Source organism: Delphinapterus leucas, chromosome X (genome assembly GCF_059928025.1).
Source record: "Delphinapterus leucas isolate spDelLeu-1000000601 "Yukka" chromosome X, BTC_Dleu_Yukka2, whole genome shotgun sequence".
Classification (NCBI taxonomy): domain Eukaryota; kingdom Metazoa; phylum Chordata; class Mammalia; order Artiodactyla; family Monodontidae; genus Delphinapterus; species Delphinapterus leucas.
This window is the reverse complement of record NC_143150.1, coordinates 29,933,636-30,077,241: the sequence shown is the minus strand read 5'-3', so window position 1 is coordinate 30,077,241 and position 143,606 is coordinate 29,933,636. Positions and strand designations below refer to the sequence as shown.

At 45.4% G+C, this 143,606-nt stretch overlaps 4 protein-coding genes across 22 annotated transcripts; 1 reads left to right on the top strand and 3 right to left on the bottom strand.

Moving 5' to 3' along the window:
* Window positions 1-1,042: 1,042 nt before the first annotated feature.
* Window positions 1,043-21,928, bottom strand: STEEP1 (STING1 ER exit protein 1). Of its 2 annotated transcripts, XM_022562979.2 has the most exons (7): window positions 21,746-21,928; window positions 18,715-18,832; window positions 10,090-10,131; window positions 7,740-7,878; window positions 7,119-7,208; window positions 6,214-6,306; window positions 1,043-5,004 (listed from the first exon to the last, which is right to left on the bottom strand). In XM_022562979.2, the coding sequence occupies exons 1-7, from the start codon at window positions 21,867-21,869 to the stop codon at window positions 4,942-4,944; spliced, it is 669 nt and encodes a 222-aa protein (XP_022418687.1). In that variant the 5' UTR covers window positions 21,870-21,928; the 3' UTR covers window positions 1,043-4,941. The 2 variants fall into 2 exon arrangements, with proteins under 2 accessions (XP_022418687.1, XP_089760266.1); XM_089904140.1 differs by lacking the exon at window positions 10,090-10,131.
* A 10,092-nt stretch (window positions 21,929-32,020) lies between these two features.
* Window positions 32,021-40,574, top strand: UBE2A (ubiquitin conjugating enzyme E2 A). Its single transcript, XM_022562959.3, has 6 exons — window positions 32,021-32,277; window positions 32,417-32,497; window positions 32,891-32,916; window positions 38,804-38,893; window positions 39,899-39,987; window positions 40,331-40,574. Exons 1-6 carry the CDS (start codon window positions 32,234-32,236, stop codon window positions 40,457-40,459), a joined length of 459 nt encoding a protein of 152 aa, XP_022418667.1. The 5' UTR covers window positions 32,021-32,233; the 3' UTR covers window positions 40,460-40,574.
* A 1,868-nt stretch (window positions 40,575-42,442) lies between these two features.
* On the bottom strand, window positions 42,443-58,341 carry NKRF (NFKB repressing factor). Its single transcript, XM_022562958.3, has 3 exons — window positions 57,642-58,341; window positions 48,504-48,634; window positions 42,443-47,453 (listed from the first exon to the last, which is right to left on the bottom strand). The coding sequence occupies exons 1-3, from the start codon at window positions 57,905-57,907 to the stop codon at window positions 45,496-45,498; spliced, it is 2,355 nt and encodes a 784-aa protein (XP_022418666.1). The 5' UTR covers window positions 57,908-58,341; the 3' UTR covers window positions 42,443-45,495.
* Window positions 58,342-65,352: 7,011 nt separating this feature from the next.
* On the bottom strand, window positions 65,353-132,816 carry SEPTIN6 (septin 6). 18 transcript variants are annotated; one of them, XM_022562993.3, is made up of 12 exons: window positions 132,551-132,816; window positions 126,775-126,855; window positions 118,721-118,835; window positions 111,123-111,318; window positions 93,242-93,428; window positions 90,145-90,306; window positions 83,905-84,001; window positions 80,863-81,031; window positions 78,060-78,192; window positions 75,336-75,526; window positions 73,098-73,159; window positions 65,353-66,380 (listed from the first exon to the last, which is right to left on the bottom strand). In XM_022562993.3, exons 2-12 carry the CDS (start codon window positions 126,832-126,834, stop codon window positions 66,148-66,150), a joined length of 1,605 nt encoding a protein of 534 aa, XP_022418701.2. In that variant the 5' UTR covers window positions 126,835-126,855; window positions 132,551-132,816; the 3' UTR covers window positions 65,353-66,147. The 18 variants fall into 18 exon arrangements, with proteins under 18 accessions (XP_022418701.2, XP_022418704.2, XP_022418722.2 ...); XM_089904134.1 differs by lacking the exon at window positions 65,353-66,380 and adding an exon at window positions 66,580-69,655 and having other exon boundaries at window positions 132,551-132,811; XM_022562996.2 differs by lacking the exon at window positions 126,775-126,855 and having other exon boundaries at window positions 132,551-132,812.
* Window positions 132,817-143,606: the final 10,790 nt, after the last annotated feature.

Below are 143,606 nucleotides of genomic sequence, written 5' to 3'. Positions count from 1 at the left end.
TAAAACATTTTACTATATTATCACAGTCAAGAATTTGCAAAACCAAACAAAAAATAGAATAAGACTCTCCAAAATTTCAATATGGCTCTTTATACTAACTCTAAAACACTGTGTTTGTGGCTAAAACACTACAACTAAATAGAATAGAGAGACTATGTCATGTTATTTTAATAACTATTTCAGCATGAAAGAATAAAACACAATGAAGAGCACATGCTTGTTTGGTGCTAGTGACATAACAATTTGCAGTCTTAAAGATGAAATAAAATGCATAAGTTGAACCAGATGTTGAAATGGTTCCGGATTATCATCTAAAGGCAAGTACTTCAGAAAATATGTAGAAAGGTAACCACGCATTTGCTACAGGGAGTCCTCTATGCAAGGGTCTTTACATTGCACTTTACTTGATGGCTCAGAATAAAAGTGTGATCTGTTCCCAATCATGTTTTTTTTTTTTTTTTTTTGTATGCGGGCCTCTCACTGTTGTGGCCTCTCCCGTTGTGGAACACAGGCTCCGGATGCGCAGGCTCAGCGGCCATGGCTCACAGGCCTAGCTGCTCCGCGGCATGTGGGGTCTTCCTGGACCGGGGCACGAACCCGTGTCCCCTGCATCGGCAGGCGGACTCTCAACCACTGCACCACCAGGGAAGCCCCGGTCACCTTATTTTTGATAAAGGAGGCAAGAATATACAATGGAGAAAAGACAGTCTCTTCAGCAAGTGGTGTTGGGAAAGCTGGACAGCCACATGTAAATCAATGAAGTTAGGACACACCCTGATGCCATACACAAAGATAAACTCAGAATGGTTTAAAGACCTAAATATAAAACATGACACCATAAAACTCCCAGAAGAGAACATAGGCAAAACATTCCGACATAAATCATAGCAATGTTTTCTTAGGTCAGTCCCAAGGCAATAGAAATAAAAGCGAAAATTAACAAATGGGGCCTAATCATACTTATAAGCTTTTGCACAGCAAAGTAAACCATCAACAAAACAAAAAGACTACCTATGGACTGGCAGAAAATATGTGCAAATGATGTGACCAACAAGGGCTTTATTTCCAAAATATATAAACAGCTCATACAACTCAATAATAAAAATCCAAACCCAATCAAAAAATGGGCAGAAGATCTACATAGACATTTCATTTAAAAAGACATACTGATGGCTAAAAAGCACATGAAAATATGCTCAAAAATTATTAGAGGAATGCAAATCAAAATTACAATGATGTATCACCCCACACCAGTCAGAATGGCTATCATCAGAAAGTCTACAAATAATAAATGCTGGAGAGGGTGTAGGAATGTAAGTTAGTTACAGCCACTGTGGAAAACAGTATGGAGGTTTTCCACTGTGGAAAACAGTATGGAGGTTCCTTTAAAAACTAAAAGTAGAGTTACCATATCCAGCAATCCCACTCCTGGGCATATATCTAGAGAAAACCATGATTTGAAAAGATACATGCACCCCAATGTTCACTGTAGCGCTGTTAACAACAGCCAAGACATGGAAGCAACCTAAATGTCCATGGACACATGAATGGATAACAAAGATGTGGTACATATATATACAATGGAATATTACTCATCCATAAAAAAGCATGAAATAATGCCATTTGCAGCAACATGGATGGACCTAGAGATTATCATACTAAGTGAAGCCAGGCAGAGAAAGACAAATGTTATATCACTTATATGTGGAATCTAAAAAATAGTACAAATGAACTTGTTTACAAAACAGAAGCAGACTCAGAAACACAGAAAACAAACTTACAGGTACCAAAGGGGGGCGGGTGGGTGCATAAATTGGGAGTATGGGATTAACAGATGCACACTACTATATATAAAACAGATAAACAACAAGGTCCTACTGCATAGCACAGGGAACTATATTCAATACCTTATAAGAAATTATAATGGAAAAGAATAGAAAAAATATAGATATATACATATGTATGTATAACCAAATCACTTTGTCGTACACCTGAAACTAACACAATATTGTAAATCACCCATACTTCAATGAAAAAAATAATAATCTCTCTTCAAATCTAAAAACAAAACAAAACAGGTTTAGTGGAAGTATGAAAGAGCAGCAATGGTAGGAGGCTGTGGTCAGAGCAGAGTATTGGCTCTCACAGGTGGTGTAGATGATGTCCAAGGAGTTTGTGGCTAAAGGGGGGTGAAGGTAAAAGTCATTGTTTGGAGTTGTGGTCAAGGAATTGTGAGGAGGTTATGGTTGCTTATCCACACGATGCCTAATTATCTCTCAACATGAGGACCAGGAAATGAGGTGGAGAGGAAGACTCAGTTGCAAAGCCCCCATTGGATGCAGGAGAGTAACTGAGAAGCTGGTCACACAGCCCCACCCCGGGCTTTCCCAGGACCCCCCACCCCTCTTTCTCCCAGTTCTTGCTAGCTCACATCTACCCCCACTCTAACCTACTTTTCCTTCCAAATTCAGAAATCGGGGGAAAAAAAGCAAAGAAAAATGCCCTACTGTTTCCCAGCAGCACCTCACATACATGCCTTGGGTGCCTACTAAGCACCCAAGCCATGTAAATAATACGAAGAGGCTAAAACACTCCTCCTGTCCCAACACCTTGCAATACAGGTGAACAGATAAAAACATGGGTACAGACACTACATACTAATGTCACTGAAGCAGTGTGACATTAAATATCTATGTATACGACACTCCTCCACAAATAGCAGATGTGAAATAAAAGACAGTCAACAGATAACTTTTGTTTATCTCAGTGTCATTTCTTTTTATTTTTTTTTAACATCTTCATTGGAGTATAATTGCTTTACAATGGTGTGTTAGTTTCTGCTTTATGACGAAGCGAATCAGTTATACATATACATATGTTCCCATATCTCTTCCCTCTTGCATCTCCCTCCCTCCCACCCTCCCTATCCCACCCCTCTAGGTGGTCACAAAGCATCAAGCTGATCTCCCTGTGCTATGTGGCTGCTTCCGACTAGCTATCTATTTTATGTTTGGTAGTGTATATATGTCCATGCCACTCTCTCACTTTGTCACAGCTTACCCTTCCCCCTCCCCATGTCCTCAAGTCCATTCTCTAGTAGGTCTGTGTCTTTATTCCCGTCTTACCCCTAGGTTCTTCATGACCTTTTTTTTTTCTTATATTCCATATATATATATGTTAGCATATGGTATTTGTTTTTCTCTTTCTGACTTACTTCACTCTGTATGACAGACTCTAGGTATATAGATTGCCAACAAACACATGAAAGAATGCTCAACATCATTAATCATTAGAGAAATGCAAATCAAAACTACAATGAGATATCATCTCACCCCGGTCAGAATGGCCATCATCAAAAAATCTAGAAACAATAAATGCTGGAGAGGGTGTGGAGAAAAGGGAACCCTCCTGCACTGTTGGTGGGAATGTAAATTGATACAGCCACTATGGAGAACAGTATAGAGGTTCCTTAAAAAACTACAAATAGGGCTTCCCTGGTGGCGCAGTGGTTGAGAGTCCGCCTGCCGATGCAGGGGACACGGGTTCATGCCCCGGTCCGGGAAGATCCCACATGCCGTGGAGCGGCTGGGCCTGTGAGCCATGGCCGCTGCCCCTGTGCGTCCGGAGCCTGTGCTCCGCAGCGGGAGAGGCCACAGCAGTGAGAGGCCCGCGTACTGAAAAAAAAACAAAAAACAAAAAACAAAACTACAAATAGAACTACCATACAACCCAGCAATCCCACTACTGGGCATATACCCTGAGAAAACCATAATTCAAAAAGAGTCATGGACCACAATGTTCATGGCAGCTCTATTTACAATAGCCAGGACATGGAAACAACCTAAGTGTCCATCATCGGATGAATAGATAAAGAAGATGTGGCACATATATACAATGGAATATTGCTCAGCCATAAAAAGAAACGAAATTGAGTTATGTGTAGTGAGGTGGTTGGACCTAGAGTCGGTGTCATTTCTTACTCTACCATGTCTCCCTCCCACGTGCCCACACATGGAAGCACGCTCTTAGCTGCTTGACAGGATGGTAGCTCCCTTGGGTTGCTTACCAAGACCCCATTTTCATGCAGATCAGAGCTATCCTACCCCCTCACTTGAATCTGGCTTTTCCTTCTGCATGTACAACATCTGATAAGGGTTGGCGTGCCTAGAGTTTTAACATTTGAGGTAAAGGAAACTTTATGCAGATTCTGGCTTGTTATGGATGTAGAGAGATGTAGAGAGATTCAAACCCTAGCCAATACCTGCCAGTCTAAGAACAGAGACAGAGCCACTTAAAAGGATCTGGCTTGCTGTAACTTTAAATGTAATTCATGTTACTTTTATTTTTTTTCAAAAATCTTTAAACATTTTATTAACTTTGAAGAAGGAATAAGAATAGCTCCTTTAGAAACCAGACACACTGAAGCACTGGTCTATTCACAGAGCTTCTACACAGATGAAGAAGTTTATATCAAATGGACAAAAAATAGTACAGAAGACCTATACACAGAAAGATTGAGAAAAATCCATCTCTAGAAAGCAGGTCAGATGAACTCAAAGACCTCACTGAGGGCTTGGCTTCCCTGGTGGCACAATGGTTGGGAGTCCGCCTGCTGATGCAGGGGACACGGGTTCGTGCCCCGGTCCGGGAGGATCCCACATGCCACGGAGCGGCCGGGCCCGTGAGCCATGGCCGCTGAGCCTGCGCGTCCGGAGCCTGTGCTCCGCAATGGGACAGGCCACAACAGTGAGAGGCCCACGTACCGGGGGAAAAAAAAAAAAAAAAAAAGACCTCACTGAATGTAGGAGAATCACTGGAAAGACACGTAAAGCCTTCTGCTGGGGCATAAAGGCAGGAACCAGTCCATGTAGTCAAGAAAACACTCTTTTTCCTCCTCATCTAAATGCTTGCCTCCAGTCTGGGTTCACAGAAAGGTCCTGATTATTTGAACTGGTTGTCAATCAAGGTTCCCTTCATTTTCGCTTTCTTGGCTTCCAGTTCAGCCTGGAAAGGAAGAAGAGTATATGTCCTGATACATGACATGAAATTCTGATTTTCCTGCCTTATTCTAACTGCCCCAACACTATCCCCTCATGCTCATTTAGTATACAAACTAGAACCGTGTTTCTAAAATTGTGATGAAACTCTAGCAACCGCTTTCCAACCTTTCTGATGTTATGACACACATTGAAGATAATAATATCTGTATGGTAAAACGGGGTAAACACACAGGGCTGTGGTCTATCAGTGTAGGGATCCCACAGCTCCAGGACCCCTGAAGGACTGGAGGAATCAATATCATGACATATCAGTATCCTATTTGTGGCAGAACAGGAGGAAGAACACTGTTCTAGAACAGTGCTACCTGAAGTTGTGCAGTCCATGAAGATACACACAAAAATTGAGAGTAAGCATTTAGAAGCTTTTATAGCAATTTGACAGAGCAATAAGAAAGTAAAATCATCTCATAAGAAGAATTCAGGCAAATTCATTTTTATTGCATTTTATAAATTACAAATCTACTCTTGACAAATTTTAAAACAAGAAGCAAGCACTGGTCCTTCACCTCAGAAAATTTGATAAGCAGTGCTCTAGATCACCATGGCAAGGTAAAGCAGCTCTCAAGACCCACTACCTCTGTCACCAAAAACTCCTCTACAGTCAGTAGAATAGACTGGTATACTTTTCGATGAGGCACCAATGCTGGGATGTCTGATTTCAAAGAAATATCATAAGTAACTTATTATCAGGAAAACAGAAACATAGGCACCATCACATATAGACGTGTGTGCTCAACAAAGAGCCTAGGAATAGTGCAGACAGCGGTGGTGGAAGCAGTGCTTTAAGAAGTAGCGACCAGCCCCATCCTGGCGCCCCAATGTAGCCCCACTGTATACCTCATGCCCTGGGAGAGCACCCATGAGCCCCGATCTTGAACTCCTGACCTTGGACCACAAGTAGCAGATTAACTTATCATTCTCGTTAGGGTTGGCTAACAAGAACTATCATTTGGGGCCTGGATCCTGTGGTCACTATCCCAGAGTAGGGTATGTACTGACAGCCACGGCCCACGGTTAGACACCTGGCAGCCAGCCACACCATAACCCCTGACAGACTTCTGAAAGGATTCCCCTGCCTGCCGGAGAGTCTTTCAGACCGAGGAACCCAAACAGTCCAGCCCAGCGCCTGCCAGCCCCTGCCCCCGCCACTCACCAGCTCCTGCAGCCGCCTCTTACTCATGCCTTTGCGCTCCAGCTGCTTCTCAATCACCTTGGCATTCTGCGCATACGAGTCAGCAACTTCTCTCTGAGGGAAGAAAGAAGCACCCTTAGACCAGCAGTCTCACCAAAGAGGAGCAAGAGACCTCGGGAGAAGTTTATACTCCTCAAATTATGAAATTATTACTGAAATGGCAAGACTCTGCTCCCTTTCAACTCTTCAGCTTTTCCATAATCCGGGACAGTCAGGTTTCAACCGAAACCACATTTAAGTAACAGATAACATCTCTCTGTAAACATCATTATACTGAAATACCATAAAGGTAATTGCTGCTCTTGCTAAGGACAGACTCCCACACCATCAGAGCTGGACTGGAAGGGACTTGAAATTGCTGAGCCCAGTAGTTTTTCAACTGAAGAGGGATGAGGAGGGATTTGCCCCCGAAGGCATCTCAAAAAACAGTATGAAAAAAATGACTGGGCTTCCCTGGTGGCGCAGTGGTTGAGAGTCCGCCTGCCGATGCAGGGGACACGGGTTCGTGCCCCGGTCCGGGAGGATCCCACATGCCGCGGAGCGGCTGGGCCCGTGAGCCATGGCCGCTGAGCCTGCGCGTCCGGAGCCTGTGCTCCGCAGCGGGAGAGGCCACAGCGGTGAGAGGCCCGCGTACCGCAAAAAACAAACAAAAAAAGACTGATCTAGTCCAACTCCCTGCTCCTTATCTTACAGAGATGTCCCTGAGATCCAGGGAAACAGGAACCAGCCCGGTATCGCAGCGTTTCTTAGTAGCAGAGCAAGATCTACGAGCGAAGTTCCTAGTTATTCTGTTACTTAATGCTCTGGTTGGAGAGCCCCCTCCCCCCGCCCCGCATTCCAATTCCCCTGAGAGCAGAAGCACTTACAGCCTCAATCTCCTCTTCCTCTTCATCAATAGTAGACACAGTGACAGAGCTGAACTTGCCCATGTCTTTAGTCCGTTTCGTCATCATCACCTGGAGTTGCAGGAAGAGGAATCAGTCTAGTTTACCTCAAGAGGCTCTGTGAGTCGTGTGTGTGTGAGTGTGTATGTGTGAGTGGGTGTGTGCAAGTGTACAAGCCTGGTTCCTGGGGGCAGGGGACCTCCTTGGGACAGGCTGGCCTATCTAAAAGTGCCCATATTTTAATTTGCATTATATTTTTCTAGTATTTGCCATCAAGGGTTTTTAAAAGTATATTTAAAGACTAGCCTTATTCATTCAATGTTTAATTGCTCACACTGGAAAAAGAAGAAATTTCAAAGGAAGTAAATGTGAATAAAAATCATACAATTTCTAACTTTACTCACAGAGCAGATGTAGGAAAGAAAAGAGAACACATAATAGGTGTTACAACTTTGTAGCATCTGCTTATACACAAAAATGGCATTCTCTTAATAAAGAGAGTGCTCATGAAGGGCAGTTTCTCATGCACCATAATCTTCTTTAAAACTGTAGGGCTAAATCTGTAGCTGTATTAACCCATCTGTCTCCTTCAGTGATAATTACTTTCTTAGGAGGCTCTTGTTTCTGAGTATATATGTTCGTCTTCCCAAAACCCTGGCCAAACTTGACTACTGCTCCATCCACAATGAAAGTCACAGGAGCATTCTTCGGTTGGGACTGGTAGAAGAGTGGCAGCCCGCACCTGCAAACAGAACAGTGAATCTCAGGGAGGCCTCAGAATGCAAATCCCCAAAACGGTGCTTCACAAAGTGTGCTTAGACTCTGGGAAAATTTGTGTTTGTGGCATATACTGATGATTAGCTCTTCCCAGTGTTTCCCAAAACTACTTGATAAGAATCACTGACAGTTGGGCTTCTCTGGTGGCACAGTGGTTAAGAATCCGCCTGCCAATGCAGGGGACACGGGTTTGAACACTGGTCCGGGAAGATCCCACATGCCGCGGAGCAACTAAGCCTGTGCACCACAACTACTGAGCCTGTGCTCTAGGGCCTGCGAGCCTCAACTACTGAAGCCCACACACCTAGAGCCTGCGCACTGCAACGAAGAGTAGCCCCCGCTCGCTGCAACGAGAGAAAGCCCGCGCGCAGCAACAAAGACCCCTCTCAGCCAAAAATAAAAATTAATTAATTAATTATTTTTTAAAAAGAAGGAGCATAAAGGCTCCACTGCAGTGGTCTGCCAACTAAGCTCTGTAGCAATCGCCAGGCTTTCTTTGGTTGGTCATTTCTTTTTTAAAAAATTTTATTTATTTATTTATTTTTGGCAGCTTTGAGTCTTCGTTGCTGCACACAGTCTTTCTCTAGTTGCAGCGAGCGGGGGTTACTCTTCGTCGCAGTGTGCGGGCTTCTTATTGCGGTGGCTTCTCTTGTTGCAGAGCACGGGCTCTAGGTGCACAGGCTTCAGTAGTTGTGGCACACAGGCTCATTAGTTGTGGCTCGCGGGCTCTAGAGTGCAGGCTCAGTAGTTGTGGCACACGGGCTTAGTTGCTCCATGGCATGTGGGATCTTCCCAGACAGGGCTCGAACCCGTGTCCCCTGCATTGGCAGGCGGATTCTTAACCACTGCGCCACCAGGGAAGTCCTGGTTGCTCACTTCTATTATACTTCTTCAGCTAAGTGAAGTAGACCCATACCCATAAGATATGATTAAAGTAGTCTAACAAATCTAATGTGGCTGTAAACTAAAATGCCTTCTTAGCCACTTCCCTGCTTTAATTCTAGTCTGAGTCTTCTGAGAGCCAAGATTGAACTGTAATTCATCAACAAGATTAAACTTATTATAGTTTAATATTCTCACTGTTAACAACCTAAAGCTGGAAATCATATATATCTTTAAATAATAGTCTCTAAAGTTCTTGGGTCTGTAGTCCTATAACAGACTTTATAAATAAGTTTGGATTAAATTACACTATGTGGGGATTTCCCTGGTGGCGCAGTGGTTAAGACTCTGCGCTCCTAATGCAGGAAGCCCGGGTTCAATCCCTGATCAGGGAACTAGATCCCACATGCAGGCTGCAACTAAGAGTTTGCATGGCACAACTAAGGAGCCCGCGTGCCACAACTAAGGAGGCTGCCTGCCACAACTAAGACCCGGTGCAACCAAAACAAATAAAAAATATCAAAAAAAATTACACTATGTTACATTTACCATGTGACCCAACAATTCCACTCCAAGAGAAAACACATGTTCCCACAAGATTTATACTAGAATGTTCATAGCAGCTTTATTTATAATAGCCAAAGCCATTAACAACTCAAATGCCCTTCAACAGGTCAATGGTTAAACAAACTGTGGTGCAATGACTACTACTCAGCGATAAAGAGGAACAAATTACTGATACACATAACAACTCAGATGAATCCCCAAAGCATCATGCAACATGAAAGAAACCAGATGTAAGAGATACATATTGTATGTAGTAGAACACATACTGTAGAATTTACATCACATTTTAGAAAAGGTAAAACCACGGTAACAGAAGGCAGATCAGTGCTGGCGAGGGGAGGGGTGAGGAAGGAGACTGATTGCAAAGGAGCACTGGAAACGTCTATGTCACAGGAGTGGTGACGTTACATGGCTCTGTGCTTCTGTCAACACTCATCAAACTGTACACTTAGGAAGGGCAAATTTTATTATATATAAGTTACACCTCAGTGAAAAAAATAATACTATGCTTAAAAACCCATTTTTGTGGCCAGCTGGTCAGAGATGTAACTTGGTCAGTTGCATCTCTTTAAGAAGCATATTGGTATTTGCATAATTGAAGTTTGAAGGCAGGTAAGATTATAGGGATAAAGATATAACAGAGAATTGTCTCCAAATGATTCTTTTCCTAACACATCATTGCCTCTACTTGCTTATTCTTGGAGAAACCCACACTGTTAATACTTACTTTGCACATTTCTTCCTGTACTGTCGTTCAATGCCTTCAGGCCTGCACAGAAAATGGAAGTTAAAAAAAAAAAGATACAAACAAATCTCATAACCTACCAACCTCACTAGCTCACTACTTCAAATGCTAAAAGGGCTTTTCAAAAGTTATCCTTGGGCTTCCCTGGTGGCGCAGTGGTTGAGAATCTGCCTGCTAATGTAGGGGACACGGGTTCGAGCCCTGGTCCGGGAAGATCCCACATGCCATGGAGCAAGTAGGCCCGTGAGCCACAACTACTGAGCCTGCGCGTCTGAAGCCTGTGCTCCGCAACAAGAGAGGCCGTGATAGTGAGAGGCCCGCGTGCCGCGATGAAGAGTGGCCCCCGCTTGCCACAACTAGTGAAAGCCCTCACACAGAAATGAAGACCCAACACAGCCAAAAATAAAATAAATAAATAAAAATTTTAAAAAATACAGGCAAAACTGAATCAAGCAACGTATAAAGAAGGTTTATACCACATTGCCAAGTGGAATTTATCCCAGGAATGCAAGATTGGTGCAACATACAAAAAAAAAAAATCAATCAATGCGATACACTATAATAATAGAATAAAAGAGAAAACACACATGATCACCTTAACAGATGCATAAAAAGCATCTGACAAAATTCAAAGCCCCTTCAATATACTAGAAATAGAAGGGAACCTCCTCTACCTTATAAGGGGCATCTATGAAAAATTCACATCTACTAAGCCACATAAACTAACATCATATTTAATGGTGAAAAACTGAAACCTTTCCCTCTAAGATCAGGAAGAAGACAGGGATATCCACTCTCAACACTTCTATTCAACACTGTACTGGAAGTTCTAGCCAGGGCAATTAGGCAAGAAAAAGAAATAAAAAGCATCCAGATTGGAAGGGAAAAAGTAAAACCATCTCTATTTGCAGATGATATAATCTTGTGTGTAGAAACCCTAAAGCATACACACACACACACACACACACACACTATTAGGACTAATAAACAAGTTTAGTAAAGCTGCAGGATATAAGACCAATATTCACAAATTAATGGTAGTCCTATACACTAGAAATGAACAATCCAAAAACGAAGATAAGAAAACAAGTCCAGTTACAATAGCATCAAAAAGAATAAAATACTTAGGAATAAATTTAACAAAGGAAGTGCGTAACTTGTGCACTGAAAACTACAAAACATCACTGAAAGAAATTAAAGACCTAAGTAAATGGAATGACACTTCATGTTCATGGATTGAAGCCTTAATATTGTTAAGATGGCAATACTTTCCAAATGAATCTACAACTTCAACACAATCCCTATCAAAATCCCAGCTGTTTTTTTTGCAGAAATTGACAAGCTGATCCTCAAATTCACATGGAATTGTAAGGAATCCAGAGTAGACAAAACAGTCTTGAAGAAGAACAAAGTTGGTGGACTTGTACATAATTTCAAAACTTAATACAAAGCCACAGTAATCAAGACAGGGTGGTACTGGCAGAAGGACAGACATATAGATCAATGGAACAGAACTGAGAGTCCACAATAAACCCATACATATATGGTTAATTTATTTTCAGTGGTGCCAAGACCATTCAATGGGGGAAAGAATAGTCTTTCAATAAATAGTACCGGGATAACTGGATATCCACACACAAAAGGATTAATTTAGATCCCTACCTCACACTACGTACAAAAATTAACTCAAAATGGGGAGTTCCCTGGTGGCCCAGTGGTTAGGGCTCTGCACTTTTCCACTGCAGGGGGCCCAGGTTTGATCCCTTGTCAGGGAACTAAGATCCCACAAGCTGTGTGGCATGGCCAAAAAATAAATAAACAAAAAATTTAAAAATTAACTCAAAATGGATGAATGACTTAAAGGTAAGAACTGGGACTTCCCTGGTGGTCCAATGGTTAAGACCCTGCGCTTCCAGTGCAGGGGGTGTGGGTTCGATCCCTGGTCAGGGAACTAAGATCCCACATACCAAGGTGCAGCAAAAAAAAAAAAAAAAAAAGGTAACAATCAAACCTATAAAACTGTTAGAATATATAAGTATAAATCTTCAAGACCTTAGATCAGGCAATGGTTTTAAAAATATGATACCTACAGCACAAGCAATCAAAGAAAAAATAGATAAATGGGACAATTAAAATGAAAAACTTTTGTGCTTCCAGGAATACCATCAAGAAAGTGAAAAGGCAACCCACAGAATGGGAAAAAATATTTGTAAATCATATATCTGATAAGGGACTAGTATCCATAATAAAAAATTCTTACAACAATAAAAAACACAAATACTCCATTTAAAAAATGGACAAAGAATTTTTAAAATTTATTTATTTTATTTATTTACTTTTGGCTTGTTGGGTCTTTGTAGCTGTGCACGGGCTTTCTCTAGTCGCAGCAAGCGGGGCCTACTCTTCATTGCGGTGTGCGGGCTTCTCATTGCAATGGCTTCCCTTGTTGCGGAGCATGGGCTCTAGGCGCGGGGTTCAGTAGTTGTGGCACGCGGGCTCAGTAGTTGTGGCTCGCGGGCTCTAGAGCGCAGGCTCAGTAGCTGTGGCGCATGGGCTTAGTTGTTCTGCAGCATGTGGGATCTTCCCGTACCAGGGCTCGAACCCATGTCCCCTGCATTGGCAGACAGGTTCTTAACCACTACGCCACCAGGGAAGCCCAAAAATGGGCACAGAATTTGACTAGACATTTCTCCAAAGAAGATACATAAATGACCAATAAGGACATGAAAAGCTCAACATCATTAGCCATCAGGGAAATGCAAATCAAAACCACAACGATACCATCTCATACACACTAGGATAGCTATATCAAAAAGGCAGACAATAGGGCTTCCCTGGTGGCACAGTGGCTGAGAGTCCGCCTGCCGATGCAGGGGACACGGATTCATGCCCCGCTCCGGGAAGATCTCACATGCCGCGGAGCGGCTGGGCCCGTGAGCCATGGCCACTGAGCCTGCGCGTCCGGAGCCTGTGCTCCGCAACAGGGGAGGCCGCGGCAGTGAGAGACCCGCGTACCGCAAAAAAAAAAAAAAAAAAAGGCAGACAATAACAACTATTGGCAAGGATGTGGAGAAACAGGAACCCTCATATACTACTGGCAAGAATGTAAAATGGTGCAACTCCTTTTGAAACCACTCTACAAGGTCCTCAAAAGGTTAAACACAGAGTTACCATATGATCCAGCAACTCATACATATCCACCCATGAGAAGCAAAAGCATGTTCACACAAAAACGTGTACACAAATGTTTACAGCAGCATTAGCCATAATACTTTAAAAAGTTAGTTAAAAAAAAAAAACAACACAGGACTTCCCTGGTGGCGCAATGGTTAAGAATTTGCCTGCCAATGCAGGGGACATGGATTCGAGCCCTGGTCCAGGAAGATCCACATGCCCTGAAGCAACTAAGCCCATGTGCCACAACTACTGAGCCTGCGAGCCTAGAGCCTGTGCTCCGCAACGAGAAGCCACCGCAATGAGAAGCACGTACACCGCAATGAAGAGTAGCCCCCACTGGCTGCAACTAGAGACAGCCCATGGGCAGCAACGAAGACCCAACGCAGCGAAAAAAAAAAAAAAGAATCCATTCTACACATGGATGAATCTTGAAAATATACTAAATGGAAGATGCCAGACACAAAAAGCTACAGGGACTTCCCTGGCAGTCCAGTGGTTGGGACTCCATGCTTCCACTGCAGAGGGCATGGGTTCAATCCCTGGTCGGGGAACTAAGATCCTGCAAGCCGCATGGCACAGCCAAAAAAGAAAAAGTGTTCATCTTCTTGAGATATGGAGACTCTAATACAAATAAGACAAGGGTTTTAAGTGGTACAATTATAAAGAAGTGATTAATATGAGCTAGATATTTGGACTTAATGGACCTTGATTTTCTTTCTTGTCCTTAATCTCCAGGAATATGTGAGATAGGAAAGGCCAAAGACAAAATAAAACATTCTCCCTGGTTGTGGTAGCAGCATCTAAGATGGCCCCAATGATTCTTGCCCCCTGGTATTGACATAATAATGTCAATAATCCTTGTATAATGCCCTCCCACAATGAACACAGCTGACTTGTGACACCAATAAGACACTGAAGAAGTGATGGTGTGTAACTTCTGAGTCTTGGTCATAAAAGACATTATAGCTTCCAACTCCCTCTCTCTTGGATTACTCACACTGTGGGAAGCCAGCTGCCATGTTACGAGGATACTCAAGCAGCCCTATGGAAGATCCTTGTTCTAAAGAACTAATGCTTCTTCCCAACAGTTAGCACTCAGCTGCCAACCATGTGAGTGAACCACCTTGGAAGTGGAACATCCAGCCCTAATTAAAGACTTCAAATAACTGCACCCATGGTTGACCTCTTAACCACAGCCTCATGAGAGACCATCCAGCTAAGCTGTTCTTAAGTTCCTGACCCACAGAAACTATATGAGATGATCAATGTTTGCTGTTCAAAAAAACAAACAACAACAACAAAAATCCATAGGAATACCAGGAGATGAGGATGAACAGGTAGGCTAGGGCCAGATCATAGAGAGCCTTCAGACTTGGATTTTATCCTGCTAGCCAGGATTTTTTAAATTGCGCTCCACAATGATCCCTAAATGAAATCGGATAGGAGAAAGGGGAGAAGTCCTTAATGCGTTGGGCTCAACTCTTCCCCAATCACAGAAGCTTCTTGCTTATTTATACTTCTGGTAAAAATTTCATTTGAAGAAAGGATTCATTGCTTAAAAACGTTTGAAAGGCACTGCTGTAGGTGATGAAGAGTCACTGAAAGATCTGAAGCAGGAAACTGACATCACGCGCATGTGAGATCATTCAGGCAGTAGACGATAGTCTGGAGGAGAGCGGCGGGGGGGGGGAGGTAAGAGGACACTTTGATAGCCCAAGCAAGTGATGTTGGGTACCAGAATGATGGCAGTGTGGCTGGGCTGAACAGGAGGAGGCAGCCACAAGACAGACTAGAAGGTAGAATCGACAGTACATGGTGAGTGACTGGATGTGTGCAGGGGATGGCGGGGGGCAGGGATGGATGAGACAAAGACAGGACTGGCTCCCAGATTTCTGCCCCGGGCCACTGCGTGAATGGTGATGTCATCGTAGGAGGAGGAAAACGAAGGAATTGTGTTTAGCTGACACCTTCAGAGACCTGACTGCAGTGGCTTCAACACAAGAGTTTCTTCTCATGTAAAATAAGTGTAGAGGAAGGCGGTTCCTGGTAATGGTTGAGACCCAAGGATAGCATGGCAAAAAACTCTGCAATCCTTGTGGCCTTCCCTTTCTAGTCCCAGGATGGCTTCTGGTGCTCCAATTATCACGCCCGTTTTCCAAAAAGCAGGAAGGAATGAGAAGAGTAAAAAGGACTTTCCTTGGAAGCCCCACCCAACAACTTCTACTTCTGTCCATTTTACTTGGCAAAAGCTAAGTCACGTTCAGAATCTTAGGGGGTTTTTGGAGTGGGGAGAAGCTGGAATGTGTGCCCTATCTTTACAGACACTGGTATATAGGCAGGTAAAATAGAAGAGTGTTGGAGTGGTGCTGAGTGAACCAATCTGTGGGATTTTCCACGTTAGAGAAATGAGTTTGGCTTTAGTCATGCTGTATCTGAGGTAGAACATCAGGTGAAGAGGTAGAATAGGTAGTTAGATATACAGTTCTGGGCACAAGAGAGAAACGGAGGCAGATCTAGATTTTGTGAGTCATCAGCATATAAGCGTAACTGAGGCCACAAGAGGTGGTGAGAATGGCCAAGGAGAGTATATAAAGAGAGGGAATAAAATCAAGGTCAGAACCCTGGGGAATGCCAACATTTAAGGGGCAGGAAGAAGAATCCAGAAGACTGAGAAAGCCAAAGAAGTAGAAGGAGAATCACAAGAGTAGCTTCACAGAAGTCAAGGAAGGAGACATCATCAAGGGAGGCATGGTCAACAAAGATCCAGACAGAAAAGCACCCACTGGATGGGCAACTGGGGAAGCAATGGATGAGGGAGGGAAGGTACCAGGGAACAACAGAGTCAAAGGAGAGGTACTTTAGAATGGAAGACTTGGAGGTGGAAAGTGACAGGCTCCAGGGCATGCATTAGGCAGACTGCCATATTTTCAGTAACTGGGGCACCCACACTCATCTGGCTAAAGAATAGGAGGGGTAAGATCAGACTGAAATTTCACCCCTGATAAGAAAGGAGCATGCTAAAGTGGGCCCTTGGAAAGACTGTTCATGATTAGAGCAGGAACCATGTCAACCAAGGGGGAAGTCTACCATGCCTTGTGGGTAAACTCTGAGAACTCTGTGGCCCAACAGAGTCACTTGGCCAGAGGTCACTGGCCTGTGCAACACCCGGCACTAAGGCTGGGCCCAAAGCTGGCTCACTTCCAGGATCAGGCTAACTGGATTCCAGGGTTGCCACTTCAGCCTAGGGCCTCCCAGTTTTCTGGCCTACAGGTGACGGCATCTGCCTTATAGTGCCATAGGAGCCTGTGGCCTAGTTGTGTTGTTAGATTACTTTCTGTATTAACTAATATATATACATTTAATACATATTATCTAGAACTGTTATATATAATTATGACATATGTAATAAATATTTTAGCAATCCTAAAGACAGTCAGTTGAGAATTTTCAAAATCAGAAACCTAAATAAAGGTTAATAGAGGGAGAAAAAGCACAAGAGAATGGATTAGCTTTAGATAGGGCATGTTATTTATAAACCTTCCTATATACCACAATGGAGGACTTCCCCAATGTTACCTGGAGGGCCTTCCTTTGTGAATTTCATGTTTTATAATCTGTGTCCCCACTTGTATCCTGTATATAAGCAATTTTCTCTTCAACTACATAATTCTAGAAGCCCAGTTGTCACAGTGGTGCCTGATTTGGTACTGAATGTCGCCTAGCAATAGTTTCTAACTGTTTTCATTAGTGTGGGCTGATAACAGTTTGGTTTCTTAAATAAACATAGCTAGATGTCAGCCTGTAGCTTTTTCCGGTTCAACACTAGAATATAAGCTCTGTACAGGCAAGGTTCTTTGCTTGTTTACTGGTTGTACTGGTTTGGATAGTGTCCCTTAAAAAGTTATGTCCTTCCAGGAACCTCAGAGTGTGACCTTATTTGAAAAAAGGGTCATTGCAGATATAATTAGTTAAGATGAGGTCACAGAGATGAGCAGAATGTTCCCTTAATTTAATATAACTGGCGTCCTTATAAGAAGAGAAGAAACAGAGACAGAAACACAGGGAAAAAGCCATACAATGATGCAGACAGAGGCTAGAGTGATGCATCTACAAGTCAAGAAATGTCAAGGACTGCCGGCAAACACCAGAAGCTAGGAAGGGGCAAGGAAGGCTCCTCCCCTAGAACCTTCAGAGACAGCATGGCCCTACCGACACAGTAATCTCAGATTCCAGCCTCTAGAACTGTGAGACAATTCATTTCTGTTGTTTTAAGCCGCCTAGTTTATGGTACTTTGTTATAGCAGCCCTAACAAACTAATATACTGGTATATCCCAGACTTTTAGGACAGTACCTGGCACACAGTAGGAGCTCAATAAATGAAACATTTGCTGAATGAATGAATGGACTTAGAGCAGGATGACCTCTCTGTGGCATTTGGCACCTGTTGATGACCACCCCCTTCCCTCACTTCTTGAAATTCTCTCCTCTCCTGTTTTCCACATCACCAGGTTCTCCTGGTTATGTTCCAATTATTTTGTCTGCTTTTCAAACATCAATGTTTCCCAGGATTATGTCTTCAATCCTCTCTTCTTGCTCCACACACTTCCCATGTAACTGTATCCCTTCCCAGGTTTCAACTCCCCATATACACCAAGGACTCCCAAATCTAAAACAGATCTAACCATGTCACTCCTCTACTTAAAAAAAGAGGATCGCTATTGCCTAAAGATAAAGTCCAAACTTGTCTACTTTAGCATTCTACTCTGTCCTCACCCCAGGATGCATGAACCCCTTCCTGTAAAGTAACTTAGGCTCTAGCCACAAGGGACTACTTAAATTTCCCAGGCACACCATATTTGATGCTTTTAATGCTTCCAGAGTCCCTCCACCTGGAATGCTCCTCCATCTACTTGGTGAAATCCTAGTTCAAGGCCAAACACAAATGCCATCATCTTCTGGTATCCTTCTTGACCACCATTCAGGCAAGATGATCTACTGCTGTCTGTTTTCCCATAGGCTTCTGTTCACCACACCAGAATTTTATCATATCACAATAGATAATCTGTTCCCTCACTGAGCCATGAGCTCTTTAATGGTATATAAGGACAGTGCCTTATTTATCTTTGCTGATCCAGTCCCTAGCTCAGTGCCCGGCACCTGGTGTGCTGGAGATTACAGGTTGAATGAACTCATTCTACTTGCAAAAACCCCAAATTACAGCTATCAAATGGCAACAGAATCACATCTCAGCACCACTTCAACAAAGCACAATAAAGATACGGCTGCATTAACAGAAGTTAGAGACCCACCACAAATGTATTGGGCCCCAAATGGATGACCTGGTCCACACTAGATGGGGTATTTATACTCCTCAGAACTAGACCCCAAGACAACCAGGAAATCCTAGACAGAGAACATCAATCTCTTACCTCCGAAGATACATAGTCTCCTCGTCTTCTGTGTTACAAAACTTGTGGGCGTGTTTGGCAGCATCAATCACACGGGACCGATCCCGGGGCCTCATGGGCAATTTCTCCAACTGACAGTCTGACGGAATGGAGAAAGATTTGGTCACGAGAGCCACTGAAAAATACCCTGAGGCAATCAGAAGCTTTCAGTGGGGCCCTTAGCACTTTAATTTTTACTATAATTATCACGTTTATTGAAGCCTATTATTGAATGTTCCAACTAAAAATGACTTGGTGTCAGGAGACGTGGATTTTAGCCCCAGCTCTGGCTAATCACTTCCTCTCTAGGGCTCTTTCTCCTTACTTGATTATATTATCTCAAAAGTCCTTCCCAGCACTGCAATTCAAGTTTTCTATGAGTATTTCTGATCCTGGTACACTTGGCTTGTGCTATAATGCGTTAGAATGAGAAGAGTCGATCAAGCGTCCTGGAATGCCTATGAGGAAGGCATTGATTGGAAAAGTTGGATAAGTGCTTCGGAAAGGAGAGAGTGGGTAGGTGGTATGCTATTATATATATGGTATGTGAATGACCCATCCCAGTTAGGGGAGTTCTGATCCAAAAACAATGAAAACATACAGGAAATAAATTAGGTACAGGTATAAAGCAGGTGGAAAATTGATACAATGCAAATTAAGTACATAAAGGATGACAGAGAAGTCAAGTGATCAGAGTGATTGCAGATTCATGGAGGAGGTGGAGAGGGGAGTTAGCATGAGGCAGTTTGCACATCAGCTCGTGACTCTTCTCAACGACCTGCCAGAGTAGACATTTACTATTCCTAGCTTAAAGGTAAGGGAATTGAGGATTAGGAAGGCTAAGAGATCGGCCACGCATTTAATAGGAAGCAGAACAAGAATTCAGACCCATCTCTAAGTGATCAAAAGGGAATTCATTTACTCAGTAAATACGGGAGGGCCTTCTATGTACCAGGCACAGTTGGAACACTGTGCTAAGGATTCAGCAAAAAACGGAGCAGACAAAGACCCTGACCTGATGAAGTTTACGGGCCAGTAGAGGAGGCAGAAATTTTCAAATTAATAATTATATAACATGATCTTGGATAATGATAAGTGCTAATAAAAAAAGTTAGACAAGATATTAAGAGGATGCACAGTGATCTAGACAGTGATAAGTGCTACCCAGAAAAATCAGGCACGGTAAGAGGACAAAGAGTGACGGGGTGCTATTTTAGATAAGGTAGTCACAGAAGGGTTCTCCAAGGAAGTGACATTTCAGCAGAGACCTGAATGAAGAAAGGGGGCATGGAGGGGAAAGGGTTTGAGGCAGAAGAAATACCGATCCCAAAGGCCCTGCGGGCAGGAACATTTTGACAAGACAGAAAAATCAAAAAGGCCGCTGTAGCTGGAGTGCAGTGAGCAAGGGGAAGAGTGTTAGGAGATGAAATCTGAGAGGTAGCTGGAGGTCTGATCACACAGGGTCTCGTTATGGACTTTGGTCTTATTCTTGGCATTACAGGAAAACACTGGTTTGGAACAGGACTCTGGGGACAATGAGTGGTGAGCAAGAGACTACTGTGGCAATCCAGGTGAGGGATGGTGGTGGCTTGGAGAAATGGAGGTGGTAAAAAGTAGATTCTAGATAGATTTTCAAGGAAGCACCTGCAGAATTTGTTGATGGACTGGATGGAGAAGTCAAGAATGATTCTGAGATACTCTGTGAAGAGTGGTACCACTGACTGTGATAGGGAAGTCTGAGAGGTACAGTGGAGAGCAGAAAGTAGGAGATCATGAAGTTAATTTTGAACATGGTCTCCCTCTCTCTCTTTTTTTTAATTTTTTTAAAAAAATTTATTTAAGTATAGTTGATTTACAATGTTGTGAGAACACGGTCTCTTTAAGTGGTCCATTAGACATCCAAATGGAGACGCTGAGTAGGCAGGTGGAGTTTGAGAAGAGGTTCAGGTTAAAGAGGAACATTTGGGAGTCATCAGCATATAAACGGTATTTAAAGCTTGGGAATGGTTGACATCGCCTAAGGAGTGAGTACAGATTGAGAACAGATGAGAGGACTGAGCCGGAGGGCCGTGCAATGCCTAAAAGTCTGAGACAGAAAAAGGAGCCAGGGGCTTCCCTGGTGGTGCAGTGGTTGAGAGTCCGCCTGCCGATGCAGGGGACACGGGTTCGTGCCCCAGTCCGGGAGGATCCCGCATGCCGCGGAGCGGCTGGGCCCGTGAGCCATGGCCGCTGAGCCTGCGCGTCCGGAGCCTGCGCGTCCGGAGCCTGCTCCGCAACGGGAGAGGCCACAACAGTGAGAGGCCCGCGTACCGCAAAAAAAAAAAAAAAAAAAGGAGCCAGACACTGAGAGGGGGTAAAATCAAGGTAGGAGAAAAATCAGTAAAGTGTGGAGTCTTGGATGCAAATGAAGGGTTTCAAGAAGGATGGAGTGATCATCTGTCAAATGCCACTGAGAGGGGATTTAAGTGAGCACTGATAATTGACCACTGGAACTGGTAACACGTTCGTTAGTAACTTTGACAAATATGATTTGGATGGTGAGGTGAGAAGGAAAGCCTGCTTGAAGTGAGGGCAAGAAGGAATGGGAAGTGAGGATGCAGAGACAGCCCATATCGGTAATTCTTTTTAGAAGTTTTGCTATAAAAGAAGCAAAGAAATGAGGTTATAGCTGGAGGAGAATGTAGGATCAATGCGGGTAAGAGGTTATTTTCACGTAACATCAGAGCTGTTACAATATACTTGTATCCGGCAGAAAGGTTACAAAGTTTCTAGACGCAGAGTGGGAGGAGAGTGAGTATATTTTTTATGGAAGAGGAATTTAGTTTTGAGAGAGTTCTGGATACAGAATCACAAGGTTAAACAGAAAACCGAAAAGCTGCCCTGGAGTGGGGCGGGATGGGTACGGAGGATTTTCATGGAGAGGGAAATCCTCGCATAGACTCGGCTGCCAGATCACAGCCAGAGGAAATGCGCCCTCGAGAACCCGAAGTTTAGCTCCTTTCAGACTACTCACCCAGCACCAGGACCATCTGGCCGCATAAACAGTAGTAGACGTGAAGGGGCTTCTCGCCGTCGTCATATTCCTCGCGATCCCGGGTATCGGAGCAGACTACGGACCGGGAAACTACTTTAGGCATAGCTCAGAGCAGCGTCGGAAAATGAAGGCAAAAGTAACAGTCGCGCAGAAATGACGTCATCCACTCGTAGTGAATCTCCCCTACGTAGGCTGGTCACGTGTCCATAGTAGTCGTGTGAGCTTCCCGGCCGTACCATTAGACTAAGATGCATCGTGAGTCTCCCAGAACCTGACCTAAGTTCTCTGGGACTGCTTTACTTGGGACACTTAATAATTTAAATTATTCATTTATATTTCTATACACGTATACGTATGTATATGCATATATACATATATATAACTAGATATAAGAAAGAACTATTTACACTTTATATGCATGATACAGAGTTTAGGTGTGCCTCCAAATATGATTTTGATTGGCTGTATTCAGGATGAGTACCTAATGAAGTAGAGGAATGTTAAAAATTGAGATCTAGGGCTCCCCTGGTGGCGCAGTGGTTGAGAGTCCGCCTGCCGATGCAGGGGACACAGGTTCGTGCCCCGGTCCGGGAAGATCCCACATGCCGCGGAGCAGCTGGACCCGTGAGCCATGGCCGCTGAGCCTGCGCATCCGGACCCTGTGCTCCGCAGCTGGAGAGGCCACAGCAGTGAGAGGCCCGCGTACCGAAAAAAAAAAAAAATTGAGATATAATTCACATAACATAATTTACCCTTTTTTAAAAAATTAATTTATTTTTTGGCTGTGTTGGGTTTTCGTTGCTACACACAGGCTTTCTTTAGCAGCTAGAGGGGCTACTCTGTTGCGGTGCGTGGGCTTCTCACTGCAGTGGCTTCTCTTTGTTGCAGAACATGGGCTCTAGGCTCGAGGGCTTCAGTAGTCGTGGCGCGCAAGCTCAGTAGTTGTGGCTCACGGGCTCTAGAGCGCAGGCTCAGTAGTTGTGGCGCATGGGCTTAGCTGCTCCGCAGCATGTGGGATCTTCCCGGGCCAGGGCTTGAACTCGTGCCCCCTGCATTGGCAGGTGGATCCTTAACAACTGAGCTACCAGGGAAGTCCCATAATTCACCCTTTAAAGTGTATAATTCAGTGGGTTTTAGTACATTCACAGAGTTTTGCAACTATCACCACTACCTAATATTTTCATCATCCCCAGAAGAAATCCCATATCCCTTAGCAGTCACTCTCCCCACCTTTTTCCCAGCCACTGGCAACTACTAATCTAACTTTCTCTCTCTGGATTTGCCTCTTCTGGACATTTCATATGAATGAAATCATATAATATGTGGCTGTTGGTATCTGGCTTCTTTCACTTATGTTTTCAAGGTTCAACCCTGTTGTACCATGAATCAGTAAAAAAGTAGTAATGAATCGGTAAAAAGGAACTTCATTCCTTTTTATGACTGAATAATATTCTGTTGTATGGATATACCACATTGTGTTTATTCATTCATCAGTTGGTGGACAATTGGGTTGTTTCCATTTTTGTGATATAAAGAGTAGTGCTGCTATGGACATTGGTGTCCAGGTTTTTGTGAGAACATGTGTTTCTATGCTTTTATGTTTTGTGAGGACGTATGTTCTCTTGGGCGTTTACTTAAGAGTGGAATTGCTGGGCCATATGATAACCTTATGTTTAACTTTTTGAGGAACTGCTAAGAGTGTTTTCCAAAGCAAGTTTATTATTTTACATTTACTACCAGCAATGTATGTGGGGTTCTGATTTCTTCACGTCCTCGCCAATAATTATCTTTGTCTTTTTTATTACAGCCATCCTGGTGAGTGTGAAGTGGTATCTCACCGTGAGTTTGATTTGCCTTTCTCTGATGGCTAATGATACTGAGCACGTTTTCACATGCTTATCTTCTTTGGAGAAATGTCTATTCCAATCCTTTGCCCATTTTTAATTGGGTTATTATTATATTGTTCAATTGTGAGAGTTCGTTATATATTTTTGGATACTAGACCCTAATCATGTAAATGATTTGCAAATAGAGGCATCTTAATGATCCCGTTTGCCACAGGTTTAGGGAACATCTTCCACCCTTCCTTCCTCAACCCAGAAACTCTCCCAGAATGCTCTCTGTGGAGGACCAGAGCCTGGGGCAATCCAGAATAAGGACATTGAGACAGTTTACATTGGATAGCTTCAAGTGATGACACCAAAATAGTGGATTTTTAACAGAGAACTTACTGAAGGAAGCAGGAGCTGGTGACCAGAAAACTGACAGGTTAGCTGGAAGAAGTGTGGTGTTCAAGATACACAAGATGTAAACCAATGAGGATGTAAAGCAATCTGCTAGCCCTCAAATGAACATGAGTTAATAAAGTAGAAAAGAAATGTCAAGTCTTAAAGAATCATAGCGTTTGCTCCTTAGATATTAGTCCAGTGTCATCCCTATGATTCTATGTTCTTTATAATAGTATTTATTGATCTTCTACTGTGTGTTAGGCACTGTGCTACATACTGGTTGCATAGTGATCAATTATAAATAGTCTCCCTCCCTCAAGTGGCTTAGTCAAGCGCAGGGGTGGGTAAAGGGCTAGAGAGTAAATATGTTAGGCTTTGAGAGCCAAGAGGAAAAATCAAGAACATTATGTAGGTACTTATATAACGAGAGAAAACAAATTTCCACAAATGTTTTATCAATGAAATTCAAAATATAATAATAACTGAGTATAATTTTTTGCATAATACAGATCTCCTAATAAGAATGGCATTCTTTTATGGAGAGGATAATATTTCACTTAATTAGGGTTCAAAGTGAGTGTTTCCTATCATCAAATCAGTTACAATCTCAATACACTTATTATTATTTTTTTTTTGGCCGTGCCGCGCAGCATGTGGGATCTTAGTTCCCCGACCAGGGGTGGAACCTGTGCCCTGGAAGCACAGTGGAAGCACAGAGTCCTAACCACTGGACCGCCAGGGAATTCCCCTGTTTTTGGTTTTTTTTTCAATATATTTTTAAAGGTTTTTAACTTGTTTCAATTGGTCAAGATTTTTAGGAACCTCACTTTTAATCTGTAATAAAAGTTTACAACTTGATTTTTTTAAGAGTTAACAAACTGCAAGCACCTGTTAATAAAGGTCTTAATAAAAAATCTGTTACAAATATTTATCCATTAATGCTTATCTGTAATGAGATTTATGTATTTCATCTTTGAGAAAAATCTTAACACAGATAAGTACTGCCATATACTGATATCAATCCACAGGCACCTCCGGACTTCCCCGGTGGTCCAGTGGGTAAGACTCCATGCTCCCAATGCAGAGGGCCTGGGTTCAATCCCTGGTCGGGGAACTAGATCTCACATGCATGCTGCAACTAAGAGCCCACATGCCAAAACTAAAAGATATCACATGCTGCAGTGAAGATCCCACGTGCCGCAACTAAGACCCGGCGCAGCCCAAAATAAATAGACAGATAAATAAATAAATTTTTAAAAAAAGAATTGCAAAATGGTGACAATTGAGCATTAAGTCAAATGCAAGGTCCTTCCGAAAGCAGAGCTCTATGCAGTTGTACAGGTTACATGCTTATGAATCCAATTCTAGTTTAAGAGAACTGGCTTCATAGGCATGTAAAAAAAAATCCACAGGCATCTGAGTTTTAATTGAGCATATTCATCTCTTAGATGGCACTTATAGAATTCTATCAGATTCTTCTCTTGACATTTGCCTTTCAGTATGTTGTTACATTGCAGAATAATCAATTCCAACTGAAGTTTAGGTGGAAGCTCCTCAACTGCACAGTTAGATTGCTTTTGAAATACAGAAATTTCCTTTGCACTTGCATCAGGGTCCAAAAAGCACCACTGGAACTGTAATCTGAGCTCAGAAAATATATCCACTGCAAATTTGTGTGGGATTGCAAATCTTGATTTTTTGTTTTAACATTTGACAGCACGGGAAGCAATTAAGTAACTAGACATTACTTGTGGTTCAAAAACTGTCAGTTGTCATCGAAGTGATTTCACTGCAGTATAAATTTCACACGTAAGCAGCGTTTTGCCTTGTAAGTTTAGGTTAAATTTATTAAGTAACATTGTTACCTCTACAGCAGAAGCTAATTCCATTCAGTGTTCAATAATAGTGGTTGAGGGTGATTCTTCTGGCTCAGAAAATTCTCAATCCCAGCCACGAGCTATAAAAATACAAAAACAAACAAACAAAACAACAACAAAAAACTTTACAACTGCTAAGTTGTTGAACTGCTGTTGGTAGGGCAAGTCAGAATATTCAGCCTCTTTTTCTGACAAAAATTCATGAAATTGACAATGGTTTAGTCCATGAGAGTGAATGAAGTTCACTGTTGACACGAATGGTTGAATAACACAAGATAGATTAAAATATTTTCCTGCGAAGTACCTGCTGTTCAATAATATGTAACAAATAACTATAGGATTTAAACAACTTACATTTTCGCAAGCTTTGTACATTTGTCCAGCTAAGCCTTTTTCTCCTTCATACATGTTTGAAATGCATCTTAGCAGATTCTGCTTCAGGTTGTATTGAATTAGTGGTCTCTTGACTTTTTTGAAAATATTCTCATTTGCCATCATCTACAGATTATCCATACAGGCCAATTCTTCCATCGCTTTAAACTCAGCATTGACTCTTCAAATAAACAACAACAACTGAGGAGTATTATTAAGATCTGTCAACTTATAAAGAGACAAGGAAAACCACTTGAAATAATTTGCCCTGTTTTTTAAATGACTATTGATGTTGCTTCCAATGTCCTCAACTTTTTGAGCTGCTGTTCTTGGTGAAAGGCTAATAGTCTTTAAAAAGTTCATTTTCCCTGGACACATTTCTTTGGCTTCTGCAATCAAACACGATTTAATTAACTCACCATCAGTAGATGGCTTTCCTTGCTTGGCTAACAAATGAGCCACTCAGAAACTTACTTTGGCAGCAACCTCATTTTCATTTTTAATTTTTGTGAAGCATTTTGCTATGGTAAGGTATTCTATTTTAAACTTTCTAATTTTTCTAATCATTGCTTTCCTGTGAACTGGGAACATTGTAATGAGCACTTAGTTTGGTAATGTCGATGTATATCATATTCTTTTAGCCATGCTACAGCGTCATTGTGTAATAAACACAGTGTTTTGACATCTAAATTGATGACCAAGTAATCTACACTCCACTGTGCCTTAAAAGCACAACATTCAAAATGCACTTTTATTTTCTTGTTTTGACATGCTAGGTATGCACTTGTAATAAAAAAATAATAATAATGCCCAAACACAAGTGATACGAGTGGTACCCAAAATGCTGTTGAGATATAACTGTCACCATGGTTCGTAGTGTACCGACCAACAGTGGGAAGTGATGAGGGCACCACATACACTTTCTGTCACAGCTACTCCACTCTGCTGTTGCAGCACGAAAGCAGCCATAGTGAAACTTTATTTATGGACATTGAAATTTGAATTTCATGTCATCTTCATGTGTCATGAAATATGATTAAATACTATTCTTCTTTTGATTTTTTTTTCAACCGTTTAAAAATACAGAAAAACATTCTTAGCCTGCAGGCCATAGGAGGAATGCTGGCAGGCTGGATTCGGTTGTAGTTTGCTGGTGGATGTGGCTGATTTGTTTGAATTCTCACGTGCAACACTGTAGCCATTTGTATTAGTTTCCTTTTGCTGCTGTAACAAACTACCACAAACTCAGTGGCTTAAGAAAATTCAAATTTGTTATCTTAGGGTTCTGGAGATCAGAAGTCCAAAATCAATCTCACTGGTCTAAAGTCAAGGTGTCATCCAGGCTGATTGCTCCTAGAGGCTCCAGTGGAAAAGTCATTCTCTGCCTCTTCCAGCTTCTAGAGGCTGCCAGCAACCCTTGGCTCCTTGGCTGGTAGCTGCATCACTCCAATCTCTACTGCCATCATCACAGGGCCTTCTCTCTGAATTCAGACTCCTCCTTTCCTTTTATAAGGACCCATGTGATTATTATCAGGGCCACCTGTTTAATCCTGGATAATCTCCGTATCTCAAGATTCTAAATTTAATCACATCTGCAAAGTCCCTTTTGCCATATAAGGTAACATGTTCACAGGTTTAGGACATGGAGATTAGCACATGGAGGTCTTGAGGAGGGGTGCATTATTCAGCCATGCCTTTGTTTTCCTCTATTCAGCAGTTCAGCAGGTAGTGAAAGCCTATGTTCATGGCCCTAATTTCCCCATTTCTCTAAGCTTCACCATTTCTCTCTCCTCTCTCCCTCCCCCTATCTCTTTCTCTCCTTGTGTTCTAGGGGCTATAAATGGACAGCATACTACTACCTTTACTGCCAAGAACACACACTGTGACAACTGGTGTCTCCTGTGTAGGTGATCCTCTTGATTTGTCTTCCAAGATTATTGGAGTCAAGAAAAATCTTTTGATTTTATTTTCTGTTGTTCCTTGGTTGTCATTTGTACTGAATTTTATTGATAGAAGTGGGAACTATAGAAAAATAAAATCCCTTGCCTTCACTGGCTAACAGAAATACAAACTCCCAGCCTCATAAGGCAGGAAATGATATTTTATTTGGTTTCTCTCTCCAACCCCAAATAGTCGAGGAAAATCACAATCTATTCTGCATTTTGAAAACAAGAACAAAATTCCACAATTTCCCTAGTCATATAGTCCCATATTTTTCCTCCCTTTTAGGAAAATGCTCAGATCCTTGCCTCTGAACAATTTGGAATTTTTAATCTTCTCTGCAGCTGCATTGCTAACACACTTTTCTTTAAATTGAAAAGGACCTCTAGTTTCTTGACCCCTGTTCTTGGGGGGAAGGGGGGATGCTTGCCTGTGAAGAGGGTATTTCTTCAAGATGTCAAGGTGAGAATGGGGTGGAAGGGATGCTCGGCCAGCTCTGCTATAGTTAGTATATTCCAGCCCTATAATCGCCTGTGCTGGAGAACAATCTTCTGTGTGCTGCTTGCTATGACAACCCTGCTTCTGATGGGGAATGTGAGGGCACAGCGTTCCTGCAAAGCAATTCCATTGTGCAGTCAGGGAACACTCTCCCCACATCCCAGTGCCCCAGGGCTTCCAAACTGCTTCGGTTCACGCTCTTGATTTTTCCTCATTAGGTAGTCAAAGAGCTATTCCTTAGCTATACAGCAAAGGAGTTGCAGAAAACAGGCCTGCAACAAACTCAAACACATCTCTAGCCTTCAATGAGTTTTAGACATTTATACCCAGTCCCTTATATCCAGGAGCCTCCCAGACCCTCTCCTCCTCTCCAGTACATTCTATGCTGCTTCTCAGTAGGATGTTTTCAGCACATCTCTCTTGGGCTCAAACACCTACAAAAGCTGCCTATCAAGCCTAAATTCCTCATCCTCGCATTTGAGGGCATTTAATTAACTTCTGTCATCCTCACTTTTCCAAGCCAAGGTCTCGTCGGTCTGCATTAGCCGCTCTAATCTGCCCACTACCCCCAGATCCTGGTTAAGCTCCATGTCCATGCTCGTGCTGTTGCCCTCATAGAAACTGCTTGAGTTTCTCCCTCCCAAGCCCTGCTTTCATCTCTTCTGAAACAACTTTGAAATAGACCCATTCCAGGAAGCTTCTTCTAACCCCACCGGACTGATGATTCCCTTGCTGTACAGCCCCTCAGCATCTGTGGATTCACATGTTTCTGCTATGTATCTTGCTGCTGCTCTGGAGGGAGAATTCTAAGATGCCACCCCCTTCCTCAAGATTTCTGGTCACTTCTTTCAGCTATTCAGTCAAACACTAATCTAGGTTCTGCTATGAGGCAAATTTGTAGATGTAGTTAAGGTCCCAAATCAGATGATTTTAAGATCAGGAGATTATCTGGGCTGGGCCTGACCTAATCAGATAAGGCCTTAAAGTGAACTGGGCTCTTCCTGAAGAAAGAGATTCAAACTGTGAGATGAAAAAATATATATATGTTAGAAAAAAAAGTGTGAGAGGGATTTGATGGGAGAGAAATTCTCTATTGCTGGCTTTGAAGATGGAGTAGGCCACGTGGCAAGGTATGCAGGTAACCTCTAGGAGCTGAGACTGGTCCCCAGCTGGCAGCCACTGAGGAAATGGGGCCTTCAGTCTTACAGCCACAAGGAATTGAAGTTGGCTAACAGCTTGTGGTAATTTGTTAAACATCAATAGAAAACTAACGCACTTGCTTTCGTAGACCTTGCTTTTGTTGATTTCATATGTGCGTATTAGTAGACTGCAAGCTCCTAGATTAGAGGAAAAGGAGGTTTTTAATTTATTTTTGTAACCCCTTCCCATCACAGCCATAATGTGATGCTATTAGGGAGATTTGCCTTAACTGATACGTTGGAGTTAATGGGAGATATAAATCCTTGGCCATGAGAGTACTTGTTGTAAAGCAGCAGCTAGAATCACTACCACTGTCAAGTGCCTCCTGCCTCCCATGTTAAAAACAATTTCCTGCACATCTGATATCTTCTGGACATCTTCACGCGAATGTCTCACTAGTCCCATGAACTCAGTAAGTCCCCAAATGTCCTCTCCCAAAACTGCCCCTCCCTCTCTATTCTGTAATTCTGGTAATGGCACCTTCAAACCCCCAATTATCTTGGAGGTTAGAACTTGAGCCATTGTTTGTTTGTTTGGCCACGCCACACTGCAGTGCGCCGTGGGGCTTGTGGGATCTTAGTTCCTGGACCAGGGATCGAACCTGTGCCCCCTGCAGTGGAAGCGCAGTGCCCTAACCACTGGACCGCCAGGGAAGTCCCCAGAGCTTGAGCCATAGTTGACTCCTTCCTCTCTCTTGCCCCCACATTCTATCTGTTGCCAGGTCCTCTCCATTTATCCCCTCCTCTCCATGTTTACTGTCTTTGCCTGGTTCAGTATCTCTCACCTGGAATACTTCAAGAGTCTCCTAGTTGCTGTCCTGGGACCCACCTCTGATGAGCACAGCTCTGATCATGTCGCTTTTCTGCTCAACCACCTTCCAAGGAAGCCATTAGCTTGGCATTCAAAACTCTCCATGACTTAACCCAAACCTACCTTTCTCATATTTTCAAAAATCCTTAAATGAGTATTTTGCCTACCTTCTATGTTATTTTGGGTTGACTTTTTTTTTTTTTTTTCCCGGTACGCGGGCCTCTCACTGTTGTGGGCTCTCCCGTTGCGGAGCACAGGCTCCGGACACGCAGGCTCAGTGGCCATGGCTCACGGGCCCAGCCGCTCCGCGGCATGTGGGATCCTCCCGGACTGGGGCACGAACCCGTGTCCCCTGCATCAGCAGGCGGGCTCTCAACCACTGCGCCACCAGGGAAGCCCTTGGGTTGACCTTTTAAAAAATATTCTTTAAAACTGTTATTGCTTTTGCAGGTCCACATACTAATTGTGACTCTTCCCTGCAACCTGCAGCTTTTTCACGTGCATCTTACCGTTACTTTACTTCAGACTCACTGCTCTTCCAATTCTCTGCAGTCGGATATTCTCATACCTTGGACTCTTCTGAACATATATTAGCTGCTTGGCTTGTTGAACTGCCAAGGGGAAATGTGGTTCCAGAGCCAAATTGTGAGTGCCCAAAGCTAAAGCCTCATTCTGCTTGCCTGCAGCTCTCATTCCCTCCCCCAGGACACACAACACCATTTCATTCTGCTTTGGGGGTGATCATTGGCCTAAATGTTGGGACCCAAATCCCGCACATTCACCCCATAGAGAACGGACCCACATTTCTTAGAGAAGGGACCCTCGACCTCATAGTCGAGGTCGATTTATTCTTTGGATTTTCAGTCATTTTAAGCAGTCACACATCCTCCTCCCCAGTCTCCTGTGTCCGCAGGGGGTGTCCCCCCTAGACTTCCGGCTTTTGGACAACCGGTTTTGCCTCCACCCACTCCCACCTCGAGATCTCGAGATTGGGACTTTCATCGTTCTTCTCCCCCCTCAGCCACTGTGCTCACTTTAATAAGTGATCTGATCTCAAAAAAAAAAAAAAAAGAGAGAAAGAAAGAAAGAAAGGGAAAAGAAAAAGGAAAACAGAAAAGAGCTTCCCAGGGTTCGTCTTAGAATTGGCAAATAGAGGTGCACCCCCTTCCACCACCCGATCCTAGTGAGTTCCAGGCAATTACGTGCGGCCCGCAGCTCGCCTCTCCACCACACCCCCGCCTCCCGCCCGGGTTTAATGACCTAAGCAACTTTCCGTCCCCCCCCCCGCCCCGTCTTGGTACGGCCTGTCCGGCGATCGGCGTTCCACCCCCGCCCTTTCCTTCTAGGTTGGTTCAGCCCCCGTCTACTCAGGGGTGGTGCTCAGCCGGCGCCAGACAGACCCTCGACTTCGGAGAGGCAGTGCAGTTCCTCTGGGAGCGTCCCCCTCGGTTCCTTCAGCTTCCCCAGCCTCCTCGGCCGCCTTACCGCCCGCGGGGACGCGAGAGCTCGGTGTATGCCCCACCCCTGACCCCGCTAGAGACATGTCCACCCCGGCTCGGCGGCGCCTCATGAGGGACTTCAAGAGGTAACCCGCCCGGGACGCCGGGGTCCGGGGGCTGCGGCCGGGGCGCAGGGCGGGGCCGGCGGAGGGCCGGGCGGGCGGCGGGGCGGCTGGCGGCGCGAGCGGGTGCCGGACCGCGGGCCCCCTGTCTGTTTCCTTGAAGGTTGCAGGAGGATCCTCCAGCCGGAGTCAGCGGGGCTCCATCCGAGAACAACATAATGGTTTGGAACGCGGTCATTTTTGGGTGAGTCTGCGTTCCGGGTGGCGGCGAGGGCTAGGGACGCGTGTGCCCTCCGGGACCGGCCCGGTGCGGAGGCGGGGGCAGAGGGAGAGTGTTTGGGGCTGGCTGGGCCTAGGCGCCTCCCCGGAGCCTGTGCCTCGATTAGCTCGGTTCCCGCTGCGAGGGGAACCATTTGGGGTACTAAGGGGGGCGGGGCGGGGAGTGGTGGCGCTTCGGCGCGGCGGCCTGCCCGGGATTTCTGAGCCCCAGACCTCTGCTGGTAGTGGTTTTGCGACCCGGGAAGCGGTGGTTTACCAGCGGCGGAGCGAGCAGGGCTCGTAATAGCCATCTCCTCAGATGAATCGGGGAGAGGGGAGCCCCGAAGCGGGAACTGATTGGTTTTTCTCTGTGTTGCAGGCCTGAAGGGACCCCGTTTGAGGATGGTAAGAGAGTTTCTTTACCCACCTTTCAGGAGCCTGATCATCTGGGGAAAGGGTTCCCAGTCATCCTGGAAGTGCCTCCTACTTAGGAACCCGCTTCTCCCTAGCCTCTGCCTACTAAAGGCTTGAGTGGAATCCAATCTGTGGCAGGTTGTTCTGGCTATTGTCCGCTTGACTAGAACTGCATCTTTTTTATTGCTTCTTAAAAAAAAATCTGGGTAAGGCAGTAAAAGGAGCATCATACCACTGATGTTAAGGGTCTGTGAGGTTTGGGCTGTGATCCTGCTAAATTCAGCCCCCCATCAAGATACTGAGTAAGTGTCAACCCAACCACTTGCTGATAGGCTCAGAGACCCCAGGGACCATTTGATTCAGAATTCTTCACAAGGGCGGGAACTGTGTTCAGCAGGTGCTTAATGTGTGTTTGTTGGATGTTGAATGGATGCAAGAATCCCTTGCACACAATTGTCTGGTTTCTACCGTCTGGCATTGAGTGCCTGTCAGCCTCACTGCTTTAAGATGGTCTTTAATGGCACCTTTAATAGCCAGTTTGAGCATAATGTTTCTAATTTTTAAATGAGTTTTCAGTATGTGCTTTTATCAAGACTTGATGGTCAGTAATCTCAAAGCAATTTCACAGTTGAGGGGAGCCTTAATGTACTGTCTTGACCAGTGTCCAACCTACTTCAAGGTACTACGTGTACTTACAGGTACCTGATTTTTAATGGGTTTAGGTTTGACCTTTAAAAACACACGTTAGTTGCTTTTTAAGGATTTTTTAAAGCTTCCTATTTTAATTATAGGTTCATGTGCAGTTGTAATAAATAATATTACAGAGAGACCTTGTATACCCTTCACCTGCGCCCCTGCCCCTTTGGTAACAAGTCATCTTGAATGACTATGCACAACCAGGAAATTAACATTGATATAGTTTTAGTGCATTCAGTTGTGTGTGTGTATGTGTGTGTGTTTGTGTGTATGTAGTTAATTGTTTTTGAAAGCTTAATACATTTAAAAAGATGATTAGAAGTATTTTAACTACTAATCGACATCTTTAATATCTTGAGGTATTTTTAAAAAGAAAAGGATCTTTCTGTTATTTTTTTCTCAATGACTTACCTTCCTTTGGTCACGTAGCATTTGAGAGATATTGTACACATATGCACACACATATGCACATAACTCAGTTTGAAGGCGGGAACAAAAACATTTCTGCAAACTACTAAGTACAAACTTATGTTGCCAAGTCAGTTTGCTTTTTGATGCTACCAACCACAAGATGTTGTGAGGTAGGTCAATATTAACCAATTCTATGATTTGTCTCAAACACTCACATTTCCCTAGAAGACTGTAGACAGTAGCCTAAATACTTGTAGTTTCCTCTCTACCTTCACCCACTGGGTGGATATCACTGCTCTTCAGTGCTGCAATAAAAAGAAATGACAGCAGGGGAGTGTGATCCTCAAGCCATGCTATTGATACTGTGGTGCAGTAAATCATTTGAACTGATCCTGATCTGTAGCAAGAGCTAGCTAAGCTTAATTTTCCTCTACTAGATTGGTGCTAGTTCTTCATACTTAAGTTTTATGTGCAGATTAGCTGTGTATTTGCTTTAGCTCCAGCAGGCTTTGTTTTCATTGGCTTCTTTTTTCCTCCTGATTTTACTCAGACTGCTTTACGCTGAGCACAGCTTTATTACTAGTACACCACTTTGCTGGGGTTGGCAACTTAAATATTTCAAGGGTGCTTCTCTCGTTTTAAGTGGTATGAGTTGAAAAGGTACTTGTGGAATCCATTATCTACCTGGACCTTCCCCCTTCACATTACTGGCTCTTTTTTTGATGATGTGTATCTCCACCCTGACATTGCTGAAAGGAATTACTCAGGCTAAATGACAGTACCCTTTTCTCATTCATTCTTTTGAGCAGTCTGCTATCCATGGATGCTTTCTCAGGTGTCTAGAACACTGACCAAGTTTACAAGAAATTTTTTGACCATTTAAAAATACCTGTTATTTACAGTTAGGGAATTTACTGGAAAGGCCCAATTAGGGACAAGTGGCATAGTTGATTTTGCTGTTGCCAATGTGTTATATAAATCAACAGCTCCAAAACTACTTTTGCTGCTTCCTTGTAAACCACTTGTAGTGGAGGTTTCTGGAACAGCCAGACCCTAGTTAAAGAGATGAAATTTTAAGAAAAGGAACTCTTAAAGGTATTTGATTTAACTTTACACACTTGAAGGTAAGAGGACTATGTTCCCAAGAGCTTACACTACCAAACAAAACATTGGGGGGAAATACTTCCTCATAAAATATCTTGGTATGTATGCTGAATACGAAGGTTAAGGAACAATGTATCCTCCATCACATCATCTGAAAATTGTTAATAGACACAGTAAGATACCAGTACTTGATTTTCATAATAGACATATTCTTAAGAATTTGGTGTCTTTTAAAAAAAATGAATCAAAGTCCACTAGGGGTGTTCTTAAGGTAAATAAATCCTATGATGAAGAGTATTTAGGTATTATCTTAAAAATCAGACTTTTTTCAGTCATCCAAAAAGAATTTTTTAAGTACATGTACTTTGCTTTCTCCTCAGGGGTCACAAACTGGTGGCTAAATGGCAGAAAACACCTACAGAGGTGCTTTCTTTGGCCAATACAATATTTTCAAAAAATTGGATTTGTGACAGGCAGAACATACACTCTCTGCTTTAACCATATCACTCCCTATTGCCATACACCAGCCATTTAACTCATTTATATAATTTTCCTGGTCCCTATACATAGATGGATTAATTTATACTTTCCTTACAATGTTGTGACCTCCTCAGGAAGATAAAAAAATCAGTACAGATTTTATACAACAATGGTGAGGCTTAAGTTTCCACTTATTTTAAAGCCTAGCCTTCTAAATATTCAGAGGACAAGCTCTAGTCTCGATTGCGTAGTATTAATTCTCAGATTTTAAATTTCCTTAACATTTGTTTTGGATCTCAGAAATTGGATTGAGAGTTGTACTAAAGAGGTTCTCATTGTTTAAGGTGGCTAAAAGTATGAAATATCCCTTTAAATGTGTGCTTTGAGTAAGATTTAGGTACGTCCTAATTTATATTCACATTGAATATAAATTATCTTGGTTTCACTTCTCAAGATATTAAATGAGCTGTTCTTAAAGACTTGATTAACTTCTTTGGTAGCTAGGTAACCACCTTGTTGAACTTTTAGGCAAGCATTAGGCAGAAAGTTCAAGTCAATGGTTTTGTGAGCCATCAGCATATGTACTCAACTTGCTTTCACTGTGATTGATGTAGGTCAGAAAGAAAGTACTATTTAATATTTGAATTCATTAATTGTATTTTTCTTACTGATAGTGAAGTTCGGATTTTGGGGTTTTGCCTCCTTCAGCTGGGTCTAGAGATATGAAACTGTAGAATTATTGTAACTAAAATATTTATGAAGCACTTATTTTGTGTCACTGTGCATCTTTCCCTCATTTAAACCTCACAACAATGTTATGTAGCAGGTACTATTATTAACCCTACTTTACAGATGAGGAACTTGAGGTTTACTCAAGTTGAGCAGTTTCCCCAAAGGTTTCATAACTAGCAAGTAGCAAAGCAAGGATTTGAACCCAGATCTGTCTGACTGCAAAGCTTCTGCTCTGCCCCACTGCACTCCACTGTTTCCATCTACGCCTGCCTTCTGTGTGACTTTACCACCTTTAGGTATCATATTTAATGATGGTTTTAATTTAAAGTACCTGGGAGCTCTGCATGCTATTAAATCTGCCCAATTTTAGAGCAGTTTTTTTAGAGCAATTTCTTGATGATAAATCTCTAAGCTATAATTTAAGCGGGTATCAACACTGAGCCAAATGTGTTTATACTTGAGATACATAAGGAAGCTCAGAGTTTTGAACTAACACTCATTCCCACTTTTTCTTGCGTATTGTAATATCAATAGAACTGAAAAGAAAGAACTATGCTTTCTTCCTCAAAAATAGGAAGAGTTATGACCAGGTGGTGATAAAGGTGAAGTGTGTTCTGATGGACTATAGCATGTTTATCCATTCCAAAATATTTTGCTTTTTGTCCTTAGTTATAATACATAGTAACTTCAGATCTGACTTTCAAGTTTAGGGAGTAACTATAGTTGGGGAATATAATATGTCTCCATATGTTGCATTTTAAAATTTTTATATATTTATTTATTTATATTTGGCTGCGTTGGGTTTTTGTGGCTGCACAGGCTTTCTCTAGTTGCGGCGAGCGGGGGTTACTCTTCGTTGCGGTGCGCGGGCTTCTCATTGCGGTGGCTTCTCTTGTTGCAGAGCACGGGCTCTAGGCGCGTGGGCTTCATTAGTTGTGGCACGCGGGCTTGAGTAGTTGTGGCTCGCGGGCTCTAGAGCACAGGCTCAGTAGTTTGTGGCACACGGGCTTAGTTGCTCCGTGGCATGTGGGATCCTCCCGGACCGGGGCACGTACCCGTGCCCCCTGCATCGGCAGGCGGACTCTCAACCACTGCGCCAGCAGGGAAGCCCTATAGTCTTTTTTTCTTAAGTGGAAAGGAGGAATGGAAGCAAGGAGGAAATAAATTGCTAACTCGAAGGAACCAGTAACAAATTATACTCTATCTGAAGTGTGGTCTATTGTATTAGAATAAGTAATTTATTAAATGGACCAGAGTAATATAGTGGAACGTGCATCACCTTAGATAATAACTGATTCCTTAAGATTACTTGAAGAAATTTCAGTCAGGAAAAAACAATTGCCCAATTGTTTTCTTGAATTTATTAAACCCAATTAAAAATAACATTTTGAAGAAAATAATCTCCCCAAATCACAACATCCAACAATTCTTTTTTGGTGGGGGGCGGGGGCGCGCTGTGGGGCATGCGGGATCTTAGTTCCCCGGCCAGGGATCGAACCAGTGTCCCCTGCAGTAGAAGCGCGGAGTCCTAAACACTGGACCGCCAGGGAAGTCCCCAGCAATTCTTCAATGAGATCCAGTTTGTCCATTTCTTATAAATAAGTCTGTTAACTTAGTATACTTTAGGGCCTCCTGCTACCTTAGTTGACACACATTCAAGAAAAATAATTTGTTTCAATAGTAGCGTAAACAAACATCATTAGAAAGAAATTTACTGGAGACATGAATGCAATCTAATATGATTTTTTAATTATTTCTGCCATTAATTCCTACCATTGTGTGAATAATTGAGTTGGTTTTATAGTGAAGTAGCTTGTGAGTCATACTTAAGGGTTTTAAAGAGGGACTGTGAAGTTTTTTCTGGCTTACATTCAATTATGTTTTCATTATAGAGTTGCTATTACATGAAGAGGAGCCAGTGAACACTTTTCTTATTTCCTGCTGTTTTAAAAATAATTTGATTACTGATTTGTATTTCTAGCATTGGTTTTTGAACTTTGTGCTCTCATTCTTTCTAGTGCATTTAAAAATCACCATTTAAGATGACAGCTGATTAAAATTGGCCTTTATTAAGGTCTTTCAGTCTTCTCAAGGAGGAAGGCCACGTTTGGGCTCTAGTTGCTTGTCATTTTAAGGATGTCTTCAAAATGTACAGTGGCTAAAGTTATCCTGCAGGCAGTAATTTTGAGTTTAAAATGGCTGTATTTAAGTTTGGGGGAGAATAATGGAAAAACAGAAAACAAATCACCTTTGAGTGATGGTTCTTACAGTGTCTGTCCATTTTTAGGGCAATCCCTGGAGCTGTATCTCTTACCTGGTCTCTTTCCTCTCTACTCTATATCTTTGCATTATTTCATATAATATTTGAAAAAAGAAGTCATGTAGTATTAAAAACAAAGTACTACCGAACAAAGTGATAAGTAGGTTTTCTTAACCCTTTCTTTTCTAATTACAGGAACCTTTAAGCTTACAATAGAATTCACTGAAGAATATCCGAATAAGCCACCTACGGTTAGATTTGTCTCTAAGATGTTTCATCCAAATGGCAAGTATCACTTTTAATACAGTATTTCAAACTACTACACTGTTTATTTGGGAGGTATTCCACATTTCCTATTTGTCTGTAGCACCTGAGTATTTGTCTAGGCATCTTGCTGTTTCCTGAAAGCTGAACTTGTTCATGGTGGTCTGTTGCTGTCTTGGTCTGTGGTCCTAGAACTGAAGCAAGTGAAGGGACATTGCCTTTGCTTGGAATCTGAGAGCCTCCTGGTTTTGATGATTTTATCATTTACTTGCTAAACAAAAATAAGGATGTTCTTGAGGTTTCCTTTTAATATAAGGCCAGATTGGGGTAGTTTTGTGTTGTGATTATTTTCACTAGCATTTAGAGTAATAGTTTTCAGCTTTGGATGCAGATCAGAATTAGCGTGGGACATTTAAAAGCCATGGATGTCCCGGCCCCACTCCAGACCCACTGAATATCAGATTCTGTGGTTGAGTCCAGGTATACGGTATATTGGAAAAGTGCCACAGGTGATTCTAACTTACTATTTTGCTCTTTTATTTTTTTTTCTAGTAGTAAGCCTAGAACAAGTCGCCTTTTATTCAGGTTAATAATGTATTTTCCAGGGTATCAGATATTTTTATCTTCATACCAAAATGAAACCTTGTGAACTCTCAGCTATCTTGGTTATTTCAGATAGGAGATAGAGTTTAAAAATTTAGTGGAGTGAATTTCCCATAAGTCTATCAATGATGAGGAACCCTCTTAAAAATTGTGCGTGGTTTCCTGGATAACAGGGCAGTCTTTTCAGAATAACAAGCATTAGGTATCTTCCAGTTTTATACTGATTATGTTTGACATTCTCTGATCATCCTGTTTCACTAGTAGTGATTATGGCACTTCTTTTAGGAAGGTAACTAAGAAGCAGCTAAGTAATCTTTTTTAAACCTCAAAAGCAAAGTATTCTTGACTGTATTTGTCTTGACTATGATATTAAAACCTTAATGGTTTTGTTATGTTTAACATAACCTACTTCTATGCTCTTAGTCTATGCAGATGGTAGTATATGTCTGGACATACTTCAGAACCGTTGGAGTCCAACATATGATGTGTCTTCCATTTTAACATCCATACAGGTGAATTTTCCTTAATGTGACTATGGCCTTTGATATGTTTATATTAGCAATTGTTTTTGAAAGTCATAAGTAAAAAGTAGGTAAGACCTAACCCACCAGAAAACATATATGTTTGCCTAGCTACTAGCAGATTAATGTAACTGTACATTATTATGCTAAGAGAGCAAATTTAGCTGCTACCTAGGACAATCCGAGTGTGTTGAATATACATATTGGGTTGGCCAGAAAGTTCGTTCAGGTTTTGCATAAGATGGTACGAAAAACCTGAACAAAGTTTTTGGCCAACCGTATGTATATGTATATTTGCATTGAGGAACTGACTTTTTACAAATTGTCTCTATAGTCTCTTTTGGATGAACCCAATCCCAATAGTCCAGCAAACAGCCAGGCTGCTCAGCTGTACCAGGAGAACAAGCGGGAGTATGAAAAACGTGTTTCTGCGATAGTAGAACAGAGCTGGCGTGACTGTTGACCCGGGTGCAGGAAAAGAAGCAGCTGGTCATAAGAAAAATATATATTGATGTGTTTGTCACCTTCCTATTAATCAGTGTCATTACATTTACTTTATTAAAAGCAAAATAGCTGTTGTGCTGTTTCCATCTTCCCTTGCCAGGCTTTTCCTACCCCTTCTACCCTCTCCTTAAACATCAGAAAACACCCTCTATGAGATCAAATGTACTGTACCTGGGTTACGTGCAAAAAGTCACTAATGCTTAATTAATTCCTTTTCTGTTGTATCTCATTTCCAGTTTTATGGCAGTATTGTGTTACTGTACTTTACACTAAGCTTTTAAAATGAAGAATGGTTTTACAAGTGGTGCTTATGCATAGCTTGATGACCAGAATGTTATTTTTAACAGAATGATTACTGAAGCGTTTCACCCTGGCTGGTCCTTCACTTTTGTTGGATTTAGAAGTGAATTTTTGGAATATGGCCTATAGGAAACAGGGAAACAAATCCACATAGACATTCATTTTGAGAGAGCAATGGAAGCTAAAAAGGCTATGGTACTAATATCAAACTAACATGAGTTGTGTTTTGTACTGGTAGGAAGGAGAATGTTAAAGGGCTCAGCCAAAGGAGTGCAGCATAGTAACTGACACTTCCTCCTTGCAAGGTGTTCAATGGACACACCCAAGCTAAGATTCAGAATACTGAAGTCTTCTGGATTTTCACTTTCTAAAGAGGTGTGGGAGCAGAGGAATGGAAACAATCATTAGTTTTTAAGCTAGGGAAGGTTGGAGATCCTTTAATCCTTTTAAAGGAGCAGTGCTACCCTAGATGAACAAATTTATAATCATTGTTTTTTTAGAGTTTTAATTAACCCAAGGAAGGGAACATGTCTGTGGTAAACTATTTTCCACTCAAATCCTCTGTTAATGCTGCATGCTTTAGTTTCTTCCTCCCTTTCAGTATTATAAGAACCTTAAAGTCAATGTCTGTAATCTTTCTTTGGATATTTATACTTTTAGATTGACAGTACCTTTAAGTAGCAGTGTGGGACAAAGCTTGTAAATGTTTTGTCTGATGTTCCATTGTCACCTTTTGTGCATTTATCACTCTTCTGAATTCAACTTTGCACAAGTAACCCATGTAAAAAATGTACATTTTTCAAAACTTGTAAATAAAAATAACCTTAAAATTTTGTAGTCAAGGTATAATTATATTTTAGCTCAGTATGAACTTTTAGTATGAATTTATTGGACTCTCATATCTACTCATTCCCCCCCTTAAAATAAAAATTATGGTAAAAGCAAAAATACAGATTCTGGGAGAGGGAGAAGAGTAGATACTGCTGGAGAGGACGTATTTTCTTTTCAGTCATAAGTGTTTAATGCTTTTTTAAAACATGCTAACAGAATGTAAATCTATTAGGTAAAACAAAGTTACTTCAGCACATATTACAGTCAATCGAGGGAACGAAATTGTGGTAAGGGGGGAGAAGTAACCTGGAGATTTACCAGCATCCTCAGAGACCAAGATCTAACTTGTTGATCCTGACATTCCACCTCTTAAAAAAGCCCTAGCTTAACAAACTAAATAATAAAATGGTATTTTAAGTCTCATGTAAAGCTTGGGAGTACAGGTATCCTCAATGTTACCTTGTTTAAACAAAACTCTGCTTTCTTCTGAGGAGCAATCTATCTCATTTTAGAGACAAGGACAGTGACTGTGGAAACTCACTTCTTGGGGAGGGGGGGTGGGCGCTAATTGAAATTAAGTCCTTGTGGTGTATGTACCCATACATCCTCTAAGACACGGCACTTAAAGGAGCCTCAACATGAGGGAGCTCATCCTACACTGAACACATGGACTGGTTAGTTTCACCTAGAAGCAACATCCTTAAATGCACTTACTTTCTCTTTAAGTCCATTTCTACTTCAAAGTAGAATGACATTAAATTGGTCTTTATTTGGCAGATTAGTTTTACATAAATTTCTTCATCCTACTGTGGTTGGATATCTTTTTTTTTTGTTCTGGTTTTTTTTTTTTTTTTTTTTTTTTGCCACACTGTGCAGCTTGTGGGATCTTAGTTCCCCGACCAGGGACTGAACCCGGGTCCACGGCAGGGAAAGCACTGAGTCTTAACCACTGGACCTCCAGGGAAGTCCTGTGGCTGGGTATCTTAAATGTTGACACTGTTACTTATACTTGAAAAAATTAAGGTGAGATTGGGAATGTGCAAGTTTAATATTTTTTTTTTGTACACCTCCTGAGAAACACTATTCCCAATCGCTTTCATGGGATAATCCTTTTAAAATCTTACAACGGCGTCAACAAGCTGACCTCCCAAAGCATCATATCCATGGTCAGAGGCACCACAAATCATTCATTTCAAAGTTTAATGCTAATTTGCCTTTTTTCTTTACAGTTTTTTTAAACAAATGCCACAGGCTGCCTGCATACAATAATTTATAACAATAAACCAGATTTGTGAGGTCCCCTTTTAAATGGCAGAATTGAACTTGAACCTTCAATTCTGCACCTGCTGGTGTGGCAAAGAGGGTATGATGAAGAACCAAAGCTGTAATTAAAGTCCTTTCTTTAGGACCGATCTCCAGCTTCAGGAGTTACTCATAGCACAGTGAATGCACCGTATACTATTTTAAAAAGAATCCCAACAGAATGCAGGAAATTTCTATTCATTTTCTAATCAAAGGGGAGGGGGAAAATCTAAACAATAGGTCTGTGAGCCTCAAAGCTATAAATATAACTGAAAGCAGAGTTAGTTCCTCAGTATAATATATTTAAGTGACTCAAATAAAACTTAAAACTGCTCATGTACCTGCGCAGGTTTTATAGCAAGGTTACTGGGTTAAAACGACTGCCATCTCAAAGAAAGGGAAAATACAAGAACCAACAAAAAGGGGACAAAACACAACAGCAGGGTTGTCAGCAGCTCATTTTTGCCAAACCCATTTCTCAACATTCTTTATTCTCAAGCAAGAGTTAAATGACTTCACCCTAATTCCACATCTATACCAAGGCAGATCTAAGAAGTTAGGAAATCTGGACTCTTCAATCGAGAACCAAATATACACTTGGCCCCATTATTTCAGAGCTTAACTATATTAATATTCTGTTCTATTGAACTTATATAGATAAACCAGATTTGTGTAACACTACCCTACTCCTCCAGCCCCCAAATCATTTTGGGAAGAGAAAAGAAATGTAGAGAAATGAGTTTTCACACTCCTTAATCCCCAAAGCCACTCTTACCCAAGAGAGTTGAAGCCTGGCTTTTCTAACACTAATTGAACCACAGCTTCTCAGCGTTGGCATGAGACTTGTAGGTAAAAAAAAAAAAATCCTATAAAATCTATAAACATTTTAGCTTAGTTCCCTTCGCCACTGTTAAAACGTTAAGTGCCAAAATAAAATGCACACCTCATTTCCCTTCCTACCAACATTAGGAAAGGCCATATACTGCAGGACAAAAGAGTTAGTGGAAAGCAAACATCACTTACTGTGTTAATCACTGTAGGTGACTAAAAGTCACAGAGGTCCAGGCATAAAAGTTAATCCCTTTATATTTTTAAAATACTGATTTAACTACAATGGACAGCTTCTTAATGTAAAATATGAATAAGAGGGGAAAGGAAATTGTTCATTGTGGGCCAATTACATGTCAACTTTGGTGCTAAATGTTTTAAGACACTGTAAACAACCTAATTGTTCTAAATATGAAGTCATTGGAAGTGTTTATCAATATCAGTATTTATCTCTGAATACTAACACTTGATTTATCTGAGATACAAAAACAAAATCACGTAAAAGTAAACAGCCTGAGATTTGGTTGCAGCCAGCAGGTTGGTCCCCAGAGAAAACGTGATGGGTGGCTGACCGGCTGTTCGTATCTGCTAAGTCATTATGTTCATCCACATGTGCTCTAAGTGTTGAAATATTTTGTGCAAACGCCACTTCCCTTCTCCAAAGACCCAAAGTGTCGCTACCAGGCTGCTTCCCAGAAACAAGCACACCACCATTTTGATCAACTTTGGCTCCTTTTTATTCAGGAAGCATACACTAATCCTTTTTATACAGTTTTTTTTTACATTCCAGAAATAAGCGAAAATAGCAGTTTTAAATATGTTACAAAGTTGGCTTTGGGGGCTAAATAAGCTTTTTGAGAGAGGGACCAGCCAACTAACCTTTTCATCAAAGCACCAATGTATCTTCAGTCTTTTACCAAGCTCCACCACAGCTGTGGCCACCTTGGATGTGCTATACACCCAAATCATGTGAAAGCTATAACGGAGAGTTGCTGCGAGTCTCTCTGCAAGGCACCAAGAACAGACAGTTCCAGCTTCCTTTCTTCAGACTGAATCAAAGTTTTGGGAACTTTTCAATTGCTCTCTTAAGTAGTGCTCTCTCAGCATGAAGACTAGAATTTGTTAACACTCATATATCACAAGATACAGTATATCACTTCCAATATTCTGGAAACCACATGGTAGAAGTTATAAATAAATGAACACTAAAATTACTTTAAGAAAGTTTTACATCATTTAGTTGGTAAGGACATTTACACGTACAGCACAGTTTACTAGTAAACATTCTATAACTGGCTTCACATAAAGATGAAAATAGATAATACAAAATGACCTGACATTTTCAGTGAAGTCTGGAATTAAGACTGTAGTTTTATTGTAGTCAATATCAACTTTACATATTGTTGCAAATTGCTGTGCTATGCCCTTTAAAATGGGAATTTCTTTCTCGGGGTGAAATTCCATTTGGATATGTGTTCTTGCTTTGTACAAACTACTAAAATCTGAGGGACACAGCAATATCAAAGACACAAACAGTAACTGCACGATATTATCTGCTGGATTAAGCTAACACAAGTGGACAGAATTCTTCAAGTTCCAGTATCTAATAAAGCACTATATGAAATGAGCAAGGTGAAACATCTTAATGAATATACTCTGCAACCAGAACATGTAGCATTTCTTTAATTCACAAATCTGCCTCATTAGGCATTTACAAAATAAATTAGTAAGATCTCAATTTGCTTGAGGCATCACAAGCTCGTAATGCCCCACTTGGCCTTCCTGTTTGAGCTGGTCTAGTAAATCCTCCTTCCGTCTTTTTCTGCCTACCACCAGGTACCTATCGTGGCCCACCCCGTGAGACTTACTCTTAAGACCATACTTCTGGGCAATCTGATGTATTTGCTTCCGCTCATCATTAGTCAGCTCTGTAGAGAAGGTTAAATCCGTGTGGCTCTCCGAGCGGGCATAGTTTCTGATGATCTGTTCAATATCTCTCTTGGCAATTTTATTTACCCTCTCTACATCAAGACCAAGCCCTTCCCGCTTATGCTGCTCTTTGACAGAGATTGGCTCCCGAATGCCCTCACCAGATTTACCTAAACCACCACCCGTCCAACCCATCTTTCTCAGCAGCTGATTTCCAATGTTATCTTCTTTGATTTGTTGTTTGTAAGCCTCCTCTGCTGAGCGACCCTGAATTTCATTTCTTGAAATCACATCTTCAATAGCTCCTTTCTTCAAGTTGTTGATGACAGTCGGCTGGGTCTTTTTGAGGGTTTTCACAGCTTCCCCAGCAGCTTCGTATTTGACAGTTTTCTTCACTCCAACTGCTTCTGCAATTACTTCACTCTCTAGAATCACCTTGCATTTCCATCGGAGTCCTGTCATTCTTTCATAGACATATTCAACTGTCATTCGATTAAACTGAGCTGTGTCGTTCAGCGTGCACACAGGATTTGAAGAATTCTCATAAACTACGAGATCCTTTATATCTTTCTTCTTCCCAGATCCCCTGGGTGAAGAGCCTGTTTGGCACTGTGAACTTTTGACAGCTGGGTAAGTGGGTTGTGTTTTTTGAAGGATTTTCAAAGCCTCATCGGCAGCTGCATGTTTACTTGTTTTTTTGGTTCCATAACCTTCAGCTAAGCAGTGATCTTGCAAAAACACTCGACAACGCCACGTACGATTTGGCATCATCTCATATTTGTATTCAACAGACATTTTGTTGTATGAGGCAGAATTGTTAAGGATACCAATTGCATCATTTGCATTTTCTGTAAGGATAAAATTGGTCCAGTGTTTGGCAGAAGCATTAAAAATCGGCTGCCCAGAAGCATCTTTAGCCAGCACCACCAGCTCTTCTGGTGGTTTCAGAGCTGGAGGGAATTCATATGAAGGCATGCCAATCTGACACACCACAAGGTCCTCTCCAATCGTGTGCTTGAATTTCCGTCGGACAACCCTAACTTCAATACGTTTCTGCAAGAGTTTTACAGCTAGCTCAGTAGCTCGATCCCTGGAACCATTCTTGCTGCCAGCATAACCTGTAGTTAAGTAGATATTTTGGCATCTAACTTCACAAGCATAACCATCTGTTAGAAGTTTTTTATTTTTGGGGATGTCAGCAGGAGGGATTTCTTTTAAAGGAGCGTATATATATTCAGGATTTGTCTTACATGCCTGAATACAACGAGTTAACATATACGTGTAATTAATTTTATCAGATCCAGAGGTCATCTCTGGATTAGAAAGGTTCTTCCAGATAGTTGCTGTTAATTTTTCAATGAAATACTGCTTCTCGGCTACCACTGACTCAGGAAACGTCTGTGATGGTGAAGGCTCAGGAGCTGACTGGCAGTTTGCCTGCTGTGATGTGCTGCTGGGGGCAGGGTTCCCACTGTCAATATACATGTTGGCTGTTACAGGCTGGTCTTTTGTGAAAATAAATCCTGATGAATCACAATACTGAGAATTTCCATCTTGTATACTGAAAGAGTCTTGAGTATAATCTTGGTAGATGTCTCTTGGCATGCTGGCAAAATGTGTTTGTTCATTTACCTCTTTTGTTGGAGGGCCATAAGGATCTTCCTGTCTTTCATCTTTTGAACTACTAGCTACAAAATGCACAGGCTCAAAACGAGGTCTCACATGGAATTTGGAACCGGCTTGCTTTTTAGGAGGATTTTGACCTATAGAATGAGTGAAATTTACAATTCATTAAAAAAGGAATATTTCAAAAGAACCAAGCAGGAAAACAGTACCAACCATATTATTTTCGCAAGCTATATTGTTGGTACAAGATACTTCCCATCACAAAAACTTCAGGTCATTTAGGTGAAGGTACTCAAATGTCAATGTAAGATTCCAGCATAAGGAGGGATGCTCCCTGTCTTTCCATGTGTAAGGGAAGAGACCTGATAGAAAATATGCCATTGACTCGGGTATGCAGGTCGCCACCATGCATGACTGCTAGATGTTTCTACATCTAATGCGTTAAAGCACAGGTGAAGTGTACCGAGTAAGAGGTTGTTCCACTACGATCTCATACCACCTGTGCTGAAAAGCTCCCTTCTTAAGGATTGCAAACGGAACAGATGGCTCTAATGCAACAGATGATGAGCAGAGGCATTTACAAAGCCTCTCTTTTGTACCAGAAGTGACTGACTCTGTGATGGTGCTTTTACATGGTTGTGACTGAAAAATCAAATAAAAAAAATTGTCAAAAGATCCCAAAGGTTTTCAACTTCAAAATCTTAGTTCTGACCTATTCTGCACAAAAAGGTGTTTGCTATATTTTATTTCTAGAACAGCTGGAAACTAATGATTTATGGAGGATATCAAATTTAAAGCTACGGAAGAACTCTGTTGAGGCTATACCAGACACTAGAGCTTTCTCCCTATAACACTGTTTAGTAGAAAATTGGTCCACGCTGGACCCATCCAAGAGGATTTAGTTACTTAGATGCTCAAATGATCTAGAGTATAAGGTTGTTCTATTTAAAGGGAGGTTCCATGGCACGGACTTCAAGGACAGCATTATAGGGTGAGTTCAGTATTCTTAGTTTTCAGTTCTATATAGCATCCTAAAAAAAAATGTATAAACTGAAAGTTAAAATTTTACATTTGTGTAAGATCCAAAGTTACCAATGTTATTTAAAATCATATACCACACTCATATCATTTAAAAAAAAGCCACACTGTTTCTTCAAATCCCACGTTCCAGAAATAAGTATACTCACCATCACATGTTGAGAGGTGACGTTTTTGACCTTTGGAAGGTTTGGACAGCATCAGATCATATGAAGGCATCTCCCCAATATCAATACCTTCAGCCATTTGAAGAATTTTTTCCATCAAGCGTGGGCTGTACCTATTTAAATTAATATAATCTACAGTTAAAACAGATAAGAATGCAGTTTTTGAAAAAGTTTCTAGATGACCCGTCTTATAATTGCTCCCACAGGACTTTACCAACAGAGTGTCTTGGCTATAAAACTGAAGAATCTGCCATAAAATAGTTATGTATCAAATGAGTAATTATGTTACTATCATTAGGAGACATACAAACATAAAAATCAAGAAATTTAGGTGAAGACCTTATCTTTAATTTGAACTAAAAGTATCCATATAAACTCATAATTTTTCTCTATCATATATGTATATTATGTGTAAATAATTACATTAATATATTTACAGAAGTACTAAGAGTGTTAATAAGAGATAGGTTGTGGGACTTCCCTGGTGGCGCAGTGGATAAAGACTCTGCGCTCCCAATGCAGGGGGCCTGGGTTCGATCCCTGCTCAGGGAACTAGATCCCACGTGCATGCCACAACTAAGGAGTCCAAAATTAAGGAGCCCACGTGCTGCAACTAAGGAGTCTGCCTGCTGAAACTAAGACCTGGTGCAACCAAATAAATAAATAAATAATAAGGGATGGACTGTTAACATCCAGATTGTGGTTTCTATCACTTCCCACCAAAAGGAATCAAGAGTCCCGAGAGAAATGGTTGGATCGGATCCAAGTCTGGGGCAAGAAATGTATAAGGTGAACCTGGGAGATATTTTTGTGCCTGGAAACAAGGAAGCTGTCAAAGACCTCAGGGGTTGTGTCAAATGGACTCAGAAGTGAGCCAACTTGAGTATCAGTAAGAATAATCACAGTGGACTGAAACACATCAAATATTTTAAAAATCCATTAGTTCATAATAATACTTACAAACTCATTATTGGTCACCTTTGTAGGGAATCAAAACATTATTCCAAAAACAGGTAATGAAAGCAAGCATTTATCTGGCGTTTTCCTGTACAGACTGTACCTCAGAGAATCTAGAGAGTTGATGAGGAAAATCTCTTTTACAGAAGCATTCCAGCTAATAAATGAAGGAATGATAGATTACTACCATTTTGCGACCCATAATGCAACAATAAGTGATCATCAATGGCTGCTAAGCTTATCAGATGAAAAGTTGATGGAGAAGAACCTAGAAACAGACCCATACGAATGTGCTCAACTGTCGACAAAGCTGCAAAAGCAATCCAATGGTGGAAGGACAGCCTTTTCATCAAATGGTGCTGGACCAAGTGGGCATCCTTAAGCCAAACAAACAACCTCAACCTAAACCTCACACCTTACACAAAAATTAACTCGAAACGCATCACAGACTGAAATGTAAAATGTGAAACTAAAAAGCTTTTACAAAAAACACAGGACAAAATCTTCAAGATCTAGGGCTAGGCAAAGAGTTCTTACATTTGACACCAAAAGCATGATCCATTAAAGAAAAAGTTAATAGGGCTTCCCTGGTGGCGCAGTGGTTGAGAGTCCGCCTGCCGATGCATGGGACACGGGTTCGTGCCCCGGTCTGGGAAGATCCCACATGCCGCGGAGTGGCTGGGCCCGTGAGCCATGGCCGCTGAGCCTGCGCGTCCGAGCCTGTGCTCCGCAACGGGAGAGGCCACAGCAGTGAGAGGCCCGCGTATCGCAAAAAAAAAAAAAAAAAAAAAAAAAGAAAAAGTTAATAAAATGGACCTCACCAAAATTAAAAACTTTTGTTCTCAAAAGACCCCATGAAGAGGATGAAAAGACAAGCTACAGACTGCAAGAAAACATTTGCAAACCACACACTTGACAAAAGATTAGTATCTAGTATAAAGACCTCTCAAAATGCAACAGTAAGATATATACATATATATAATGTGCATATATGTGTATATACACATATATATGTGTACACGTACATATAAATGAACAAAAGATATAAACAGAACATTTCACCAAAGAGGATATACAGATTGCAAATAAGCACACAAAAAGATGTTCAACATCATTAGCCACCAAAGAAATGCAATTTAAAACCACAATGAGATATCACTCCATACCTATCCGAGTGGCTAAAGTGAAAAATAGTGACAATACTAAATGCTGACAAGGATGCAGAAAAACTGGATCACCCGTACACTGCTAGTGGGAATGTAAAAATGGTATGGACACTCTGGAAAACAACTTGGAAGTTTCTTATAAAATTAAACATGCAATTACCTCACAATCTTGCAACCGTACTTTTGGGCATTTATCTCAGAGAAATAAAAGCTTATGTTTGCACAAAAAACTGTACACAAATGTTCAAAACAGCTTTATTTGTAACAACCCAAAACTGCAATCAGCCCAGATGTCTTTCAACAGGTGGTTAAACTCTGGTACCACATACCCCGTGGTACTCAGCAATAAAAAGGAAAAAACTATTGATACACACAATATTGTGTATGAGTGGGAGGGAGATGGATGTGGTTATAAAAGCGCAACATGAGGGATCCTTGTGGTACTGGAACAGTTCAATATCTTGACTGTGGTAGTGGATATGCAACCCTACATGTGACAAACTATATTGAATTAAACACACACAACACACACACACACACACCAGTACTAGTAAAACTGGGGGAATCTGTGTAGAATCAGTGGATTGTAACACGGTCATTATCCTGGTTATGATATAATACAATAACTTAGCAAAATGTTGTCACTGGGAGGAACTGGGTAAAGAGTACAGGGCACTGCTTTGTGTTATTTCCCTACAATTACACGTGAATCTATAATTATTTCAATAAAAATTTCAATTAAAAAAAGCTGGTGGAGAACTTTATAATCTTAATATCACTAAAAATTGGACAACCAGACCTGTGTCCCTGATGTGACATGACAGGACAAAGATCTAAAAAGTGTTCTTGCCCACCAAATAATTGAACTCAAACCTCATCAAGCCCCTGACTCCTAGAAACATGTTAAACACCATCACAAGCATACAGCCAGCCAGGGACTTCCCTGGTGGTCCAGTGGGTAAGACTCCATGCTCCCAATGCAGGGGGCCCTAGTCGGGGAACTAGAGCCCGCATGCCACAACTAAAGATCCCACATGCCGCAATGAAGATCCCGCATGCCGCAACTAAGAGCTGGTGCAGCCAAAATAAATAAATATTTAAAAAAATACAGCCAGCCAAATCCATAATGAAGGAAACACTATGCGACAGCCCATTTCTTCATCAAATAAACAGCATGAAATAAAAGGAGAGGGAATGGTTATAGGTTAAAGGAGACAGATCAACCAGATATGCGTGGACCTTGTTTGGACTGTGAATCAAACCAACTGTAAAAAGGTATCCTGAGACAAATGCAGAAAACTAAACACGGACTAGGCATTGGATGATTTTAAGAAATTATTGTTAACTTTGTTGAGTATGAATAATGGTATTATGAAAAATTACCTGGTACAGATATATACTAAAGTATTTGCAGGAGAAATGATGTCAAGATTTTCTTTAATATACTCTAGACTGTCTCCCACAAAAAAACTGGGGGCAAGATGAAATGAGAAGGGTAGCATGACAGACTTGATAATTGCTGAAGTTGAGTAATGGGCACATGGGTGTCCACTAAACTATTTTTGTGTGTTTGATTTTTCCACAATAAAAAGCTTTAAAACATACAATTTTTAAAAGGACTCCTTTATGAAGTAGATTGGAGCTTGACAGAATATCAATTTCCTGCAGAGAAACAAAACTATGGGCTCATGGGAAGTTTTGGTTATCATGGGGATCTACTCACCCTTCCTACCTTCAGAGCCTTTCCCAGCCTACCAGGGACCACTGGACTGCCAGGGAATTCCCCAAGCAAGTTCTGAAAATGAGTGACTAGCACACCTCTACATGAATAGGTTCTGAACTTGAAGGAGGATAACATTTTCCATTTCCAACACAATAGGTTCCACACCCTTCAGATGTCTTTCCTTGCAAAGCAGAGAAGTGACATGGTGGCCTTCACTGACAGATTACCTGGAAGCCAGCCCAGTTGTAACCCACACTTCCCACTGATAACTGCTGCTGCTAGCACCAGTGTTTAAGCACCAAGAGTAATTTTATTTTTATTTACTCTTATCTAAATATCAAAAGACATCGCCTAAAACGTCATACATTGTATATATCACTTTCATTAAGATTTGGGAGTCCAATTTCCAAGGTGATGAAAACAAAAGATTATGAAAGTGAGATGAAGTCTACAAATCTTAAACTGGTATTGCCACTCTTGCTACCAAAACTGGTACTACAACCAACCCACTCACCTTGAATTCCAGTCAAAATTCGCCAGACCTTAAATTAGTCTGATTCCAAATGCGGTATACAACTGTAAATGGCATGTATGCCATACAGTGTTCATGAATGATGCATTTGGGGCCTACTCCATTCATTCACTTTTCCTCTCAGGTTTCTTCCAGCGTTAGTAATGATTATACCTACTTACTGTTCTCTATTCATTACATCTGCCACAAAATTCAACATCACCCATAGGCTATAAAAATAAGCCTCTGTGTTAGTTGCCAACACAGTCGTCTTCTCAGCCCTTTATTAGGAAGTCATAATACTGAAGAAGCCCAACCAGCTGAAAAAATAATGGAACAGACCGTATAGTGCCTAACACTTGACTATTCAAAGAACAATGCAAATATTAATCTTTGCATTAATCTTTACTATGAAGACCACTAGGATTTCTGTCTCCAGAGAGTAGCTACCTGGGGATAAAGAAGTGGTTCCACAAATTTGAAATAAGCCAAGGCAGTAAAGCTTCCATTACTCAGTTTTCCGTAGTGTATTTTTTGTTGTTGTTGTAGTGGATTTAAAAGGAACACCTTTACTCCAGAAATTTTAGAGAATCCACCAAGAAAAGCACCTACAAACCCAACCACTGATAACTTCACTAACATTTTGGGGTTTACTTTTTATTCCTTTTTCTATGCTTCCCATACCACGTCCCCCCACCACCCCCCAAAAAACCACTATCAGATCATCTATGTTGATTTGTAATCTGCTGGGGGCGGGTGTTGTTTTTCTTAATTTACTATGTCATAAACTTTCTCTCCATGTCATTACCACATGAGTTTTAATGGCTATATAGTATTCTATCTTACGGTGGGACCATGATGTAAAGTGTCAGTAAGGCAAGTCTAATAGAGTAATTTTAAGATGCTTGCATATTATGTAGTTAAGTCTGTTAATTCACCCATTTGGTTGTAAATGCTTAAAAAAGAAAACCAAAAAGCCCCAGCAAGTCTTTAAGGTTTCCAAAGATAGTTTATTATGTTCCAAGCTTTAGGAAATCACAACTGTCCCACCATACCTAGCATACAAAAAGATGATGTCTAATGGACAAAGACATCTGACTTCATGAATCTTACATTCTTGAAAAAAGACACGTGCATATAGGTGTATACTTATGATATACAATGGCACCTGAAATTTAATGAATATTCAGTAATAGATGCTTTCAATTTTTTTTAATTTATTAAACTGCTCTACTAGGTCCAAATAAAAAAGCTGAGGTTTGAAAACTAAGCAAAGATTAGGATTTCCAAGTATAAAATTATTTATGCAAAACTATTCTTAAGACTCCTAACATAGTCAGTGAATAACATAAAACCAAGATTATTGATACATCTTTTGAAAGCTCCCACTCATACTTCATTAGCTGGTGACTGATGCACTCTACCTACTATGTGCGAGGTTAGTTTCACAACATCAGCCCAGCTAGCATCTACCTTCCAAACACCAATCTCAATCAACAAGGAAGAGACAAATAATCAAGGTGGCAAAGCTGATTTCATTTTAGGGTATATTTTCTCTATTAATTAATATCTCATCAAAGGTAATTAGGCCAGGATTCTGTTTCTAATACTACTGATGAAGAATGATTGGAAAACTGAATGCTCCAGTTAACCAAACATTCTGCTTTATTAAATATACATACACTATTGACAATTTTAAGTAAAAACTGCAGAGGTCCCTAGGCATTCATATGAACAATTATGTCAGTGCTGTAGATGTAGTTGATTAGAAGACTGCACTAACTTTTCATTAACCACAAGACAATCTTAGAAATTGCCTACAGAAAACAATCTTGACAGGTTGTTTACTTTTATGAAGCAGACAAGAAAAAGTGAAGAGAAATAATTTCAGCTATTTGGGCTTCCTCATTGCCTAGACTATGAGGGAAAAAATGATCAAAAAGCAGACTGGAAAACATTGCTTTATTTTATCCTATAAGGCAACGGTTCTTATAGTGTAGTCCCTGGATGAGCATTTTCTGATCAACAGTATTATCTGGGAGTTAGTTAGAAATGCAAATTCTGGGGTCCCACCTCACACCTACTGAATCAGAAACTCTGGGAGTGGAGCCCAGCAATGTGTTTTAACAAGCCTAACAGGTGATTCTGATGCTTGCTTAAGTCTGAGAAACATGTTACAGATAGTCAAGAAGATATTCAAACTTGTTCTCTGACAATCGCCACTATAACCAAAAAGAATGAAACATGGTTTGCTTCCCTGCACATTTGAGCTCCTCCTCCTGGCTTGGTCTTATGATCAAGGAGTTTTCAAAGATGTCCTTAACCTAGGAGTTCTTTCAGCCCCAGCTAAATCAGAACACAGAAAGTCCTGCGAGTGGGAAACAAAAGGCAAAGAGTTCCCTTCTTGCTACTGTTTATAATCTGTTCTGTAAGTCAAGGGATGAGCCTTGAACGACAAATTAACAATATTAGAGGAGAATGGGCTGTGTCACCATGTACTCCACAGTTCCCTTGGGAGAAAAGAAGAGTCTTCCGTCACAGAAGAATAGACCAGGAAACAAGAGCTCTGCCAACATCGACATTAACAAGTACTGGAATACAGATTTTACCCACCTGAAGATGACAGCTAATGTAAAGCCTGCCTAAAGTGGAAGACTGCACTTGGTCCCTAGCTTCCAAGATTCTTTATTGCCTCTTCCATTTCTCCTATATCTAAGTTATCAGGTACAATGCAAACATTACTCTTCAGTTAAGCTACTGGATAATGTTATAGCAATTCTTGTATTGATTGAATTGACTTAACTACAATGCAACATGACAATACATGTGTTGATATATACTATACACAAATGTGCCTGGGTGAGTGCATACACACAAATGCTCTGGATGCCTGAGCTTTTAACACTATCACTGGCCCGGTTTATGTTTTTAATGCCCTAGTTATGCTCAAGGCTGCTGTTGTTCTCGGGATGAAATCCTGAGAGATAATAATGACTTATGTCCGTTACTTGCTTTCACTCCTGGTCCATCCTTCCCTATAGCAGCTGTGTCTCAGTGCAAAGAACATCGAAGACTTGGGTCCCAGCCCCAACTATGGGACCTTGGAAAAGTCACTTAACTTCTTGGCTTCCGTTGATTTAGCTGTAAAAATGAGACACCACTCAATTTCTAAGGTTGTTGTATTAAATGAGATACATAAATGTTTTAAGTATTTTGTACATTACAAAGCTGTATTCATCTGTTCATGCCACACATGTTTACTGAGCAGCTATTATGAAGAAGGCACTCTTCTAGGCACTGAGGATAAAGGTGTGAACAAGAAAGCAAAAACCCTTTCCCCAAAGGAGCTCACATTCTTGTGGGAAGGTAAGATTTATCATTAACACAAAGGATGGTTATTCTCCTCACCTATAACTTTTTTTTTTAAGGATTCAGATTCCCCATGGCCTTCTGTGATATTAAGGAGATCTATGATTACAGGATAAAGGTACCTTTTCTACTGCCAGAATAATATTGTTAAGTGAAGGTCAATTAGATTTATCTGACTTGATTAATTACTGAGGCTTCCCCAGTTGTAACCAGTTCCTCCAGTGAAATAATCATTATCTCTGGAGGCAGAAATTACACTAACCTAGAGTAGAAAAAAACACATTTGTGTTATGAAAGCAAAACAAAGTATCACGCTGGATGCTATGTTCAACAATTAAGCACTAACAGTAGACAATCCTATTTATCTATATCTGTTACAGTCATTCCTGGAACTGAACTGGCTGAAATTGATCTGATCATTTTCCAGAATTTCTTATCCTTCCTATAAAAAATTCACCGTGAGGCAAGAGTGTCAAAAAAAGAAGCCTCTTAGTCTATCAAAGGAATGATTAGTCTAGTATAGGGCCTGTTTGAGGGTTCTGTATGACAGTGGTCCAAGTAGTCTGTTGAGAAAAAAAAAATGCGTTGGAACCATACCGCAGTCTCCATTGAATGCAAAGAGCTTTCAAAGAGGCCTGTTCAGAACACAGACCAGGTTCTAGGAAAGGCGGGTAGGGGACTCATACCTAAAACCTCACCCAGAGGCCAAATGTTAATCCTTCTGAACACAATGAAGGGGAAATGAGGGCAATCCTTTTTTACAGCAGATATATCCATTTCTTTGTTTGCATCCATACACATTATGCGCAAATCTACAAGAAGGCGGGCCCTGCGGCTGAGAGACCTCATACAAACCGCCTCCCCAGGAGAAGACAGAACAACCCAGCTGAGGGGCTGGTGTTGTTTAATTTAACGGGGATGGAAAGGGAGGCCAGTCAGGAGGAGACTAGAATTAGAACCAAAGAGTCCCCCTCCCCTCCCCCCACAGACCCTCAAAGCCCCGACTGTTGAATATCCTTTGCGGATACCGCATCCCTGGAAGGTCCTACGCAGGTCCGAGGTTCTGCTATTCGTCATTTCCCACGCCCTCCAAAAACACCATCACAATGACCACCTCTCAATAATCCTCTCCCAGGCGCTTCTTCACCTCCATCCCTGGTCCTGGAGGGGCCGCTCCCGCGATCCCCGCACCCTTCTAGCTGTTATGTCATCCCCTGCCACCTAGCTCGGCCAACCCCCCCAGGCCAACAGTGAGCCCTCTGGAGTCCTCCAGCACCTCCAAATCTCCAGTCTCTAAGCCCTCATCCATACCCGCCCCCCCGTCCCTATCCCAACCCTCATCGCCGATTCCCCCCCAACCCGGGTCCCTAACTCGACCCTCACACCTTCCTCACCTGCAGCCCAGGAAAACGTGGTTGGTCCAGGCAGCGGAGAGCGCGAGGAGCTGGTCTAGGGCAGCCCCGGGATAGCTGTGCAGGTGCCGACAGATGAAGCTGCGCCGCAGAGCCCACTGCCAGTCACTTTCGTGGCTATAGCGCCACTGCTCCAGCACTGGCTCGGGCGGGGGCGGCGGGAGGGGCGGCAGCGGCGGCGGCGGGAGGGGGGGCAGCGGCGGCGGCGACAGGAAGTCGCCCCCCAACAGCAGACGTCCGCCAGCCATCTTCTCCGCCCCCAAGCAGGGACCCCAGGGATGAAGCCGACTCGCTACCAGGAGAGAGCGGGAACGGGGGTCGGTGGGAGGGGCCGGGTGAGGAGGGGCGCGCCGAGGCGCGAAGACCAACTCTCAGGGGACTGGAGTGTGTGCGTGACGGGCGATCGCTGAAAAGGCGAGCACCAGCTCGCGTCCCGGCAACCCGGGAGCACGCCCGTTGCACTCCTCCAACTCGTGGAGGAGCAGGAGGAGGGCACCCGCCGCAATCACACGCGCGCCGGGGAGGCCGAGCCAGGCCCCGCGCTCCGCACCTCCGGCTACCCGCAGACTCACGCACTGCACTGGGAAGGAAAAAAAAAAAAAAGACACCAGCACGCTTTGCTCCCCTTCCTCTAGTCTACCTACCCGCGTGCAGCCCCGAGGTTGTGAAGCCAGTGCGCTTGCGCCGCGGCTGTTCCCTAACTTCGAAATCCCGTCACTGAGTCTCGCGCGACGTACGTTTTTTTCCCTTTCCTGACGACTACGGGCCTTTGACGCACTGTGATAACAAGCGGGGGGCGGGGCTCCAGGAAGGGGATTTTTGGAAGGTTCTCTGAGGCTTGGGAACCTTTTTCCGTTAAGTCCCTGGACGGCTCCCACAGGTGATTCTTGGCAGAAGTAGCTCGCCTGATGCTTTTCCCTGGGTTTCTGACAAGTGGGACCGTGTACTTTGGGAGGGACTTGGGTTTGAAATGTATTTTACCCTTTTTATTTTTTAAATGTCAGCTCTCCGAGGCGCCTTTTCTTCAGAGGATTAGCTTTGTGTTTTACTGTGAAGTAGTACTAAAAACGAAATACTTAGAAAATCATCCACAGCGCCACTTCTCTAGTCAACCACTTTTATCATCCATACTGCGTCCCAATTGTTGACAAGCATCGTGTTTACACAGTAGTGATCACGATTTCAAATAATTCTGTATTAACTGTATCAATTTAAAACGTGCAGAATATTACAAAATGCAAAAGAAGCCCCCAAAAGAGGGTTAAAAGCTGCACAGCAGCAAATGGCTCAATCACTCTGTAGGCAAGCGTTATTACTAGACGCGCGGTTCTGCTCCAGCCCAATCCCTCAATCCCTGTCTGCCAATCTGTGCTATGGAAGTAGTTAATGAGTGTCTGTCAGCGGGAATTTACACAGCACCTACTGTGTGCTCAGTATAGTCAATACAAAGGAAAAAGAAACTGGGTTTTCTCTGTTGTCCTGGAACTGATTACAATGTTAGTGGGGAGAAATAGTCCTGCACAGAACTCAGTGTCCCACGGCAGCAGGGCCGTTGGATGAGGTAGCTTTGACCCACTGTCCCCTTTTGTTTAACGATGTATTTCTCATTATGTGACACATTTATGTGTAGGGGTGTGTTGGACTGGGAAGAGCAAATTACAGCATTGTTCACACTGTTTCATAATGATCTATTTCCATGCCTGTCTCTCCCATTACACAGGGAGTGCTGTCTTTGACTCTGATAGGCATTCATGTTTATTGAAATAATGACAGTCTTTGAACCATCAGATCAAAGAACATGATACTAGAAAGGAAGCGTAGAGACCATAAACTCAAATCATCATTGCATGAGTGAGAAAAATAAGGCCAGAGAGGTGTAATGATAGCTGAAGACTGTAGAGACCATTCCCGGCAATGCTGAGATCAGAATCTAGGTCACCTGACTCATCCAGTGCTCCCCCAGTCACTTGCCATTGCATTGCTCTGTGTTTTCTTTCTTTGCAGTGTGTACCACCTTCTGAACTTTAAAAAAATTTGACTCCTCCCCACCCCCTGCGACAGCCCCATGAGAACAAGGAACTCATCTGTCTTGCTTTTAGCACCTATACCTGGCTCCTGTAGGAACTCCACAGGTATTTGTTGAATTAAATGAATGATTGAATGAATGAAGGCTCTTTCTGTTGTCCCAAATTCATGAAATTCATTTTCTTGGGGCCTACATTTTAAGCTGATTTGTAATTTTACAGTTAGATTAATTTCAGCCTAAGATGCCAACTTTCATCAAAATCAACATTGCAATCAATACACAGCTTTCGGGACTTCCCTGGTGGCGCAGTGGTTAAGAATCTGCCTGCCAATGCAGGGGACACGGGTTCAAGCCCTGGTCCGGGAAGATCCCACATGCCACGGAGCAACTGAGTCACAACTACTGAGCCTGCGCTCTAGAGCCCACAAGCCACAACTACTGAGCCCGAGAGCCACAACTACTGAAGCCTGCGTGCCTAGAGCCCGTGCTCTGCAACAAGAGAAGCCACCGCAATGAGAAGCCCGCGCACCGCAACAGAATAGCCCCCACTCGCCACAACTAGAGAAAGCCCACGTGCAGCAACAAAGACCCAACACAGCCAAAAATAAATAAATAATAAATAAATAAATTTTAAAAAGAAGTACAGATAATTATACCAAAAGACCATAGTGTTAAAAAAAATACACAGCTTTCTTAGAAAAAGAATTGAGAAAATAAAAATGCCTTCCTCTCACCTTGGATGAAAATTCTTCCATCATACAGGAACAAATAATTCCAATCTGACTTGTGAATTTGGATTACAGAGTGAAAGGCAATGAAATTGATGTTAGAGGCCATTTGCTCTGGAACAGCCATAGCTGGAGTCCATTTGTAAATCCTGCTATGGAATAAGCAGTTTCATCTCTAAGAAACAAAACAAAAATTCCCATGATTCTCCATGACCTTTCCCTGGTAATCCTTCTGATCAAAAAAAGCCTTCAGCCAACCTATCTCAGCCTATTCCCTTCTCACAAGCCACAGATGTTTTCTCAGTGAGCAGGAATTGAAACCCCTAAGCAGAAGTAGATTATCGGAATAATGGTTGAAGAGAGGTGTAGGAGGGGGCTCTGATAACAGCAGCCATTGCCATCCTAAAACAATCCAGAAATCTCCTGTAATCACCTGTCCTCCTCCCCTCCATCATCCTTCTCTGTTCTAACACAGGCTCCTGCCACTGTTTTTACATGAAACACACACACAGAGTCTGACAGCTCTGAGCTTCCTTCCCTGCCCTTTCCTGTGGGGAAGCCAGTGCGTGATGAGAGGAGGGAAACCTGGAACCTGGCTAAGCACCACCTTCATAAACTATCCCAGAAATTAGATCACCAAAAGTTCTTGACCAGAGTATTCTGCGCTACAATAGCCTCTTGAGGAATGGCTACTAAATGGATTAAAAGCAATAGCTAGGAGCTGGCCAAATCCCGGTAATTTGAGCACCAAAATTATTAAGGAAAAGGGCTTCCCTGGTGGCGCAATGGCTGGGAGTCCGCCTGCCGATGCAGGGGGCATGGGTTCGTGCCCCGGTCCGGGAGGATCGCACATGCCGCGGAGTGGCTGGGCCCGTGAGCCATGGCTGCTGAGCCTGCGCGTCCGGAGCCTGTGCTCTGCAACGGGAGAGGCCACAACAGTGAGAGGCCCGCGAACCGCAAAAAAAAATAATAATAATAATAAATAAAATAAATAAAAATTATTAAGGACAGTTGTGAGCCACTGAAAAAATAGGAAGTCATAAGTCCACAGTGATACCAAGTAGATAAAGAAATAATGAGAGAGAAGGGAGGGCCTTTGCTTACAACAGAATACCATGTGCTGACTGGTAAATATGAAGGGAATGCTGGAGTTGGAAAATCATCATTTTGTAGATTGGTTCAGGCAAGAATTACCAATAGATGCTAAATCTAGGGGGAAATGTTTGGTGAGGAGTAGGATATTTGCATGGACTTATACTTTCTCCTCACAGATTGTTTACTAGTAGCAAAGAAGGGGAAAAAACAGTGATTATATAGTGCAGAGACTGGGCAACACCTTGACCCAAAATGAGGACAGTCTATTTTTTAAATGGGACTTCAAAAATATCAATGTCATGGAAAGACGAAGAAAGGCTGTTTCAGATTAAAGGAGACTAAAGAAACAGGACACAATGGGTGATCCTAGAGCCAATCTTATATGGCAAGAAAAATTGCTGTAAAGTATACTATTCAATAGATTAAAGCAGTGTAACAATATTAAATTTACTGAAGTTGGTGACTGTGGCTATGTAAGAGAATATCCTTATTTTTAGGAAGTACACACTGGAATATTTAGGGGTAAAGGGCCATGATACATGTAAATTACCTTCAAATGGTTCATAAAAAATATTATGTATCTCTATCTATCTAGATACAGAGAGAGCCTGAGTATAAATGATAAAGCAAATGGGGCAAAATATTATCAGTTGGTGCATCTGGGTCAAGAGGATGTGGGTATACTTGGTATTATTCTTGTAGCTTAATTTCAAATTTAAATGTTTCAGAAGTGCAATAGTTCCCTACATTGGTGAAGAATCTCAATCTAGCTACCTCTTAATCACTTTTTATTGTGTGTCCAGCACTCTCCTGGCCCTCTGGGGGTCCATGAAATGATGTTCCTACCCTTAGGAAGTTTAACCTCTCTTTAGGAATGAAGTCCCTCAAACGAGAAGCAGAGAAGATTAGAAAATTTCAGCCAGGAGGTTAGAAAAGGAAGAAGAGATCAAGATAGGTGAATGGGGTCAAGAAGGGCTTCAAGGAGAAGGTAGGCCTGAGCCTCAAAGGCAGGATTTAAATCAGTAGAGGATATTTCAGATAATGTCAACAAATAGTTTGCATAACTCAGGGAGAGGCCTGTGCAGAGACTGAATGGACTGGAATGGAAACGGCTATTAGGAAGTACTGGAAAGTATGGTTGGGTAAATAAGATAGGGCCAGTCTGTAAGTTCCTCAAGAGCAGTGTCTAACTGATCTCATGCAAAGTATCCCCCATAGCAGAGGGCACTGGACCAAATTCACGGGTGGTGTCCAATACACCCTTATCACTTAAGAAAAAATAATTTCATTGAGCCTAAAACCAAGATAAGAAGTTTGACCCCGATCCTATACATAACAAATATATATATATAATTTTTATAGGTATTGAGCTGAGGGCAGGGACTCTCTAAAGTCCAAGCCAAACAAGCTAAGAGATAGTACAGGACCTGGCTGGACATTGACGGAAGGTAGTAGGTCCAGGTGGCAAAGCCAACGTGAGGTATTAACTGTTCTAATGCAGAAGTCTTTCAAGGGGTGTCCTCACTTTAAAAGAATGGCCTTGCAAGAAAACTGTCCTTTTAGCAAAGGGATGAATCTCCCCGAGCGGGGGGCATTTTGAACACAAAAGGACACTGCTTAACCTCAGTGCTTACAATTGGAGCCCAGTTTGCTCAGCCTTTTTGAGGGTATTAGCGGCCTGGTTCTGTCCCTAGAAGTAGTTGGCCTTTTCACTGCTCAGCAGGGCCCCAGCAACTGGCTCTCAGAGCCCCAGCAGACCCTTGCCCCCATCTATGCTCTAGCAAAACTATATGCAAATTTTAGTTAATCAAACCCATTTCCCCACTAACTTGCATTAAAACATCAGCCATTTGTCTTCATTTCTGATTTCTTTTGACCAGCCTGTCACTTTTTTTTAAATAAATTTATTTTTGGCTGCGTTGGGTTTTCGTTGCTGTGCGCAGGCTTTCTCTAGTTGTAGCGAGCGGGGGGCTACTCTTCATTGCGGTGCGTGGGCTTCTTATTGCGGTGGCTTCTCTTGTCGCAGAGCACGGGCTCTAGGCGCGTGGGCTTCAATAGTTGTGGCATGAGGGCTCAGTAGTTGTGGCTCGCGGGCTCTAGAGCACGGGCTCTAAAGCTCAGGCTCAGTAGTTGTGGCGCACGGGCTTAGTTGCTCCACGGCATGTGGGATCTTCCCAGACCAGGGCTCCAACCCGTGTCCCCTGCATTGGCAGGTGGAGTCTTAACCACTGCGCCACCAGGGAAGTCCCCAGCCAGTCACTTCTAACACCTTTAGGCTCGATGAGGCATCAACAAGCACCAAAATGCATTAGAGGTGGGGTCAGCAAACCGTGGCCCACAGGCCAAATCCCGTCCATCTGCCTGCATTTCTATGACCCTCATGCTCAGAGTGGTCTTTACGTTTTAAATGGTTGGAAAAAGTCAAAATAATAATAATTCAGAACATGTGAAAATGAAACCCACACGTGAAATTCAAATTTCAGTGTCCGCAAATGAACTTTTATTGGCACACAGTCACGTTCATCCTTTTACATATTATCAATGGCTGGTTTTGTTCTATAGTTAACAGTTGAATAGTTGCAGAGACCACGTGGCCTGCAAAGCCTAAGATAGTTTACCAGCTGGCCCTCTACAGAAAAAGTTTGTTGGCCCCTGCCCTAGAGCAATGGTTCTCAGTTTGGGGCGATTTTGCCCTCCAGGGGACATTTAGCATTATCTGGAGACAGTTTCGGTTGTCACAGCTGGGGATGGGATGGTATAGTGTGCTACTGACATCTAGTGGGTAGGGATGCTACAGTGCACAGGACAGCCTCCACAGCAAAGAATTATCTGGCATCAAAAGACTATAGTGCTGAGGTTGAGAAACCGTGGATTGGAAGAACCTAAGAGACTTCTAGTAAAGGGGAAACTCCATCCTTAACAGGGACTCCGTTTAGTGAACACCCAGATCTTTAATTTACGTTAGCTCATGGAACCTTCGCAATCACCCTGCAAGGGAGTTACCGATATTCTTCTTTTACAGGGAAGTTTTGACCACAACTTGCCCCAGAGCATACACAGCTGGCAAGTCTGTCTGGCTCCAGAGCCGGTATTTTTCCACACCTCAGTGCCTGCCGGGGCTCGGTGACGTCACAGGCAAGTGTTGTTCCCGCTCGGCTGCCCCCTAGTGTGCGACCTGCGCAGACGCAGGCCAGTGTCCTTTGCCCCGGTACCCGCTCAGACGCCTCCAGGCCTCGGTTCGAACAGGGTATCGACCACCCTCCGGTCTCCAGCATCTGGCCATTCGGGAAATGAAGCTGAGGAAAGGAAACCGCACCTCGACGGCGACCAGAATTAGGAAAACTGACCACTCTCCCTCTTGCCCGCTTTAATGCTGGCAGGGACAAAAGGAGGATTCCCTCCCTAGGAGACCCTATCCATAGAAGGCTTTTCAAGTCATATCCATGAATTTTAGGGATGCTCACATCACAGTATTAAATAAGAGAAGACATGCAGGGCAGAGTTCTTTTCCTTCTGGAATTAAAACTCACCCGAATCTTATTCTGTAGGGTTTGGCAACTCCACTTTCTCCATCTATTTATTATCCTGGAAGATAATGAGCTCAACGCATCAGTTAAGTCCATGCTAATGAAGGAAAAGTAAAGGACTTCCTGCTCACCTCCACCTCACCCCATGGAAATTTCAAGCCCAGGTGGGGGGAGTAGGCCCAGCAGCCTACCCAGGAAGGTTGCAAACTGGCTGATGGTGCCTCCCTGAGCTCCTCGGTCACCCCCTTTGAAAGGAAGCCACCCACTCCTCCTAAGGCAAACCGCGGTGGGCCCATCACCTAATGATCACACAGCCGTTGAGCATTTCTTTGAATTTTATTGAAAATTGACATGGACATTAGAAAGGTATCAAGCTAAACAATGCTGGTTTCGGGATGTTTCTCCTGGCGAATGAAAGCCCCAGAGGGCCAATGACTGGTCACATCTCTGAGCAAAAAGAACAAAGGAGAAGAAAGGAAAAACAGACTCTGAAAAACATGCAAAGAGGCTCTCTCAAGAGACACAGGACAGTGGAATGGCAATGGTTGTAGGGATATATAGGAATGAGCACACTCACAAGGTATTTTGATGCAAGTTAAACCAATGAATTCAAGGCAGATTTATCAACATCAAAGCTCTCCCTCCAGATCCCAAGTTGAGCAGAAACTTCTCTCAAAACCCCAACTGGCCTTGGAAGGTTGAATGGAGTCATTTTGCTCTCACTAAGCTTAAACTCCCCCGACTCTCCCTTCTCCACCTGAGAGTTAGTAGATCCACTTCCCCCACTTGCTGGGGGGTCTGCAGAAGGTCTGTGAATGCTGAAGAAGATATGAATGTTGCTTGACTTTCTCATCCATATTCAGAAATGTTTAATAGTGGCTGTAGACAGTCAACCCATTGAACCAGAGAATTGGTGTTTAAAAAGAAAAACAGAAAACTCAAACAAAAACTTGTGAACAGTACTTCCACACCCACAGCTGAGGTCTCCTGCCTCAGTCTCTTACACTTGGGTGAGTCGTCCTGCAGTTGTCTCTCTGAGGCTACATTTGGTCCATTCTCCAGCTCGGATGGTTCTTTGCATGCCTTGTTAGGTTAGCACAAGACACTTCCATTTAAAATACCACGTAAGTCGGGAGAGGGCGTCTTGCCTGGACACAGGGACACAGTGAACACTTGTGTGGTATGTGTGTGTGTGTGTGTGTGTGTGTGTGTATGCGCACGCACTTTGGAGGGAGAGGGAATTGGTTGGTTTCTGATTTGAGACAATATGGAACCCTAACTCTTCTACAATGGCAGTCTTCTCCTTTAGACTTAGTGCAGCTGCTGAAGACAAGATTAAAAAAAGCTGGAGAGGGAGAGAGAAAGAAAGAAAACATGAAGTTAGCTAAAGAAAAAGGATATTCAGAGTAAGACAGGGTGAGGGAAGTGGGCAGTGTGAGGTAGCACAGAGCATACTTGGAGAAGACAGGTGAGAAATGGGGTCACTGATGGACCATCACCACAGGGAAATGTGCTGAAAAGGTTTTAAGAACACCACACACCAGTTAAAAGCTTCTTGTTTTAATTAAAACAAAAAGAGAGAGAGCACATATTAACAGCCACATGTGAATGCCAAATAATTAAAACAAAAAACATAAACAACAAAAAAGTGATCTGTACTGCAGCTAGGAAAAGCAAACTTCTTGGCTTAAGAGACATGAGGGGTGTGTGTGTGTACACGTGGGGATTTTTCAAGAAAACCATTCTATCCCAGTCTCGGCTGGGGTGGGCGTGGAGCCGGACACAGACCATTTCTAACGACTGGTTTTGTTTCACCAGAAGTAAACAGAGTACTTAGGGTATTTTTTAAAATAGTAATAACTGTACCACTTAAAAAGTCTTTTCACTGAAGAAGGAAGAAAACCTTTCTGTCTACAGTGAGACAAGCTACCCAATAAAATAAGCATTTTAATTCTTTTAATAGCCTCGGTTGACTTCCTAAAGGTCTCGTGTTCACTCACAGGGTAGATTTTTGTTTACCAAACTTCCTTGATGACAAGGATCACCTAGGGCACCTGTTAAACACCCACACCCGCACGCCCCATTCCAGACTCCCAGGAAAGCTGAGCAGCTAACAGGTGCCTGGGACTCTTATCGCCAGCGGAAGTGCTCAGTTCAGGAGCTGGCCTAGAGTCCTCTGCTTTGCCTGTCCCTACCCACCCCATCCTCGAATATTTTCTTATGGGATAAAAACCTCAAAGGCCCTCTAATACTAACTATTCATTTTCTCTGGAACATCAAAAGACTTGTCTCTAGGAACATACATGAACACGTTGAGTCCATCTGTAAAACGGCTCGGGACTCAGGACACACTGAATTTAGCCTGGCTTCTGCCATTAAACAGGACTGGGGCGTCTGGCAAGTCCCTTCATTTCTCGGGGCCTCAATTTCCTCTTACAAGAAAGTGGGTCCTATCTGTCTTCTGGACCAAAATGTCTCCCTTCATACAAAATTCCTGCCTAGTCTCTGAAGGTCTCTCAAAGGCTGGGTGGCTCTAATACCTTTTGAAGTTTTCAGAGCTCCCCAAGCCTCAAGTAGTTAATCTGTAAACAAATGCAAATGAGGGAGCCTCCGATTTGTAATGCAAATAATTACAGCGGATGGAGACCGATTAGTTGTTTAAGTTTGGGATTCTTGGGAAGCAGCCCTGAAACTGGTCACAGAAACATCAAAGCTACAAATAAGCAGCCTTTCCCAAGGAGACCTGACAGCCCTAGCTTAGCATCTCCCTGAGCTACTGGCTGAGTACCCAAGCTTTTTTGGTTTTTAAATCTCCGAGCACAGGGTCTCCGAAAATGCTCCACGGTGTGACTTGGATTTTCTCAAGAAACTAGCTTATGCTTTCGCAGCACCACCTTCATACTTGCTTCTGGCCACTCACCAATCAGTGACTCACCAAACAATACATGTCAAAACTGCACTCTTGCTTTGCCAACAAGAAAAGATAAAGTGTATGCATTTGTTTGCTTTTCGTTTTTTTCTGCTTTTTGCTTCCTGTCATTATCTATTATTGAAGAGAGAACTCCCCTTCCCATTCTCAATACTTCAAAAAGGCCTGAAAATTTCACATAGCCTTGTTTGTGTGTTTTGAAAGAAAGTGACCAAAAAAAAAAACAACCCTCAAAAATAAAAAAGAAGGTCATGGTCAGTGCCAGTGGGACTGTGAGGCAGAAATCAAAAGAAGAGGTGGGGCTTGAAGTGGAAGTACATGGCAGGGGCAGGGGACCCAGCTGCCTGGCGCTCCAAAGGAAAGCTGTCAGTTACAATAGGAACCTTGGCTTAAAAGGCTAAATGGAGTCCAGTCCAGCTGTAGCAGGGAATACTATTCAGTACACAGCCATGGATTACTGCAAAGGAAGGGCAGAGAAACGGCGTGTTAGCCACAGATCGTTGCCAGGTCACTCCAGCTCTCACTCTCCCACTGGCCAAACACCAAAGGCCACTGTGCCTCATGGCCCTGACAATGGAGGGCTCTCAACTTCAAAGGGGCTCCCAAAGCCACTATCGGATGGGCCCCATCATACAAATCAGGGCTGGAAGATTTTTAAAATACCGAATCCTTAGACTGGAGACAAAGTTAGGGACCTTCCAAGGCACACCTCTTTTCTCCTGTCCAACTGATAGTCTCACCTCTTCTTATTGTGGGGCGCACGCAAAATACAGATCGAAACTCATCACATTCACCAAATAGACTGGAAGATTCAGAGCAAAACTGAAAACACTGATTCTTTGACCACTCAGTTTAGCAGTTTGTGACAGGGGATGATTATATCTGCTACTGGCCCTGCCTTATTGGGATGGTGTGGCGTCCTAAGGGAAATTACAGAGGAGATGCTGAGACACCTCGTAACAATTCCCTAAGACACTAGGTTGGTACTAATATTCAGGTTTATTCTGCCTTCTGCATCTGCGGGGTACTCAGAATAACAGAGAGGGGAAATTTATACTTTCTTCAGCAGTCGTGTTGTCTGGGAAGGGCTGGCTGTAAGTAAACTCGTTCCAGGTTTTTAACACAGCTTGAGTGCAATGATTTTGAGTGAATCAAAACTGGAAAGGGCTGGGCTGACAGGCCAGGAGGAGAAGGCACCAAAGGATTCTCCTTCTGGAACCCTCTGAGAAGAGGCTGCGGCTCTTCTGTTGGGGGCTGAGGGATGGTTGGGGAAGCCAAGTGACTGCGGACTAATGGGGAAAGCCATGCTGACTGGTGCTCACCCAGCCATGGTGGATGCAAATACCTCAGGGGAACAAGCAGCAGCCAGAGCTGGAACAGGGAAGCTGGTGGTATAGAAGAGCAGGTGGGACCCCTGAACATGTTACAGCCCAGCAAAGATGGAGTGGGGAGTGGCCGGCTGGGGGCGCTGGGAGGGGCACTGGGATGCAGGATGCATCTTTAAACCACGTGACTGATGGCTTCTTGACCAGAGGCCAGACGCCGTCCTCAGACTCTCGGGCTTCTATAAACCTTGACAGGAAGAAAGGGGAGGGCACGGGTTCTCTGCCCACAGACGTGTTAAGGGGGAATTAGAGACAGGGAAGCCCAGCTCTGTTGCACAGGAAAAGGGCGTCTACAGGAAGCCCAAACTGAAAATGAAAACAGAAGTTGGGTTAATGAATGGATGGATTAATGTCAAAAAAAAAAAAAAAGGTTAGAAGGAAATGTCTTGATGACTAATGGATAAATTAGAATATAGCTGTGTTAGATGGTCTTAAGTCCTTATTGCACTGGCTTCTGGGAACATGCTTTCTCTCTCATTCACCCACACACCTCTGAGTGGCGACCACAGTGGCATTAGCTAGCAAAACAATTATCAACAGCCACAAGAATACTTCTCTCTTCTTAATTACTAGGTCCTGACTAGCGCCCCCCACCCAGACACCTTGTAGAGGAGTACCTTTAGCAAATCTCCAGGTGGCCTCGGGCCACGGCACAGCGCGCCAGGCTCTCAGCCACTGAGTGCCTCGCCCCATAGGGAAAGCAGAGGAGGTAGAGGTTTCACCTTCGGAGAGTCCCAGTCCACTACCCGGTACCCCTGGGGCAAGATGTGTTCGAGACGTGTCTGGGGGCAGTAACTGGGCTCTGCACTAGGGTCCGACCACAGTCACCTGAAAACCTGAACTATGGAAATCCATTATCGGTTTGTGCTCACACTGCACTTTGAACTTTCTCCCATTTAAACTTCATCCTTGGGACGCAAGTTTGACATATGAGGAGGCCGAGAAACACGGTGAGGCCAACAGACTTGCCTGAGGTCACAGAGGAAGAGTCACAACCAAGAGGCGCAGCGCCTGAATCCCTTGGCTGTTTGATCAAGACTCTTTCCTTCACGCCACAGTGCCCCTGAGAACTCCTTGCCTGTGCATCTAAGCCCCTGGTTATTTTTTACCTGAACACATTTATCTCATTAAATAAAGATACTGGGGAGGGACAGTTAAGAGCACATGCTGAGTGCGTTTGTACAGTCACTTCCTCAGAGTGACTAATACATCCACACCTACACACCTACACACACACACTCACGTGAATGGCAGTGTATACCAGGAACTAGGAGTTTTGCATTCTTGTTCCTCGCTATGTGAGCCTTGGCAAGTCTCTTAAATTCCCCACTCCTCCATTTGTTCATCTTGTCAACTGAAGATTAGCCCTTCCTCCTCTACCTCACGGGACTGTTGTAATGTGAAAATGCGGTACCATACGGAAAAACACTTTGAATAGCATGAAAATGTAATACAAATGCTCAGCTCTATTTTTCTTCTTTGTCTACTTCCTAGGGGAAGAGAAACCTATAGAACACTGCAACAGCCTATGTCCTGGGCTGCACGGGAAGGCTGAAGTATTTTGATATGTGTGTACCGTCCATGCACTGGGCACCCCCAACCAAGGGTCAAGGGGCCAGCAACCACTGAGACATAGCACCTGCAACTGTGTGCGGGTCACAGAGGAAGGATTTCTCTTGCAATTGCAGACAGCTGCCAGCAGTGCCTCAAGCCATTTCAAAACCAGCAGGGAACAGTAAGCCTCACTCTGCCCGCACTCTAGTTAATGAGGGGTGGCCTTTGTGATCCACCCCTGAAATGAGGGCTTTGGGGGATGGACGGGTTGCCTTTGCTGCTTTCAGACCCCAGGGAGCCAAGGCCTCCTTCCCCCATTCGGTTTGGAACTGCTTTTGTGGTGTGCTGGCAAGGAGCATGCCAGAAAAAGCCAACCTACTCAGGGTCGGGGTTGGCTGTTCCCACTGTTTGCGAATTGCCTCTCACTTGTGAAGTATGGCTTTAATTATAGTTTTGCCAGGACTCATTTTAGCAATGGCCATCACCAATGATTTACTCTGGGAAAGCTGAACCAAATTGTGTCAAAGAGCATTAATTCGGGTTTCATTAACTGAAATCTAACTGAACAGGATGCAACTTTCCTGTTGTCCTCATTGAAAATGGGGTGGGGGGGCCAAAGAAAATACACATGAACTGAGTGTCGGCCTCTGTGCTGGGCACTGGGACTGCAGCCACGGACAGACACTCTCGGAGTTGTGAGTCTTCCTAGGTGGAAACCTGCTATTTCATTCAAGTCAGCTAACAGGGCTCCAAGACTTGCTTTTAAGCCAGGCAATAAATCATTTCATTGTTCTTTTCGGGGTGTTTCCTTTGGCCCGATTTCACGGGCCTTATGTTTCAGAAGCCTCTATGGACTTCCTCTTCGGGATTTGCCTGAAAGTAGGATGTTTTGCCAGCTGCCCGAAGTCCCCAGGGCAGTAGCTACAGCAATTAGTTCGGTGACTAACAGCAGGCTCTCCGTTTAAATCGTAGATTCCATGGGTGAGTGGGGAGAAGTCTTCTCAATATTTTATAGTCCCTGACCCAAACAAACCAAATGTAAAAGGCATTTATGAGACAGCCGGGGTATTCTGAACACTGACTAGAAATTTTGTGTGAACGAATTGTTCATTTTGGGGGTGTGATAATGGTGGCGTTGTCGTTATTTATTTTTTTTAAGAGTCATGAGCTCTTAGAGATGCATGCTGAAGTATTTGCAAATGAAATGATATGGGTTTTGCTTTGCAGTAATCCAGCCGGTTTGGAGCAACAGATAAGACAGGATTGGCGTATGTTGACAGTTGTTTGGGGGCTGTGTTGTGGGTACGTGGGGCTGCATTGTACTGTCCTCTCTCTTCTTTCGTTCCTGCTTGAAAGTTTCTATGGTAAAGTTTAACAATGGTAATAAGCCTAATTATGTGAGATTTAAAATATTTATGTTCCTCCCCACTCACTACCTGAGTCTAGTTAAAAAGACAGAAGCAGCTTAATCATCGCTATAACCAACGTATAAACTATGTGACGCCAGGGGCTGCTGTATTCGCTCCTGCAGACACAACACCTAGCCCTGAGGAATCCATCTTACCAACGGTTACCTGCTTACCTACTTATCAAAGGTGTTCATGAAGCTGGTACTTGTAGAATTAAATATTCTATAATATCTGAGAACCTTCATTTTCTTCCACTTTTATTATAGTTTTGGGGGCCAAACGAAATTAGAGAACTTGAACCCCTCAGGTAAGAAACAGCCACCAGAGGGAAACAGAGAAGCAAGTTTCCGTTGGCTCAAAACATTCCCAAACCTGGGCGCCAAGGCTGACCGTGACGCTGCAGAACAGGGCTTGTGAACTCAACAGTTCCCCTCGTCACAGCAGTTCAGTTAATTTTGAAAGTAATGATGAAGGCGCCTTTAGAAAAAAAATGGCCAAAATTGAAACTTCAAATATTGATCACAGGATCTACCTATGCTACCTAGCTGTTCTAGCAGCAAAAGTCTGAAAACACCCCACTTGTAATCAGGAAGGCGAACATTCCCACATGTATACTTGAAATCACACCAGCCTATTTCTTCATAATATAAGTCACAAGAGAATACCAGCTAGAACAATGAAGCAGCTTCTTTGATATTAGATACGTGTGTTGGGCAGGGGGTGGGATCTGGGGAGATGTGTTCTAGAAGCCACTGCCAGTTCTATTTAGAGTTAATAAAGCTTACCGGGACCCTGGGTCTCATGCAGCATGCAGCAAACAGCAGAGTTAACTGTAAAACAGTAAAAGCTGATGAAGACGGAGTGAGCTTGGGGAGAAATCAAATATTATGAATCAAACATAATATTATGCTGACACAAACAATGAAGAGTTAGAGGTCAAAGGAGATTAGGAGGAGTGGGGAGGGGAAGAAGCGAGGGTGTGCTGGTAGGGACCCCCGAAACACCGGTACTCTTTCTTAACCTCTTTCAGGGCAGCCAAAGGAAGTTCTCAGTATGTGACTCTATTAGATCCGATCACCATCTCTCAAGAAGAAATGCTTCTACCTCTACTTCCGCCCTCAACCCCCGCCCCCCCATCATCACCACGGGACAAGAGCGACACAGGTCTAACGATGGGTCTTCCAGAGGTTAGCCAACTGTTCAGGGAATTACATAAAAAGCCCACACCTGGGGCCACTTATATATCTGGAAATATGGAAGAGGACAGGCTGTTTTGTCAGGCTCTCTTGTTAATTGGAGATGCCTCGTGCCGGTGAGGTTTTCACTCATCTCAAAATTGGAAAAGGATGCCATCACCAACTCCAAGTATTCCTGGAGACTGGAGAGACATGTCTCCCTTATTGGGGTCCTCTGCCTGGGGGTGGGGTGGCAGTCAGTTAATTGAGGGCAACGAGGAGAAAGCCTGGTCTGGGAGGAACTTCCACTGAACAGCTCGATAGGGACTATTTATAGTTGAGTGTCAGTGGGGTCCCAACAAATGAATCTCCTAATTCCTGCCAGCAGGCTGTGAAACTGCCCCAGGGACTGAGTTAACAAACACCACAGGACTATGAAGGCCGGAAGACAAATTTAGACTTTTCTGATCTTAAAAATAGGAATCCGTTCCTGCCAGTGCAACTAACACAAGTCAGTTAATATACAGTGCGCCCAAAGAGGCTTTTTTCGGGCTACCTGAACTTCATCTATCAGGTAATACCACAAAAAGTTAGTCTGTGACTTTGACATAGAGTGTGAGATTCAGTAACAAAAAATCTCTGGACTAATTGGTGAAAATACCCAAATTACACTTTTGAAAAAAGAATATTCAGATGGCAAAACTGAGTGCCTTTAAATATAAGCTATTTTACTGTTGTATTTTATTGTTGGTGAAATGTTATACTGTTTTATCCTTAAGTGATAAGTCAGGCACAGAAGAAAGGATGTTTCCGCCTTCCGGCAAATATCCAATAGTTGAGTCCAGCAACAAGTGGCTAAGAACAGAAGGCAATGACCAGGGACATGTTTCAGATCCTCGGGCCGCTTTAGTAAGGACACTGCTTGACACTGCAAATGAGGGCTCCTCCAGTCACACTGCACAAACAACTAGAGCGCAAGGGACCACCGGATGTTTTCCTGGTGTTGTACAGGTCCCGTCGGAAATGCTTTTCTCTTCTCTGGTTCTGGGATAAGGGATGGATAACTTCAGCAAGCAAGGCCTGGGCTTGGGTCAGGGATACTGACCCACATGGTAACCAAGAGCTCATGCTATCCTGCCTCACCAAACGCCAGGGGAGACAGATGGATTGTACAGTCATCCCCGGCGTGGAGGATGGTGCCCGCGGAGGATACTAGCATCTGAGGGTTCCCCACCAAGTCCCCGGTACCCCAGGCTGGGAACAACAAAGCAGCCAAGAGGGAGGGACGGGAAGGGGTGAGAAATCAGGACCAGGTTGCAGCCTTCAGCGGCAGCACTTGAACCCTGTTGGCCGCAGCCGTGAGAACTGAGCGGGGGGGCGAGGGGGGGTCTCCAGGCACGGAGAGGTGAACCACCTTAGACCTAGGACAAGCGAGCAGAGGCCTGTGAGCTGGATCGGCTCCAGCCTCCCGGGGGATAGAGGGTGCCCAGAGGCTCCTGCTACCCTCTCTCTGCACTTCTTTCTGTTCATCTCTTTCCTGTAACTTGGCAGCTTCTCGTTGTTTCCTCCCTTCTTCTTTCTCCTGTCTCACATTCCTTTTGCTTTTCCTCCCCCTTCCCCCCCCTCCTCCTACCTTGAGTTTGCAGGGTTTTCCCAAGCGGGCCGAGCAGAGGGGCTGGGCCTCTGGGGCCACACACCGCCCTCCCCTACTCTCAGCTCCCCAAACTCAGGGAATCCGAAGGTCCAGTGGGGACACCGAGATCAGCCCACAGCTGGCCTCGGTCACCGCCCTGAGGGGATGAGCAGGAGGGGAGAGAGGCCCCCGCCCCAGAGCAGCCCACTACTTACTTCTTCTTCTCTTTGTCTCTTTTCAGAGTCTGTGAGCCTCCAGCCTGGGAGCCCTGGGACTGGAGCAGCTCGGCTGCCGTCTTTCTCTGTTTGAAAGCGTTCACTTCATCATCCAGGGATTTCTTCTTATCCTCCAGCTTCTTCTTCTCGTCCTGGTGTAGTTTCTTCAGACGGTCAAACTTCTCATGCAGCTGGCAGGGAAGCACAGGGAGTTTGGGGAGACCCCCTGTGAGCAGATCCCAGCTGAGCCCGGGGGTGGGGTGGGGTGGGGATGGGCAGGCTTGCGACCCTCAGGACCCTGGGACCTGACGAGCCATTTCTGCCAGGGACGGCTATGATGGCACCAGAGGGCACCATGTTCTGGATAGTTCCCTCCTGCCATCTTACCTCTGTGTTTCTGCTGCGGAATATGGTCAGGGAACCGTGCATTCTGCTTAATCAAGCATTTTATTTAAAAGAGTCCCCAGAGTTACTACATATGGATAAAAATAACATCAATGATAATATAGAACATTTACTGAGTGCTTATTATAGGCCAGGCACTGACTTTTATAAGCACTTTATATGTATTAGCTCATTTAATCATCACAACAGCCCTATGAGGTAGATTCTGTTATTGTCTGCATTTTATAAGGAAATAGAAGGTATGAGAAGTTAAGGAATTTGCCCAAGGTCAACTCATTCTTTTTATTTATTTATTTATTTATTTATTTATTTATTTATTTATTTATTTATTTATTTTTGGCTGCATTGGGTCTTCCTTGCTGCGTGCAGGCTTTCTCTAGTCGCGGAGAGCGGGGGCTATTCTTCGTTGCGGTGCGCGGGCTTCTCATTGCAGTGGCTTCTCTTGCTGCGAAGCACGGGCTCTAGGTGCGCGGGCTCAGTAGTTGTGGCTCGCGGGCTGTAGAGCGCAGGCTCAGTAGTTGTGGCACACGGGCTTAGTTACTCTGTGGCGTGTGGGATCTTCCTGGACCAAGGATGGAACCCGTGTCCCCTGCCCTGCATCGGCAGGCGGATTCTTAACCACTGCGCCACCAGGGAAGTCCTTCAACTCATTCTTTAGATGATTATATAATGACATCTCTCTCAATATGAAAGGGGCCCCTGCCTTTTCTTATTCCCTCCAATCAGGGAGATCATGGGGAGTTGCAGAGAAAATTTCAGCAGTGCCGAAGCTGGTCAAAGACAAGACTTGTTCTTGGACATGGAAGGAGATAAAAGAATTTTAGAAAATGGGATGACTGCGGAAACCTCAGCTTTGATCAAGGGGAGGCTTAACTAGCCCTGAATAGAGCCAGAGACCCAAAGGAGAAGAGCAAGAATATTCTGGCATGCCACTGTGATAAGTGGATCAGAGAGCTAGGGGTGTAGGTGGTAACAAACTAGAATGTGATAAACTACCCTGAATAGTAAGAGCAGCCCAAGCATCATTTCACTTTCTTTTGAGGATTCAGGAGGGAATGGAGGGTTCTGCAGCACTCACAGTACACTGTGAAGGAGGTCACGTGTCCTCCAGGTATCTGGGACTGTCACTGAGTAAGGGGTGGTGGATGACAGACCTGCTGTGTAAACCAGCTTTTGCTAGTCACTTGGGGCAGGCTGGTGGTGGAAGCTCTGCTGATCAGTTGCTTTCGCCTGGCTTTTGTTCACTGGCCTTTCATTCATTTTCTTTAACGTTGAGATCCCCTCACCTGTCTTCCTAAAAGTACTGGGTGATATTATTCTTTTGAAGAGTGAAACTGAAATGAAGTCAATTCTCTTGCCATGGGCTTTGGCAATAACACCGGACAGCAGATTAAAAGAGGAAGAGGCTTGGGAAGTAATTAAGTGCTTCCTTTCTTTATGGGTTTCGAGGCCCAGAGAGCTGAAGCAGTTGCTGACGTGACCAAAACTGTGGCTGAGGCCAATTAATCTGGCAGCAGTAGGGGAATCGGTAGTGGGACCTTGGAGGCAAGGCAATGGTTAGAGGATTAAATGCACTCCACTCTATTAGTCACGGCTTAAGTAATGAAAACTCCAGATAGACCATCAAGCCTTAGTTTAAAGACTTGCTAGAGCCGCACAAATGTTTCTTTAATGCTAGCATGAAATGGAATAGAATATTCAAGTGGATGGGGAAATGCAGCAGCTGTCACCGGTTTAGGATTCAGCTAGGACTCCCTGGGACCATCTTTCCTCATGGCCCTCAGGGCAAGCAGGATGGAGCAGGACTGCGAAGAAAGTGATCAACTGTCCCTACTGGGCTCCGAACTCCCAGAAAGGGTGTTGGGGGGGAAATATCAGCCCGCCCCTGACCTCGAGGGGCTAGGTCAGGTCTTGACTCTTGAGTGGCGCTGCCCAATAGAACTTTCTGTGGCATGAGGGTTGAGCATTTGAAATGTGGCTAATGCAACTTATAAACTGAGTTTTAAACTGTACTTAATTTCAATTCATTTAAATTTAAATAGCTACATGGGCTAGCAGCTACCATATGGGACAGTGCGGCTCTAGTGAACTAAGTAACAGAGAATGAGAAAACATCCCGGCCTTGGGGAATGAGGGATGGAGAAGACACAGATCTCACAGCCTCCTCTGTGCCAGCCAAGGCACGGCGACAGATGCTGCGCCCCATTCCTGCCCGGAGGCTGCAAGACTCCCCCAGCTGCTCTCTTGGGGCAGGAACCCCTGTCTTGCCCAAGTTCAGCCTCCTTTTCCTTCCCACCTGACACGCAGGCTCACATTTACCTCTTTTTCTGCCTCTTTAAGTTCAGCTTCTTTCTCTTTGACTCTCTGGACGAACATCTGTCTCATCTCCTCTTCTTTTTTCTGGAGCTCCCCTAGGAACTCATTCCTTTTGGCCTCATACGTCTCCTGTAAGCTGCGAACATGGTCAGGTTAATTCCCCTGCCTTTGGAATGGCTCCTGTTCACTGAAAACTGGGCCCAGTGATCCTCCCTGGGTTCTCCCACCCTCTCTTCCTCAATTCTGTGGGACGTGCAAAAGCAGAAGCACAGAGCTGTGGGCACCTGGACTGGCACGTGACAGCAGGGTCACAGGGTGCTGCGGGGTTATGGGGCCACCCCGGTGAACCCGAGAGATATCTGAAACTGATCACATTGATGAACGATTTCAACAAACACTTGATGAGACTCCACCATGTGCTGGACACAGAAATAAGTGATACTATGCTAGTTACTCAGTATCTAGAGCCAACAGCCACTGTGCCTGCCAAGGAACTCACAGTCTAGTGGGAGATGCCTGGGTTAAGTCTCCCTGCCCCCGGCCTGGACTTAGTTTTAAAGAAATAGGAGTTAGCCTGGTGAACAGGAAGAGGATGTGTGCTCCGAAGAGGGGAGCCTGTGGAAGGGCACACGTGGAGAAGGAATGGCACACCTGGCTGGAGTAGTGGGAGATGAGGTTCCTGAGTGTGGCAGGAGAGAGCAGGCATTGGATGCCATGTTAAGACTTAGATGTTTTAAGCAGGGCTGACTTGATACATTTTGAAAATGGGAAAGACCACTCTGGGCATTGTGTGAAGGACGGACTTTCCAACAATCCAAGTAAGAAATGACAGGATCTTAATTAACGTTAAGGGCTGGGAAGGAATGTGGGAATGGGAGACAAGCGAGGGAAGCAGAACTCCCAGGACTTGGGAGGAGTCAAAGATGATTCTGGTTTTTCGACCTGGGCAACCAGATGGATGGTGTTGCCACGTACTACGACAGGGAACACTGGAGAAGGAGTACGTTTAAGGAGATGAATTAAATTTGAGACAGCTTGAGTTTCAGGTACATCCTCTATGGGACAGCCAAGTGAAAATATCCAGTAAGCAGTGGGATCACTGGGTTTGGAGCTCAAAAGTAAGATGTTAGCTTGGGAGTAATCTATTTCTAGGTGGTAATTAGGGCTGTGAGAGTAGAAAGAACCAGCTGCAAAGAACATAGAGAGTGAAAAGAGCAGAGGCCATCAGAAAGAACGGGGAAAGGAAGAAGCTGAACAAAATGAACCTGTCGATGAGGCTTTGAAGGAGTAGCAGCGCACACGACAGGACTGAAACCAGCCACACCAGTGCTAGAAAAGCCAACAGCAGAGAGAATTTCGGGAAGGAGGCAGAGGGGACGAGTATCAAATGCTATGTTGAGATTACAAAAAGATGGGACTCAGAGGCCACAGTGGAATTGGCTGTGAGTATGTGACTGCTGACCTTGGAGAGAGGCGTCTGCATTCAGTGGTGCAGTGGAGGCGGAAGCCAGTAAATACGGAACAATTCTTTCCCCTTCCCATCACAGCCAAACTCCTTGACAGGGCGGAGGCTGGTGACGAGGAGCAGGGTGAGGGAGAGTTTCTTTAGGATGAGAATGTCTGCCTGCAACATGGAAAGGAGCCAGCAGAGAAAACGTGCAGAGGGCAAAAACGTGGGAAACAGAGGTAGTCAGGATGGAGCCAACCTAGGAGGGGAGGAGACTAGACGACACCTCTTCCCCCGCAGGTGCAGATTAAAGCTGTCGGAAGGGAAGGAGGGAGAAAGCAAAGGCAACGTCCACCAGAGAGACCAGCATGTTTTCCTCCAACTCCAGGGGCTCTGGCAGCCCCTGTCCATGAAAGGGGCATTCACTCGCCCCTCCAGAACCAGGCATCCCCAAAGGAATGGCTATGCTTTGCCCCCAGGTTGGCTTTCTGCTGTGAACAAGTACTGTGGGATCTCAGAGGCCATTTGAAGGCCATCTTATCCCACAAGCATCCCCCTAACTTGCTTATCGAGGCCTGACAGCTCCTGAAAGGGGACCTGAGCTCCAATAAAGGACACCACATGGTAATTTACAACGTGGGGCTTACGTCACACATCATGCATCTAGATCAAACACTTAAACATATAGCTCCCAGCATAGTTATTTGAAAGCATTTGAAGCAATGTTTTCAAAAACATTCCTCTTCTCTGAAAGCATCTTCGATTCTGACTTGAAATGTCAATGATTATTAACATCCTGTGGTCAAAACAAAACTTGCCCTTGAACACAAACACTAAGGGCAGCGACTGAAGAGCTGGAAGTTCATCAACACTTGTGCAATGACTGCTGCCTGGTCCCATCTGGTTTTGATAACAGGGAGGGGGCTAAAGAACAGACTGGAAACCCGACGGAGCAGAAGGAGCCTGATGTAGAAAGTAGGGCAGTGGCCAGACACAAGCTGCCACGTGGCGGAACAAGGCCCGGGCTCAGGGCTCGCAGCTGCCGTGTGAATGCTTGTGGCCGCGAGACAATCGGCCTTGCCCATCCCCTAGCCTCCTCCCTGCCCCCACCCTTATAAGCAGGACAGCAATGCTTACCAAGCCCGTCCTGCCACAGCTCCCCCTGGCAGGTGTGCCGGAGCAGAGAAGGGACGGGCAAGTGGAAGTGGCGAGCGACTTAGCCCTGTGGCTCCAGGTCTGGGCACCCGTGTCTCACCTCCCCTGTGAATTCTCCAGGGCGAGGCTTCCCCACCGCCCCCCCCGCCCCGCCCCGCATCGTGTGCGCTGAGCTGAGCTGGGCCGGGCTGGTGGGAGAGGTACCTGAAGGGTTTGCTGTCGGGGTCGGTGTCCTTAAAGCCCATCTCCTCCAGCTTACAGCGGCGGTACAGCTCATAGTGCCGGCTGTGGGTCTGCTCCCGGAGGTCCTCCATGTTGACCCGGATCAGCATCTCCCGCAGCTTCACAAAGTCGCAGTGGGCTTCATTTTCAACTGCATAGCAGCGGTTGGGGTATTGGAAAGGAAGGTCACAAGAAGCAGAAATGGACAAAATGAGATGGGAAATGTCTAACAGTGACATCGCCTTTCAATCTGTGTATATAGAGCTCACAATTTTGCCTCCTAATTGGCTTTTCTACTAAAAAGGCAAATGAAAAGTTACAAGAATGACAGTAATGGAAAACTGCAATACTGTAAAAATATCTAAGAAGACATTCATTAGCACCTCAACCCAAATTCACCCATCAGACATTCACAGAAATGTTTGCTCCGCACCACTTTTAGGACGATGGCAAATGCACATTCAACCATCCATCTGATAAATACTCGCAGAATTTCTGTTCCCAGGACTGTGTGAGGCACTGGAAATTCAAAAACATGGAGTCTTGCCCGTAGGAGCTTCCAGTTTAGTGGAAGAACATAATACGATGCAAAAATTACCAACATGGAGGTATATAGCCAAGGTGCAACAAAAGCCCAGAAAAGCCCGGGGGCCTGAGAACTCCAGGGAGAGTGAAGGCTTCAACAAAGAGATGACAGACCCCTAAGATGACTCTTGAAGGAAGGCTAGGAATTAATCAGGCAGATAAGGGACTCATCCTTGCAAGATCTCAATGAGGTCAGGCAAGGTTACGCAACTAGAAGCCGCAGGGTTAGGATTGCAATCCAGGTCCTCTAAAGGAGAGACAAAGGCTATGGCCAGGCGCCAAAGTCCAAAGAACAAGGGAGAAGAACTAGGACATCAACAGATGACAGTGACAAGGAGGGATGTGGACCACAGGTGTGGCCCATCTGTATGGCAGAAGCTTCAAAGGAGGTGTTTTTAGAGGGTGGATAATGGCCTGATGGCAGCAATGATGACCAGGACAGAGTGGGCCCCACTTTCCAGGCTGAGTGAACAAGCCCCCTCCTCAAAAGAGTGTGGCAAAGGTCTGCGTTTGGGGCAGTGGCCAAGAAGGACAGAGGTGTGGACCCGATCCCAGCAAAGGGACTTCAGGTCATGAGCAGTGCTCTGGCACGTGTCTCCGGGCATGGCTCCACCTTGCTGGAATGGGGAGATGTGGCCTGACCACATTGGGACAGTAGCATCTGAGATGATGAACAGGCACAGTCACCCCAGATTCTGTCTCACGGGTCTGGGAGAAGGTCGTGGGGACAGGGAGGGACACGGGGATGACAGGGTGGGGCAGGGTTGCAGCATATTGCATTGCGGTCATCAGAGCAATCTTTCCAAAGCCCAAATCAGCTCACATAACCCCTTTGCCTAAGACACATTGCCTCTGGGAGAAAGCCCCTTGCTGTCATAGAACATATCAGCGTTAAGTCAGGCAACTCCTCAGGACAATCTCCTCCTCCATCCCTGGAGAGTGGTCCCTGATGGCCAGTCACAAGGAGTGACTCCAAGGCCCTGCAAGGCCCAGACAATGCATGGCTTCTCTCACTCAGACAGAACCACGAACTCCGACTTACAAGAAACACTTGGAAAACCCCCTTTGTTGGTTGGGTGTGGGGTGGTCTGAATCGGAGTATGTCATTGGGACCACGTCTGCTAGCTTCTCCTCATTTCACCTCAGGTTCCTGTCTCTCAGACTCCAAAATTCACTCCCAGGGTGGGACTGTTGGTCCAGAAAGCATTTGCAAATGTTCTGGGAGGAGCATCCCCAGACCCAAATGGTAGAGAAGACCAAAACCTAGCATGGTTCTGATGACCAGCGTTGTCCTTACCCGCGGAAAAGCCAGCTATCGCCGGAGGGTGTCTGGCGTGCCCCAGAGCCTGCCAGCCTTTGATGTGATGTGGACAACTTCCCACCAGCTTCTGGTTGTTTGCTCAGTGGCCGGAATGAGTTTACAGTAAACCAGCCACCCTCTCACACACGGTGCCCCTGCCGTCTGCCACCCAGCGTATGGCTGGAGACTCGGAGGACCAGATACCTCGTACACCCATGGCAATGTCCTGGGCCTTATCCACTGAACTGACTAGTACCACATAATATGTGTCAGGCAGACCACAAAAGGAAATTTCCTGAGCCCGTAGGCAATACGTCTGTTTTTAATTTGCAAAATAATCATACATACAAAAGAGTGCTTGAAATGTACAATTTAAAGGTTTAAAAAAAAAAAGAACAACACCGATGTATCCATGGCCCAGGTGAAATGTTACCAGGGCCCTAGAAGTCCCTTTGAGTCCCTGATCTCATGCCTCTCCTTCCCTGCAACAAGACTTAACCACTAGCCTGAGTTGGGGATTTATCCTTCCTTTGTTTTTCTTTATAGTTTTACCACTTATGCATGAATTCCTAAAGTTTAGTTTTATCTACTTTTGGAATCCATATAAATGGAATCATACGGCCTGTCTTCTTCTATGATTTACTCAGCTCAGCATTATGTTTCTGAGATGCATTGCTGTAGATGTAACTAAAGTCCATCCATTTTCGTTGCTGAATAATATTGCATTATTTGAACATTCCACAATTCTCCCAATCTATTTTTAATGGCTATCTGGCTTGTTTCTAATTATTTGCTATTATGAACAATGCTGCTGTGGACACTGCTGTCGGTCTCCTGGTACACTCAGGCGAGTACACATGCTTTCTCACACACTCCTTCCTACCCTACTCCAAGTACATTTATTTTTGTTTTAAGAATGCTTTCTCCATTACAGACGAAGAGAGCCTGCTCTCCGCAGAGAATCCACGTATGGAGCCAGAGTTTGCCTGCTGGCAACACCTACGGATGTTTGAGGCCCAAGCTGAAAGAGTAGAGACTGGGGACAAGTTAGGGACTGGTCACACAGGGGCTGAGGACAAGCAAAGAGACAGACAGAAGGGGATCCCTGAGCGCAGCCCCCGTCCTGGAGATTCACTCACCCTGCACCGTGCCCCAGGGATACTGCCGCACCTTCACCATCTTGTTCCCTATCTTCAGTTCTTCTGTGCTGCCAATGACAGCAAACGGCAGGTGGGCCTGGAACGGGAGGCAGACAAAAGCTCTGAACTCCGAGGAAAGGCACTGAGCAACCCCAGTTCAGCTGCTGGTCATCGCCAGGGCCTTGGCGCTCCAGCTGCAGTGTCCCTCACTGTCGCCATTATCAAGAGACCTTTCTTAAGCTCCCGAGCTGTGTAGGGAGAATAGGCCTAGTCCAAGCTCCTGCTGTTCAGAAATTCACAATCGAAGGTAACAAGGACACGGCCGAGTGCGTAGGGAGCAGAGACAGTAAGTAAGCAGAATAATAAGCAGATACACAGATCAGCCAGCTGGTCAGTCTTCACAGTTGCCGAGGGGAAGAGCCTTTGGAGCGCAGGTGAGTGGGATGAGGGGGGCTATGTGTGGAGAGAGACTAAAGGAGAACCAAGGGGCTGGGATCACTGCCCCCCCTTCCCGGCGTGTGACAGCGCCGAGGATAGGCACATACAGAGACCACACTGCTGACTGAGATGGACGCTCCTTCCCCAGAGCAAGAGCTCGCATTGAGCTCTTGAGCCTAGAAGTCAAGTCCCCAAGCATTTACCCACGTGCCCATCCCTGTGCGGGGTTCTGTGTCAGGGGCTGTACGGGAAGCAAAAGGAGTAGAAGACACACTCTCTCGCCCTCGGGGAGCTTACACTCTGGTTGGGGAAGACTGAATTACGTACCCCAAATCACATAAGACAGAATATGCCCAAGGGCTCAAGTGTATGGTCTGGTGCCCTGTACACAGTAGGTGCTTAATAAATACTCATTGAATGGCAGTGGCACGACCACAGGAATAGCAGAGGAAAGAAAAGTACAAATGCTTGCAGGGGAGGGGGGTAACAAGGAGCGAGGCCTGGAGAAGAGGCAGCCACCCCCATCTGGTAGCGTGGGACCTGGGACACCGGCACTGCACCCCATTCCACAGGGAGCCGGCCAGGTTATAAGTCTGAGTCACCACCGGCCAAATGGAAGCACTGAATAAATACTGTTTACAAACCAGGTGATCCTGGGTGGAGTTTTAGCCAAAAGGGCTTTACACAGAGAAGGCAAAAGTCCACTGGAACAAGCTTTCTTAGCCTGCTTGGAGAAACAGGCTTCAATCTCAGATATTCTGACCCACTTGCTCACTCATCCAGTCTACAAATATTTACTGAGCTCCTACTATGTGCCAGGCATTAAGAAGAATACAACGCCGAAAAAGCTCAGAGCCTGCCCCTGGCAAGTGCACAGTGTGGTAAGGGAAAGACGCACCAACAGTGATAATACAGTCAAGGTCCAGACTATGAACAGAGGCTTGAGGGCTGGAGGAACTCAGAGGAAGGAGAAGCTAATTCCGTGGGAAGTCAAAGCAGGCTTCACAGAGTAGGTAGTAGCAATCGCACTAACGGGATTGGGAGCTATGGACCTGATATTAGCAGCAGCTCTGTTTCCCACGTACCAAGTGCTCTGCGTTGCATTATCTCACTGAATCTTTACAACACTAGGAGGTAGGTATTCTCATTATCCCCATTTTATGGAAGAGGAAACTGAAGTCCGGAAGGGCTAAATGACTTGCCAGCAGCCACATCGCAGTAAGAGGCAGAGCTAGGGGCGGAATCCAGGTCTCTCTGACTTCAAAGCCCACCCCTGCTGGTCTACCACTCCCTTTTGGGGGGTTCGAGCAGCAGATGAGGGGAACACTCTAAACCCTGGGGGTGAACTGGCCATGCGAGGCCAGATTGTAAGAGGCAGTTGAAATCTGATCTCACAGCCAATCCTTCCTTTCCATTCTCCTCTAACTCTGCACCCCAAGAATGTTCTTCAGAGTGGAGGAACACAGGCGTTAGTCAGGAGCTCAGCCCCAGGACACCTGCTAACCCCCCGAGGTGCTTGGCCATCCAGCTGAAGCAGCTCCCCCTTCACCCCCCTCAGCTGCTCTCCAATGATCATCTCAGGTGTTCCCACTTCAATGACTGTCCCCGAAGTGCGGACAGAGGACAGAGGGAAAGATGAGGCTATGGATATGGAAGGTGGGTGATGGGTGGAGGTGGGAAATGTTTCATCAGTCCTAGTAGGGGACCGATCACGAGGGTCATTGGGCGTGCGACATATAGAGCATGGGATGGGGGGCAATGAAATCCTGAAAACTCTGCCTAAGTGCCAGAGCGTCTGTGACCTCTGCCAGCTGGCTTTGCAGGGGGGGTCATCTGGACACAACTCATTCCCCCTCAGAGACCCAAGACACATCGGGAGCCTCAAATCCACCCCCAAACACTCTCAAGGAAAAGGCTGCCCCTCCTGCAGACAGCCCAAAGCTTCAGTCACACGAAGGGGCAGCCATGGCAGAGGGCGAGACCGAGGGAGGAGATGTTGCATCATTCTCACGCATCCTGGGCTCTCGGCTGAAAGTGATGGAGGAGGAGGGCATGTGAAGTGGGAAGTACTTCTCTGGGCTTAAGAGCAAAAAAAAGAAAAAATCCAAGACGAGAATAAAGGCATTAAAAAAAATATGTCAGGGCTTCCCTGGTGGCGCAGTGGTTGAGAGTCCGCCTGCCGATGCAGGGGACGCGGGTTTGTGCCCCGGTCTGGGAAGATCCCACATGCCGCGGAGCGGCTGGTCCCCTGAGCCATGGCCGCTGAGCCTGCGCGTCCGGAGCCTGTGCTCCGCAACAGGAGAGGCCACAACAGTGAGAGGCCCGCGTACAGCAAAAAAAAAAAAAAAAAAAAAAAAAATATGTCAGTATTCCCTTGGGACTGTTATTTTTATCTCCAAAAGACATTGTTAGTTAGAATGCCAGGGTCACTTACTTTCCCTCCTCCTTAAACTGCTGTCATTTTATCCCTCCCCACTCTAAAACACACAGCCCCTGCCACGGCAGCTCCAGAGGGCTCCCGAGGCCTCCCACACACACTCCTTTGCAACTGGCATCAAAGTCTGTCCTGATAAGTATATGCAAGGATATCATTTCCAAGTGCTCCCAGGCAGATTTCATTTGATTCTACAACAGGCTTACAGGGCGGTTAGTATAAACCCCATTCGTGATTTGGAAAACTGGTGCAGAGAAAAGTTAACCGAGTTGCCCAGGTCCCTAAGTCCCGTGCCCAGATCTTCCCAGGGAGCAGTGAGGACACCGCGCTGTAGCTGCCAGCCTCTCCCAACCACCCAGGGCTGGAAGTCAGCTCAGCTTTAGCCATGCTGCTCTTGAGACACTGATGGCTCTGAAAACCAGAATAGAGTCGAGCAGAGCAGGGAAAAGGTAAACCCTCCAACCAACCCCACCTCCAGGGCTGATACTCTGTATGTGTGGGCCCAGGGAGGAGAGGGAAGATGCAAGATGGCACAGCTGCTGAAACCTGGACAGGTTCCTAAGGGGACTCCGTTTTACCCTCTCTCGCCCAAGAGACCTCGGATGCCCCAGTCTCAGAAAACTCCACCAGGAGATAGTCCCAAGCCTCCTCCCGGGAGTCTGTTCCCAGACTCAGTACCTTTGCAGCCTCATATGTACCTTAAATTCCTCTCGGTACATTTTAAAGTGTTTGATGATCCAACTGGCATGATTATTGTATTCTGGTTCCACGACACCCATTCTACTAGGGAGGTTAGATGACCATCCCCCTAAGCCTCGTGAAATAGAGTGTCAGGACCACTGTTTATCTCTCATCTGGTAATATCCCGAATGGGTGTGGTTTCCTCCCAGGGGGATAGTATTTCCCAGTCGTTCTGCCGGTTATGCTGGCCTCCATTCTAGGCTCCTACCAGTGACCGAGAATTGTCTGATTCTCTCAAGTCAACCCTTGGTGGTGATGCCCACAGAAGTATGTGCCAACAATGGAAACGGCACCGCTGCCTCAGGAGGAGACAGGCTTGTGCCTATGGGTCTCCCTGTGACCCTCCCGGTCACCCATGCGCTCTCACTGGGCCCAAATGCCTTTGCGGGGGCCAAACCCAAGACCTCATAGGCAGTCAACTGACTGAGCCGAGTCGAGTAACTGGGCCTAGTCCCTGGTCCCTGGCCATGATCTGAAGCATTCAAAGAACAACATTCGATCCGAACCACATAGCAATTTTAAGCATTAAAATCTACAACCTTGAGAGCTCTCAGAGCATAGGTGGAAAGGAGCATGCAACAAGACCTCTCCCTCCCTTCTCTTTCGCCTCAAGCTGAAATAAGGGTTTTCAGAGCCACCCAGAAGCCCAGGGGAAGGCTAGACCTCACGACTCTCATTTCCTGCCATGAAAATCCCTAGTGGGGAGCTGCAGGATGACTGGGGGCTCTTCTGCACTTGGGCAAGAGGCTCCTTCCCCTCTTCCAATCCAGTTCCCATGACAATTGGCTGGGGTGGCCGAGGCTGTGAGGCTGGAGTCAAATTCAGAATTGAAAGGCCAGCACCCATTCCTCCTACCAGCCAAGCCCGGCTCTCTGATGATGCTGCTTCATATGCACGGCTTGTCCGAAGACCCAGTTTGACACAGTTGCTCCAGTGGCAGGCAGGCTCAGCAATCCTGTGTATATATTTTATAGCAGCAACTCCCCACCCTTCCCCCATCACGACACATGTAACACACAGCGTTCACATGCACGCCCCCTCCCGTGCACATGCCCAGTTCAGGCACGCTAGCTGTGAGCCACCCGTCTTTCCCACTCAAAAAAGCCTGGGGGAACGCAAGGGAATGAGTGCTGAGTGATGCTGTTATAGGGCTAACCCGGAATCCACTCAAATTTAGTTTTTCAAAGTGAAACACTGGACTAATGTAAGAAAGGACCCAGAACCCCTTCACAGCCAAAACAGCATGGTTGAGGACTGCTGCTTCGTAGCACGGGAAGTTTCTGACCTTGAGGCCAAGGCTGCTCGAGCTCCAAGCAAGGGCCCAGAGCTAAGTCGAGAGCAGAGCCCAACGTGATTGCCACTCCTGACCCACAATGCAGCCAGAGATCGTTTTGTGTGATGCCCTGAGATTGCTGAGGACTCTTCGCCCCTATCTGTCCTTAGCAAAGCAAACCACAAGCCTGAAAGCTGCCTAGTGACTTATGGAATCCACGTTCAGAAGGTATCTATGGGGCCTGCTGTTCTGAGGTGACTAGGCGCTTCCAGACATCAGTGCCTGATGACGCTTCTCTCTAGGCTCCAATTTTCTTGCAGACTAGGCACCCTTTCAGGTTTTCTCAACATGACAGAAGCTAGTTTCCATCAAAACGCCCTGACTGCTGGAGAGGATAAACACTAATCTTTTTTTTTTAGTTTTTTAATGCTCATGACCGGTCAGAGAGGCTACAACTCCACCTCCCACAATCCACACAGCTCTACCCTTGGGCCAGATTTCTGTCAAAGATGATGCGGGACCTCTCATCACAAACATATCTCGGGTGTATTGATGGGCAGGAAGTCAGGCGAGACAGTGACTTGCTGCCCCGCTATGCTAATTTGTTGGCCGATTCATAGGAGGTGGCAGCTGACGCTCTAATGATAACTTAGGGGGTGGCGGCAGCAGGAACGTTTTCTAAAAATGGCTTTTATTACAAGGCATTCCTGAGTTTGGCTATACCCAGGCATTATGTCATTAGGAAAAACCGATGCCTCTCAACAGAGAAAAAGAAATCTGTTCCCAAAGCAGAGGCTTTCTGCAAGCTATTATCTGTCTCCTTGAAATCACAACATTGACGATTTCGCAGCAACAGCATCAACACATTGTAAAAAAGGGGGAGTGCGGGAGTGAGAGGAAAGATGGCAAGCGGTTGGTTGTGTTTTTTTTCTTCAATTCATTCACACTTAATAAAGCAAAGCGTAACCCTGAAATTTAAAAATAACATTTCTCTAGTCACCAGAAAAATTGGAGGCTACGTGTCCCAGGGGCAAAGGGCTTGATTATCTGAGTACAGATTAGCCTCGAGTCTCCAAAGCCAGCCAGCTTTTTTCAGCCTTGCCTTCTTTCGCCGCATCCATTGGTCAGAGACAAGGACCGTTTGCCTTGCCGGCAGTCCCATGGGGGCTGCCTGGCCTAGACCAGTGTGGCATCAGAGAGGAGGGTGGAAGGAGAGGTCTGAATCCCTGAGACTCACTCGGATAATGAAAGCTGACTGCACTAAAATGGATGGTGACGTCTGACTGCTATTTGGTAAAATAATAATAATTAAGGGCAAATGGCCAGCAAGTTGAAGCCCTGTACTGCCACTCACATTCATGGTTCCGTTGACCTCTGCCACCGCCTCATCATCCATAGGAAACTGGTAGATCTGGACTCCATTGCTGACGAGCTCGCTGGTGATTTTGATTTTGAACTTTGTTAGCTCGCTCTTAGAAATGGCATCTGATTTGGCAATGATGGGGATGACGTTGACCTAGAGAAGGGAGGAGCAAAGCGGCGTCATTGCTGGTAATCTGCAGCTGATAGCGGCATGACCTAGGACTTCTACCAGCTGCCAGAGGGAGCAGCTCAACGCAGTGGTCCAGGACTGGCCGCCTCCATGGCCAAACAGCAACATAATATACCACAATGAGTGCTTACTGTTTGCTGGGCACTGAACTAAGTGCTTTACAAGGATTAACACAATTAACCCTGACAAAAAACCCTCCCAGGAGGTATTAGTACCACAATGAGAAACTGAGGCACAGAGAGGCTAAGTAGCTTGTCCAAGGCCACAGAGCAGGTAAGTAACAGAACTGGGATCCACATCCAAGTTCAGCCTTATTCCTAAGTCCACAGTCTTAACCTGCCAGCTCAGATCCAAACTGCTGAGCTATGCGATATCTTGATATCAACTGCTTGGGTGATCTGAAGCAGAAAGATGAGAGTTGGGGATCGACAGTGGACAAGGGGAGAGGCGGCAACTCCTTGCTAACAGTAAATTGTCCCAGCCCATCGGCGCAGGCTAGCCCCAGCCAGTATGAAAGGAACCACGTGCGAAGGGAAGAGGGGCAGGGCTCTGTGAAGATGCACACCTGGCCCTCTTTCTGGCAGCAAACACTGATGAACCAACCCACTTACGTGAAGACGACCCTGTGTTACCAATTTGATCTGAGACTTAGCCAAAAAGAGTTATACTGCCGGAGTCTCATGATTAATTTCTGCATAAAGAAAGCAGGTACAGGGCTTCCCTGGTGGCGCAGTGGTTGGGAGTCCGCCTGCCGATTCAGGGGATGCGGGTTCATGCCCCAGTCCGGGAAGATCCCACATGCCGCGGAGCGGCTGGGCCCGTGAGCCATGGCCGCTGAGCCTGCGCGTCCGGAGCCTGTGCTCCGCAACGGGAGAGGCCACGGCAGTGAGGGGCCCGCGTACCGCAAAAAAAAAAAAAAAAGGAAGCAGGTACAAATGCCCAATTTTGGACAGCAGGAGAAAGGACTAATGCTACCCAAAGTTCAATCCACCTGAACCTCAATCCTTGAAATACCTCCAAGAAGTGACAAGGCTTTTACTGCTTGAGGGTATAGAAACCTACATGCCTGAGTGAGACACAGCACAGCTAAGCTCAAGTTCACACAGAAAGCACAGTTGGTCCTGCCAGCAGACGCCAATGGGCTGGCATGGATGGTACTTGGGCCCTGAAAAGAGCTCTAGACTTAAGACAAATCCCACCTCCTTTGCTCTTTGCCTCAGGAACGCCTCTCAAGGCTGACACTGCAGCTTCAGGTGCTGGTCAAAGAAAGACTGCACCTTGGAGGCACCTCCCTTAAAGCCTTGGGGCGTGGGGACCGAAGCCCTTGGCAAGGTGGCAACACTTTTCGCCACGTCCCCCATTGGCACGTTGTAAACACAGGCCTACCTAACTCAGCTCCTCCGCAAGGCCGCCAGCCGCATCACTCTGCTACCCTCTTCAAGACATGCGGGATGTGGCGACATTTCCCAAGCGGCCCGTTACTCGTGGGCAGTGAACTCACTGCTGTGAAAAACGAAAAACTGCTCCTATTTCAATGCTAGCTGAAACTCCATTTTTATAGTGAATGTGCTACTAAACAACTGCATATAAAGTAGATTTTTTTTGTAAAATAAATTCCCTGGAGTCAGAGAGAGCTCGGTCTGAATCCCAGACCCATTACAAGTTGTCTGACCTGGAGCAAACTACTTGACTGTGCCTCAGTTTCCTCCTGTGTAAAATGGGGATAATAATAGTACCCACCACACTGGATTATTGGAACGATGAAATAAAAACAATGCCTATAAAGTACTCATCACAGTGCCAGACACATATGAAATGTTAGGGGAGGAAACGTACTAGTAATTAGGCTTTTTAAAGAATCCTGTGGTCGGGCTTCCCTGGTGGCACAGTGGTTGAGAGTCTGCCTGCCGATGCAGGGGACACGGGTTCGTGCCCTGGTCCAGGAAGATCCCGCATGCCGTGGAGCGGCTGGGCCCATGAGCCGTGGCCGCTGAGCCTGCGCGTCCGGAGCCTGTGCTCCGCAACGGGAGAGGCCACAACAGTGAGAGGCCCGCGTACCGCAAAAAAAAGAAAAGAAAAAAAAAAAAAGAATCCTGTGGTCGACTCTTTTGCACAGCCAATAATTCTTTAACATGAAGAATCACTGTCTAATTTATATCGGATGTGGGACTTGCATTTTTCAGTTTATCTTAAAGCAGGATGTGCCTAATTCCCACAGCCATCTTCCTTGGGTATGGAGGCAATAAAACCTGGTGCCACAGATCGGAGTTCAAATCTAGGCTCTGCCAGGAGCTGGCTATATGACAATGGGCATGTCACTTAACCTCTTAGAGCCTCAGTTTTCTCTTCTATAAAATGGGAGGTAATGATAGTGTTTGCCTTACCGAGTTGTTGTGAGGATTCAATGAGATACTCCATGAGGTACTTTTACAGTGGTGACATATAATAAGGGTTTAAAAAATGTTAGCTGCTATGATAAAATTATTATTGATAATAAGAATAGTAACTTTTGAAGTCAAGTTTGCATGTCTGATTCTAGTAAAGGTCAGTTAACATCAGGACAAAGGAAAAACACCTTTGCATCGCCAAAGCCTAAGGCCCTAGACCCAGACAGCCGTCTTGCTTGCATCCACCTTTATTCCCAAGAGGGATCAGGGCAGAAAGACAGCTCAGGGAAGACTCATGCCCAGTGCTGGGAAAACATCACAAAGCATACAACTCAGGTGCTGGGTCAATTAACACCATCTTTATGGAGGGACAGGGAATGAAGGGGAGGATGAAGATGCCACAAAACCTCTCCTGAGCTCTGGCATCTGCATTGCACAAGGGACCAGCAGGAGGGAGCCCAGCTTGCCCTGCCTCCCGCCTGCCCTCGTCCCTGCCTCCCAGGCCTCGGTACCTTACTGTCCAGCTTCTTCATCGTCACTAGGTCCAGAGACTTCAAGGAATGACCCGTGGGGGCAATGAAGTACAAGCAGGCGTGGATGCGGGAATCATGGTAGTTGTGCAGTAACCTGCGAATCTTCAGCTCCTCCTGCAGGTAGGCCTCAAATTGGGCGTCGATGAATTCCACAATGGGCCTGTAGCTAAAGGAGAGAGCAGGGAAATGGCCAGACCACTTCAAAAACCTGGATTTTGATAGGCTTCGAAACTCTTTTAGAAGTTGAAAATGTCCTTGGTAATCCGACTCTCCCCATCCAGCTGGATTTCTCCATCTCCTCTCAGTGGGGCCTCCAACTCCGTCAGACTGGCCACCTCTTTGGTCCCCACGTGAGCCAACCATACGCCCATCAGTGCGCTTTCTCTCTAGAATGTGCATTTCTCTCTTCTCATCCCAATCCTGCCCTCCCAGGCCTCAGGGCTCGGATGAATGCCCATCTCCTCCACAATTCCCCAGTTATGCCAGAAATCCCTTCTGTGACCCAGGAGTGTAAAAAAGAATTATGCTATCGGATCGCTTACTGTTGCTTCACAAGGATTAGTGTTCCCTCAAATAGACTGTGTCCTTGTGAAGGGCAGGGACAGTTAAGGGCCCTTCTCTGCCCCCATGGGGCCCCGATGCAGTGTGGAGCCCACTGGCAGTATCTGTGGATGGGCTGATTGCACACCAGGCTGGGCTCATGTCTCCACGTCCTGCATCTCCCCCGCAGTGCCTAATACTCAAGCTGGTACCCAGTGGTGGTCAGGACCTCTCCTTGAACCATTGCTGGGGAATCTTCCAGAACACAGTGGGTTCTGCTCAATCTTCCTGGGTTCGAGGCCCTCCCCACTTGGCTCCCCTAAGGTCCAGATATTTTCCCAGTTCTCATTTCCTCTAAGGTCGTGACTTTAAAATCTACGTATTCGGACAAAATTTGGTAAAGATAGTCCCGCCTGCACAACCTTAACACATGTGCACACACACACACACACACCGCACGCCCCACCCCCCAGCTCACTGAGTCTCCAGGCACGGCGCTCCCGTGTGGCTCCAAGTCTTGCTGGGAGTCTCCTCTCTGTCCTGGGAAGCTTCTCTGTTCTCTCCCAGGCCATTCCTGCCACCCCTGCAGCCTCTTCCTGCTCTAGCTAGGTCATCTTAGCCTCCGCCCTGCCTCTGCTCTCATCTCCCTGTCTGTCCGCTGCCCCTCCCTCCAGGGCTTCTCCCTTCAAGCTGGAAGAGGTTTAGCATCCGGCCCGGGACAGAGAGTCTGCAGAGGCCACTGCGGGAAGGGAGCACGATTGAAGGAGGAGCAGCAGCTCCCACCCTGAGCCTTTTTGAAAGATCCCACTAGTAGAGAAGGCAAAAGAGCTTTTTTTAAAAAGAATCACAGAATTCTAGATTCTGAGAGCTACATACAGAGAGAGCCAGATGATGGGTACCTCTGGAGCCTCAGAGAAAAATCTAAAAATATAGTCCTTTCTTTTTCCTTTGACCCCTATGAGTCAAACATTGTTCTGAAGGGTAAGAGCATCAAAGAATCTGTTGGTTGCAGAGATCCTTAGAAGGTTCCTGAAGAATTAGGAGTGGGGGCAGGGGGATACATCCCTTAGGTTTATACAATTAATTTTCAGGTGACAGGCTCACTTGAGTGATCTAATTATGGTACTGCTACATTTTTCCCCTCCATTACATAACTTTTTTACTTTTTTTTTTTTTTTTTGCAGTACGCGGGCCTCTCACTGTTGTGGCCTCTCCCGTTGCGAAGCACTGGCTCCGGACGCACAGGCTCAGCGGCCATGGCTCACGGGCCCAGCCACTCCGCCACATGTGGGATCTTCCCGGACCGGGGCACGAACCCGCGTCCCCTGCATCGGCAGGCGGACTCCCAACCACTGCGCCACCAGGGAAGCCCCTGGAACATCTTTTGTTGTCATTCTACACATCACATGCCCCTTAGCCCTGCGTGGTCCTGGTCACTCCCATGGCCTCAGTTATCACTCTCTCCTATCCGCTTCCTAGACACCCGGAAGTCATCCCAGTCTCCTTCTCCCACGTGCCAGTCCTCACTGCAAACGCAGCTGTCAGAAGCTCCCCTGCTGGAAACCCAGAAGGCCTGGTCACAGACATTATACTTGAACAGCACCATCTCAGCCATCAAGGCCAAGATGCCATAAGGTCAGGTCTACTGGAACAGTGCCCAAAGTGACGACACCTAATCCACTCCATCCTCCCAGCCACCTCTTCCCTCTCTGCTCACTGCTATTCCACTCTCTCCTCACGGACTCATCACCCTCAAAAATGTGTCCACTGTGCCCTCTGAAACCCCTGAACCATGGTAAACAAAACTGCCTACCTCTTTGCCACTCAGAGTGTGGTCCTTGAATAGGGAGCACTATGGTCACCTGAAAGCTTGTTAGAAATCAAGACTCTCCAGTCCCCAACCCAGACCTACAGGATCAGAATCTACATCTTATTAAGAGCCTCAGTGGCTTGTATGCAACTTTAAAGTTTGAGAAGTGCTGGCCTATATCATCTTCCTCTTCACAGAACTTGCCTTACCTCTTCACACTACTGGTAACCCAATTCTCCCCTGAGGACCCTGCAACCCTGAGGACCCCGCGACCCTGAGGACCCCATTGCCTGGCAGCCCCCTCCTATGTAGGCTTCTTTTTTTTTGTGGCTGTGTTGGATCTTCGTTGCTGCGTGCGGGCTTTCTCTAGTTGTGGCGAGCGGGGGCTACTCTTCGCTGCAGTGCGCGGGCTTCTCATTGCGGTGGTTTCTCTTGTTGTGGAGCACGAGGTCTAGGCGCGCGGGCTTCAGTAGTTGTGGTGTGCAGGCTCAGTAGTTGTGGCTCGCAGGCTCTAGAGCACAGGCTCAGTAGTTGTGGTGCACGGGCTTAGTTGCTCCACAGCATGTGGGACCTTCCCGGACCAGGGATCGAACCCATGTCCCCTGCATTGGCAGGCGGATTCTTAACCACTGCGCCACCAGGGAAGTCCCCTGTGTAGGCTTCTTATTCTCCCACAACCTGTGTACGTTGGACTCAGTGTGTGGGCATTCAGGTAGCCCCTCAGCGCCACTTCTAGGGCGTTACTCCTCTACCTCAGTGTAAAAAACTGTCTCCGTTTGAGGCCTGTTCCATCCTCTTCTGGTGGGGCCTGACCTCGTCTTTCTCCCTGTTCTGGTGACTGCAATGTGCTTGAGGACAGGCCATCAACCTTCAGCCTCTTTATTCCTTGATCGCCTCAACTTCACCAACCTCCAGCTCCCTCTACTTCAGCCACCTACACATCATACCATTCGCCAGGCCAGCTTCACCCAAGACAGCTTCTAACGCCCCACTATCTGACCACCACTGCACAACTTCCCAGCTCTCCTATGGTTTCAGTCTGCCTAAACCTGATCTTTCACCTCATAGAATCCTCTGGTACCTTGACCTCTCCGTTATCTCACAGGATATCAACCCCCTCCTGGCTTCATCTCCTTCTCGGCCCAGGCTGACCCCCATAACTGATTGTCCAAAATGCTCTTTTATCAACTCATCTCCCACCACACCCCTGCTTTCTACCCTCCTTGCCTAGCAAAACTGCTGGGCTGAATAAATTTCAGGATCTGCTTTCTGCTCCTACACCACTGCTGCTGAAGTTGACTCGAAGCAATCACAAAACTTTGGGTCCTGGGGACTTCCCTGGTGGTCCAGTGGGTAAGGCTCTGCGCTCCCAATGCAGGGGGCCCGGGTTCGATCCCTGGTCAGGGAACTAGATCCCACGTGCATGCCACAACTGAAACCCAACGCTGCCAAAATAAATAAATAAATAAATATTAAACAAACAAACAAACAAAAACCTTTGGGTCTTGGTACCCAAATTACTGGCCTCCAATCTCATTATAGGCCTTTAAAACAGCACGACAATCCTTTTGCCCGGCCTTGATTGGCTCCATTCCTACTGCTTTCATTGACCATGCCTAACTTTCAACACTTTCCTCAAGCTTCAGAACTTATTCATGACCCCTTCCCTCTCACAAGACGGTATTATCTTCTACTTTATCAACAAAATCAAGGTCACCCGGCTCACACTACCCCAACCCACCTCACTCCCTCCCCTTCCCTGTTCCCCTCTGGTCTCTGAGGATAAAGGGTCCCTCATCCTGTTCAAGGCCCACCATCCCTTGTGTACCTGATCTTATTTCTTTCAGGCTCTTTGAGAACCTGGCTTCATCTATCAGCTCCTCACCTACTACTGACTACTCCCTCCCCGCAACCTATAAACAGGCTTAAGTCTTCCCTCATCTCAAAAAAAAAAAAAAGATCTGGGCTTCCCTGGTGGCACAGTGGTTGAGAGTCCGCCTGCCGATGCAGGGGACACGGGTTTGTGCCCCGGTCCGGGAAGATCCCACGTGCCGCGGAGCGGCTGGGCCTGTGAACCATGGTCGCTGAGCCTGCGCATCTGGAGCCTGTGCTCCGCAACGGGAGAGGCCACAACAGTGAGAGGCCCGCGTACCGCAAAACAACAACAACAACAACGACGACAAAAAAAAAATATCTTTCCACAGCCCAGTCCTCCTCAACCACACATTTCTTCCCAACTACTGCCCTGTGTCTTTTCTTCCCTTAGCAGTCAAGTTTCTTTTCTGCACCTACCACAGGGTCTGGCATGTAATAGGTGCCCAATAAATATTTAATGCATGGATGGTGTAGATGAAAGAATAATCTACTCATTTATTTATTTTTACTTCTCCTTCATTCCTCAACGCACTGTAGACTGTTTTCTACCCTCACCAGCATCCTAGTTGAAACCTTCAATGGATACTTTGGGGGTTTTTTTGTTGTTGTTGTTTGAAGTATAGTTTGATCTACAATGTTGTGTTAGTTTCAGGTGTACAGCAAAGTGATTCAGTTATACTGTATATCTTCTTTTTCAGATTCTTTTCCATAATAGGTTATTACAAGATATTGAACATAGTTCCCTGTGCTATACAGTAGGTCCTTGTTGTTTATTTTGTCTATAGTAGTGTGTATCTGTTAATCCCAACCTCCTAATTTAGCCCTCCCCCGCTTCCCCCTTTGGTAACCATAAGTTTGTTTTCTATGTCTGTGGGTTGGATACTTTTGGCTTTAAATGATGAAAAGTTAGAGGTGTTTATTTTCTTTTTCCCATCAATGTATATATCATTCATTCATTCAACAAATGTGTACTGAATACGCACTCTAAGCCAGTTCACTAGCTTGTACTCATCCTGCAAGATTTCAAGACTTAGCCCAGTCATTCCTGATCACCTCCTCTCCCCTTTCAGCAACCTGCACCCTATACTCCCGCCACCAGGTTTGACTGCTGCTCTTCCTGTGCGCACAGGCCCCCTCCACATACCTCTGTTACTGTACTTACCACATTATGTAGAGTTTGCATACATATTTGCCCCCTCTACTCAACTACAAGCTCCTTAACTAGAGACTGTGTCTTATTTCTCAGTAGCCCTGGCACCTCACACTGTACCTGGCACACAGTAGGCATTTAGTATTTTATAAACTGAACTACATCTCCCGCATCAATTGGTTACTATTTTCTATTTCTCTCACATCTGCCCCCTCCTCTCCATCCTGGAAGCTTCTGCTCCTGTTCAAGCCCTTGTCATTTCTCCCATCCTCATAAAACTCACCTGTAACCTTCTTGCTTCCCTCCACACACTGCTTTATCTTTTTCCCAGCTCAGAAAAGCTTTTTAAAGGAGCAATGTATATCCACTTTATCTGCTTCTTTTTAAATTTTTTCAACTCTTTTTATTTTTTAAATTAATTAATTGGGTCTGCATTGGGTCTTCATTGCTGCACACAGGCTTTCTCTAGTTGCAGCGAGCGGGGTCTACTCTTCGTTGCGGTGAGCGGGCTTCTCATTGTGGTGGCTTCTCTTATTGCGGAGCACGGGCTCTAGGCACGCGGACTTCAGTAATTGTGGCATGTGGGCTCTAGAGCGCAGGCTCAGTAGCTGTGGCACACGGGCTTAGTCGCTCCACGGCATGTGTGATCTTCCCAGACCAGGGCTCGAACCCGTGTCCCTTACATTGGCAGGCAGATTCTTAACCATTGCGCCACCAGGGAAGTCCCCAAAATTTATTTTTAATTATGCAAAGAATACATGTACTTAATCTACCCTCCTCAGAGGTAACTACTAATAGTAGTTACCATTTTTAGTTTGTTGATTATTCTTGCAGACTTTTTTCTCTGCTTCTATAAACAGAGAGAGAGAGAAATGTTTGTTTTACTGGGAAGGGGCAGATTTATACAAATGGCATCATGATCTGTGTATCATTCTTCAACTTCTTTTTTTCACTTAACAACATGTTCATGTAAGTATATATAGATCTAATTCATTCTTTTACACTGCCAAATACAGTTCCAAGGTATGGTTGTACTATAGATCATTTAGTTGCCCTATTGGTGGAAATATAGACTGTTTAAAAAATTTTTTTCGTTCCATAACCAATGCTGCAGTGAACATCGTTTTTCTGTGCTTTTTATGAACATGTACAGTTGTTTCTCTAGGCTGTATTCCTAAAGGTGGACCTGCTGGATCATAAGATATTCACATTTAAAATTTTAACAGATACCATCAAATTTGACCTTTACAAAATCTGTATCAATTTATACTCCCAGCAACATGAATAAAATTACCTGGTATTAATGGATATTATATTTTTATGTTTTATTTTTGCAAATCTGATAGATGAAAAAAATACTTCATTGTTTCATTTTGCATTTCCCTACTCACTGATGAAGTTGAATGACAATCATTTCATATGTTGATGGGCCATTTACATTTCCCCTTCTGTCAATTACTTGTTTATTTCTCATTGAATTGTAGAAGCTCTTTTTACATTTTAGAAAAATCCTTTGCTATACAGGTTGCAAATATTTTCTCCTCATCTGTAGTTTGTTTTTACTTTTGTTTATAGTATGTTTCAATAGACTATTGACTGAAAAAATGCACAACCTAAAAGTTGAGAATTATGTTTTATTTGGTGGACAAAACTGAGGCCTTAAGCCCAGAAGACAGCTTCTCAGAGAGTTCTGAGGGACTGCTCCAAAGAGGTAAAGGAGGAGCCAGGATATACAGGGGTTTTTGCAACAAAAACCAGGTAGTCAGAACATCAAAAGATTACTGTTAATTAAAGAAAACCAGACATCTCAAGTTAATGAACGTAGCACTTTTCTCTGTATGGGAAGAGACAAGAGTCTGGCTGGGCTCATTGAAATCATGCCTTTGACAGGCATCTTAACTATCCAGGGCCAGTATCCTGCTTTTCTCCATCCATTCTGAGTCCCCTCAGGGTGCACTGTTGCAGGTGGCCTCAGTGGCTGCTGGCTTGATGGCCTCAATATCCTTTGTTTACTGAAAAAGCAGGAGACATTTTTCATCCACAAGAAAAAGGTTTTTGTTTTTGTTTTGTTTTTAATTTTAACAAATTTAAATCTGTCAGTCTTCTACGACTTTTGGATCTTGTGTCATGATTAGAAAAGCCTTCTCTAAGGGATCAATAGCACAATAACTGAGGCAGAAGAATGGATAAGTGACCTGGAAGATAAAATAGTGGAAATAACCACTGAAGAGCAGAATAAAGAAAAAACAATGAAAAGAACTGAGGACAGTCTCAGAGACCTCTGGGACAACACTAAACTCACCAACATTTGAATTATAGGGGTCCCAGAAGAAGAAGAGAAAAAGAAAGGGACTGAGAAAATATTTGAAGAGATTACACTTGAAAACATCCCAAATATGGGAAAGGAAATAGTTAATCAAGTCCAGGAAGCACAGAGGGTCCCATACAGGATAAATCCAAGGAGAAACACACCAAGACACATATTAATCAAACTATAAAAAATTAAAGAAAAAGAAAAATTATTGAAAGCAGCAAAGGAAAAATAACACACAAGGGAATCCCCATAAGGTTAACAGCTGATCTTTCAGCAGAAACTCTGCAAGCCAGAAGGGACTGGCAGGACATATTTAAAGTGATGAAGGAGAAAAACCTGCAACCAAGATTACTCTACCCAGCAAGGATCTCATTCAGATTTGATGGAGAAATTAAAACCTTTACAGCCAAGCAAAAGGGAAGAGAATTCAGCACCACCAAACCAGCTTTACAACAAATGCTAAAGGAACGTCTCTAGGCAGGAAACACAAGAGAAGGAAAAGACCTACAATAACAAACCCAAAACAATTAAGAAAATGGGAATAGGAACATACATATCGATAATTACCTTAAATGTAAATGGATTAAATGCTCCAACCAAAAGACACAGACAGGCTGAATGGATACAAAAACAAGACCCACATATATGATGTCCACAAGAGACCCACTTCAGACCTAGGGACACATACACACTGAAAGTGAGGGGATAGAAAAAAGATATTCCATGCAAATGGAAATCAAAAGAAAGCTGGAGTAGCAATTCTCGTATCAGACAAAATAGACTTTAAAATAAAGACTATTACAAGAGACAAAGAAGGACACTACAGAATGATCAAGGGATCGATCCAAGAAGAAGATATAACAATTGTAAATATTTATGCACCAAACATAGGAGCACCTCAATACATAAGGCAAATACTAACAGCCATAAAAGGGGAAATCGACAGTAACACAATCATAGTAGGGGACGTTAACACCCCACTTTCACCAGTTGACAGATCATCCAAAATGAAAATAAATAAGGAAACACAAACTTTAAATGATACATTAAACAAGATGGACTTTATTGATATTTACAGGATATTCCATCCAAAAAGAACAGAATACACATTCTTCTCAAGTGCTCATGGAACATTCTCCAGGATAGATCATATCTTGGGTCACAAATCAAGCCTTGGTATATTTAAGAAAATTGAAATTGTATCAAGTATCTTTTACGACCACAACGCTATAAGACTAGATATCAATTACAGGAAAATATCTGTAAAAAATACAAACACATGGAGGCTAAACAATACACTACTTAATAACCAAGAGATCACTGAAGCAATCAAAGAGGAAATCAAAAAATACCTAGAAACAAATGACAATGGAGACACGACGACCCAAAACCTATGTGATGGAGCAAAAGCAGTTCTAAGAGGGAAGTTTATAGCAATACAATCCTACCTTAAGAAACATCTCAAATAAACAACCTAACCTTACACCTAAAGCAATTAGAGAAAGAAGAACAACATAACCCCAAAGTTAGCAGAAGGAAGGAAATCATAAAGATCAGATCAGAAATAAATCAAAAAGAGATGAAGGAAATGATAGCAAAGACCAATAACACTAAATTCTGGTTCTTTGAGAAGATTTTAAAAATTGATAAACCATTAGCCAGACTCATCAAGAAAAAAAGGGAGAAGACTCAAATCAATAGAGTTAGAAATGAAAAAGGAGAAGTAACAACTGACACTGCAGAAATACAAAGGATCATGAGAGATTACTACAAGCAACTCCATGCCAATAAAATGGACAACCTGGAGGAAATGGACAAATTCTTAGAAATGCACAACCTTCTGAGACTGAATCAGGAAGAAACAGAAAATATGAACAGACCAATCACAAGCACTGAAATTGAAACTGTGATTAAAAATCTTCCAACAGGACTTCCCTGGTGGCACAGTGGTTAAGAATTCGCCTGCCAATGCAGGGGACACAGGTTCGAGCCCTGGTCTGGGAAGATCCCATGTGCCGCCGAGCAACTAAGCCCGTGCGCCATAACTACTGAGCCTGCGCTTTGGAGCCTGCGAGCCACAGCTACTGAGGCCCACGTACTGCAATGAAGAGTAGTCCCCGCTCACCACAACTAGAGAAAGCCCGTGTGCAGCAATGAAGACCCAACGCAGCCAAAAATAAATAATAAAAAAAAATCTTCCAACAAACAGAAGTCCAGGACCAGATGGCTTCACAGGCAAATTCTATCAAACATTTACAGAAGAGCTAACACCTATCCTTCTCAAATTCTTCCAAAATATAGCAGAGGGAGGAACACTCCCAAACTCATTCTACGAGGCCACCATCACCCTGATACCAAAACCAGACAAAGATGTCACAAAGACAGAAAACTACAGGCCAATATCACTGATGAACATAGATGCAGAAATCCTCAACAGAATACTAGCAAACAGAGTCCAACAGCATATTAAAGGATCATAAACCATAATCAAATGGGGTTTATCCCAGAAATGCAAGGATTCTTCAACATACGCAAATCAATCAATGTGATACACCATATTCACAAAATGAAGGAGAAAAACCATATGATCATCTCAATCGATGCAGAGAAAGCTTTGGACAAAATTCAACACCCATTTATGATAAAAACCCTCCAGAAAGTAGGCATAGAGGGAACATTCCTCAATATAATAAAGGCCATATATGAAAAACCCACAGCCAACATCGTCCTCAATGGTGAAAAACTGAAACCATTTCCACTAAGATCAGGAAGAAGACAAGGTTGCTCACTCTCACCACTCTTATTCAACACAGTTTTGGAAGTTTTAGCCACAGCAATCAGAGGAGAAAAAGAAATAAAAGGAATCCAAATCGGAAAAGAAGAAGTAAAGCTGTCACTGTTTGCAGATGACATGATACTATACATAGAGAACCCTAAAGATGCTACCAGAAAACTCCTAGAGCTAATCAATGAATTTGGTAAAGTAGCAGGATACAAAATTAATGCACAGAAATCTCTTGCATTCTTATACACTAATGATGAAAAATCGGAAAGTGAAATTAAGAAAACACTCCCATTTACCATGGCGACAAAAAGAATAAAATATCTAGGAATAAACCTACCTAAGGAGACAAAAGACTTGTATAAAAAAAATTATAAGACACTGATGAAAGAAATTGAAGATGATACAAATAGATGGAGAGATATACCATGTTCTTGGATTGGAAGAATCAACATTGTGAGAATGACTCTACTACCCAAAGCAATCTACAGATTCAATGCAATCCCTATCTAACTACCGCTGGTATTTTTCACAGAACTAGAACAAAAAATTTCACAATTTGTATGGAAACGCAAAAGACCCCGAATAGCCAAAGCAATCTTGAGAAAGAAAAACGGAGCTGGAGGAATCAGGCTCCCTGACGTCAGACTATACTACAAAGCTACAGTAATCAAGACAGTATGGTACTGGCACAAAAACAGAAATATAGATCAATGGAACAGGATAGAAAGCCCAGAGATAAACCCATGCACATACCGTCACCTTATCTTTGATAAAGGAGGCAAGAATATACAGTGGAGAAAAGACAGCCTCTTCAATAAGTGGTGCTGGGAAAACTGGACAGCTACATGTAAAAGTAGGAAATCAGAACACTCCCTAACACCATACACAAAAATAAACTCAAAATGGATTAAAGACCTAAATGTAAGGCCAGACACTATCAAACTCTTAGAGGAAAACATAGGCAGAACACTCTATGACATCAATCACAGCAAGATCCTTTTTGACCCACCTCCTAGAGAAATGGAAATAAAAACAAAAATAAACAAATGGGACCTAATGAAACTTCAAAGCTTTTGCACAGCAAAGGAAACCATAAACAAGACGAAAAGACAAACCTCAGAATGGGAGAAAATATTTGCAAATGAAGCAACTGACAAAGGATTAATCTCCAAAATTTACAAGCAGCTCATGCAGCTCAATATCAAAAAAACAAACAACCCAATCCAAAAATGGGCAGAAGACCTAAATAGACATTCCTCCAAAGAAGACATACAGGTTGCCAACAAACACATGAAAGAATGCTCAACATCACTAATCATTAGAGGAATGCAAATCAAAATTACAGTGAGGTATCATCTCACACCAGTCAGAATGGCCATCATCAAGAAATCTACAAACAATATATGCTGGAGAGGGTGTGGAGAAAAGGGAACCCTCCTGCACTGTTGGTGGGAATGTAAACTGATACAGCCACTATGGAGAACAGTATGGAGGTTCCTTCAAAAACTACAAATAGAACTACCATATGACCCAGCAATCCCACTACTGGGCATATACCCTGAGAAAATCATAATTCAAAAAGAGTCATGTACCAAAATGTTCACTGCAGCTCTATTTACAATAGCTAGGACATGGAAGCAACCTAAGTGTCCATCAACAGATGAATGGATAAAGAAGATGTGGCACATATATACAATGGAATATTACTCAGCCATAAAAAGAAACGAAATTGAGCTATTTGTAATGAGGCGGATAGACCTAGAGTCTGTCATACAGAGTGAAGTAAGTCAGAAAGGGAAAGACAAACACCGTATGCTAACACATATATATGGAATTTAAGAAAAAAAACAAATGTCATGAAGAACGTAGGGGTAAGACAGGAATAAAGACACAGACCTACTAGAGAAGGGACTTGAGGATATGGGGAGGGGGAAGGGTGAGTTGTGACAAAGCGAGAGAGAGGCATGGACATATATACACTACCAAACGTAAAACAGATAGCTAGTCGGAAGCAGTCGCATAGCACAGGGAGATCAGCTCGGTGCTTTGTGACCACCTGGAGGGGTGGGATAGGGAGGGTGGGAGGGAGGGAGACACAAGAGGGAAGAGATATGGGAACATATGTATAACTGATTCACTTTGTTATAAAGCAGAAATTAACACACCATTGTAAAGCAATTATACCCCAATAAATATGTTTAAAAAAAAAGATGTGGCACATATATACAATGGAATATTACTCAGCCATAAAAAGAAACGAAATTGAGTTATTTGTAGTGAGGTGGATGGACCTAGAGTCTGTCATACAGAGTGAAGTAAGTCAGAAAGAGAAAAACAAATACTGTATGCTAACACGTATATATGGAATCTAAGAAAAGAAAAAAGGTCATGAAGAACCTAGGGGCAAGATGGGAATAAAGACACAGACCTACTAGAGAATGGACTTGAGGATAGGGGGAGGGGGAAGGGTAAGCTGTGACAAAGTGAGAGAGTAGCATGGACATATATACACTACCAAACGTAAAATAGATAGCTAGTGGGCTTCCCTGGTGGCGCAGTGGTTGAGAGTCCGCCCGCCAATTCAGGGGACACGGGTTCGTGCCCTGGTCCAGGAAGATCCCACATGCCACGGAGTGGCTAGGCTCATGAGCCATGGCCGCTGAGCCTGCGAGCCCGGAGCCTGTGCTCCGCAACGTGAGAGGCCACAACAGTGAGAGGCCCGTGTACAGCAAAACAAACAAACAAACAAACAAACAAAAAAACAATAGATAGCTAGTGGGAAGCAGCCGCATAGCACAGGGAGATCAGCTCGGTGCTTTGTGACCACCTAGAGGGGTGGGATAGGGAGGGTGGGAGGGAGGGAGACGCAAGAGGGAAGAAATATGGGAACATATGTGTATGTATAACTGATTCACTTGGTTATAAAGCAGAAACTAACACACCGTTGTAAGGCAATTACACTCCAATAAAGATGTTTTTAAAAAAAGCCTTCTCTACCCCCAAAGTTATAAAAATATTCTCTTATATTTTTTCCTCATATTTTTAGAAGTTGTTTTCAATCCAACTGGAATCTATTTTTGTGAATGGTGTTTGTGTGGGATGGTCTCATCTTATGTTTTCCTAACGGATGGCCTATTTTCCCAGCACATTTTCTTTTTGTTTTGTTTTGTTTTTTTTGCGTTACGCGGGCATCTCACTGTTGTAGCCTCTCCCGTTGCGGAGCACAGGCTCCGGACGCGCAGGCTCAGCGGCCATGGCTCACGGGCCCAGCCGCTCCGCGGCATGTGGGATCTTCCCGGACCGGGACACGAACCCGTGACCCCTGCATTGGAAGGCGGACTCTCAACCACTGTGCCACCAGGGAAGCCCACATTTTCTTGAATAGTCTATTCTTTCCTTGCTAACTTACAAATCTAAATTCCCATAGAAACATGGATTTGATCTTGGACTCATTTTTCTGTTCAATTGCTCCGTTTGCTATTTTTTTTAATAAATAAATAAATTTATTTATTTATTTATTTATTTTTGGCTGCGTTGGGTCTTCGTTGCTGTGCACAGGCTTTCTCTAGTTGTGGCGAGCGGGGACTACTATTCGTTGCGGTGCACGGGCTTCTTATTGTGGTGGCTTCTCTTGTTGCGGAGCACGGGCTCTAGGTGCACAGGCTTCAATCGTTGTGGCACGAGGGCTCAGTAGTTGTGTCTCTCGGGCTCTAGAGCGCAGGCCCAGTAGTTGTGGCACACAGGCTTAGTTGCTCCATGCCATGCGGTATCTTCCCGGACCAGAGCTCGAATCCCTGTCCCCCACACTGGCAGGTGGATTCTTAACCGCTGCGCCACCAGGGAAGTCCCTCCTTTTGCTATTCTGATGCCTTTACTTCCTTACCTCCCATTCACTCATGGCAATCTAGTTTCTACCCACGATTTCCCTGGAATTATTATTCCTAAGTGTATTAATGACCTTCATGTTGCCAAACCCAATGGATATTTTTCAGTTTTTATCTCTCTGGACACTATTTATCATTTCCCTCACATATGCTACATAATACAACTCTCCCTTGATTCTTCTACCAATAAAAGTCACGATCATAACAATATCGTTAGTTACCCCGTGCCAGGCACTGTTTAAGCGTTTCCTATGCCATACACGTGGAGTATGCCTCACCCATAACCCTCTGGGTAGATATCAGTATTATCACCATCCCCACTTTACAGGAAACTGAGGCATAAAGAATTTAAGTGCCTAGTTGTAGTGTAAGCCCTGACAGTTGTAACTTGCATTTTTGTAACCAAGTGTCTGATTTAAGCTTTGATTTCGGAGGCATCCACTTCAAAAAGGCACCTACTTCAAGGACAGCTATCACGCATAAACACACTGCCAGCCACAGAAAGATAAGGAACCAGCCCCGTCCACCCCCCCACCCCAGGCGTCCTTGTTTTAAAGATATTGGTGGATTTCTATAACTGACCATTTAGGCCACTTGTTTTTTTCTCTCCCCACGTGTTAAATTCCCGCTCTTATGTTTTACATTCACCAATAAAGAGTAAGCCCGCAAAACCACAGGCCGCCTACCCTCGATCCCTATGAAAGCAGAACCTCAGGCCCAGGTGCTCTCGCTCTCTTTCTCTACCCTCGACCTCGCTGTGTAGCCCCGGGTGTGCCTTGTCCTTTCCAGAGCCTGTGAGTAATAAACATTTTTTTCCCCTCCAAGTTTCCTGACGGTTATTACTGAGGGCGTCTTGCAATCATAATAAGAACCACAAGGGCCGGTCCAGCCGCAACATTGGTTATGGATAGGCTGAGACCAGCACAAAATGCTTGTCCAAGATCCCTGAGCTAATAAGTAGCAAGATGGGATTTGAACCTAGGTCTGTCTGAGACCAAAGCCTGAGTTCCTAAGCACACCCCTTTCCAGCCTGTCCTCTGTCTCCCTCTTGAGTTCCTTTTGCCTCAGCAGCTTTCAAATGGTGCCCTTCATGATATGGCCTTCGTCACTGCTCTTCTCAGTTTGCCCCTGCACCCTGGGTAAAGCAGGGCCTTCTGATGCTCTCTTTCCGTGCAGCTTCACTGACCTATCTATGTCCTCATGGCCCTGTCAGAATGGAGAAAACACGGCTTTTTATTACAAATCCCTGGAGCTTACTCCACTTCTGTTCCCCAGCCCATTTCCCGGAGGCTTCTCATTTTTACTTATGCGAGTTTGTATTATTTGATATAAGCACGTATCACATTTATAATCAGGAAAAACAGTAAGGATATTAAAAATAGAAGAGAAGTAGGTTAGCCTCTAAGGGGCAAGAGAAGTAGATTAGCCTCTAAGGGGCTCTATCAGTTTGGCCCTCCCAAACCATCATTATGCAGGCGTTTTCCAACGTTAGATATGTCGACTATATGTTACTGAGAACTGTGAGAAATTTAATGGACGAGATGCTGAGCAGTCTGCAGCTGAGATTGATCACTCATATTGTGACCCAAACAGCCCCTTTCCCCAGGGTTTAATTTATTCTCCACCAAACAAGATTAGCACAATAAGCAGGCCTATACAAAGCAGAGGTGTCCTTCGTCTAGAATTTCAAATGGAAAACAGAATTCAGTTCAATCATTAAGGAGCTAAATATATTTATTCACTATAAGGAAATGAGTATGGCTGTTGTTATTTTAAGGGAGAAATAGAAGAACTGGGGATACAGTTCATCTGAGAAGCAAGGGAATCCTCAAAGGATGAGCACTGCTCAAAATGATGAATGACCTTTTCTGTGAAGAGCACCTGTGATAACCATGTGACTTTTAGTTAAAGGCAGACGGTGCCTGACGCCCTCCCCCTCCCTCAACCCAGCCCTCATCTCGTCCTCATCTGAGCCTCACTCCAGCCCTCACTGGCACACCATTCTCAACCACCCACAGTCTCTCCTCCTACCTCTCTGCTTATTCCAGCTCGGTCTCTTTCCAGGATGTCTTTTCCTCCATCTGCTGACTTAACATCCTCAGGTTTTTATCTTTAGCCCAGCGTTCATCTCACTCGGCTCCAATCCCTGGATGATCTTACGTGTGTCTGTGGCTGGAACATATCACCTATACCTTGATAACCCAAGTCTGTTTACAGCGCAGACCCTCTCCTGACCTCTAACCCTGCATATTTAGCTGCCTATCCTCTCTCGATGGTCCGCAGGCAGCTCAAACTCAACACTTCCTAAACAGAGCTGATTCTTCTTAAACCTGGTTCTTATGGTAACTCTTACTGAATGCTGCCAACCATCTGTCCACCCTCCAAAGCCAGAAATCCAAGCCTCATTCTAGGTTCTTCTTTTGCCCTCCCAACCCCCAAGTCCTGTTGAGTCTACCTACTCAGTAGTTATCAAATCTGTCCCCTCTTCCCTGTCTCAGCACCTGTGTCATCGCTGGCCTCTTTCAAATTGGTCCAACAGTCTCCTAATTGGTCTTCCTGCTCACCAGCCCATCTCCATACTATCCCAAAGCCCCCTCTTCAAAGGCCAATTCGACTACATCATTCTACTTCATAAAGCTTTTCAGTGGCTCCATATCTACACATTCTACAAACCCCTCCATGATCTGGTCCCTGCTTACCTCTTCAGGCTCGTCTCCCCTCACTTTTCCCCCAGCTCACGCCAAGCACCGGCCCAGGGGCACAGCAGGTATTGCGGGGCCCTAGGTTTACACGATTTGAAGGGCCCTCCAAGAAAGATCAAACAACACAATGACTAGAAATTATTTCCAGGGCTTTGGAGGTGCGTGAGCAACTGAGGGCCCTGAAACAAGCTTCACTAGCTTCACAGTAACTCTACCCCTGGTCTAGCCAAACAGAGCAAGCTCAGTCCCCTAGAACATGCCACAGTCTTCCACATCCCTTTGCCTCTGTACAAGCAGCTGTCCCTGCCCGGGATGGGGTTCCCAACCTTCCCTTGTCTGTCCAGCAAAATCGTTCACCCTTCAAAGGCCAGCTCAGGGGCACCTCCTCTGTGCAGGCCTCCCTGACCTCCCTGCATGGAGCTGACTGTTCTCTCCTTCATGTTCTCATTGTACCCTGTCCTTTACAGAGCAGGTCACACTCAAAGGAACTTGTTTGCTTAAGACCAGGTTTCCCGTGAGTCTTTGCCTCAGGGGCAGAGACAAGGTCATTCCTTTTTAGACTGTCGGAGCACGGCAGTACCTGGCTCAATAAATAATGTCTGTCGAATGGAACAGAAAAACATCCTCCTTTTGGCAAAGCGTATGGAGTAGAACACTGAAATAGACAGGGACCCTGGGCGGAGGTGGCGCTACTGAGCTCTGCTGCCTGCCTGCATCATCTGAGAGGTCCAGCGGGACCCCAGTGGTGAGCTCCTCCCCGTGGCCTCCCAGTAGCCTCTGCACCCCACCGCCTCCCTTACCTGTCCTCCTTGTTGATCTGGTCCCCGAAGCCCACTGTGCTAACAATTGTGAGCTTTAGCCCCACGTTGCTTTCTTGAAGGTCATATGTATTGGACTGGAGCTGGACACCCGGCTGTGTGTGGGTGGCTGGCTCCCCCTCGAACTTGGTGTTGAACAGGGTGTCCATGAGGGTGGACTTGCCCAAACCTGTCTCTCCTGAAAAACAAAAGAATGAATTATGATGCATTCACACAATGACCACGCAGCCATTACACATGTTTCGGATACATATTCACTGACATGGGAAAATGTACACGGTAAGACACTAAGTGAAGAGCACGTAGAGCTACATGGACTATTTGATCTCAGTTAAGTGAAAAAGAGGATAAGGAACTGCACCAACATATTAGCAGTAGTCATCTCAGGATAGTGGAACTGGGGTAATTTTTCTTTTAGTCTTCATATTTTTGTGTTATTTGAAAATTGAGTATGCATTGTTTTTATAGTCAGAAAAAGAAACCATGTTAAAGGCAGTGATGGTGAGGTAGAGTTATGCCTAGAAAAACACTGCAAGGGCGTACAGTGTACTCTTACCAACGGTCATGTCTGGGTGGTGGGGTTATGTGCGCTTTTCACTTCTTTCTTTATGCTTTTCTCTATTTTCCAAGTTTTCTACAAGGAACGTGTATAGCTTTCATAATAAAAATTTAAGGGCTATTTTCAAGTTTACAAGAAAGGGACAGCAGTCCCTCATCAAATAAGTATCCTCTCCTCTCAGTCCCCACCTCTCCCAGCCAGGCCCAGACAGCACCCAGATATGCATCCCAGTGGGGAGACCATTTTTAGCTAATGGAGAGGGAATTTAGCAGGCCACAAATTATTCTTCCCTTTAAATTTCAAACAAGCCAATCAGTTGTTTGTTTAACTAACAGGCTGCGGGATACTAATAAATTAAACCCCTGGAATTTCAAAACCACTGGCTTTCGCACCAGGGCAACGAGTCGGGGAAGGGCTGCGGGGACTGGTGAAGGTTTGTGGAGGTTATTCCTGAGAGACGCAAAGGATGTCAAGTCACTGCCAGGAACCAAGGACTGCGCTTTGAAGACCCGGGCTACCCTGCTGTTCCGCTATCATCACCCCTCTTCTCCCTCTGCCTGCTCACAACCCTTGAGATGTGGGAATTGACACACCTTCCCAGTTGGGAATGGGGGGAGTGGGTTTGCCCTGGGCAAATCCTGGCCTGGAAGGTCCCCTCTTGTGACCGACAGCACATATCTGCAGGGCAGTCCAGGGCTAGGGTTCGAGCTGCACAACCCATAACCGTAAATGGTCCATCTCCCCTCCCACCTCTGGGTGTGTCTAGCTTTGCATCTTGCAAACCTCTTTTATCCGGAATAATGAGCTATGAATGCAGGAGGTGCTTTTAAAAATATCTGTCTATGCTGAGAGCTTTCTGTATGTGGAGGGATCAGTGTGAGAGAGAGAGAAAACAAGGAGAACATTCAACTCAGCCTGGCTACCCGGCTCCCCAGCCCAATTTCAGAGCCAGGTCTGACTAATGTGGTTGATTGCCAGGGTGCAGGGAAATGGTTCCTCACACAGATCGTGCTTCCAGCCAGGGTCTGTTATACCTACTAGCAGCAAAGACTCTCCCAGAAGAGGCCCTTTTCTCCCTCCCTAAAGGAACAGGAAGTATTTGGGTCCCCAGAAAAACTTGGTGAGGTGGGAAGTGGCAGACTTGGCTGCCATGGGAAGTGGCAGACTTGGCTAAGCAGCGGAAGACATCGCCCCCCTCCCCACCCAAGGTGCGGGTGCCGCTCCACTGCAAAGGGGCCGGCACCTCTGAAACGGGAACACAGGGTGGCTGCCTCTCCCTAACTCGCCTTCCCTCTGGGCGTTGAAGCTTAAGCTACATTTTCGCCGGTCTTTGTCCGTGCCTAATACATTGTCCATGTACATCCCCACTTTCAGACCCTCTCTCCCGTTCTGTGAGCTCTTTGCTGAACGCCCCGCAGCTCCTAGATCGGGGCGGCCCCTGACTCCCCAGCACCCAGAGCTGGCTCCCTGACTCCCTGATCCTAAGACTTCCCAGAGAGCAGGGGATGGGCAACTTCTGGTACTCCCCGGAGCGCCTAGCAAGAGGCTCACACAGAGGCCTCAGGAGCAGTACCACAGAGGGAAGGGCCCGCCCTGTTTGCGCAGGTGTAGAAAGGCAGGCCGGGTGGGCCGGGCAGGGCAGGGCAACGGAGGAAATGACCACCCGGACGCCTGCCAGTGCAAAAGGGCTGTGGAAATTAGATGCTCAATGATGAGTGTCTGGAAGAAAAGACCCGGCGGGTGTCTAGGGAATTGTGATAAATGCAGCATGAGAAGAGGGCAGAAAATCAAGTGTGCTTGTCCCGTTCCAGTTTTCCATCAATGTGGAGCCTGGGGGCGGGGAGGGGTGGGATCTCTCTCTCTCTCGATGGCTGCCACAGACCCAGCCTGAGCCTGGGATGTTGTCCTGGGCCCGGTACTGAGCGGGGGAGGGGAGCCACTCTCGGCTCAACTCAGATCAGGTCAGCAGATTCCACACCCCTGCAGGAAGGTAGGGACTTGGCAATTAGATTCCAGCAGGAAACCTGAGGAGTCCCGAGGGGTCAATTTCTCTCTCCTCCTCCCTCCTCAGAGTGTACAGCGGGGTTTCTTAACCCTTTTTAAGTCATCTCCACCAGCCCAGAGGATTTCCTCTCCCTTGACTTAATGTAGATAGGATCCTGGAAACACCAGCTTTTTAAAAAAGAATTCAATTTAAAACATGGAATATGAAATCTGCTTTTTCAAACTATACTCCCTGGGCTAGACTGATGTTGACCTCTCTACCGGGAGTTCAAAACCACTGTGACAAAGAAAAGCTTAGCCCTTTTCCTCATCTGCTGTTAACATTTGCATCCTCTGGTACCCTGTGCAACTAAGTCCTTGCAAGTGATGAAATGCAGAGTCCCAGGCAGGTTATCACTAAACGACTGTGACCTAAGCCTAGCCCTTCCCCTTCTCTGGACTCCAGTCTCTTTTTCCATAAAATGAGCAGGTTTGAGTAGTAATAATAACAGCTATTGCTCCTGGAGCACTTACTATGTGGGCGCCACTGTAAATACCCTACATATATTTCCTTATTTATTCCCTAAAATAAGACTGTGTATTAGATAATACTACTATTTGTCCTTAATTTACAGATGGATTAACCGAGCCACTTCCTAGCTGTGTGAATGTGCCCCTGCTCTTCAGCCTCTCTGCACGTCACGTTCCTCATCTATAAAATGTGGAGGAAGAAACTGGCCCAGGGTCACAAAAGTGGTATGTGGCAATGCCAGCATTTGACCGCAGGCAGTCTGACACTGGAGCCCATGCATGTTCTAGTGCGTCCCATAGGTGTGATATGTTGTTTCATTCAGTCATTCGACAAATATTTAGAACCTTTAATAGGAGCCAGGCACAGGTTTAGGAGCCGGGGATACAGCAATGATCAGGAGAGCTAGTCTCTTCCGGCTCCGAATGTTGGAATAAACCAAGAGAAACGTCTTTGAGTTCAACCGGAAGGTGTCCAAAAGGGAACTCTCCAGGAACTCCTGTTGGCCAAGGGAGCCTATGGATGGGGACGAGGTCCTGCCTGGCTCTGTGACCTTGCCCTCTACTTCTTCCTGATCTTGCAGAGACCTGGCAAACAGGGGTGTGCTGGAGCCGGCTCGCCCGGCTTCCTGCAGTTCTTCCCAAGCCCATGTGCAGTGATGTCATGTTGGCAGCTTAAAACCAGCTATGGTGGGAATAATGACAGCACAAAAATTGGTAAATGCTACAAACCACGGCAACTTTTCTCCTGAGAGTGGGCTGGCAGCCTGTCTCAGACAGGTGGACGGCTGCCTCTCCCAGAGATGGAGAAATGAAACCATCGCTCCCTAACCCTGAGAGAATGCTAGCTGCCCTTCCCCTCCTCCTGCACTGAGCCTCAATCCTGCTTCTCTTGTATGTTTTGTTTTTCCAAGTTCAACAGAGCCTAGTTGAGCCTGGAATCCTGAGCAGTTTCAAAGTAAATATTAGCATTATGACCCTTTGTGCTCGTCACAGGCATTCTCTGTTGCTGGCACATTCAGAGGGCTGAGTCTCTTTGGGGCTCTTTCCCAGCAGAACGTTTGCACTGCCGACTCTAGTCGTTCCTCCAACGCCTCCTGTACTATATCTAGAATCCTGGGATCCAAGTGATTTCCAAAGCTAAGCTAGTAGACTGGGAGTGGGCTAGTAGATTTTTTAGAACAGGAGGGGGACCTCAGCCCACTCGGTAATTACTGTCAACCATAGCGTCTGTTGGAGAGGAGCCATAATATGCTCACACCCATGTGCCTGGCCCTCTAAAAATAATGATCGTAGGTGTCATCATCAGTGCCCTTATGTATAAATTACGCTCTTGATTCATAAAAATTCTCCCTCTCCATGCCAGCATGCACATGCGCACTTATGCACGGAGGGTACTCACTCTGCTAGGCTGGGGCCTCTGATCAGCAGCCCAGCACCACAATAAACAATACTGTGATAAAAATATTCTAGATCTCTGTTAATAACCAAAGCCAGTGTTACCATAATTTTACACTTAAAATGCCCTATCGGTAAAGAAAAGAAAATCCTTTGGGGAAACATATTCTATGCCCAAACAGAACCGTTTTATAATCGTCATTAAGGGAGTAAAGTTGACCGTTATGCACAGGCAGTAGGCATGAGAGTATGGTCGCTGAAGGTCCTGCGAGAGAAACGATCACCTTCAGCAGCCAAGCTATCGATCCTTCGCCACGTCGGTGACGCTACCCAGTCCCACGGCTGGGCTGAGATTGCAGCCTTAGAGCCACCGTAAGCCGCCTGTGACTTTGGCCCAAATTGTGGGTTCTCAGAGCAATGACAGGCTTCTGAGCCCAGCCAGAGAGGGGGATGCATGAGTTGCAGGCTTTTTTTGGATCAGGGATGGGGAATGCAGTTAACCAGCCTGGGCGGGTGCATCCAAGGGGTGCACCTGCACGGCTAAGAAGGGAGCTGTTAGGGCAGCCGTTTCCTGAAACTTCATAAGTAGAGAGAGAAAGAGGAGGTGACTCCTTGGGTGTGAGGGTCTCCTTTCTACCCTTCCCCTCTTGGAGGGTCTGTCCTGGGCAGTTGAGCGATTCCATGCCTGCAGGTGCACAGTGAAGCAGCTGCATATGTACGATGCCTGGGTGGGTAGGGGTTTACTATTTCTCCCACTTGGGACTTCCCTGGTGGTGCAGTGGTTAAGAATCCGCCTGCCAATGCAGGGGACACGGGTTCCACCCCTGGTCCGGGAAGATCCCACATGCCACGGAGCAACTAAGCCCGTGCGCCACAGCTACTGAGCCCGCGAGCCACAGCTACTGAGCCTGCGAGCCGCAACTACTGAAGCCTGCACGCCTAGAGCCCGTGCTCCACAACAAGAGACGCCACCGCAATGAGAAGCCTGCACACCGCGATGAAGAGTAGCTCCCGCTCGCGGCAACTAGAGAAAGCCCGCGCGCAGCAACGGAGACTCAACGCAGCCAAAAATAAAAATAAATAATAAAGAAATAAAGAAATATTTCTCCCACTCACTTTGCCTTGAGCTTGGCTGCCTCTTCCTCCGGGCCCTGGGGGAGCCTGTGGACCACATGTCCAACTACCCTACACTGCCGCCCCCAGAGAGCCATCCTGACCTATGCAGCCTCCCTCCTAAAGCTTCACTAGCCCACCCAATTGCACTTGGTTTGAGAGACTGACGGGGGTGGGCCTGTCACTTCACTTCTCATCCCCTCAGCTTCAATGCAGGTCACCCGGAGCTCTGGGAGGAATGCCAAGGGACTCCAATATGTTTGTGTGGAAGTTTTTCAGTAATCAAATGTTATGTGAAATAAGTTGGCCATCAGCCAAAGATGGGAGAGATCTGGCAGTGCTAATACTGGACGTGATGGTATTTGATCTTGATGTCGATCACCATGACTGCTGTTTATTTTGTATCCCTCTCCTAATAGCACCTCATCGTAACCATGGGTAGACTTTTGGCATCTGAAGAATTAACAGCCTACATCTGGACTCTCAGGCCCATGATATGTAAATCCGTGAAGCACATATTTTCATCTCATAGGTTCCAAAGCTGGTGCGTGAGAGTGAGTCATTTCACTAGTGAGTGAGCCTAGCTGACTGCCTGTCAACCATACTTAGAAGTGGCTTTGTTTTCTCTACTTGTCCTTGAGTGTGTAGCTAATTCTCCAACAGAAAATGATCTGAGGAGTGCCAGGGAGGGAGAAGAAAAAACAGAGTCCAAGAAAATGAATGACCTTAGTTACAAAACAGAACTTTAGACTACATTAGAGAGTAGAATATCCAATTCAGTAGTGGTTCACACCCTCAGTATGAATGAATTCCCCGTATGCTCTGTACAAAAAAACAGGAAAAGGCAATTAGCAAAAGTGTTTCGAGTGTTCCGACCGGGCATGAAAACTGCCATTATTATGGTATTTATAGAATCATTAAGGTTTGGAGGTATGTCACTAAAAATATGCAGGTACGCCTTACTGCACTGTATATTGAAAATTTTACACTGTGATCGTGTTTGCAAATTTGGGGTTATTTAAGGTCTAAGGAGAGATTCTCAAAGAATGTCAAGGAACTGCTGTTCCTGAGACTTGCTTGGCTGGTGCTTGACAGTTTCCAAAGTGCTTCTGCATTCTCAAGAGATGTCTCTGGCAGTGGTTACCAAAGCAGTGGGAGGGACAAACAAAGGGTCAGGCAGACCTGGGTCCCTGTCATGGCTCTGCCACTTATTCTGTGTTGCCTCAGGTAAGTCCCTTATCCCCCCCCTCCCCGAGTTTCTTGGTCTCCGTCTGTTCCATGAGGATACGAATGCCACTTGGTCTGTTCACTTCCCAGAGTCCTAGTAAGGACCCAAATTGTTAACATGGGAAAGTGTTTGAGAAATGTAGTGAGTGGCTCCTGCGGGGATAATTCATGCGTTCATTTCACATACATTATTGAACTCTCTTTGTGCTGTAATTAGCACAGTAGAGGTGACTAAGACATGGTTCCCACACTTGAGACTAAAGGTCCAGGCACAGATACACTTAAAGGGAATAAAAAGAACTTGGCACACAGCTGTGTGGTGCCTGCACAGAGCTCAAACTGTACCAAGCACAGCAGGGCTGCAGAGGAAACAGACAGACCCAACCCACTGCCCACAGCTGGTAAGCAGGCATCTTTCCACAGCCATTATTACCTCCCTCCCAATTCTGCCCTGGCTCCTATTTTCTGCAGTCAGAACAAGCCTGATAAGAGTAGCTGAGCCAGTCAGCTCCCTTACAGAATTTCCACTGGGTGTCACGCAGCTCAGCTCCCCCCAAGGTATGGCCCCGCATTCTGGTCTGGGCAGGGAAAAATGTAACTACAGCCAGCTGCTCACCAAAACAAGCAGAGGGATAAAAGAAGAAGAGGGGCAGAAACACTCCTGCAAATAGATCAGAATGACACACTATTGAACCTAATGACCTGCAGAGCCACACCCAGCCATTAAGGATCCATATTCTGTAATAGAATTTCCTGCCATGGAAATACTCACCCACGCACAGGATGTTGAAGCAGAAGCCCTGGCTGATTGACTGATTCACCAGCTGGTCGGGCAAGCTGTCAAACCCCACATGTCCAGCCAGGGGGACAGTTCGGCAACCTTCACCCTAATTTGGAAGGGGAGGGAGGGGAGAAAATGAAAATGTGCTTAAAAGCAATCTGGGTCTCACTTCCCCATCCAAATGCTCTCTGTGCTAGGAATTAACACCCACTGGGGCCCATCTCCCCTTAGCTAGTCCCTGATCCAAAGCAAAATGACCCATTCGCTTAGAAATCATGGATTCTTGGGTACAGTCATCCTTGAGGCTCCATAATGAACGTCACATAGTTCCAGACACAGCAAACTACAGAGGCGGCTTGTAAGGGGTGGGAGGGCGGGGGGGTCAGGGGATGAGGTTCCCAGCCTTGGGTTAATTCTCCTCACAGAGACTCAGTTTCCTTTCACATCTGTCAAATGACATAATATTACCTTACAGATGATTGGGAGATTCAAATACGCCAACACATGTAACGAGCTTAGTACAATGCCTGGAATACATATAAGTGTTCAGTAAATATGACAAAGGGACTTCAAAAAGCAATTTCTCTTCTTGGGACTTCCCTGGTGGTCCAGTGGGTAAGACTCCTCGCTCCCAATGCAGGGGGCCCAGGTTCGATCCCTTGTCAGGGAACTAGATCCCGCACGCACGCCGCAACTAAAGATCCCTCATGCCCATGACTGCCATCTGGCAAGATTGTTACCCTCACATATCTCACCCCACACCCTCCAGTGGAGTAGTCTCAACAGACAACCATATGCCATCATTCAGTCCTGGGTGGTATATTCTGGGCCCCAGAGGGGTACCTGAAGACAGCTGGGTTTTATGAGTGGCCTGCATCACTCAGGGCTACATTCACCCCCTTTTGCTTTCCCTCACCCTTTTCTCCATCTTTTTATCAAAGCAATCAAAAAAAGATGTAAGGGGCTTCCCTGGTGGCGCAGTGGTTAAGAATCCGCCTGCCAATGCAGGGGACACGGGTTCGATCCCTGGTCCGGGAAGATCCCACATGCCGCGGAGCAACTAAGCCCACGTGCCACAACTACCGACCGTGAGCTCTAGAGCCTGCAAGCCACAACTACTGAGCCTGCATGCCACAACTACTGAAGCCCGCGCACCTAGAGCCCATGCTCCGCAACGAGAAGCCACCGCAATGAGAAGCCCACGCACCGCAAGGAAGAGTAGCCCCCGCTCACCGCAACTAGAGAAAGCCCGCGCGCAGCAACAAAGACCCAACACAGCCAAAAATTAATTAACTAATTAATTTTTTTTAAAAAAAGATGTAAGTTTCCCACTGTTCATTCTTGGTCCTCAAGACTGCAGGGGAGACAGAAACCTAAGAGCCAATACGCTTTCTCGATGGAGCCTCCTACTCAGCAGGCATCGGAAATTGGGAGGGACCCAGAGTTGAGGTTTCCTGAGCCATATATCATCACCCCCGGCTGCCTCTTCCTGTGTCCAAATTCAGCACCATGAAACTTCAAGTGCTCCAGGGCGTCTTGTCCAAGTGCCAAAAGATGAGGAAAGGGAATTTTCAAACTGAAGACAGTGAAGGGCAGCGGGGAGAACTCCACATCTTATTAAAGATTTATTTCATTGTCAAGCCTCACCCAAACACCTCCCACGTGCCCACAGTTATCTCCCACCTAGCCCAGTGCTGTGAGAGCCCTAAATAGCAGAAGAAAGAGTATGGCCTTTATTCCCTAGGCAATGGGGTTTGAAAGGGGCATTTTGAGTGTTTTGAGCAGGGAGGGCCATGACACAAGTAGTCTTTTCAAAAGATCATTCCAGCTGCAGGGCGCTTGATCGATGGGAGGAGAGAGGGAGAAGGGGCAGGAAGACATATTAGGAGAGGACTCCAATAACGCTGAACTGGCAGAGTGACAGACAGCCAGGCACTGTGACGATAAATGCTGCTTGAAGTGAACTGATCTGACTTGGGACTCAGGAGGGAGGAACAAATTTGAGAGCCGTCCTAAAGAAAGGATGAGACTCGGTGAATGACTGGGCAGAGAGTGCGGGAGCAATCAAAGCTATAAGGCTGCAAGGTCCTGCGCCTGGGAGATTGGATTGATGGCACCAAGGGCAGAAAGATGGAAGCCAGGAAAGGGTGCTTTAGTGGAAAAGTCGAAGATTCTAGTTTTAAATAGCCATTATTTTAAAATTACACTTATCAGGTTTTTTATAAGAGTAATCCATGTTCGCTGTAGAAATTTTAAAACATATGGAAAATTATAAAGAAGAAAATAAAAATCACCCATAATATCACTCTCCAGAGACAGTCACTATTAGTATTTACGTGTATTTCCCTACAGTCTATATATAATACTTCTTTCCTTTTTTTTTGTTTACAAAATAGGGATAATCCTGTATATTCCTTTTCATCACCTGGCTTAATAACCGGACACTTAATATAGTATGGATGTTCTCTTGAGTAATTAAGTATACTTCTAAAACATTACTTTTTTGGCCACATAGAATTCCATTGTGGGAATTTACCACATTTTCTCAACCAGTGAAATGTCTTCCACTACTAGACATTTAGCGTGTTTCCGAGTTTTCAACATTGTAAGTAATAATTCTTGTTCTTACAGGTTTGCATAGTCTCTGATTATTTCCTTAAGCTAAATTCCTAGAATTAAAGCCTGTTGGGTGCAAGGCCACACACATTGGAAAGACTTTGGTACACACCGAGAAATCATTCAACAGAGAATATTACAAATGTCTATTTCTAACGCCAGTATGCGAGAGTGTCTGTTTACACATACTTAGACCAGCACTGAGTTTGAGGCTTTTTAACCATTGTGAATTGAATCACTGCAAAATGGCATCATGTAACTTCATTTGCATTTTATTAGTGAGAGTGAACTTTTTTTATTGTTCAACTACATATGTGTATTGTGTCTGTGTATGCGAGTTGCCTATTCACGTCTTTGTCCATTTTCTTAAAATGAGTGCTTGTCTTTCTCTTCTGGATTTGTAAAAGCATTTTCTATATTAAAGAAAACAAGATAGTTTTGATTTTATGGTGACACATCTACCCACTAAGTACTTAGCAATATGGGATTGTAGGCTCAGGGAGAATTCAGGACTGAGATATAAATTTAGCAGTGAGAGGTATGAAACTGGATGTGTTCTTCAAGAGACAGTACAGGGAGAAAAGAATTAAGGACTGAATATAAGCAATGCCCACAAGTAAGGAATGGGAAGATGAAGAGAATTCTTCCAAGGGGTGGGGGGATGATCAGAAAAGTAAGAGATGACCCAATAGTTTTCTATCGCCAGAGGCCAAGATTGAAGTCAGGAAGAATTACAGAGAAATGACCATTGGTCTGGATTTGGTAAGGTCCACTGGTAACTTTTAGAATCCTTTTTTCTTCTGTATCTTTTTACCCGGTGTCCAATACACCTAAGTTAACTGGAAGGTTTGGGGACTAGGGAACATGGAATCTGGGTAATGCGTCTTTCTTGCTAATCAAGATTTAAGCAGCAAACTGTATGTCTCAATCCTTGTAGTTGAGAAAGCTTCGAAAATGAATTTGTATATGCAGTTCCTGCTTTAGGAAATCCTGCCTAGCGAGCACCATTCACTCCTGCTTTGATGAAACTTAGAAGATGTCAAGGTCACCGTTATGAACATCAGTCCTCATTGTTCAGAGGTAAATACGTAATGGTGAAAAGGACAGGACACTGGGCTGAATGGACACTGACCCCTGGACAGCCCCTGGAAGTTTCTTCCCTCTTCCCTCTCTAAACCTCCGATAGCTTATCTCTTTCCTCTTTCTCCTTAACGTGGCCGGATTAATTGAGGTCCTGACTGCTTTGATTGCAGTCAATTGAATGTTCCCTGGATTGCAAAGTGCACAAAAGGAGATGGAACTGGCAACTTGGCCCAGGACGTCTGACACTAAAACCTTAAGTTATCATCTTGAGTAGCAGGTGGTGCCACGTTTGACGCTTTGAACTGAGAGGCTAGAAAGGCCACAGCCACCAAAATGTTAAATGGCCCACCTCCCGTGACCTGCAACCTCCCCTTGGGATCTACTCTACAGAGACTCACATGCCTGTACAAAGGTCCATGTACAGTACAAGGAAACTCATTACAGAATTATTTATAATACTGAAAACCTAGGGGAAAAAACCCTAAATGTCCGACAATGGGGAAAATATTAGGTTGGCCAAAAAGTTCGTTCGGGTGTTTCATAGGTTGTGACAGAAAAACCAGTTAACTAAATTATGGTACGTGCATATTCTGGAATATTCCTCAGCCATTAAGAAGAATGCAGTAGATCTAGAAACAGAGTCACAGAGGCAGAAAACAAACTAATGGTTACCAGGGGGTAAGGGCGGGGAGGGATATATTGGGAGACTGGGATGGACATATACACACTACTATATATAAAATAGTTAACTAATAAAGCCCTACTGTACAGCACAGGGAACTCTACTCAATACTCTGTAATGGCCTATACGGGAAAAGAATCTAAAAGAGAGTGGATATAAGTGTATGTATAACTGATTCATTCGTTGCACACCTGAAACTAACACAACATTATAAATCAACTATACTCCAATAATAATTTTTTAAAAAATGCAGTAGGTCTATAGGTACTAATCGGAATATCTCCAAGACATATTATAATATAGAAAAAAAGAAACTGTAGAACAATAAGCACAGTATGAGGCCATATATGCAGAAAAAACCTCTGCGTGTATTTGCACTTAAATGTATGTGAGAGAAAGGGGACTAAAAGGCACACACCACACCTAGAACTCAGGGGAGGGGACTGGAACTAGGGGCTTCCTCGGGGGGTAGTCAGTGTGCTTCTGCATTGTTTGATTCTTTTACAGCATGAATGTATTCACACATTACCTGTGTAATTTAAAAACCATTTTTAATACATGAAAAGCGAGTTCTGGCTCAGCTTTGCAGCAGGGGTAATTAGGCTGCAGCGTCTGAGAGGAGCTAAAAGGCAGGCAAAAATGAAAGCGTGCTCCTGAGAACTGGGAGAGGCCCCACTCCCCTCCCCAATTACGTTTCCTGTTTTCTCCTCATCTGCAGTCACCTGCGGTCTTGAAATACGTTATACCACATTTCATATCACAGGCAGAAACAACGCTTTCTCTTCCGCCTCCTCCCCCGAGGACACACCGATTGCGCGTTTTAATTGAATAGTCGGAGGTTCGTGTTATGAAGTACGAGTGAGGGCAGTTCCAGCCGTGCATCGTTTTCCCCTTGCTGTGATTCTGAAAATAAAGGGTCCCATAAGCACCCAAGTGGGCAACCCCTGCCCCCCTCCCCCCTTCCAACCTTGGTGGCACAGGACGCAAGCCATGTAGGAAGCCTCCGGAAACCGAGGGCGCATCTGTGTCGACGGAGAATTTCTGGCCTCCGTTTAAAACTGGGGTAGCCAAGTTAGTAGCTGTCATTCTGAAGGACAAGATCAAAACAAAAAGTTTGGAACTCATGGCCAAAGACCGGGCTTGTCCCCAACTTTCTCCTCTGGCCTTGGCACAAAGATGCTAGGAAAGGACAGAAACACTGAAATAGGATTATCTCCGGCAGCCCCATGTGTCCCTTACTGGTGGGCCTGATCTCTCACACCTTCCCTTCCTCTATCTCCCTCCCCAGCTCTGAATATCAATCTCTGAGAGACCCTGCAAATCTTCAGGACGTTCAAACTCAATGAATAGTTCAATGATGCATGATGGAATATTAAACAGCTGATAAAAATAGATTCTAAGAATATTTAATGGCATAGGAAAATGATCACCAAATACTGTTAGATAAAAAACTGTGTATACAAGATCATCCCAACCATGAGGAAAAAAAGTATGCATGCATTTTTAAAAACTTGGAAGAATATATACCAAAATGGTGAGAATGGTTGCTTTTGGCTTGGAGGGGCTGTAGGAGCTGCTGCTTTTCTGTTTTCCAAATTTTCTACAGTAGGCATATTTTACTTTTTTTTTTTTTTTTTTGCAGTACGCGGGCCTCTCACTGTTGTGGCCTCTCCCGTTGCGGAGCACAGGGTCCGGACACGCAGGTCCAGCGTCCATGGCTCACGGGCCCAGCCGCTCCGCGGCATGTGGCATCTTCCCAGACCGGGGCACGAACCCGTGTCCCCTGCATCGGCAGGCGGACTCTCAACCACTGTGCCACCAGGGAAGCCCCATATTTTACTTTTATAATCAGAATTTAAATATTATTTTTTTAAGATTCTATAATGATACTTTCCTAGGCAGGAAAGTGGCCTCAGATATTTTAGCAAAATCTTTAGTTACAGCCAAAAAGTTGCTTTATGTACAGATAACCAGAAAATTTGGTGAAGTATTCAGCTTTCTGGCAGTTTTATTGTATATAAAACATTTATTTTCCCAATAACACAATAAAACCTTATTATTCTTCTTATTATAACATATTTATATGCAATATAACATTATTATACAGTATGCCTTATTCTTATAAAGATTCATGTGAACCAGAAGTCAAAGTCAAATCACATACCCTGAAACATGCAGCAAAAAGTCTTGCTGAAACAATCAGGTGGATGATAGCCCTATCTGTTACCTCCGGTGTTACCAAGGGAGTGAATGCCACTTATTATCCCATATTATCAGCCATAAGAACCACAAGAGCACTGCTAAGTTCCCAGAGGTTAAAACAACAACAACTCCAGTATGCCTAACACATCAAACGTCACGATTTCCCTGGCTCCAATTAAGCTGAGCTGAGAGGAAACTGACAGTAGTAGCGATGCCCTGAACTGGGAGAGAGAAATCTGGGGGCCTTTCGGAGGAGAAATGAAACCTGCCAAAGCTAGCAGCACCCCTTAGGGGCCCCAGTGCCTTTCAGTGGGGGAGCAGCTTAGGGGATCCTGACGAAGCACAAAGGAAACCATCCTCACCATACAGGGAGAAGGCCCAGTTTTGGCAAATCCAATAGACGGAACTCTGGATTTTAATACACCGGATCGATTCCAGAGTGGCTTTTCATTCTATAGAAGGATTCACAGCAGGATTCTATTAAATATCCAGCTCTCCTAGTGCATGTAAAAGGGGATTCAATAGACAAAAATTCAGCTGTCATGTACCTTTATAGGAAGTCAATAGCTACATACACCTACACGGACGGACAGACAACATGTGAAGGGTTGTTTGTTTCTATTCCAGTTCCAGAGACCCTGCTGAGCTAAAAGCACAGACTTGCTTTCTCTACAGCCGTCTCCCCACCCAGCTCAAGGAGTCAAAGCAGGGAAGGGGTGGAGTTAAATTCCGCCACCTCGTTTGGAAGCAGAAGCAGGCAAGGACCTAAAAGAAATCAGGCTGGAGGAAACACAAGAAGTGTACAATGTCAGAGCTGGAAACACCCTTACGGATCACTTAATCCAACCCGCGCATTTGACAAAAAGGGAAACAGAGACTCAGAGGCAGGAAGTGGCTTGTCCCGAGTCACACAGTGATCTAGTGGCAGAGAATGGTGCTGGGACCCAGGGCCCTGTCAAGCAGACCGCCGCTCTCAAATGGAAAAGCTGACTCAAGTGGCGCATAGATTTCTTTCTGCTGCTAGAATTCTGGGACATCGGGCTTGTGGCTGATGCCAGTCGGGAGGAGAAGGGTCATGGAAAATGACCCAGAAGCCCGTGGGCTCACCAAGGCACCTCTGGCCCACACGAGGCAACTGAGGCGGTGGAGGCCAGGAGACGCTGGTGCCCCTCTTCTGCATCTTCTCTCCCACCTCTAGCTCCCATTTCCCTCACTGCTGACTCAAGCCTGAGCCTCAGCCTGGCCTCTGCTCAAGAGCCCCAGGGCTACCGAACCCAACCAGCCAGATTCTAGGTGAAATATCTCCACCTCAGCCAGGGGTGGCCCTTGCCCAGGGTGGGTCAACTTTCCCACAAAAGCCTGACAGATTCCCTTCAAATCAGGCCATTTAGAGTTTCCTAGGTGTTCTGGTCATTGTTATCTCCAATCTGTTAAAAAGAGAAAAAAAAAAAGGTTTACTCACAGGCCTCTGGATGAACGCCCAGCTGTCCTCTGGGGAGCCTGAATTTGCCTCTGCCTCCATCTGGTCTCATTTAAAGGGGATCTGAAAAAACCCAGTTCCTGCCTCAGCGCCAGTGCTCAGAGCTGGGGGCCTCTGCTGCGAAAGGAAACTGAACACGACCTCACACCTCATCAGGGCCGTGAAAGCGCAGAGCTCTGCTCCCGAGAGGGCCCTGGCAGGAGAAACCTGAGCCCTGGGTCCTGTCCCCAAGAAGGCCCGTGAATCTTTTGCCCAGTCACCTTTAAGTGAGTGGAAGGGATGACCCCACTGCAGGGCCAGCGGAGAGCGTGCTGCATAATTCAGCAGATGGCTGCCTCTAATGAGAAGACACTGCAGAAGCGGGAACGTTATCTCCCCCTCCCGAGCATGTGGTCCTTCCTCTGTGCAGGAAGCCGAAGCCTCCTCCTGCCAAACCGAGGAGGAAGGGTCTGTGTTTCAAATTTATTCTGCGCGCCTCCTCCAGTTGTTACTTAAAATAATCCATCATTACGTGGCTGGTGGCTCCAAGATTTTTATTTAAAGTATGGGAAAGAAAGAAAGAAAGGAAGGAAGGAAGGAAGGAAGGAAGGGAGGAAGGAAGGGAGGGAGGGAGGGAGGGAGGGGAGGGGAGGGGAGGAAGGAAGGGAGGGAGGGAGGGAGGGGAGGAGAGGGAGAGGAGGGGAGGGACAGAAGGAAGGAAGGAAAGGAAGGGAGGGAGGGAGGGAGGGGAGGGGAGGGAAGGAGGGGAGGGGAGGGAAGGAGGGGAGGGGAGGGAAGGAAGGAAGGGAGGGAGGGAGGGAGGGGAGGAGAGGGAGAGGAGGGGAGGGAAGAAAGGAAGGAAGGAAGGAAGGAAGGAAAGGAAGGAAGGGAGGGAGGAGGAGGGAGGGAGGGGAGGGAAGGGAGGGGAAGGAAGGGAGGGAGGGAGGGGAGGGGAGGGAGGGAGGGAGGGGAGGGAGGGAAGGAAAGAAGGGAGGGAGGGAGGGGGAGGGAGGAGGAGGGAGGGAGGGAAGGGAGGGGAAGGAAGGGAGGGAGGGAGGGGAGGGAAGGAAGGGGAAGGAAGGGAGGGAGGGAGGGGAGGGGAGGGAGGAGAGGGAGGGGAGGGAGGGGAGGGGAGGGAGGGAAGGAAGGAAGGAAGAAAGCCCACACATAGCCATGACTGTGCTATCTGGGGTTTAAGCTGAGAATATTTTTTAACATCAGAGTCTTCAAAGCACCCAAGTATACTCTTCTCAACCTCCATGAGTATACTGAGGTGGGGGTGGGGGGGTCGCAGTGAAAAGAGGGGGAAGAGGGGACATGGCAGGATTTTTATTTCTTGGAAACATGATGAAAAGGCCAGAGTTTTTTTTATATAAAAACGAATCTGTGTCATCTGGAAGGTGTTTCATTGCTTCATCCACTGACCAGCAGTAACACTTTGGACTAACTCATTTGGTCTTCCTGAACCCATAAAATGAAAAGAACAGTAATACTCATCCAGGAAGCTGCTGGGGAAAATGAAATCATACAGATGGAAGTGTTTTGAGATCGTTGAAAGAGACATGTTACACTTATCTACGGTATTCTTTTTCTTTCTTTTCTTTTCTCTTTCTTTCTGGAATGTGGTTTTAACGTAAATGCAACTGAAAGCGCTCCTCAATTGCGCACGATAATACAAAACCAAGGCTCCGATAATCCAGAAACCCATGCAAGTCCAGAAATCAGTCCTCTTTAGTTCTGGAATACCTTTATCCAGGGGACTTATCTTTCTAATTAGTTTTGCTCAGGCTAGTGCAATGGGTTCGCTCCCTTACAGCACAAAAAGGGAGGGGCCATACTGGGTAACAAAGCCAGCAATTAATAGAAAATTTACAGCAGAGACTCTACAAAGTAAATGCTGTGCACATGACTGCAGATCAAAATCTCATTATACTATACAGACAAATCGCTCGGCTGTAATGCAGTTTTGTAATAAGAATGCCGCGAACACTCACATTTCCAGGTTTTAGGATATGAAGAGGAAATGGGGCTTATACTGGCCTCTCACGGGGAAGCTCTGAGAGGGCTGTCGTGTGTGCCGTGGCCACCACTATATCCCCAGCACCTGGCACAGGGCCTGGCAGAGTCGGTGCCCAATAAACACACGTTGAAGGAATGAATGAAAATAAAAGTGCGTGAATTAACAAATGAAATGTTCCCAGCCTGGGAGCAGAAGTGAGATCTCACCCATCTTCACACCTACCCTTTTCCTAGTTAAAGCCCTCAGCAAGCCTTTCCTGTCACCCACCGCCCCTGTCCACTGCTGGATCAGGTCCCCTTGTAATGAATTATCCTAGCGGGCAGTAGCACTCCTCTGCAGCACATCACAAAGATAATTATAATTATTTGTGTCTGCCTCCACTACTAGACTGTAAACTCCCTGAGGGCAGGGGCCATGTGCATTTGTGGGGAGGAGGGCGGACATTGTAATTTCCCTCCAACTTTTAATTTTGAAAAGTCTCAAACACACAGAAAAGTTGGAAAATAGTACAATGATCATTCATATACCCACGACCTAGATTCAAGAATTTTTAATATTTGGGGCCATGCAAATTTTCTTCAGTGCTGTATTCACAGTAGAGGTATGGGTGGATATTGGGGTTTTCCTCTCCCTGCTTGGGGCACCATATGACTTTTAGCGCGAGGTGGGGAGATGGCTGAGGCAGGGCACTTCAATGGGAATCAAGGTTAAGTGTCATTTGATAGCAAGACCAGAGTGCAGCCACCTGTAGGCGGTTGCCTTGGGATAGCTGTCCCGGGACAGTTGCCCCAGGACCAGCACAGCTAGGGCAGCGTTAGGCCCTGCAAGCTCTTTCTTTAGGGAGAAAGACCATTACCTGGCTGCACCGTGCCTTGCCAAGTTACCTTGGACAAGTCATGGAACCTCTCAGAGTATATATTAACAGCAGCCCAAGCCACCTCACAGGCAGGGGTTGGGGATGGAAACATCCCAAGAATCTTCTATAGTTCTCTAATTATTTCACCGTGTCCACAATTTGTCTCTCCAACTACACTGCAATAAGCGTAAAAGCCAGGAACTATGTCTACTACTTTTTTCTGGTATAGTTGACTGGAGCCAGCCATAGTGCTGGACACTTAGCAGTTAATCAAATAAACACTTGTGGACATGATGAAGAAACAGTTTTGTCCTACAGAATCTTTGTGGTGTTCATTCAGATGGGATGGGATTGTATTATGTACACAAAAGCTGAACTTCCAAGTTGCATGCATGCCCAAATAAGGATCCTATCCAGCAACTCTAAGGTCTGTTTTTGTCACTAATGATGTTACCTTACAAGCCAGTGACCCTCAACTGACTCTGGAAAGGACAGCCCATCCCTCACACACACACCAGAGCACTACTTGCAGGGCACCATGTCTCAGAGCTCATTAAAAAGAACTCCTAAAGCCAGGCACACTTAGGTTTAGTCTCCAGTCTTCTTTTCCCAGATCCTGGATACTGGTTCCCAGGAAGAAACAGTCAGCAGCCAGACGTCCAAAGGCCTCCCGAGTTAATTCCATCTTCCCCTGGTGAATTACAACTTCTTGCAGACACAAAGGCAGGCAGAGAGACAAATGACACATAAACAAGAGCTTCACTGGCTGGGGGAGGGGGGCATGGAGAGTGACGTCAGTTTTCCCAGAAACCCATTTATCACGATAACAAGGTCTCAAGTGCTCGGGCTGCTCTTTCAGCTTCAGAATCTGGCATACAATTATGTTCTTCATCATACAGTAGGGCAAGGCCCGCCAGAGCAAACTGGAAACAAGCAAAGCAAACCAAGTGGCCCTAAATCACCCCCACCTCCATTTGCAGAACAAAGGGGATCTCTGGGTTGCCGGAGGTGAAACACAACCTTCTGGAATGTTCCCCTTTGCTACATGGGCCCTGCAATCTTAATTCAGATTAGGGGGACTGGTGAGAGAGTATGGGCAGGTCGATGCAAATTAATTAGCTGACAAGAAAAATCACTAGTGTCCTTCTTGGTCACTAAGGATGGAGCAAGTGTAATCCAGGAGACTAAGTCCTCTACTTAAGGCATGCCATCTCTAAAATGCAGATAATGGAGGAGCAGAAAGGTACTCTGGGAACCCTCAAAACACTAAAGCAATACATATTACAGTGCCAATCTTGGGGAGAAGAGAATTCTCTCAAATTCCATTATCACAGAGCACTGCCTCCCATCTTCTGCTGGTCCTTCCACATCATGACTGCATAAGGAGCTCCATGCTGGGGTCTTTCAGGGGGCTGGGGGAGGTTCCAAAGAAATCACCTTGCCCTTCCAAACAAGAACAAGAGGATGGAATAAATGTATCCATTTCCTGGAGAGGAAATGCTATCAGACTCTGGATTCAGATTTTGAAAACAAATCAGTTTCAATTACACCAAATACCTAGAGGCTATGTATATTTTTTGCACTGAAATTGCATTGCATGGAGTATTTCCTTAAATAAGTAAGCCACAAGGTTTAGGGGGTGTGTGTGTGTGTGTGTGTAGTGTCATGGGATCTGACCTTCCTCTACTTCACTCTCCTTCCTCACCTCAAGGTGCTGGCAATTGTGGGCTTCTTAAAATCCCAGATACCCATGGATGAATAGAAAGGCTAGGTTGTTCCCTCAAATGGAATCATCCCCTCCCTTGGCAACAAAACTTCTGGTCTAAAAAAACAAACATGGAGCCTCGGGTCACTTCAGTATAATTTCTCTGCACATCCCAGTCTGGAAAACTTCAGTTCGTTAAATGAAGATTTTTTTTTTCCAGAGTCGGCTGCCAACAAAAAGAGAGAGAGGGCACCGCTTTTGCAAGCGTCGCACTGATTTTCCTTAGTCCCCATAACAAGAAGCCAGCTCCACAGGTTTTGGCACACAAGCCAGTTACACTGGACACGCACCGAAGACAGATCCCCCTGCCCAGAGGCCCGCAAAACCCTGGTCAGGTGCTCAGAAACACGCCAAAGTACGCAGCCAACCACCTACAGGCCAGCGGACTGCACCCCACAAAACGCACAAATGGGACCCAGAGGCACACAGCACAAGCAGACGGCGAGAGAAGCGTCCGGACACAGGGACAAGCACCAGAGAGGCGAGCACACTCCAAGAAACTGGCGGACTCATCTAGGGTCACAGACAAGCCGGGCACCGCCGCCCGCCCGGGGAGGCAGGAGCGCGCGCGCGTGCACTCATACACACACAGTGATACACACACAGACGCAGTCACATATGTAATGCATATGGAGAAACCCTACCCCAGCCAGTCACCTCCCCGCCCCCCTCACCACTCGCCGCCTCCTGCCCCAGGCTCAGCCCAGCCCCGAGCCCCTCTGGCTGAGGAGGCCCGGGTCCCGGCGGGCTGCGGGGCGCAGGGGCGCGGCCCGGCAGCCGGAGGGAGCGAGGCCAGGGTGCCGGGACCCGGAGGGCTTGGCGGCCAGTGCGGCCATTCATTCGGCAACGCCCCAGCGGCGGGGCCGCAGCTGCAGCCGGGGAGGCGGCGGCGCCGACTGCAGCTCTTGGGCAATGCAAGTTCAGTCGCTGGCCCGCAACCCGGACCAGGCCACCCACCCGCACGCCAGCCACCACGGTTCTGGGGGACGGGAGGCTAGGGGACTGAGTCGCTGACCCCGCGCCTTGGCTCCTGGACGCTGCCCACTGCCCTCCTCGCGGTGGAGGTGGCGGCGGCCAGGTCCCCTCGGCCCTTCCGAGGCCCCCGGCCCCGGGGCTGGCACCCACACCCCGCACTCACCGCCTGGCGAGCTATATCGGTCGCTGCCATCGCTCCTGCCTCCGCCAGGGCTGCCACCGGCGCCTCCGCAACGGGAGCTTCTGCACGAGCTACAGGAAACCGTTGAGCTCCTCCGACAAAGAGAAAGTGTTACACTTCGGGCGCGACCAAGTCCGGTGGGGGGAGGTGCAAGGGAGGGGCCCCCTCACCGCGGCTCCAACCTCTCCTCTATCGCCCACCCCCTCGGAAGTGGGGTGCGGGGAGGGGGCGGATTTAACGCGCCGCTTCCCTCTCCCGCGAGCCTAGTTCCAGCTCTCCCTGCAGCCTCAGTTGTAGGCCTTTGCGAAGGGGGGCGGGGGCTCCCCTCGGTGACCACGTCCTCTGCCCCCCCCCCGCCACTGGGCTCCGTGGTACGTCCCGACCTCTGCTGAATTGTCACACACCCCCTGCTCTCGCCTTACATCCCTGAGTCCCCAGACCCCGGAGGCTGGAAGGGAGCCCCCGCCCTTCGCCCCCGCTGCGCACAACTCGGCGGCTGAGCCCTGCGGTCCTCCTCTCCCTCATCCCCGCCCCCTGTACCCCCTCTTCCTCCTCACCGAGATCTCTGGGTGCTTGGAGGGGAGCGCCCGCCGCTGGAGTCTCGCTGCTCCACCACACCTCCCCCCACCTCCCCCATCCCGGCCCGGGAGTGCTGCTGGGGCGGGGGCGAGTTGCGGCACCTGCCACCCCACGGTGGAGCTTAGAAAGGAGGCGGTTGGGGGGAGCCGCACTGCGGGCCCAGCAGCTGAGCTGTGACCTGCGGAGTCCGAGGCCAGCGGTCCTGAGACGAGACGCCCCTTCTGTCCTGGGGTTTCCACGCGGCGGGTGCTGTGGGCTGTCATTTCCGAGCTCACCACCGTTGGGTACTTCATACAAACGGACCCCACGCCTCCTCTCCCCACCGAGCCCTAGACGCTCAGCGTGTGAACGGAGGCTCAGACGACTCACTCCCTCGTAGTGCCTGGACCGCCGGGGAGTCTCAGAGGAGGGGCGTGGGGCTGAAGGCTCCCAGCTCACCTGAAGGGGATATTGGGGAGGAGCGCGGAGCTGCCTCCGGTGAATCTGTCCCGCCCCCAGATTTCCCCTTAACCTTGGGTCAGCCGGAGACTAGGCGGCCGCGGCGTGCAGGAGACCCTCCGAAGGCAGAGGCTCTGCCCGCCTGCTTTCCTTTTCCTCCCGGCCCACCGCCACGGCGGGTCCCCTCCCTTGCCCTCGGCGCCTCTCCCCGTCTCCGGCCTGTCGCCCCGCACCCCCTCTCCTGGGAGTGGCCCCTTGTTAGCTTCAAGTGACAGGCGAACCCTGGCAGGTTTGGCGTGCCCGAGGCCCGAGCGGGCGGGACAATCCACTCCACTCCACTCCTTAAGAGGACAGGTGCCCTGGTCTCGGAGAGGGACTCAGACCCTCGAGTGGAACCCGGGACCGCGGGGGGAGACAGATCCATGGGCGAAAGCTGGGCCCGCGAGGGGGCCGGGATGCAGCGTGGGAAATGGCCCAAGGCGGGAGCGGCTGAGGCGGGGGCAGGAGGGAGGAAAGAAGAAAAACGGGAACCAACGAGAGAGAAGAAGGGACCCAACCCAGAGGCCCGTGCGCGCGGGGAGGGGGGAAGGCAGGGAGCTCTTTACGTGCGTGTGAACCTTGAGAACAAGTACTCCGCAAAATGCGTCCCCCAGTGCCTAGTTCGGGGCCTGGCATCCACCAAGCCCCCAATTAAGCATTTCCTGAACAAGCGGGCAGAGGATATGGATTGGGAGGAGGGGTACAGAAGAAAGAAGAGACACAATCAAGAGGTGACTGTAGAGACAGAAGAGCCAAGTATTGGAGGTGCCAACTGTGCTGGAGACCTAGGAGGCGCCGAAAGAGAAGAGCCTGGCACAATCTGGGACAGTACAGGGGAGTTCTGTAGACAGACAGCGCAGGCCCACAGGGCAGATGGTGGTGGCAGAGAAGAGGGGCGGCTGTTGTCTCCGAGGCCCACCAGGGCGCTGGGGCAGGGCCTGGGCGAGGCGCCAGGCCCTGGATTGGGGTGGCAGCCACGTGCGGGGACAGGGCTGTATATGAGGAACCGCTGTAAGGTTGGGCCGGGACCGGATGGGGGCGGGGAGTCAGAGGGGACTGGCCGCTTCCAGACTGGGTGTCTGGCAGGGAGACAGGTCTTCCCTGCAAAGACTGGGGCATAGAGGACGGGGAGGGGCTGGAGCTCATTAGCTCTGACCCGGACGTGGGATCTGGGTGACTGCGGGACGAGAGGCGCACATTTGGAAAGCAGAGCTGAGAGCTGATACCCGGAGCCTCGGCAAGCCGGCGAAGGGCCCAGCAGAGCTGGGCTGGCTGACTGCGGGGCTCCCGGGGAATCCTGCTTGCCCCCAGCAGCACCACCCTCCCGCCTTAGCGCTCCACGCTCCCCAAAGCTCCGTGCATTTCGGCCCAGCGCTGGGGGTACCTTAGCGGGGAACCCTTGGTGCCCCGCCAGTGTGCCCCCTCTGCCCAGCTGTCCCTAGGGACCCTCAGAACCTCGCGGAGGCCTCCGCCTCCAAAACGCTAGACCTCGCAGACTGGAACCAAGTGTGTAACTCAAGTCTCCCTCAACCCCTTGGTCCCTCCAAGACCTGTCACCTGCGTCTGCAAGTGCCTCCTGGGGCTTGGGCTTCCCGGTTTCCGTGGGGTGCGGCTTGCTGTTGATGTGTGAGTAGGTGTGCATTTTTCTGTGTCAGTGTGCGTCAGTGTGTCTGTGTGTTTCAGTGCATGTCAATGTGTGTGTGTACTGGCATGTGCTTACTCCTATGTTTGTATTTGTTCTTGTGTACCTGCCAGTGTGTGTGTTTCAGTGAGTGTGTCTGTGTCGATGTGTGTGTGTCAGTGTGAATTTTTGGTGTGTGTTGGTATGTATGAAAAGGTGTGTGTGCCGGTATTGTGTGTGTGTCAGTATGTACATGTCAATGTGTGTGTCAGTGGCTGTGTGCGTATGTGTAGAGAGGTTTTAGCTCACTGCGTTCTGGGCTTTACATACCTTACCTGACTCAATGCAGGAGGCCAGTAACTGAATGCTGTGGATTATAATACTTATTTAAACAAAGAAGCTTGTGGGGGGGGAAATAAAATGAAAACAAAGAAATTTGGAAATTCGCTGGGTTTGTCTTTGGTGCTGGGTCACTTGCCCAGGCACGGGGCAGACACGGGAGGGCCGAGGCAAGAGTCAGTTGCTCCGACCAACTGACGAGTGGTCAGTTGCTTCCTTGAATGTCCGTCCCCGTTGATGAGTGAGACCAAAAGATCCCCTTCCTGAAGAGGCACTGTGGACCCTCAGGCCCTGCCATGAACATGTCTTCATGTTCGATGTGTCCTGGTGGGGTCCCTTGGGCCCAGCACAGTTATCTGGCAGGTGCTCAATGTTTGTTGAGTGAATGAATAAACGGAAGCCTGTAAATGTGGTGTTTTCAGTGTTTCCACTGTCCTTAAGGAAGCTGGAGCAAGCAGCGACTTCCCCAGGCCAGCAGGTGACTGTCATTAATTTGCTAATGTTGTTTGTGGAACCGGACTCCCCGGGGAGGGGAAATGGCCCTCCCTGCTAGATAGGAGGGGGCCTAATTATAGTCAAGCTTTAGCAAAGTCACCCCGATGGCTGGGCCAGGGGGTGCTCAGACTGGATGGGGGAAGGGGACAGGGCAGGGGAGGAGGGCAGTGAAGTGGGGCTAAGAGCTCAGCAAAGGGCTTTGTCCTGAAACTGTGGCTTTATGAAAGGAGAAAGAGGATACTAGAGTTGGTCTAAAGTGGAGACGCTCTGAGAAGCATCTGAAAAGTAAGTTCAGAAAGCTGGAGGAAGAGGACAAGGTGAAGCAGAGGGAAAATGATCTGACATTAACCAAATGCAGACAGTGCTGATAGAACCAGAAACTCAGTGAAGGGGCTGAGTCAAGATGAAGTAAGGATTCCTTTGTGCATCATTACCTGTTGCCCCTGGCTTTACATTATTTTATTCCAGTGCTTCTCAAAATATGGTCTTTGTCTAGCAGTCTCAGCATCACCTGGGAAGTTAGAAATGCAAATTCTCAGGCCCCAGGCCAGACAGACCTACTGAATCAGAACCTTGAGGAGTGGGACCCTTTGAATAAGTCCTCCACGGGATTCTAATTTATGCTAAGGTTTGAGAACCACTGGTTTATCTGAAATCTAGCCATGGAGGGATGGGACACAGGACTGGGTAAAGTTTGACAGGATATTGAGGGAAAATTCTGAAGCCTGGGCTGTAGCAATAATGGCAGATCCTGGTGGATTTCTACCAGTGGGCAGCATGAGAGTACAGAGTGCCTAGGGTTGGAGAAGAGGTACCAGAAAGATGGAGAGGGGACTCCTGTAGGGAGCTGGAAGTTTCTAAAGATAAACTTTGCTTCCTTTGAAATTTTACTCTTCATTCCACAAATATGAGCTGCATATCAGCCACTGTGCTCAGTGCCAGAGGACTCAAGAAAAATGGGTGACAAGAACCTTTGTCATGACCTGAGGGAGCACCCAGGCCAGGTGCCAGATAGTTCCACAAACAACCAGTAACGTGATAAGTGATATAATCAGTCAGGAGCAAGACCTTGGAGAGGTGGAGACCCAGAGAGGTGAGGGAAGGCACCTCAAGACCCATTTGGGGACTTCCATAGTGGTCCAGTGGTTGGGGCTCCACGCTTCTGGGGCGTGGGTTCGATCCCTGGTCGGGGAACTAAGCGCCCACATGCCCATGCGGTGTGGCCAAAAAAAAAAAGACCCATTTGGATTGAATCTTGAAGAAAGAGTAGTAGCTTATCTGGCCATCGAGGGGTGGGGGGAACAGTAGAAGAACACTATATGTAAAACCACAGAAGAAAAGGACAGAACATTTAGGGAATTCCAACTCTTGGCCAGAGGGAATGGTGGAGGAGAGGAGAGCGGTTGTAAATGCGGCTGGAAGAGAAGGTGGGGTCAGAGCTGGAAGGGGCACATTGGTCATATGCCAAAGAGCTTAGCCTTCGTGCTCAAGAGTAGGGATTCTCGAGCTATGCTCTCCAGGGACAACGCCTGCTCATTCTGGAACCAGGCCCGGTGCAAATGAGATGGATGCTCACAGTGAAAAACAAATCAGTTAATGGGTAGAAACTTCTCTATTTTAATTTTTTTTAACCATAAAGTTTTGCTCAGTCTTTGACAGATGCTCCTTCTTATCTGCTAACAAGCAACAAAATGAATGAACATGTAGCAAAAGAATATTAAAGACAATCCCAGGACTGATTATGCTTAATTCAACAGTTTATTTTTTTTTCATGGACATCTGTGCTTGTGGCTCTGATTTTGTATTGCACACACATAATGTAGACGTATTTTCTGCTAGCACAAGTGTTCTTTTGAAAAGTGTTTTATTTCACATGATGCGATATCCTATATCAATTATTTCCTCGCATTCTAGAAAGACCGTCATGACTTCCAGCTGCCGTGCCACCTGAACCAGTTGAAGAAACTGTCCATTAGATGGTGAGGAACCACCGAAGGGTTTTGAGCGGGGGGGGGGGGGGCGGATATGAATACATTTGCAATTTTGAAAGGTCACTCTGGCTCCAGGTTGGGGAGAAGATTGGAGCAGAGAGCAATTGAAGCGGTTAGGACTCAGGAACCAGAACACCGTTGTAGCAGTTCAGGCAAGAAATGATGGTGACAGGGACATGGGACTGGAGTAGCATGGAGGGAACAGAGTCCGCTTTAAAATGGGCCACCCATTAAGGGCCTTGTGTGCCCTGCTAAGGATGCTGAGGTCTCACCCTGTAGGGAATAAAGAGCCTTTGAAGCAGTGTTTCTTGGTGGACGGTACCTGAGCTGCATCAGAATCACCCTTACTGCTTCTTATAGAGGCCAAGGCCTAGACCCCACCACAGACCTGCCGAGACAGAATCTTTGTTTGGTAGAAGTATGGGTGTGTAAGAAGATTTCCAGGTGGTTGTGAGGCGCATCGCAGCTGGAGAACCACCACGTAAAGGTTATTGAGCAGTGACATGGCAGTGAGATCTATGTTTACACAGCACACTTGAGTCACCACAAGAAGAATTCATTGAATGAGGGCAAGACCAGAGACAGGGAGACCAGTAAGGAGGCTATTGCCATAGTCCTAGGCTGGCTTTCTGTGTTGGGCAAGAGCCAGAACTCAAGAGAAGGCTGGGCACACTGCCCATATCAGGGATACTAATTGTCCTTAGACCCTGATTTGTACACATAGACTTAGACAAATGATACAATCTTGTGTTTCCTCAAACAATTCTTTTTTTTTTCTTTTTGGCTGTGCCAGGTCTTAGCCACTGGACCACCAGGGAAGTCCCCCTCAAACAATTCTTGTTCACCACAATTAGTCCTCAGTGGTCTTCCCAGAATCAGAGTTAGTCTAAGATGTGTAATCATGTCAAATGCATTGTGTACCTACCAGGGCACTGCACTAGGCACTGGGAGAGGTAGAAAGAAATATGAGGTATGGCTTCTGTTCTGAAGGAAGTTCCTGTCTAACTGGGGAGACAAGATATATATGCACTAAAAGTCAAATAGTAAATAACAAATGTGTCTTAAGGCAGTATCCAATATGAAGCATAGACAATAAATACCAATGCTCTATTTCTGTTTTCTTTTTCTTTTGTTTTGTTTTTTGCTGCGCCGTGCGGCTTGCAGGATCTCAGTTCCCTGACCAGGGATCGAACCTGGGCCACGACAGTGAAAGCGCCGAGTCCTAACCACTGGACTGCCAGGGAATTCCCCCAGGGCTCTAGCTCTTAACCTAGTGGTGATCACATGGGTGTTTGCTTTATAAATATTGATTTTTGCTTTATCTTTCTGCTTTAGGAACTCTTTGGGATATGTGTTACATTTCACGAGATAAAAGAAGGTTTAAAAAGACAATAAGTTCTGTGAGTTGAGTGACATTCACCCACAGCCCCTAGACATGGTACAGAATCTAGAGAAAGAAGGTCTCTACCCAGTGACCCTGCAGTCTTCCACAGATGAGCCACCAGCACTGTGAAAGGATTGAAATAAGCCACATAGATGGAATCAAGATGGTAACGACACCTCAGTGAGATACTGGCATCACCATCACCACCATTAGTCATTGGTTAAGGTGAAGTCTTTTTTTATCAATCTGTCAATGCTTTGCGTTAGGTATTGATTTAGCTTTGCATTCATAAACATGTGCACATGTAGGCGTGTGCTCGCGTACGTGTGCGCACACACACACACACACGCACGCACGCACAGCGTCTTATTCCAAAACAGATTTTATGGGTCAATAAACTGGGAATAGAACATCGGTATCAAAAAGGAGAATTCAGATATGCTGAATCTAGTGGGTTGATATAATTGCCATGATTAAGCTTTAAATAGGATTCTTAGCTTCTTGGAAGATATAACAAAAGGAGAAATACTAGCTGGCTTAGTTTTATGTATTTTCTGTACACAGGGATCACTGATTCATTAATCTCACAAATATTAATAGATAACCTACTGTGTGCCAAGTCTTAGACTAGGTGCTGGAGATCATTGGTGAGTAAAACCAAACTTGGTCCTGGCCTTCATGGAGCTTATGGTCTAGTAGGGAGGACCGACAAAAATCAAATAATCACACACATAAAATGAAGAAATAAAACTGCAGTAAGAGCAATTAAGGACATACTTATTGGGGGGGCGGCGCAGATTTGACTTAGTCTAGCTTGTCAGTGTAGGAGGCTTCGTGGAGGAAGTGATGTTTAAATCGAGATCTGCGGATTAAATAAGAGTCAGCTAGGTGAAGGGAGGACGGGAGTGGGAAGGGCATTCCAGGCAAAGGAAAGAGCATGTTCGAAGGCTCTGTTCAAGAAGCGGAAAGGAAAAAAAAAAAGAAGCGGAAAGGAAGCTGGTGTTCCTGGAGTACAGACGGACTGGAGGGGAATGAAATGAGGCTGCAGACATAGGCACAGAGCCAGATAATTCAGGGCCCTCGGCCATTGTACAGAGCTGTTTGGACTTTTTTACCCTAAGCAATGGGGAGCCACTGAGGAGTTTGTGACAGGAGTGTGGCATGATCAGACTCGTGTTTTGAAAAGTTCCTTGGCTTCAGTGTGGAGAGCATATTGAAGAGAAGAAAATGGAGGCAGAAAACCAGTTAGGGGAATTCCTTGGCGGTCCTGATTAGGACTCGGAGCTTCCACTGCAGGGGCACGGCTTCGATCCCTGGTCTGGGAATTAAGATCCCGCATGCTGCACGGCACGGCCAAAAAAAGAAAGAAAGAAAAAAGAAAAAAACGTTAGGAGGCTCTTTTAGTCTTCCAGCTGAAAGATCATGGAGGCTTGCACTAGGGCAGTAGAAGTAGAGATGGAGAGAAGAGAACTTACTGGGGAGCTATTTAGAAGGTAAAGACAACCCAGATTTGGTGATGTGGGAGACGAGGAAGACAGATATGCCGAAGTTGACTCTTAAGTTTCTGGCTTATATGGTCCTGCAATTCGTTGAAATGGGGAACACTGGAGAACCACAGGTTCGAGGAAGAGAGAGAAAGTCTTTGGCTCCAGTTTGGGATTAGCTTGAGTTTGAGATGCTTTTGAGACATTGAAGGGGAAGATGTCCAGTAGGCAACTGGAGCTCCCAGAAGAGGGGCCAGGACCAGAGCTATAAATCTAGAAGTCATTGGTGTATAGGTAGTGTGTAAAGCCATGGGAATAAATGAAATGACCTAGGGAGAAAGTAAAGAAAAGGACCCAAGACTGATCCCTGAAAAACACCAGCATTTCGAGAAGAAGAACCTGAGAAGGGAACTGCAAAGGAGAAGCTAGAGAGGTTGGAGGTAAACCAGGATCACGGGCTGCCGAAGTCCAAGGACAAGAGGATTTCAAGAAGGTAGTCAACAGAATTGAATACTGCCAAGAGGTCAAAGGAAGTAAGGGAAAACTGTTCACAGACTTTAGGGTCCATGAAGGTCATTGAGCTCAACAAGAGCTGTTTCAGGGGAGACATGGTGGCAAAAAATGGCTTGAGCGTGTGGAAGAACGATTGGGAAACGACTAAATGGATTCAGGAAATATAGTCAGTTATTTGGGGAAGTTTGGCTGTGAAGGAAAACAGAGATGGTAGCTGGAGAAGGATGTGGGAGGTTGGAGTTTCTTTAAAGGTGGCAGAAAAGACCTGCGAAGGTTTGAATGTTGTTGGAAAGGATCCAGGTGAGAGAGTGATAGAAGATGTGCAGTAATATGCTGCTAAATGTTTGACAGCTGGTTCTCTGAGAAGAAAAGAAAAAAGCAACCCTGATATGCAGCATTTGCTTATTTCCGTGGTGTAAATATTCTCACCACAGCTGATTTCAAGCTCTCAATGTGAGTGAGTTCTCAAGCCCTGCAAGTAGGCTCCAGCACACCACCGACGGCAGAAAGCATTGAAATATTTATCAGTTACCTTTTTCTTTTGTCAATTTCTTGTACATGTCCTTTGCCTGCTTTTATACTGGAACACTTTTTTCCTTGTTAATTCATATGAGCTCTTTATATATATGGATATTAACACTTTGTCATTTATTTATAGCGGACTTTTGTGTAAAGAAGTTTAAAATATTTGTACAGTCAAAATCTATCAATATTTCTCTTTATGATTTTTTCCCTTGGTGTTCTGCATTTCTTTGTGAATTAGTAAATTGGCCCTCTGGTTTGATTTATGTGAAATTGGCTATCATGAATTAGCTTTCCTGAGGCTGAGGTGTTTTAAATCTCGAAGGTGATGAACAGACTGTGGCTCTTAGTGAATCCACCAAGGTACTAACCATCTTGTGAGTTCTCCTGGTGGCCAGGTAACACCTCTAACCTCATCTTTTCAATTCATTATTTCAGATATCATACTAAGACAGAAGGCACTTGCCAAGAGCCTGCCCTCTCTTTTAAAATTTCTACTCCAATAATTTGAATCTGCGTTTCAATCACCTGCACAGATATTCTCCCTACCACGGCAAATAAGACATTCAGGGGCTTTTAGTAGCTAGTGACATGATTCTATCATCACCTGCCGAGAAGGACCTCAAGAGATAATCAGACCTAGTATTTTGCTCCTAATAGAAGTAAGTAAAGTAAAATTGTAATCATTGACTTTAGCACATATTTTCCATACTCAACTGGTCAATATTAAATAACTTGATAAAGTAGATTCATTCACCTCAGGCCATATTGACTTGCAGCTAATTCAACCAAGCCTGCTCATGGGTAATTCATGTTACTTAAAATCAGACATCCCATAGTGTCAATCACCAGCTGCAGGATCAAGTCAAGGATACGGCCAGGGTTTCCCTGGTGGCGCAGTGGTTGAGAGTCCGCCTGCCGATGCAGGGGACATGGGTTCGTGCCCCAATCCGGGAAGATCCCACATGCCGCGGAGCGGCTGGGCCCATTAGCCACGGCCGCTGGGCCTGTGCGTCCGGAGCCTGTGCTCCGCAACGGGAGAGGCCACAACAGTGAGAGGCCCGCGTACTGCAAGAAAAAAAAAAAAGGATACAACCAGGGTTTCCAGGGTTGGGTAAGCCAGTGGAATGAATTCACTTATTCGTTTATTCAATAAAGGTTTACTGAGCACTGTACATAACGCTGGGGATACAGCACTGTACATAACGCTGGGGATGCAGCAGTGAACAAGTGCTATTATGGAACTTACAGTCTAGGTGGGCGTGGAGGGAAAGACATACAGGCTATTATAATACGACGTGATAAAGAGAACCACTGGATGCTACGGGGCCCTCAGGGGATGGGTACCTAATTCTGGTAATTAAGTAAGGCTTTCCAGAGGTAGTGATAACTAAGTTGAGACCTGAATGGCGGTAGGAGTTGGGCAAACAAGACAAAGGCAATGATCATCTCATCAAGCTGAGGTCTAAGAAGAAAACACTAGTAACCAGAAATGGGTGGAGAAATGCCAGATGGTCAGCAAAGGTTCAGAGGTGGGTTCCAGTGGTGTGAGTCCATTATCTTGAGCTAGAGTCAAAAACCAAGGGTGGGGCTTCCCTGGTGGTACAGTCGTTAAGAATCTGCCTGCCAATGC

Excerpts from the sequence above, each read along its gene's own strand:
- STEEP1 (XM_022562979.2), bottom strand. The coding sequence starts at position 21,869 with ATGCCTAAAGTAGTTTCCCGGTCCGTAGTCTGCTCCGATACCCGGGAT. Across the intron at positions 18,833-21,745 it reads CCAGATGGTCCTGGTGCTGG|ACTGTCAGTTGGAGAAATTG; the intron begins GTGAGTAGTCTG and ends CCATTCCGTCAG. Across the intron at positions 5,005-6,213 it reads AGAGGCGGCTGCAGGAGCTG|GCTGAACTGGAAGCCAAGAA; the intron begins GTGAGTGGCGGG and ends CTTCCTTTCCAG.
- UBE2A (XM_022562959.3), top strand. The coding sequence starts at position 32,234 with ATGTCCACCCCGGCTCGGCGGCGCCTCATGAGGGACTTCAAGAG. Across the intron at positions 32,278-32,416 it reads CTCATGAGGGACTTCAAGAG|GTTGCAGGAGGATCCTCCAG; the intron begins GTAACCCGCCCG and ends GTTTCCTTGAAG. Across the intron at positions 38,894-39,898 it reads TAAGATGTTTCATCCAAATG|TCTATGCAGATGGTAGTATA; the intron begins GCAAGTATCACT and ends CTATGCTCTTAG.
- NKRF (XM_022562958.3), bottom strand. The coding sequence starts at position 57,907 with ATGGCTGGCGGACGTCTGCTGTTGGGGGGCGACTTCCTGTCGCCGCCG. Across the intron at positions 48,635-57,641 it reads CACGTTTTCCTGGGCTGCAG|GTACAGCCCACGCTTGATGG; the intron begins GTGAGGAAGGTG and ends TAATTTAAATAG. Across the intron at positions 47,454-48,503 it reads TCACCTCTCAACATGTGATG|GTCAAAATCCTCCTAAAAAG; the intron begins GTGAGTATACTT and ends CTCATTCTATAG.
- SEPTIN6 (XM_022562993.3), bottom strand. The coding sequence starts at position 126,834 with ATGGAGGCAGAGGCAAATTCAGGCTCCCCAGAGGACAGCTGGGCGTTC. Across the intron at positions 93,429-111,122 it reads CAGATCAACAAGGAGGACAG|CTACAGGCCCATTGTGGAAT; the intron begins GTAAGGGAGGCG and ends TCTCTCCTTTAG. Across the intron at positions 90,307-93,241 it reads TGAAGAAGCTGGACAGTAAG|GTCAACGTCATCCCCATCAT; the intron begins GTACCGAGGCCT and ends TCCCTTCTCTAG.